A 128,807-nucleotide genomic window follows, 5' to 3' on the forward strand; every position below is an offset into this window, starting at 1 on the left:
TCGTCCGGTGGTGGTTGGACCTCTGGTTCGTCCATATATGGCTGGATTATTCCATCAATATCGCATTCAAATCTGCCCTCCCCGAATTCTTCATCGTCTAATCCTGATTCGGACAGGCCTCATCCTCAGATTCGAAATCAAATTCGCTGAAATCCGACGAGCTCGAGCTACTACATATACTACCGGTATCCATTTTGCCAGTGAGACAGTCATGGCGGTGCGCTTGGGACTCCCTTTGCTGACGTCATACACAAATGAGCCTCGTTTGCGTGTCCGAGACAATTGGCTCTATTATGTTTTCGGAAAGCCGTCGGAATGGTCTACAAAATTCAATTTTTTTACAGTTATTAGGTTGACTAATCTCCATCCGACGGCATGAACTTATTATTTGTTATAAAAAGAACCAGAAACGACGATTATATGATATTCAACAAAAGACGAGGTTTTTGCTCTTTAAAACAAGAGGAAATTAATTTTGTTTTGTTAAAACAGGTAAAAGTGAAAACAAAATCTAAACGAGAGGAAATAAAAACATGAATTATCTCTAGTTCTGCAGAAGTAAATCTCTAGGCTCAGTTTCAAACTGTCGCTTCTATAAACATTTTTTTTGAAAATGAGACGTAACCATTTAACTAATTTTTTAAAACAGTGAAGACAAACGAAGAGTTATTTCATTGTGGTTTTATTTTTATTGTAATTGATGTGAAAGAAAAATCTCTTTATTCATGACTGCACTTTACAGCGTAATATTCATATATGTGTGTATATTTATATATATAAAAAAAGACTCCAGTTTTGAATCATTTCCACGTTACAAAATCAAAACAGAGATCAAGTGATTATCAATGACAACAATGAGATACTTGCACGTAAAGAGGCCATCTGAACAACACTCCTTCCATGGTAAATCATTTTGTAAAGCACAAGCACCTGCTTCGATCGATTAAAGTGGCCGCTCTGGATTTTGGCACCCGATTATCGCACGAACGTCGGCCTCGACATTCGTGCGACGTCCTTTTAAATACAGTACTGCTTCGCTGCTACTTGGGCCAGCCTAACTAAAACCGCTAACACTAAATTATGTGTTACGATGAGAACTCCAAGTTTTCCTTTTTTTTTTTACCCCCTCAACCAATCTGCTCAGCTGCAGCCTGGCACACCAAGCGCTCGTTTCGAGCTTCTCAGCTCTGGAGTCCGAGCAGGCGGACGGAGAGGTAGCGTAGAAAGTCGAGGAGGCCTCCCCTGTGAGGTGTTCGAATGGCCAAGTCACTAAAAACCACAACGTTATGAGACAAAAAAAAGAAAAGAGGCAAACCACAGGCAGACAGCTCTAACTATAATGGACAGACAAACAGAAACCTGGCACCCCTCTTAGGAACCTAAAAGGGACGAATACAAGATGGCTGCAAAAGTTGCTACATATGTCCGAAGCATCAACTAAACGTGCTCCAAAAATCTACCGTTTTCTTTCTTTTTTTTTTGTTCTTTTTTTACCTGTACAAAACAAAAGAAAAGTTCAAACACACAAAAGTCTTTTACACCAACGTGTGACCGAGCATTGTTTAACGAGTGAAAGAATGACGAGTTTTAAAGTGAAGAAGTGACCGAACAACGGCGGCTGACGCAACTGTTTCTCTCTGAACCTCACTGCGATCCTGCGGGGTAGAAAAGAATTAAAAAACAAACAAACTGGGTATTTAGGTCTGGAGTTTTCCTCTTTGAACGAGTTTGATCATCTGAGCGTCTCGGCAGCAGCAGCCGCCTCTAACTGTCAAACTGCTGCGTTCACCAACTCAGCGACTCATAAAACTAATACAGATGCTCACTAGTTGCTTTAAACTGGGCAAGTTTTCAAAATAAAAGCCTTTCTTTTAAACAGGATACTTGGAAGTATGTTGGAAAGTATTATACTGAACTAAAACATTATCTTGTAGATCAATATGGCATCATGCATAGCAGCACTGAACAAAGCCGACAAAATCAAAGTCCAAAAAGGTCAGGAGGAAGGCTTGAACTTGAGCTGTCAAAATAAAAGCCCCCCGAGTGTATCACAGGAAGCCAGCAGTAGGACTCATGAGCTGAACAATCAGAAATCGAACATGTGACTCTGTGACCCTGATCGGGTTTTTCGCTAAAACATCCTGAACTCAAACGGCTGCAGGAAAACCGACTGAAGCCTCGATTCACGTTTTGTTCTTTTCCTTTTTGTCCAGTTTGTCCCCCCTCGTCTCCTCTGTCCTCTGCTTGCAAACCGGAAAATAGATCTCAGTGAAACAGCGTTTAAAGGGTTAACGCAGCACGAGCGTATCCTTGGTGGAAAATCTGTTCAGCACCAGTGATATATATGAGGGAAAGCAGCACTGTTTCAACTGACAGCTGAATTAAAATGTAAATACATGAGCTGTCGAATATGTTCCGCGTTAAACGCACAGAAGAGAACATGAGAACTGATCAGAACCAATCAGGTTCGGCTTCACGAGGAGCTGAAAGCAGGACTGTGGACCTCTTTCAGCTGCAGAACCAGCTGAGGGTCTGTGACGGTCCAGAGACAGGCAGAGATACGCTGTATTACCTCAAGTATTCACTCCTCCATCCAAATCATTGAATTCAGGTGTTCCAATCCCTTCCACGGCCACAGGTGGAGAAAATCAACCACCTAGGCATGCAGACTGCTTCTACAACCATCTGTGAAAGAATGGGTCATGCTCAGGAGCTCAGTGAATTCCAGCCTGGTACTGTGATAGGATGCCACCTGTGCAAGGAGTCAAACTTCCTCGTTTCTAAATATTCCAGTCAACTGTTAGTGAGATTATAACTGAACGGAAGCGATTGGGAACGACAGAAACTCGACAACAAAGTAAAATCACAGAGCGGCTGAGCTGATGCTGAGGATCATAGAGCACAGAGCTCACCAACATTCTGCAGAGTCAGCAGCTACAGACCTCCAAACTTCATGTCGCCTTCAGATCAGCTCAGGAACTGTGTGCAGAGAGCTTCATGGAATGGGTTTCCACGTCTGAGGAGCTGCATCCAAGCCTTCCATCACCAAGTGCAGTGAAAAGTGTCAGATGTAGTGGAGTAAAGCACGCCATCACCGGACTCTAGAGCAGTGGAGACGTGTCCTCTGGAGGGACGAATCACGCTTCTCTGTCTGGCCATCAGATGGAGGAGTCTGGGTTTCGAGGTTGCGAGGAGAACGGTACCTGTCTGACTGCAAGTTTGGTGGAGGGAGGATTATGGTTTGGGTTTGTTTTTCAGGAGTTAGTTCCAGTGAAAGGAACTTCAGCAGACCGAGACATTTTGGACAATTTCATGCTCCCAACTTTGTGGGAACAGTTTGGGGACGGCCCCTTCCTGTTCCAACATAACTGAGCACCAGAGCACAAAGCAAGGTCCACAAAGACATGGATGAACTTGACTGACCTGCACAGAGTCCTGACCTCAGAACACCTTTGGGATGAATCAGAGCAGAGACTGAGAACCAGGCCTTCTGTCCAACATCAGTGTCTGAACTCACAGATGAGCTTCTGGAAGAAAGGTCAAAAATTCCCATAAATACTCCTAAACTTGTGGAAAACCTTCCCAGGAGAGCTGAAGCTGTTACAGCTGCACAGGGTGGACCAACATCAGATTAAACCTCATGGATTAAGAATGAGATGTCACTCAAGTTCATCTGAGTGTGAAGGGAGAAGAGTGAATACTTTTGTCAGTATGGTGTATCTGAGATGTTTCTGTGAGGCCAGCAGGAGATGAAGCATCCAGATGTCAGTCGGTTCTGTTTCATGAGCCTAAAACTGAGATTTGTTTAAAAATCTGGATTATTGAACAACTTCAGGGGAAACATGAGGTCACAGGTGACAAGCTGCCAGGTAACACCTTCAAACCATCTCAACATCATCCATCTACAATGAATGGATGAAAACCTCACCTCGAATCTTTAGTTCTTTAATCCTGTAATTTCTTCAGGATAAAGACGAGACAAACAACTGAAGAGAAAACGAGTTTGATGCCCTTCTGTCCTGAACCGCATGGCTTTGAGATTCAGATTAAATTAAATTAAATTAAATAAAGAGTTAAACTTGCAGGGAAGGATGAAAACAAACAGTCGAAGCACATTCTGAACTGAGCAGAAAGGCAAGAAGTGACCCGAGTGTCTGAAACACCACAAGTTCATCCGAGCGAGGCCTTACATTCAGACCGGATCGTTAACGGCACCGGCAGGGATTCCCACGACTCACCGCAGCTTAAAGGGACAGTTCACGCCAAAATAAAAGCATCTCCAGCTCGCCTCTGGATCCTGTTTATTACCCGCTCTGAAACTGGCTTTAAAAGCTCCTTCAGCTAAATCTGTGTGATTTTTCTTGTTTGTTGTTAATAAGCTGTAACAGAATGACTAAATAATCCCCGTCTTAATATGATTAGTTTGTAAAATTGTTTTCCTCATCGATTGGCTAGAGAGCAACGTCAGCCTCCTCTCCACCGTCGCATTCATTAATTACTTTGAAAAAATACATAATATATCCATTAAAATGGCAGCAGGTGGTGCTGACCAAACGGACTCAATTTACGGGTCCCGACCGGCGGAGGGAAGGTGGCCCCGACTCGACAACGACAGCAGAGAAGCAGCTAAACGTCGCCTCCTGCCGACTCACCGCAGCCCGACTTTAACCCCGACAAGTCATTTCAAAACGTACGAGTGTTTAGGAAACGTCAAAAAGATACAAACCGGTGTGTTTCTCCTTTAACTGTGTAAACGCCTGATTCAGAAATGTCTGACGTGATTCAGGTAAAAACAAACCGCTCCACTGACCCTTCTCGCCTTTGGCTTCCTAAACCGGAGAACGGATCCTTGCAAGCTCAATTTTTATTTTCACCCACAATCCCCCAGGGGAGCTCCATCGAAACCAGCCCGGCAAATAAAAGTGTTAAAATTTCATTCTTTCTGCTTCTTATTAACTTGCAAAATTAAAAAATTAAAAAAATAAGTAACCTTAAGGCAAGAGCCAGTATCCAAACCTTCACTTTAGGGTGAACTGCTCCTTTAAAAGTGATCCCAGCTGAATGTTTCCTTTACAGAGCAGCTGGATCTGTAAGGAGACGTGTTTCTGTGGATTATAATAAGTACGAGTGGGTTATAATACAATACAGCTTAGAGTAATGAGACAAACATGAAGTGAGGTATAAATACAGCCGTGTTCTGTAAAAGGCTTCAGCTGAGTAACGAGAATTTGTTCAAATATTTGCTGCACAAGTTTGTTCTTTTTTTTTTTTTTAAAAATGAGCGAAATACTATTTTTCACATCACTAAAAATGTGTGAAAGACTACCAGCTATAATTTGGATTATTCCTCTACAAAACAGTTCTACACTGAACAACAGAAATTACATGTTAATATAACATTTTTAGATGACTAATTTGATTTTAAATAACCTTTTTTTTTTTTTTTGGCGAAAATAGCAGTAGCTTTTTTCCTAGCAGAGGTTTGTTTTCTACATATGTACACACACTACCAGCAGGGGAGAAATATTTACAAAATGGATTAGCAGCATTTTTGGAAAGCATGTCTGCTCTGAAATCGAAGGATAAGTCGCGCCCTTTACGTCGTTAAAAATCTCTTTTCATCCTGTTGAAGGAGTCAGTAAAACATTACCTCAAAATATTTGATTTGCCGAATCGAATTTAGAGGTTTTTAAGTCCAGCTGAGCTCTTTTTGTAGCTGCAGAAGCCGTTTGGGTCGGGAAAAAAAGAAAATAAAATGTAACGTGGGATGGAAAGCTCGATATGTAAAGATTACATAAAAGGGGATTTAAAAGGAGAGACTGCATGTCTTCCTGACTCCCTGCAGTGATTTTTTTTTGTTTGTTTGTTTGCAGCTGCCAGAGAGACTTGTTTTTATTTTTTTCTTCTTCTCTGTGTGCACCACTGACATGTAACAGTGTGTGTGTGTTGAACAAAAATTAAAGAAAAAAAAAAACAAAAAAACAAAAGCGGTGCACCCTCAGTGAAGACAAAAGTGTCTCTGTTTTAATGCAAGTGTGCAGTGGAGCACCAGGACCAGCAGGGGGCGCCGGGAGGCTTTAGAGGGCGGTGAGGCGACCTGTGAGCGCCGCCTGGAGCTCCGATGGGAGGAAGACTCCCAGCTCTGTAATGATGCCTCCTGTGATGAGCTGATGAGGGGTCACGTCGAACGCCGGGTTCCACACTTCGATACCTGCCAAAGATGGAAACGAGCTGCTCAACAAAAACATCACTTCAAGCCAACTCTAGCTGCTGAAGCCAACTGCTCTGGGAGTTAGATGTTGTTTTGCTTCAGCAAACTTGGTTGAATTGAAAAAAAGTCACGAAGAAGCTCCTGACGCTGCTGAGGTCACCCATCCCTTTGAATCAGACAAATTAAGATGAAGAATATGAAGAACCACGAGGACCAGGGTCCATATTCCTTACCCACCAGTCATTCCCCATCATGTAAAAAGCATTTTTCTGTCGGTGGCGCTGGTTTAACACACCTGTTGTGAAATGACGGGTCATTAGCAGACACCTGCGGAGCCTAACGAGAAGCTGTCGAAGCAGCTCGTTCCTGCAGGGACGCGTCTAAAAACACGCACAGCAGTGGGACGAGGAAACGCTGCTGCACACACGAACAAAAACAACCTTTTTAAATTTGTTGTTTCTAAAAATATATATATCCACGTAAACACGGCACCGTTTCAGGAAATGTCTTCATTCACTCAGAAACTAAAAACAACCCAAATCCCTGGGTGTGAAAAGTAAACAAGAAGAAGAAGAAGAGGACACCCTCTGGTCGTAGGCTAGATTAGAGGTGAGGCTAAGACACCATCGTTTTAAAAAGCTTATGTTTTGGCGGCCCACGTGAAAACACGATTGTAGCGTTCTCAGATTTATTTATTTTTTTACTCTGGAACCCGTTTTCAGGCTCTTAAAACACAGTTTCTGTGTGGCTGAAACTTTTACACATTCATAAGGACTGCCTCCCAGATTATAAACAACCGTGTGCGCGGCACACTGATGCAAATTGAGCTTTTGTACCATTTCCTGTCGATGCACACGCCGCTCTTCACTCACCTGTACGCGCCGCACGTGCTCTAAAACATTTACAGTAATCTGTACGTCCGAACACACTCTGTGCTGCTTCTTCAGCTGATGAACGTGAAAGCTCAGGAGTCTAATATTTAACACTAATGCAAGAAAACAAAACAGCAGGAACTCCCATGAAGGTCTCACCAACATGGCTGCCATTCCAAACTAAAGCAGCTTTGATTACAAACAGGAGTGACGACACTCTGTGGTAATAAATCCATTACTGCACACAGCAAAAACCTCTTTGATGCTGCTTCAATCAACAAAACAACCCAGGTACCGAATAACCAATTTGGACCTAAAATGCTAGTTTGAAGAAATTATCGCCTGCTGCCATAAAAGGAAGACAAGCGTATAATTTCCTATCTGTGTGTGTTTGTCTGTTAGCAAAATATCCCATAAACCGCTCAAAAACACCCAGGAAAATAAGAAAATACTGGATGTCCGTTTACAACTGATACAAGATGGCCGCTACAGCTAACCAACCTTGGCAAACACAAACACTGAGCTGATATTTGTTGTGGTAGTAGCTGAGAGTCAGCCACGACACGTTGGCATGCGAGGCGGCGGGTAACGTGCATTGCTTCAAGGTGCGCCTGTTGAAGTAATCATTCGATGAGGCGGTGAAAAGAAATGGAAGCACGCAGCTGCCTCTCCTGGGTCGGCGCGCTCATTAAACGCTCTTAATTACTCCGGTGTCACCGGGAACGTCTCGGCTCCGGCAGCACCGTTAGAGAACTAATGGATCAAATTATTCGTCACCCAAAAACAAACTCAAACCCACTCTGAGACTCTGACCCCGACAGCCTCATTTCTTCTGCAGGTAAGTGTTCACCGTTAAATGTTTCTGTGCAGGTGAGTAAATCACCTACGCTTACATTACGCTTCTCATCTCACTGTTATTTTGTGGTTTATTTCGTCCTCGCTTACCGGGGGCGGCGATGGGGACGCCGTTTATACTGGTGAGCTCCTCCGGGGGGCGCACTTCGATGATGATGTCCCTCCCGCTCTCCAGGCTCAGGTCGCACGACGTGCTCGGCGCGGCCACGTAAAACGGGATCCCGTGGTGCTTCGCGGCGATGGCCAGCTGGTACGTGCCCACCTTGTTGGCCGTGTCGCCGTTGGCAACCACCCGGTCGGCGCCTACGACCACGGCTGCGGGACAAGACGGAGACATTTCAGGATTAAAGTTTGAACTAAAGTGACAAAGATGCGACCCTGCGCTCAAAAAAACACACACCCGTGATGTCCATTTCTCTCATAGTGAGCGCCGCCATGCTGTCTGTAATAAGGGTCGCGGGTATCCCCTCTGAGACCATCTCGTACGCCGTCAGTCTGGACCCCTGGTTGTATGGCCGCGTCTCCGTGCAGTAAACACGCTTCAGCCTGCCCAGAGCGTGGAGACTTCTCACCACGCCTGCACACAGAGTCAGCGTTACAGCCAGAGCGCCACAAATACGTTCACGACGCTACTGCGGCCACATGCAGAGCGCCAGCCTCACCCAGCGCCGTCCCGTATCCCGCCGTGGCCAGCGAGCCGGTGTTGCAGTGCGTCAGGATGGTCACAGAGTCCCTCGGGACGCCCGACAGGATGTGCTGGGCTCCATAGTTACCGATCTTCCTGTTGTCATTGACGTCACGCTCCAGCATGTCTTCGATCCAAGCAATTACGCTGTAGGAAGGGAGGAGGGGGGGGGTCATCAGAGGTGGGGATGGAGAGGAGGCTTTTGTCAGCCGCTGTGGCCTTAATTTGTCCCTTTAGATGCAGTGAAATTATTACTACTTGTTTCTTTTCTCTCCTTCAGTCGCAGCTGCGCCACACTTCAGCATTTCAGTCATCTGCTTCATAAAATAAACACAGACCGTGTCGTGTAAAGCCTAAACTCCCAACAACACAATCTTATAAATCAAAACTCACACATCTGAAGGCAAACCTAACACAGGAGCTTTCTGATGCTGCAGGTTCGCTGACTTTTTTAATCTTAGAAAAGGCTTCCTGCTTTCAATAAACTCACACTTGTTCAAAAATGCAATTAGAATACCCAATTTTAAGTCACACAAACTCTATAATGTGCCATTCAACATCCACACATTTTCTCCTTAAAATCACTCAAACAATAATAAGTTCAAGCAGCTTTTAAAAGGTATTTGTTGCAAAGAAAGAAACCAATCAAAGTGTGGACTCGTATGAAATGAAGTGTGTCAGATTTCCCGTCAGATCCTGACTAATCACGACACAACAGTTTTACTGCTGCAGAAATGAGCGCCGACTAGAATTTTGTCATGAGAGCCTTTAAAATCCAACAAAAAATAATAATAAAAAAATCAACAGTGGCCATCATTCTCAGCAAGTTTGGAAATATTTTTGCAAAATGGAATCATGTTGCTACGCTAACAGCAATTTTCACTAACTGTGTTTATATTGCTACGCTAAAAGCAATTATCGCTAACTGTGCTCATGTAGCTATGGTAACTGCGTTCTTGTTGCTACCCTAATAGCAAGTATTGCTAACTGCGTTCATGTTGTTGTTGCTACGCTAATTGAAAAGCTTTCTAACAGCTAAGTCTGCCCAGAATTTCTTTAACCAAAGGTTTTTCCTCTGTAATCAAACTCATTTAGAAATTCACTCATTGTTTTCTACTACTTTTTACCCTCTTTAGTAAAAAGTAGCAGTGCTGTCTCAGGCAATGAGCGGCACAATACAACCAACAGCCAGCTTGAACGCAGTTAGCGTGGCAACACAAACAAATATGTCTAAAATATTTACACAGTAAACAGCTTATCTCGTGCAAAAGTAACAAGTGACTCCAACAGCTAGGAAAGTTTGACTTTGGTGGAAATATCTTCTTTAATAACTGCCAGCTGTTAGCTTAGCTCCCTGAATAAATCCTCCCTCCTGATTCTCCAAACTGAAGCGCGCTGACAGCTTTCTGCCACAACTCCACACAACCACACTTAAACTTTAAACTCTCACTTAAACACAAATGTTTCTGTTCAGCAGCCTGAGGGAATCTGATGTGTTGTCAGATTAAATGATTGTAGGAATCACAGAAACTACACTTTGTTTTTTTTTTAAAAATGCAAATTACCAGTTTGCACCTTTACTGAAATCTGTTTATTTTAAGAACACACCTGCAGCTGGTGTTGAATAAGGATGTGTTATAAAAGCTAATTTAGTGTTTCCAAGAGTTTCCCACTTTTTGCATTCCCCCCCTCACTACTCTATGTCTCTTTGTGTCTCAGCAGACGGATTTGTTTCTAACAAACGACCAGGAAAACACCGGGGAATTATTCAGTAACATGTGTGAGAAAACAGGATCCCCGTCTACATCAGCAAGTCAACGATATTCATACAAGAGCATTTGCTCAGACACCCAGAAAGTTTCAATCACGGTATAATAAAGACATTTTGAATTGTGTCGATAAAGTTAATGCCCAAAAAACATAAATTTGTAATAACATAAGCTAAGAAAAATGCCTCCATTTTGGTGTATAAACTGTATAGGAAATAAGGAGACAATCAGGAGCAAAAGAAATGTTAAAGCTGCGGCCAGTGGCTCTTTACGGTCACCATGGTAACCACACACCTGGGTCATTCCTTGACTGCAGTCTTACGGGCAGCAAACTGAAGCAGACTGAAAAGTAAGCCTCAAACAAGCAGTCGCTGTGCTAAAACTTCAATTCTTAAACCGTGAGCGGCAGAAAACTCTGACGGTCCGACACGGAAAATTTTATGTTTCTGCAGAGTTTGGTGTAGGAGGTACGAGAAGTTAAAAAGGCCATGAGGAGTTGCAGGAGAACGTGACATCGTTTTCAAAGTTCAATCCTGCAGAAAAATCTCCAGACTCTGATCGCACAAACCTGATAAGAGACGTCAAAATGCCAGTTCGGTCATGTAAAGTCCAACTTTCTGTTCCAGCAAAGCCCCACTGCCGCCTACGGGGGGAAACCTGTTGCAGTTTTTTTTTTGCCAATTTTGTCTACGATGTCCAACGTTTATGAAAAGTCACAGGACGCCATTCCTGATGGAGCGGCCAGCTTTGATATACAGTTTGGATGGGTTTTTTTGTTTCTAAAGCTGCTGGGCATTAAAACCCTCTAAGGATGGATTTATTGTCTAAAAACGGCGTGAATGTACTGAAAACTCTGCATGCAGCGAGCACGAATCCCTCAGCGCTTGCCCACCTCTCTCTGAGCTGCTCAGAGTTCTTCTCCATGCTCTCGTTCTCCGCAAACTCCATCAGCTCGCGTGCGGCGCGGCCCATGTTGACGGCGGTGGGCCTGGCCGAGGTCAGGTGGCACAGGGACTCCCTGATGAAGGTCACGGGGTCATCGCCGCCGGCGCCCGCTCTCAGCTCCACGGCCAGGCTCAGGCAGCCGACGATGGCGATGGCCGGGGCTCCTCGCACCTGGGAGGGAGGAGAGAGGGAGGTCATCGCATCAGCTTTCTGTGTGAACCGACACTCGGACACCTTCTGTCAGGACAGGAAATGACCTCAGAAGGTGCGCTTGTGGCACATTCCACCACTATGAGGACAAAAGAGCGAAACATCTGCTCGGCTCTGGCTGTTAAAACCCCTACAAAAAAATATATCACCTCTCGGCTCTTCCTGATTTTAATTACGATGCACCTATTCAGGCACTTTGCATTTTAGGAATTCAGATAGAAACACAGGAGCTGGAGGTGCCAGGGAGAGCAGCACAAGACCAAAACGTGAACAAAAAAAAAAAACAGGCAAAGGTCATTAATAATTCATCCATAATCTCTCCCAAAGAAAAAGAGAGGAGGAGGAGGAGGAGGAGGGGGGTGTTTCATGGGTGGATACCTGCTTTATCTCAGCAGATAAAGCCAAAACTATGAATGAAGGCTGCTTTGAGGAGGGGGTAGATGGTTGTGGGAGGTATCCAAAACAAAACAAAAATTAAAAAAAACGCACGGATGGAGGCCGACAGCAGCCAGGCGGGAGCACAAAAGACCCGACAGAGAGCACATGCATGTCGGGTGGGGACCAAACCCCCCCTACCTCCACCAGGAGACCTACCTTCATGGACTTGATGGCCTCGTAGGCGTCCTGCACGGAGCGGACGTCATCGTAGACGGTCTGGTGTGGCAGCAGCAGCTGGTTGAGGATCTGCAGGGACCCGGTCCGGTAGCGGATCGCTTCCAGCGTCATGACCGCAAAAATGAAGAAGTGTGATGAGGAGGGGAGGGAGAGGAGGAGGAGGAGGAGGAGGGGAGAGGAGGAGGAGAGCTGAGAAGGTTCATAGAGAGAAGGAGGATCTGCAGAGGAGGANACGGATGGATCGGTGGAGGAAGGGGGGAAGCGCTCTCTCACACACACACACACACTTATCTTTCTTTCACACGGCGGGCACGCTCTCTCTGTCGGAGCGGATCCACGCTGGACGGACCGCGGCCTGGATCCGAGTCTGTCGGCGTCGCGAGGAGGAGGAGGAGGAGGAGGAGGAGGAGGTGCAAGTGGGAGGGAATTAACAACAACAACAACAAAAAAAAAGGAGGAGGTTTCCTTTAGTGTCTGAGCTGGAGGGGGGAAAGCAGGAGAAGAGTGGAGGAAAGGCTGCAAAGCTTCACATACTGAAGCAGGAACCACGTGTTCACCCGAGCAGGAAGAGCTCAGCTCTGAGGCCACGCCCACCTCTGCCCCCTTCCTCCTCCTCCTCCTCCTCCTTTCATCTTTTCTCCCTTTTGTCTGGGGAAATTTCACACTCACAAATGTTATTAGCATAACACCAAAGAACCAGCTCCCCCCCAAACAACAGGGATGAAAGAAGTCTATTTTTGGGGGCTCAGATTATTATTTTTTTATTGTTTCACCTCATTTTCTCAGAAACTCTTCCTCCAACAGAACCCAATCAGTGGCTTTCCTAACATCTTTTACTTCTCCTTGGCTCAGTTTTGGAAAAAATCTGATTTTGAAGCGTTTATCAGAGTCAGAGTGTGCGACTCTCAGCTACTACCACCCCAAGTTTTACCTCAATATCTGCCAAACTCACTGAGATGGAGCCATTTTTCTGTTCGATGGCTGTGGTGGCCATCTTGATTGGATTGACAGTTACTTCCTGAAAGCTTCATTAAAATCCACCCACTGGTTTAAGGGATATTTTGCTAACACAAACCTTTTTTGTTGCATGTGAATGACTCCCAGCTCCACGTACAGCTAATTTCATCTGTAAAATTGACTCAAAGCTTTTTTTTTTTGCAAGTCTTTGAAATTAGTTCAGCAGTTCTTGATTTATTTTCTGTAAAAGAGACACAAACAAACAAAACCGTCCTCGCTCTGCCTCCACACAGAGCTGATGAACCAAATTAGGTACAATTTTAGTTCAGTCAAAAGAGGATAAAATGGATAAGGTGTGTTAGATAAATGAAAACACAGACTCACGTCCTTTTTTCACCCTTTTTATTCATCTCGAAGCCAACCGCGTACATAAGGCCTGAACAATCAGGCCACCGCTTCATCAATAATCAGAACTTGAGCCTAAAAATAGAGATAGAGTATTTTCTGCTGCTTAGTGACGGTATATAAATACATTTAAACAGATTGCCCTTCCTTGACTTAACTGATATGAAAAAAGTCACTTATTAAACAAAACAAGAAAACATTTACTCCATTTGATCAAAAACAAACTTAATAAACACTTTTAATGTAGACATAAAACAAGAAAAATAAGAGCGTGTGTGTGTGTGTGTTGTAAGTGCATGAGAGGAGTGTGAGTCACCAGCAGGACAAATTTTTAACAATATGTCCTCTTCCTTGCGTCCGACCACACTGAATGCCGATGAGCTTCGTTGCCACGACAACGAGATGGCTTCAGAGGCCGGGGAGGGGGTGCTGGGGGGAGTGTCACGTGAGGCGTGTCACGCCGCGAGGTCAGAACCGTACACGGTTTTGGGCGTGCAGCTTTCCACCGAGTCGTACCGTTTTTAGTTTGTAAAACCAAAGTCAGACAGATTTTAATTTACAACCAGTTTGTCTGAAAAAAGAAAAACTTGTTGTTGTGTTAAAACTGTTTTCTTGATGCGTTTAGTGACAAAGAAATTAAATAACAAAACAAAAGGTGATTCCAGCCTTTAAACTGTAAGTTTTGTGTAGTTTCAGGAGTGTTAATTAGACAAAACATTAGAGTTTGGTTTCAGTTTCCCACCAAAAACAACATTTTACCAAATCTAACCAATAATGGCACACTAGTAAACATGACTACATAATCATAAATATGTCCATTATTATTTTCATGTTATTTAAGCCTTGTGGTCACGAGGCTTAAAACAGAACAAAGCTGAATATTCCCAGAAGAAGTGTGTTGTGGTGCATTTCTGCCAGGTTCAGGTAAAATCTCACCGGGACGAGAGTTTAACGGGGTTCTCAATTTCCTCGCTCGAGTCTCACAGTCCTGCTGCTTTAGTTGTAAAAGTTGTTGACGCAGGCGTCTCCAACCCGCCTCGAACCCATCTGAAAGCCATATTTTGACACCTGAACAGGAGCTCTCATCTGATGAAAAACATACGTTTATGATAATTAACGATTCTTTAAAAACTGGTCCAAATCCGTCTGTCGTCATTTCAAAGATGCACTCCACCACAGTGAGTTGTAAACGTGGGCGAGGCTGATAAACTGGGTACGAAGAGAGCCGAGGTGGGCATAAAATAATGTGCACGGCCAAGAATGCAGTTCTGCCAGGTGTGCGCACATAAACAAGCAAAAGATGGCCGCTGGTCACTTGGTTGAAACAATCAGAGTTCAGTGAGACCGCAGTAAATTTGCCTATTTTCTCTCTATTTTAAGTGAGATACTACCTTTAACATTTCATCAGTTTCCTGCCATTTTTCTCTGCTTTAGTTGTTTTCAGTTTGCATAGTTTCATCAAACAATAATCAAACTGTAAAACGTTTAAATGTCTACTTCTTCCGTCCTCTCTGAACTGAAAAATGACGCCAGTTTGCTTCCAGTTTGTTCTGCGACTGGCAGACAGTCCGACTTCACAGAGGCCGAGGCAGAAAGGTGTTTTTTACAAACGAAAACCTGCCCAGTCTGCCTGTTAACTCCTAACTTCTGCTTTTTGAACAAACACCTGAATGCCATAAATTTACTTGCAAGGCCAAACAGCGGAGGATAAAATGTAGAGAGGAAAAAAAAAAGTCAAACTTAATGCAAAACAAGGTGCCGATAAAAGCCGCTAATGCCACTTGAAAAAAATCATTAGATGTAATTATTAAGGAGACATTTACTTAAAAACAAAAATCGATTATTGGCAACCCCAAGCTCCATTTTTTTCCTACCATCTCAGGCAGCCAGTGGGCTCCATTTATTTCTGAGACGCATGGAAACCTAAGACTGCATAAACTGTTTAATCCACCAAGTCTGGATTCATTTTTGTCAAAGTTGTGTCATTTAAATCTCTCTTAATGCAAAGCTTTTCAGATTAATCAGCATTTAAACTGCACTTCTGCATTAATGCATCAGAGGCAGGCAGTAAAGTGGACTCATTTGGCTCAAAACCAAGTTTTAACAGCCTGCAAATTCACTTCTGCGCTGCTCAGAAATTAATAGAAATCAATGACTGCCTGCAGGAGTATGGAGATTAGTTCTGAAGGCTCGCAGCAGTATTGCCTTAAAGCACTGACGAGAGGAAACTACATTATTTGAAGGGGGTGAACTTCGCAAACAGACGTTATTCCAAGCTAATGTTTGTATCCTTCTATTATTCTGTACATTTAGAAATACAGACGTTAGTGTCGAAACACATTTGTCTTAATGAAATGAGGGGAAAAGAGGTTTAACATCAGTAACAACCCCTGCAGTGCTGAGGTCCAACCTAAACCAGGATTACTTGTTACGCAACGGAGGCAGATGAGTTTAAACAGAATTATCTGATCGTGAGTCACGTGTCGAGCTAATAGAATAAACAGAGACTTCTGCCGTCCAAAAGTTACACAAACTTACAGAAAATCTGAGATAAAGTACTCCGCTTTAACCAGGCTGGCTGTCAAACTAACATCTGTTCAGGGTGTAAAGATACGGCAAGACGGCAACACGTCTGATTACAACTGTGCATCGTTTTAAGACACCCATGTTTGTCCAGAAGGGAGCTCGACTCCGGTCTCAAAAACATTACAGAGCAGTTGTTTTTGGCAGGGATGTCTGAAGGGGGGGAAAAGCAATTACTCAGCCACAGCGACACATACAGCAGAGACGTCCTGTGGACAACCGTCTCAGGGTCTGCTGTGCTGCCGCTGCTGGTCTCAGCAGGACAGAGTCTGCTTCCGCAAACTTCCTCCATGAAAATCAAAGGCAGAGGGAGCACACTATCATCTGGGAATTACTTTGTAATTAAAGGCCTAGCATTCCTTAAAGGAATGCACATCGCCCGCCACCTTTAATGCTGAAGATTCAGAGTAAAAGGACTTCACGTCGACAGAGTTGTAGCCGTTTTGGACCAAAATAAACGTGCATAATCTTATGCAACATCTTGTAAACTATTAACACTCCGAGTAAGTTCCGTGAATGACTCTCAGCTACTACCACACCAAATTTTATCTCAGCGTCTGTAAAACTGCTCGAGTTGTAGCCATGTCTGTGTTTGCAAAGATCGCTTTGTTGTGGTGGCCATCCTGAATCGGGTTGACTGCAGAGTTTAAATCAGTCGTACAGGCAGAGAATATTTTTTGATCCGTTCAGTGAAGTCATGAGATGTTTTCCTGACGGTACAGACAACCAAACACACTGACAAAAAAAAAAAACAAGATTGCTCCACCTTCTCCTTCAGGGGCGGGAAATAATCAAAAGCTGAACGAAAGAAAAAAAAAAAAAAACTAAGAATAATTCAATCAGTCTTCGTTTTAGGAGCGGATAACCTCTGAATATGTGCCAACAAATAACTGAAGTGAGTGATGACGACGAAGACGGAAAAAACGGCTGATAATAATGAAGACGCAGCAGAAATCCTTCCTAAAGGCTACGATTTTTTGCGCTCGCAGCAGCTCTGTGTTAACACGTCTTCTTCCAGCCCCAAAAAGTGACTCGACGTCTGGATCTAGTCATCTCCTTGGCAACATAAAACTAATCCCGCATTATAGGATGTAGGCTCTCGCACCCCGAAGCCACACTTGCCTTTTTTTAAATTTTTTTTTAATTCCCATATCACAACACTCCAAACGGAGCAGATTACTGTAATCTGAAAACACTGGAGCAGACAGATTAGATTAAGCTCATTACACACATAAAACATGGCTAGAAAGGGTTAAAACCACCTTAGTTCAATGGTTAAACACACTTCAGAGTCTGTACACACACACACACATTTTTGGTCATCTGTAGCCACCAAAAGAGTTGGTGTCAAATGTAAAACATAAAATCTTTAAATGGATTTCATCCCTAACAAATCCCAAAGGAACTGTGTGAAAAGCGTTTCTCTGTAGTGTTTGTTTTCCTTACAAGTGCAAAAACAATAAAGTCTGCGTCTCCCTGAACTCCTCACGCCTTCGAATGCTTTCTGGAATACCTGCGCGTCTTTGTAGTCGCAGTTTTATATAAAGTGATTGCGGCAGCTGACGACCCTCGTGTGGTACGAGCTGCAGAGCGACAGGGTTAGCGGGGCTGGGTCATGCAGCCATCTTGGACAAAAAAGGGAGCTTTGTGTTACCCCACTGTAGCGCCTGTATAGGAGTGAGAGGTAACAGCGCTCCGGCCAAGCCGCTGCCGCTTCGTTGTTTGTCTTTCATGCCGTGCGTTTCCTTTTCAGAGATTCAAGCTGAACAAGAGAAAAAAAAAATTACACAAGGCATTTTACCATATACGTAAAGATTACGAAATATTTTTAGAACCCTATTTTTGACGAAGTTCAGATGCTGTGTGAAATAAAAATGAAAACAGAATGAAATGATTTGAAAATCTCATAAAAAAAAAAAATCACATTTTATTTACACTGGGACACAGTAAAGTAATTTACAGTAGTTTAAAGTAGATTTGCAAATAATTGCATTCAATTTTTTCTAATATATACTTTACACAAGGTCCATACTTCTTCAGAATTTGAGGTTTTAATGTTTTTACAGCTGTTAAAAAAGGCCTCACCTCATTTTCCACCATCTTCAACCTTCCCAGTGCGTCTTTAGCAGCATCCTGTTTAAAAACAAGTGAAAATGTTCAACTGTAAATAGATAAATGTTAATCTGAGGCATTTAGAAGCCAACCCTGACCCTGAACTCACCCTGTTGCCTTGGGTGGAGAACTTCTTCACAGACTCAGACAGTCCTTGAACGAGCCGCCGCAGCACATGTTCATATTCTGCACGTTGCAAAGAGAAACGACGGGAACGGGCTTTAATGTTGAAACAGCACACTTACATGAATCAATCATATTCACATGTTTGTACACTCATTAAAGACACAAATGAGACTTCAAGCTTTGGCTCCTAGTGAGACAATTTGCCTTTAAAAAAAAAAAAAACAGCCTAATTTGTGGCTCGAGTTGATTTATCGCCGGATGAGTTGTGACATTCTCGTCCAGATAAGCCGTTACCTGACAGCAGAGCAGGAGAGCCGCGCTCCAGCTGCGCTTTCTGCCACTGAAGTCTGTGCGTGACCTCTTTGTGTTGATGGATCAGATCAGGCGGGGGATCTCGGCGGTTCTTCCGGTAATCTGCGATCTGAAAGACGATCACGGTGAGCGACAAGAGCCCTTCTCACCACGAGAAGAGCGGGAGCGGCGGACAAGAAATACCTTCCTCTCGCAGCGCTCCCTGTCGTAGCTCAGGAGGCTGAAGCTGTGGAAGTTGTACTGTGGAGGAGAGTTGTTGGAGCGGCCGCTTCCGCCACTGGCTTCATGTTTGGGTTTAGACCGAGGAGACGGAGCCTTTTTCCCCCAAAACAAACAAATAAAAACACACAAAGAGGCTTAACTAAACTGGCAAACATCTAAAGTGATGTCTGCTGCCTGCAGGCGTTACATGAGCCAAATAATTACCCTTTAGAGCTGTGTTGTTTGAAGGTAAAGGATAATCAACTTGTGCATTCATGTATTTCAGTAATAAGGCTGCAGCAGTACTGTACATGTTTATACATGACGGGATCTCTCATTAACAGAGTTTTTTAAGTGATTCGATAACTTGAGTGAATGTAATGGCACCTAAGCTGATGAGCTTTTCAGCAACATCCTTATTTGTAAGTTCCACATGGTAAAAGCAATCCAACATGAAAAGAATTACTAAAAAAAAGGGTTTTAAAGCCTGTTATCACACATTGAGGTTGTATATTTAATGTCCAGAGATGTAGTTCAAGAATATGAAGCAGAAAGAGTGCAATTATTGTGAAAGTATTATGAATTGGGTCGTCACGATAAACAGCTGGTGGCGTTAATTATCTAATAAAGTTCCACTGAAGCACTGAAGGAGGAGGAGGAACAGCGTGTTGATGTAATTAGAGAATAAATCAATATAGAAACTCTATCCACTGCCCAGTGTGTGTGTTGGGTGGAGCGTGAGGGTCTAAGAAGTGAAGCGGATGTGCAAACATCTAAAGTCTGAATTCAATTTCCTGACCAGCAGACAAAAAGGCGAGAGAGGGGGCAATAATGTTTCTGCCCGTGTTCATGTGATTGTCTGTTACCGACATGTCTCATGAACGACGGCGGATTTTAATGAACCTTAGGAGTCGTAACGAATGATTTCAGGCAGACTATCCAGCGAGGGACGGCTGGGAGGAAGTTTTCCTCATAATGTTCAAAACACATCAGGGTGGATCTTTTAAAACTATTTCCATTTACCTTTTTTTAAATGTATACTTGATGTTTATTGTTAATCAGTTCTTGCAACATTTGATTTAGTATTATTGACAGTTTAATAAAGTGATAAACTGGAAGTGCCAGAGCTGAAGATGTTGAGGTTGGACAGGATTAGGAATGAGGTCATCAGAGGGACAGCACAGGTTAAAGGACTGGGAGATAAAGTTAGAGAGGCCAGACTGAGACGGTTTGGACATGTGCAGAGGAGGGACAGTGGGGATATTGGTAGAAGGATGTTAGAGACGAAAAGGAGACACGTGGATGCAGTTAGAGAGGACATGGAGGGAGTTAGAGGACAGAGTTAGATGGAGGAGGATGACTCGCTGTGGTGACCCCTGAAAAGAGAACAGCTGAAAGAAGAAGAAGAAGAACAAGAACAAGAAGGGGCTCCTAAAACACTGTTACCGTGTCAACACAAGGCTGAAGTGTGGAACTTTTGCGTATTCACAAAATGTTGTCCCCGTGTGGACGTGGCCTTAATATTCTTGTGACATTGTTGTCTCGGGTTGAACGAACTGTAGGAGTCTGACTGTAAAGTTTAAGAATGCCCTTGTGTTCGACTGTCACTACAGATGAAAACAAAGCGGTGTTCAGACACTCCTCTCTACCTGAAACCAGGTGAACCATTAATGACTCACCCGCTCCTTGTGTTTGTCTGGAGGAGAAAGAGATGAGACCGGCTCCAGCACCAGCCACTTCTCCGTCACCGGCTGCAGCTCGGCGCCGGAAAGAGGCTCTCTGATCTTCACTCTCACCTCCAACTTCCCACCTGTAGCTTTACGACCATCCATCACCTACACACACACACACAGTCAGGAGGACGTCACGCGCACGTGTGTGAAATCTCAACGTTTATTCAACACTCACGTCTATGATCTCTCGGATTTCGCAGTGGTTTTCCAGGGCTTCAAGCTTCAGCTGAGCAGTGCCCACCACTTTATCAGTCTTAAACAGACCTCTGTCGACACACAGCGGAAAACACAAAAGGCATGAACAGAAATACGCCGAGCAGAGGAAAAAGCTAAGCAGCTGAGTGGAATTTCACCCCTTGTGGATGATTTCAAACTTGATGCCTTTGGACTGGACGACCCGTTTGAAGGCTCTGTGATTACGGCTGATGTTGAGCTTGAACTGCTCTTTAAACTCCGGACTGCTGCTGTTCTTCACCGTGCCGGTTTTGTCCCTCTGGGCCTCCTCCTACACATGAGCACAACGCGGCCGTCAAAGCACATCTGCGTCGCAGTTCGCGACGGGCAAAACCTCCGCAAGTCGCCGAGTGTGAAACGAGCTTACCGAGCTGGGGAAGGGAAACTCATACTTTACGCTGGCATCCAGGTCATTAGGCGAGACACCTGCAGGATGAGGGGGAAGAGTGTGAACGCACTTAAACGATCAAGACTGCTGCCTGTTTAGTTCACAGATGTTGACACCTGTACCTGATGGAGCTGGCAGGTTGATGCCTCTGATAACGTACAGCATCAGGTCATTAGGTGTCAGGCTGGAGTGGATCCTGCGTGACAGACAACCATTTAGTTAAAGAGCCAAATAATTTGGACTTCTGTATGAGTCACAGAGCTTTTAGCCTGATATCATCCCAGAGCAGGAGCAGAGTGAGTCACAGTGAGTCATTCTGACTCATCTCCCACTCTAGTAAGGTAAAAATGTCTAAAAATTTTTTTAAATTAAACATTTGATGCATGAGTGGAATACTAAATCAGCTTCAGAGAGTCAAAACATTCCCCTTAAATCATAAAAACAGGAACATTTTGATGCATCACTTTATCTTCAGAAGGATTGGTGGGTTTTCGAAGAAGAGTTTAGTCACTGATATAAAACCAACAAATATTTAAACCAAGTTTAAAACATCTGACTGATAGTCGTATCCTTTAACTGAATGGAAAATCTGGACCAAGGCCAGCTCAACAACACAGCTCATTACATTACAGAATAATTGAATCTAAATTTAAAGACCAGATTATTGAAATGTATGAGTTTTTTTTTAAATATTTTTATTCAGAATCATTTTTAAAAGGCTCCTTATTATAAACTGTGAATAAACATTTCAGACTAAATAAAGTTTGTCCCTTTGACTCTAAAATACCACAGATGTGATCACTTTACCATCAAACAAATGTCAAGATAATTTAGTAACAGCTGTAAAAAACATAGCATAAACATAAAAACTCAGAAGATGACAAAAAAACGTATTCATCCACAAGTAGCTACAATCGCCGTCCAAACAAAAAGAAATAAAAATAAAACAGCAGCAGATTTTCATTAGAAGAAAAGGCAACCAGACTTCTTTTCTTGTTTCGTCTCTCATCCAAAGAGCCTCTTCAGTTCTGATCGTCACACCGACATATGTTAGTACTAGAGTGAGGCCCGGAAGCTGGAAGCTGAAGACAGAAAGGACGAGCGCCCCCCAGTGGCTGGCTGCAGTACTGTTTTTAAGTCTTGCTCCTCATGTAAATGAACGGATCATTTGCCTCACTAGAAAAATAAAAATATAAGCCAGACCGTTTCTTTCAGGTGCTGATTTTAGTTACCTTGCTGCTGTATGTTTAAAACTGAATTTAAACAATTATATGTTTAGTTTCAACTAATTATTTGAGGCTTAAAAAGGGTAATTTTACACAGTGACAGCCTGTTAACGAGTTGGGAGGGTGTGTAGGTGAGACTTCTGTATTTATGATACCGTCTCTAGTCTCTAGACATCATTTTAGTAACAGTTTTGGACGATGTAGTTAACAGAGTCGCTTCGTGCATCTTTACTTATGTTGACGGTTCACATCAAGGATGAGGGACACTCCGAAAACAGTAACGTACACAGTTTGGAAAAAACATGGTTTGAGAGAGGAGTGAAGGAAGCCAGCTACTTTAAAACAAACAAAAAGACACATTAAACGTTGGGGGCGACACCTTTTTAACACCAACTGTGCAGATTTGGCTCTTCTTCGCAGTCAGATTCAAAACAATTCGCACTTCGAAACACGAGCCTGAAACTCTTCTTCTTGTTGAAAAACAACTCACACCCCAAACAACTCATAGGAAGGATGGGTCAGTGAGTCATGTGACCCCAACAACCTTTTTAGTTTAATTGTTCCAACAATCACTTATGAACAAGGGCTGCACATGATTATCAGAAATGCATCGTCATCGAATATCAGTGAGCGTAATATAAATATCTGGAGGGACTGAAATAATTATATTTCAAGACTCATGCATTCATGTTCTGCAGCCTAATTTTATATCTGGTCAATCCTTGATGCCCACATCTGGTTTAGATGATAGAAGACAAAGTGAGGAGCAAGGAAAATGCAGGTTTGTCCACAATCAGAATGGAAAACAACGTTTGGATGAGAGGTGAAACATCATCAAGAAACAGGAGAGGAAATCCAGCTTCCTTCAGATTAAGAGAATAAAGTAAGAAATATAAGATTGTTTAATAACGGACTGACTTGACGGAGTTTAAGGTTCTCTCCTCTGTGTGGCACTTGGGGACCGGGTGGCCCTTCGCGTGGGCATCCTTCAGTATTCCTATGTACTTCACGCACTCCTCAACCAGCTTCTCAGACCTGAGGAGAGACAGAGGAATCCAACCCCACGGGTTCGTTTTACTTCTGAAATGCCACAAGTCAGATCTCTAAACAAACAGCCGTCACGCTGCGGCGTCAGCTGTTGCACCAAACACACATCAGAAATAAAAGGGTTATAATAAAACCTGTACCAGAGTGTAAACAGTGTGAAGAAAGCTTGTAAAACACGCAGCGAGACATTAAAATCACACCACAGAGAAAAGCTGAAACATACAGAAGCATACAAATTACAAAGAAGTAAAAAATATGCTAATTTGATATTTTGTGACATTCTTTGAGGATGTCTGTCGACTAAGACTGTATATGTTATGAGATAGCTGTAAAACAATGACAGCTGAGAACTTAAAAACAACTTAATGGATCTAAATATGATGTTTTAACTGTGATTAATTCAAGTTGGCGAAGATGTATTGTAACTTTAGTTGCATTTCACACAAAATTCAAAACAGAGAAAGTTTTAAATCTCACCATCAATTTACATTAAATAAAGGGCAAAAAAAAATATATGCAAACAAACTTTTTATTAGAAAAATAAATATTTCTTACTTCAAAGCCTCGGCTACGTTGCCCGAAAGAGTAAACTGCTGCGAGAGGCTCAAACATTTCTGTGGGTCGAGATATAAAACAGAAGGGGTTAACAAATTAAGAAATGCTAATAAGACTTGTCTCTAAATAACCCGATTACATTAGGATCAGAATGTAAACTGATATCTGATTTACACTAAACAAAATAATAACAACACTTTTGCTTTTGTTCCCATTTTTCATGAGTTTTTCTCAAACACACAACAGGCTTTTTTCTCTCAAATATTGTTCACAAATTAGTTTAAATCTGTGTTAGTGACAACTGACAGGTGTGGCACATCAAGATGCTCGTTAGACAGACCGTACACGTGCTGTGGATGAAAAAAGGAGTTTTAACCTCGTGTTGCTTTCGTAGGAGATCCATGAGGCCGTGGTACTTTTCACTGGAGCGAGGGGAGACGGGAGAGGTCCGAGAACGAGCCAGGGAATAATCCTCCTCACCTACGGGAGCGCTCGGAATCTGATGGAAACGAGAAGAACGCAGTGAGAATCTGTGAGCAAGAGGACGGCAAAATAAAACAACTGATTTGTCTAAAACTAACGGAGGCGGTCAGATAAACAACCATTCTTATCAACTAAAAACCTACTTACTGCCCGCCACCGAAAGGCGAAGGTAGACAATAACGTTTCTGCCTGTTACCAAAATATTTCACAAACCATTAAACACATTTTAACTTATTGACTTTGAAAGCCAATTCAAGATAGCTTAGCCAAGACAAGAATGATATAACTCAGTCAGTTTTACAGATATTGAGCTAAAATTTGATGCGGTCGTAGCTGAGTGTGACATCCCACGATATTACATGAGATCACGTTTATTGTTAGTTTCAAGGTTTAACAAAATGGCTACAGCTCCGTCATTTCTCAACAGAAAAAGTCTGGCTTAAAAGGCGGCGGGCGATATGCATTCCTTCAAGGGATGCCAGCCGTTTATTATTAAACGTATACATTTTCTGACAAACTTCCACTAAAATCAAATAGTTTTTTTAGCTGTATATAAACAATGATTATGAATGAATTTCTAAAAGGTTCAGAAAATGAAAAATCGAACAAAAGCAACGTGGATAAAAACATGCAGACTTTATGACATCCTCCTTTTTTTCAAAGCCGACCCGTGGACAAAGATAGAAAACCTGCGAGGTTTTAAATGTCATATTTAATGAAAACTGTAACTCAGTGCTTTTCTCGAATAAAAATAAAAAGATTGAATAGCTGCTTGTGTAATTTCCTGCTGACAGAGAATAAGACAAACTAATTACACACTGGGACTGAGTCAAAGAAATAAATGAGTTTTATGAAGCAAAAATAAACAGAATGAACCAGAAATCCTTCCAGGACAACAGGCAGAATATGAAATATGACAAGTGGAATAAAAATATACACACAGAAACATTCTTGCATGGGTGTAAACATGCAGGATTTTAATTTCGCCCTGGTTTTTCTTTTAAGAATTTTTTGTTTTAGACACAATTCAACACCTCAGACTTCTAGCTGTGGCTGTGATAAAACGCACACCACGCAACAACATCATCTACGTGAGACAGCGAAAGTGTATTTATAACCTTAGTGATGTCAACAGGTAGGCCAGACTTGGCAGCGGTGATCATTGGGTCCAGTCCCTTGGCGTGTCGGAGGTGCTGCGCTGCTCCGGTCATGTCCTGAAAACAGAGGGGTCAAAAAACTGATCCCAGCTCAGCGATCAAACCAACGGGCATCAACTATTTATAGCAGAAAAATAAATAAATTTAAAAAGCTAGAAGATGAAAAACACTCAAAGTCCAGAACTTACCTTCATCTGTTTGGATCGCAGCGCCGCACGCAGGAAGGCCTGTCGCCGTAGCAACAAGAAATCCACTTGCTGCTGAGCTGGAAAAAGGTAGTTAAGAGAAACAGAAGTGAAAACTATGTTCGGCTGCAGTTAAAGCAACTTGGGCGACACGTGTGAGGCGCGTAGGCAGGCGCTGCACACATGCACGGCCCTGAACGAACCTTTGGGCCCCAGTTTCGGAGCCGAGGATCCTCCGGGTCCCTGAGGAGCGGGGGACTTCGCTTTCTGGAGCAGCGGGCGCACTGCGGGCTGCAGACGGCAGAATCAGCAGAAAACAGATTTATCAGTCGGTCACGTGGATACAGCCGGAAACAGAGCAAAGATTTAAACGTATTTTACATCACATGTGTGTTTTTTATACATAAAAACACTTGATAGAAAGGGATGCAGAGGAGAAATTAGTGCAGCCTGCTTTAAAAGCTGCAGGAGATTAAATGGCACAAAATGTGTGTGTGTTTGTTTAATCCACAGAAAATCAGGTTTCCTGGCTGCACTATAACCATTTGACCATTTGGTGGTGCCTTTATAGGTTTCTTTATCATTTTTTCCCCCCCCCAAACCTTGGCAGCTTCGTTCTGTCCCTCCTCATCTTCATCCTCTCCGTCTGCATCCTGATTTGCTATTTTCATAGCCGTTTCCAGGACACCCATGAAGTTCTGCTGACCCCCCTCTGAGCCCTGAAGCGGCGGGCAGCCTGGAGAGGAAACACGCACACGAATAAACTCATCAACTCAAACAACTCAAGCACAATCCTGAAAAAAATAAAAATAATTCCCAACATTACCAGGCGGCACCGGAAGATCAGACAAGCTGACGGGTCGGCCCGCGTTATGAGCTCTGATGGCGTCCTGATATTGCTGTTGATTAAAAAAAAAAGAAAATATATATAAATTATGTCTTTAAACCTTACAGAAAATGTACCCTCAGACTCTATTATACTTTATTTCGCTGCTGCTGTTATTATTGTGTGAAAATCCTTGAATGCCTGAACCGTTTTTGTAAAAAGCAAATTACAAACTGTGTGTCTCACACATGGAGGTAAAGAAACAGAAACGGAGCAGACATTCTCATAAATATTGACGTTATTGATGTAGTTCTACTGCTGAAAAAGCAGCATGAGTTCCCCACCCCATAAAACACAAAAAACTCACAATATAGTCTGTAGATCTCCAGCTGGGCTCCACAGCTTTTCAGAAAATCTCAGAATCAATTCATGAAAAGTTAGCAGCTCAGGAAAGCAAGATCTACAGTTTACTACACTGTGATTTATATAAAACTTCCTCAGGGGCTGGAATTTGTCTGCATTATTATTATTATTATTATTATTATTATTATAAAACAACAAATGTGAAACCTCAGAACTGTCAGTCTGGCAGTAAGAAGTTAGGAGTTTATATATTTGTTTGACAAATAAAACAAGCAACCTTTTACACCTAGAGACAATTTGGAGTTCCCGATTAACCTAACATGCATGTTTTTAGTCTGTGGGAGGAAACCGGAGTACTCGGTACATGCATGCACGAGAAGAAAAAGGAGGCAAACCTGCGACCTTATCACTGTGAGGCGACAGCTCTAACCCCTGTTCCACCGTGCCTTTTTTGAAAAATATTTAAATATATAAATAATAAATAAAAAGGAAGGATAAAACAGGGCGTCACTTATGCTCGACCCTTCCAACAGTTCCCAGAGAAGTTTGCATTTAGCAGCTGTATCTTCTGCAAACTCCCAGTGAAAAATATGCAACCACAAAACTTTCTGAGCCTCGTTCATAAATGTGCAGAAGGGAGGGCTTCCCACCCACCATCAGTTTTATGGCAGATTGTAGTGGACTGAACAAAGCGGCAACATCTCAGAAAAATGCTAATTGTACAATTCTTCAGCCAAATTGAATAAGTTACTTTTTCCACGTTTGTAACAATGGCTTCCTGCACAGAGGGAACAGTAAATGCAGGTTATTTAGCGGGTCGAATGAGTAACACCAGCAGCTAGAGACAGACGAGGATATTTCCAGCCAAAATAACACAATGGAGATGAGTCATGCTGGTCATTTATTCATTCAGTCGCTGAAATAAAAGAACAAGCTGACAAACAGCAGCACAGATTCATGAATATGAGCTGAATGACCTACAGGATGATTAATGGCTCCTTTGGTTTAGATTCACTAAGTTTTATTTTTGGAGATTGGAGATTAAATCTAAATATCTGCGATCTGAAAACGCTGAGCACCTTGATGATGCGCTGGTGCATGCGAGCCTTTCGATCGTCTCCTTTGCTTTTGGCGCCCTCTGCTGCTTGCTTGTAAATGTCCATCCTCTGCTTCAAGGCTTCAGCCAAAGTGCTGGGAGCAGGAAGAGCTGAAAAAGACAAGGAGAACAGAAACGATTCGACTTCTTTTTCATGATCCATTGAAAACAGACAGTGACGGACTGAAACTCTCACTGCCACTCTTTACAGACATGCAGGACAGTTTATACGAGCCTTAACCGGAAAATAATTTCAGTTTTTATTTGTAAATCAGATGTAGTGTTATACTGATGCTGTATAAGGTGATATATTGTAATTCAATTCATGTTTTTTGTATTTTTAAACCTAATGATTACATTGGGTTTCTGTCATCTACGAACCAATCAGAATCCTTGTTCAGGTGTTTTTAATTATCTGAATTTACAAAATCTGAAAAAAGTGCAGTCTGCACATTAAGGAAAACAGCATTAATGAAAAAAAAATTATGAATCATTTCTAAAAATATATATAAATAAATAACAGGCTCAAGAAAAGCTTTTAAACATTAGTTTTTTTCTAAAATGGTGCCTTAGACCCATTTTTGATCGTTTTACACTTAATAAACAATCAAAACGAAAAGCCTCTCGATACAGCAAGTATTCATAAATCATTAACTTTACCAGCGGGGGTCACTTGGGCGGGGGCGGGTGCAGGAGCAGCAGGAGCAGCAGGACCAGCAGGAGCAGCTGCAGGTTTGGATGAAGACTGTGGAGGAACGGGTGCAGAATGCTCTTCTACCACATCTCCTGCAAATTATCAGGGAGCAGAGTAAAGATTTCATAGCTCTTCACAACATTTATACAACAAAATAAAAAAATAACGTACTAAAAGTCAGAGGGGTGTTTATAACACTTCTGAGTAATTAAGCAAAGCTTAGTTTAAAAAAAAAGACATACAGCGATGCACTGATGCAGCTTTTCCTCTTATTGCTACTGAGCAGTGGAGTATTTAGTAATTATCGATGTGAACTTTTAGGTATCTTATCCTCAGGTTGATTTTTTGTTGTGGCGGAGCAACACGACAGCAGTACTCACACAGATGAGTCTGTCGAGTAAACAATGATTTTTCTCTAATAAAGGGCTACACCGTTGCTTTAACTGTTGCCTCGCGTTAAGAAGGTCATAAGTTCGACACCCGGCCGGAGTTGACATGTTTCCCCCATGGATGGGTTTTATTTGGGTACTCCGGTTTCCTCCCAATATCCATAAATACATGTTAGGGTAACCGGTGACTCGAAGCTGTCGCTAGATGTGAGTGTGAGCAACAAGTGTCTGGAACTTTTTAAAAAAAACTTTATTTACGTTTATTTAAATTATTTTATGCTTAGCAGAAAGTTGGAAAGTAGTCCCGAATCTAAGTGTAGTGTCTGCTGCACTCACCAGGAGGAGGAGGCAATGAGCTCAGATCCACCGGCTCTCCTCGGTCCACAGCCTCCAGCAGCGAGTTGAGCTTCTGCACGGATGAAGGACATTTTATTTATTTATTTATCACATAGATGAACTTCCTTCAGGACTATTCACAAACACATTAGCTCAAACCGATACTGGCTTTGTGACCTTGGCAGTGAGGTAGTGCTGTTTAGCCAGGTTGACGTCCTCACGCTGTTTGGCGTGAATGGCAGCCATCTTGTACTCCCTCTGCCTGGACATCACTGCCTGTTTCAGCTCTGGGTGGAGCGATACCAAGCAGACATTTATTATTTTACTAAGCGAGAACAAAACAGGAACTACAGACACATTTCTCAGAGATGATTGATTATAAAAGTTTGTTAGAATTAAGACAAAATTCAGCTTGCTGAACGTTCGGCCTTTTAGCAGCTAACAGAACATCAGCCGAGATTAGCGGCTAATAGCTTTATTGGTGTTTTTTGGCTGCTCTGTATTAAGTTTGTCCTGAAAAAAAAGATTTACCTGCATTTATGTTATGTTTCACAAAAAAAGAACCAGTTTACTGAGCTAAACAAGCATTTTGAAACATTTTTTCCCCACAAAAACTGCTTTTCTCTAAAGGGTTATAATAAATGTTTTTTTTGACAAATTTGTATGATTTTGATGAATTTGTAACAATCATATAATTTTTTCTCATTAATAGATCACATGATGAATTAAAATGAAAATGATTCTGTCCTGGTTATCAAACGTTAGCGAAATAATTATTTTTATTCAAATCAATATTGGCTTAAATTTGAAAATAATCAGTCCATCTACTTTAAATAGATGCATAAAATGAATTTATAACTTTATACCTGCATTTCTTTCAAGTTAAATTTTTAGTTAATTCCTTAATTTGTACAGACTTGCCGCTAAGTTACAAAACAAAGTGAAATGAATTAACACTTCTGAATAATCAACAACCTAAAATCCTGAAACCGATTTTTTTTTTAATGAGAAACTAATTAGAATAGCCCACTATCATCATGTCCGTCCTGATACACAGTCGGGACAAAAAAGAAGCAAGTAAACTTGAGTTACCGGAGTGCTGGGCACCAGGCTGGATGGGGGTGAGGGGGGAGATCGCAGGCGTTCCTGGGGTGATGGCAGCAGCAGGTTTTTGGGGAGGAGCCAGACGGGTTGGCTTAGTGTTTGGAGCTGTAGGAGCAGCTTCCCTCAGGGGTTTTTGAGTTGAAGAAGGGGACGGCATCAGGGCAGGTTCTGGTGGTTCTTGTTCCTTCACAGGTCCAGTCTCAGCCGTGACATGTGATGGAGCTCCGACAGCGACGGGGGGAGGGATCTCCTCCTCGTTGATTGGTTTCCCTTTCTTGACGGACGTTAACATGGACTGTAACGTCTACAGTTTGAGAAAATAAGAATAAAAATCATGAGAACATGTTTTGTAAATGGAGGAAAGGACAAAATGCTGCACGGGTTTTTCCTTTCACTTTCACCTTTAACCCTCGGTCATATCTCCGAGCTTTGCTGGTCTCGCCTGTAGCCTTGGCATTAGACGTCGCTTTCTGATACATTTCTATACGCTCCAGCAGACGTGATTCCAACCCGGATGCACCACTGGGAGCAGCAGGAGGAGCTGGATGGCTTGTGACGTTCACTTTAGGAGCAATCGGCGTGACAGCGGGGGGTGTTGGAGCTGGAGAGTCCTCCTCATCGTCCTCCAAGACTTCATTTAATTCGGCCTGTTTACAGAGCAACAAACATGTTCTGCGCAGTTCAAAGGGCAATGAAGAGGTGCGGCAACTCAGCAGAAAGACAGCATTGTTGAGAAATGTGGGAAATTTACAATGCTGAGCTGAATAAAAGACTGAATCTGTTTATTTTCTGTCAATTCTTTAGTCTCTTAAATGTTCAAAAGGGCGATTCAAAGTGTTTGTTACCAGCAGATCTTCATCATCCTCCAGATTGTCATCCCCCATTTCATCGTCATCCAGATCTTTCATACAAAGAGCGGCCATCCTCTCAATTTCAGCCATGGGAACAGGAGCTGAACAGAAATAAAAGCACCACAAAAATCATTCAAAAAAAAAGTTTTGAGCACGTGACACGTGTAGGAGAAAAACAGCTTCCTCACCTTTTCCTTCACCTTTCTTCCCCTGTGATCTCCCTCCTTTTCCACCTCCTCCCACCAGACTGAGGAGCTCTGCCTCCAGCTCGTCATCATTTCCATCATCCATCCCTCCATCCGGGGAGAGGTTGAGAAGCAGCCCCATCTGAGACAGACAGAGAAGAGCTGCTGAATCTTACCCGCCGTTGGCAGGAGCTGACTCGACCATTTTAAGTTGATGTACTTGCCTTGATGCAACTTCAGATCATTTCCATAAACTAAAGTTGCATCAGTTGTATTTTTTTTTGTTTTTTGGACAAGATTTTGGGTCGATAATAGGAGAGTTGGGCTTCTGCTTCTCCAGATTATCCAGAAGATTCTCAATAGGGTTTAAATCTAGACTTTGTGGTGGCTAATAAATGTGTAAAATGCTCTCCAAAACCATCCTTTCACAATCTGAGCAACCTTGGATAACAAAACTAGGCCCTCAGACCTTAGATATATTGGATGAATCATTAAAACCCCCAGTTCTTACACTTAAACTTCAATCGCTCTGGACCAGCAGTAAGCTGGACTCTTCAGACCACATCCTATTTTCCACAGCTCCAAAGTCCAGTCTTTTTGCCCAATGATAAACGGTTGATTGTGTTGTTTGGTCCCAATAAGTCTTCACATTGTGTATGTGGAAATGCTCCTACTTTTAGTATTAAACACTGCTTTGAGTTCTGTTGCTGGATTTGTCTGATTTTACCAAACGTTCAGGACTTTCCTTTGACTGTTCATCCCCTCTTTTTTCCAGGCCTTTATAAGGCAAAGGGAAGTTTTTCACCCTATTCTAGTAGTTTTTGCAGGCTCCTTGGTTACTTTGCTTCTTTGATGGAGAAAAATGATTCAACTCTAACAAAATATGTCATCCATCATTGAGAAGCTGCTAAGTGCATCAGACAGGAGCTAAATTTAGCTTGTTGACAGCAGAAACATATTAATCACTGCTGGGATTTTCTAATGGGAGGTTCGGACCTACTGTTTAGTTGCCAGGTGGTGACTCTTTTCGGCCTAGCAGAGCACCAAAAGCAGGTATAATTTACACTCACCTGCTTGGCTCGGGCTGCTCCTTGACCCCGAGGAGGAGGGTTCCGACTGCGACTCATTTACTTTTTTTTTTTAACCTGGAATTAAAAGTCAATAACGACAATGAACCAAATAAAGAGTGGTCAAGTTTTATAATTTTATACAATTAGGAATGAGTGAGCACGTATTTCATTTATCGTATTAGATGTAAAAACTCATAAATCAAGTTAGCGCCTCTGCTCCTGTTAGCTAGCAGCTAATCTCACAGGAAGTGAATTTTTTTAAAGAGTTTTTATGTTTATTTACCTTCACAGTTTTTGATTGTTTAGTTGGTTGGCTCGGTGACTCAGCTCAAACCTCGCTCCGAATAATACGAAACCTTCCAAAAATAAAAAAAATAAAATAACCTGAACGGGAAACAGAGATATTTAACCGCTTAGTTTGAGATGTCAAAACAAAAACAGTCTCAGTGTAAACTACTTCCTACGTCGCGCTTTACGTACGGAAAAGACACACCCACCGCTGACGTAGGACGTCAACGTTTCAGTCTGTTAAAGCCACAGAGCTAAAGGTGGGTGCTTGAAGAGCGAAGTTTTCAATCTGTGCGAAAATATTCATATAAAAATGTCCCTGATTGTCTACAAACTTTTATTATTAACATTAATAAGCACAAGTGTCGTGGTCAATCTCAATTGAGAGCTTTATTTAAAAAACAGTTTTAGTTATAGTTATATTTAAAACATCTTTACTTAGTTAGCTAATTAACTTTAAGCTAGCTACCCGTTTATGAACTATCAAACTATGACCATCATGCTTGTCCCCGTGTATTTAAATAACTTATAATTTTTTATTTTAGCAAGAGAAGATGCCTAAAGGAAAAGCAAAGATGAACAGCAGTGGTAAAAGTTATATTTTATTATTTGATTCTTCTGCTAGACTTCGATGCTAACACATTGTGTTTATCTGTGTAGTTAACGCACACCCAGTCAGCCACAACAATATGACCACCTGCGTTTCACACGCCTGACTTGTTGAAACTTAAGGTTAAAACCACCCAGCCGGAACGAGATCTTGAGAAGCTGAGAGCAAAGTCAATTGTCAAACTTGTTCTTTTTGACGCTCCTAAACTGAGAGTTTAATGATGGTCGTTTCTTTCCACTGTCACCAATCTACTCGTTAAGGAAGTGAAGATTCAATGCGACCTGCTGGCTTCCTAATGTACTGTTTGTAAATGTATTATAATAGGAACTGAATTGACTGGAATTGACTGGATTTGAATCTGGATCTGAATTGGATTTATGTTTTGGACTTTTGTACAGTGCCCTGAAATGACTTTTGTTGTGAATTGGCGCTACATAAACAAACTGAATTTATTTTAATTTCCCCTGTAGTGACATAAAATGAATGTTTTTCAGTTTATCTGTCAGTGGTCAGGTTTTAATGGCTGATCAGTATCAAATTGATATCAATAATGTTCAGAGGTAATCGGCTACAATAACTCACCCCCTCACAGTTTTCGATTAATCAAATTTATTTGTATGTTTCGAGACAACTTACCTCCACCCCAGACTCGGTCACTCAGGTCAAAAAGGAGGGAGTCACCGAGTGATGAGTCTTCGCTGACTGATGATGTCCGAACTACTCTCGGTCAAAAGGTGATTCAACTAATTAGAGTAGAGCTTATATTTGTATCCTATTTAGACAAACTGATAAGTGAGGTTTTCTCTTAAATATTAGGACACAGGAGATGACTCTGGAGCAGCTGCCGTGTCGCTAAAACACCCTCTGCAGGAATGTTCTGTCATCATAAAGCAACATCATCAGGCGGTAGGAGTGTCCTGCCTCCCAGAACAGGATGGTCTCACCAAAGGAAAAGGCACAGAAACGACAAGTGTCAAAGTTTCAAACGAGGCAGATGCAGGACGAGAAGAAACTGATCCCAGCGGCGATTCTCAGCTGGAGACCGGTGGAGTAAATACTGACACAGACACCAAGAAGAATGGAGACAACATGGAGGAAACGGCTTCAGAGGAATGTAACGGATCACATCAGAGCAGCGCTGATCAGCTCCAGGTCTCCAAAGATGATGATGATGATGATGATGATGATGAATCTTCTGCTGTGGAGGAGCAGATGTTGGAAAAAATAAAATCGAATTTGGAGAAAAATCAGTACAAACCCTGCACGAGTGATGTCAAAGAGTCAACCGCTGGTTCGCCGGCCAAGAAGAAACGGAGAACATGTGCGTGTGGTCAGGCAGAGAAGGGACGAAGTCACTTTTCACAAATTCAAACGCCAGAAGTCTGGCAGAATGGAGCCGAGGGCGCTGAGAAACAGATCTGTAATAAAACCGCTTTGGAGGAAGAAATCCCTGCAGCCTCATCCTCACCTCAACACGTCTCAGCAGAACGGAGCGAGGCCGAGCCAGCGCCTCAGAGCAGTCATCAACCGTCAGTATCACCTTAGAGTTTTAATCTTTGTTTCATTTTTACAATTTCATGTAAAGAGATGAGGCTATGAGCGACTTAAATAGGTCTGATTAGTTCTATTTTCTTCAAGTGAACCAGCTGCTGCTTTAAAATCTGCTTACAGTAAAAACAAAAGTATGACTCATTTCAGTTTTACACAAAATAGAGATAACGTGTGTGTTTGTAACATCAAAATTTAAAAGTTACTGAAATTATTTGCAGATTAAGAACAATAATGATAATAATTTGCTGTCAGCAGCATCCTGCTGGGATGGAATAACATTTATTTGTTGTTAAATGCAATGTTTCAATAACATTTTGAAACTTGTGATGAAATGTGATGTTTTTTCTGTAATAATGTTCTTTCTTGTGAACACAGAGCTGAAACTGAAGTCCAAGGTGCTGCTTCTACCTCAGATGGGATCAGTACTTTGCCTGTTCTGGGCTCCTCAGAGGGAAATGCCTTTGAGGCTGAAAGAGTCTCACCACCAGGTCCAGAACCGACTGATAACCTAGAATCACATCAACACGCCGAGGAAGAAGAGGAGCATTTGGGGAATCAGCAGCTGCAGGAACACAAAGAATCCACGGCTCAAAATGGAGCCGAAAAGCTGACAAAAACAGGCGGAGGCAAGTCAGCAGAAGTTAATTTAAGTTCTGCTATAAGAAGTCAGATGGAGGAGAGTGGAAACGAGGAGGCAACTGAAGCCGACGCTCTGAGGATGAGGAGTGAGAACGGGACAGGAGATGACAGGAAGGGACGTGTGACTGGTGACGGTGTGGAAGAAGCTGTTTCCTCTGCAGAAGGCGGAGTTGTAACGCTCGGCGAGGCTTCGCTGACACCCAGTGTCCACGAGGGGAAAACCAACGTGAGTGGTGCAACGACAACCTAACAACCTGGGGAGCTTTTCATTGTGCTAACCGCTGCTTCTTCCTCCTCCCAGCAGGAAATTATGAAGCTAGAGGAGGTGATTGGTGGGCTTCGCTTTGTGTTTGATGAAAAACCACGGCATATAAATGTTTCCTTAACATTCAAACCTATTTTGATTTACAAACAAAGTCTGAATTCAGTGTGTATTATTTTATTGAAAAAAAAAGTATTTATTTATTCTGTTTTTTAATAGACTTTAAGTTTCAAGAAACCTGAGAACCAGTTGTCTAAAAGACAATCCTTAAAAAAAAGGATTTTTAAGGAAAGAGAAGCTTTGAGTCTTTTGACATTCATGTTTTGATATTTTAAACTGAAACAACGAATCAGAGGAATTTTAATTGAGCAGTTTCAGCGCCTTCGTCCTCACTTTTACTCATCTTTACGAGGATAAGAGGTGAGGAAGTGAGAAAAGCTTCTGAAATCGAGGAAACGTGCTGCCATGATGAAAAGCATCCCAGAATTTATTGGAAAACTTGAAGCTCGTTGTGTTTTTGTTTTGATCATTTGATAAAATTAGTTAAAATGAATGAGTGAGATTGACTTTCTTCATTTGGCAAATTATTAAAGTTTTATTGTTTAGTTTTGTGTTTAAAAGCAACGCTCTAAAGAAGTCCTGAAGGGATGTTTTTAGTTTTAAATGTGTTGATCACTGAATATGAACTTGTAATCATAAAACTGTAAAATAAATGCAGCTTAAACCTTAATTACATATTTGATAAAGCAGCTATTTATCCATATTCAGTAAAATGTCTGTGTTTGCTGTGCAGTGCGATCCTGAAGACGATCCCGCTCCTGGTTCTTCTGCCGAACGCGCAGACGACACATTTGGACCCGGATGCTTCGATTACGTGTCGGATTCGCAGCTCAACGCCATCGTCCTCCTGTAAGAAGGACGTCGATGGATTCTGTCCAACAAAACAATCTGAGCAGTAATCTAAGAAACGCAGACTAGCTTTTGATACATTAAGTTATTCCTAAAGTAACACCGGGCTCTGAGAACAATTCAAACTAATAATGGAACAAAAACACACACAGTTAAGTAAAAGATTTCATTAAAATGTGGAAAACCTTTGATTTAATCTCAGACAAGCATATGAGAAATATCCTTGCAAAGCACTAACATGGACATCCTGATATAAACATTTACAGTCGTGGGAACGAGGAGGGTTTTGTGTTGTGTAAAAACAGATGACTCTTCTGTTTTCCTCTCAGGGATGAGAAGACGACGGAGAACGATGAAGCTGATCTCTCTGTCGGCCTCGAAGACGCCACAAACCTGATCTGCGGCCTGATCCGAGAACTTTCCTCTCTAAAGTCAGTAGGAACAAGTCTCCCTCTTTGTATCGTCTTTTTTTAGGTTTTATTTTGTTGCTTTTCTCTTCTTCTCCCCTTTAACCTCCCTCTGTATCTAGCTCATTGTTTGAACTTCTGTGCCGCTCCCCGCCTTCAGTTTTCTGTAAATCCCGTCTGAAACCTTGAAGTTGGGCTTCGATGTGGCCGTGGGACCGCAGAGATCGTCTCCACAGGAGCTGTTGTGATGAATTATACAGAATGCTAACATCTGAGAGAAACAAATTAACAGATTTATTCTTTTTTTAACCTTTGGAGACTCTAAAAGAAAGCGGTGTTCAGGTGTTTTTAGTCTTCTGATTGTTATGTTAGTTTTATGATTAATGATTGAAAAGGTGAATAATTTTAAAAAGACAATTAAATTATTATTATTATATATTCAGCCTTTTAAATTTGAGTCTTTTAAACCACCCCTCAGTAGTTGGACTGTTTAACAAGCACTGAAGTTTGTTAAAACTGTAGTGATTAAAGAGTTTTGGTTTTAATTTAAATGCAGATAATTGAGCATAAAAGGGAATATTTTCCTCTCTAGTGTCACCACTTGCTGGTTGTTTTGATATTATGTGAGCATGTTGTGATGTTCAGTTCTAACTCAAGTTCAAGCTGCCCATCTTTTCATTCCATAAATTTGAAATCTTTGAAATTTTCCTCGATTTGGGTCAAAGCTCGACATTAAGGGTGGGTCTAAAAGTGAAAAACACGTTGGCTCCTGTGCAGCTCTGTTTTAAAATAAGTCGAAACTGTAAAACTCAAACCCATTTTCTCCCTTTTTGTTTTTCAGTCGAAAGGTCATGGTGGCTCATCGAAAAGTGGAGAACCTGCGACGCAAAAATCCAAGAAGCTTCTCACGTTAAGGATTTCTTCACGATCCAAGAGTTCCAAAAAAAACAAAAAAGGTTCATTATTCTCCTGTTAGTTGATTTTTTTACTCTTCTGGTTTAATTTCCAACAGGAATGTTCTGTTTTTACTTATAATAAATAAAGTTGTATTGTTTACCATTAAACTACATGATTCATACAGAGCTACATCTGCTCCTGTCTGGGTTTGGGGAGGAAAAAAGCAAACAAGTTCAGCCAATTTACATATTTATAATTTGTTTTAAACACACACAAAAAAAGGTACAGACATCTTTCAAAATAAAACATGCTTCTATTTAAGTCTATGTGCTACTTCTACACAGAACAAGAGCAAATTTCTGATATACTTAAAGATTAAAATGCTGACATGGAAACAAGCTGTAAATATGAATCGCTGAAGGTTTTTGCAAAAGGTTTGGTGTGATAATCTGTCAAATCATGGAGGTGTGAAACTGGACAGCAAGTGGCCACATTTTAAAAGTATAAAAAGGAAACACTTCTCATCTTTTTTTTCCTCTCAAACATAATATCTGACAGTCGTTGGAGAATAATAATAATAATAATAATAATAATAATAATAAACTGTACAACATGCAAACAGACCAGCTGCAAAACAACTCCAATCACATCGCAAAGAGCAAACTTAGAAAATATATTTTAAAAAGGCATGCAAATGAAAAGTAAAGCAAACAAGGATTACACAACAGCAAAACAACACAGGTGCTAAATAAGAAGAATTAAAAACCAGAGATTAAGAGGAGGATGTGTTCTTGCTGCCCCATTTCAGCGTCTGGACTTTGAGTACACGGAGCAGTAGGCGCTGTCCACTTTGGGACAGAAGCGCTTGGTGTGAGCCTTGGCCCCCGTGGCCCCGCACAGGGGACACACGTACTGCCGCAGGTAGGGGCATAAAACGTCCCCGGCCTGGTTCTTCAGCCAGTGGGATCCGTACACCAGCTCAGATTCCCCGTTGTGTTTGCAGAAGCTGCAGAACATCGCGCGCTCAGGAGGAGGAGGAGGAAGAGGAGGCGCCTCGGGGACTCTGCAGCGGACCGTCTTCTTGCGCTCCTTGGGGCCCCGGGTAGTCGCCGGCTTCGCCCTGAGATCCTCCGCGTGCGGCGCGTCCGGCCCCAGGAGGGCCAGTGAGCCAGGCAGGAAGGACTGCGGGTGCAAATCCGCCGTCCTGTCTGCGCAGGGCTCACATCTGCGGGCCGGGCTCGCGCGCAAAGACATGAAGGCTTTGCTCAGATCCTCGGGCTCCGAGCGGCGAGCGTTGCGCGCGGGCAGGGGGGGCTCAGGGTCGGTGTTCCGGCGCAGGATCTGTCTGATTGTGTCCGACAGTCCCATGTAATCCCTCCAGGGCTGGAAACTTTCGCTGTTTGACTCCATGAATTGTGACAGGTGGTGGAACAGTCCGACCGCCACAGCGTTCATACTTTTAGTTTTCTTTTACTGTTTATCCGCCTGTCCTGCCTGAGTTGTTGCCTTTAGGAGAACCGGCGCGCAGAAACTTTTGATTGGTAATTGGGCACAAGTGGTGATGAAAGGAGCGCACCTTGCCAGGCAACTGCCAATCACGTGAGCTCGTGGGCAGAGCGTGCTGATCGGTTCTCCTCCAATCATAAGGTGAACAGCTCCTTCCCAAACCACGTGCACATTTGCATACTTAAATACCGACACCAAGGTTTTATTGATGTTTGGTCAAAACGAAACAGTTTAGGGACATTTTCCAGCAGATGAGGAGCTAAATCAGTGTCACTGTTAAAACCATCTAGATTTGTGTCATTTATAAAGCTGCTCAGAAAGTAGCTTCATTAAAAAATAAATAAATATTAAATTTACGAGATACTTGGAATCACATAAGTATAACTTCTAATTGCTTACTATTCTTAAAAATGGTCAAAGATCGGTCATTCCTCTCCCTTTCCTCTCATGTTCAGAGTGATGAAGATGCTCAACTTCACCTTTTATTAAGCCAGAAACAAGCCTGAAAGGTTTAAATGTTGTCTATTTGAAGAAAATTACCTTAAGTTCAAGGAGACAGAGAGAGAAAAAGCTTTTTGTGTTTAGCAATCATTTTTAAAATTTATTTCTCATTGGTTAGAGCTTTGTTGTCAGGACAGGAGTTTGTTTAGAAACTGACAGGAAAATAAACCAATCAAATGTTGATGCAGAGAGGGTGGGCGGGGCCAAAAAAGTTTAGATAATCCTTCAGAAAGACCTGCCTAAGGGACAAAGATTAGGGCCACAAATCCCCACCCCCACCTGTCAGATCTGTGAGAATAAAGTGCCACCATCTTTGCAGCAACCATTTCACGAGTTTCTGTTTTTTAACTGGGATTTTTTTTTGTTTTGTTATGTTTGAGTTACATATCTGGGAGAGACTGAGTAGAGATCCACGTCGAGAGGAGACACTTGAGGTATCTGAGAAGGACAACTCCGTGGACACATCCCTAGGAAAAGGCTCTGGACATCTCCAGCTGGGAGGAGAACCCTGAAGAGACCCGGGACACGCTGGAGAGACAATGTCCATGTCAGACTAGGCATGGGACGGCCAGCTGAGAGGGTCTTCTCCCAGCTATAGATGCCTGGAACAGCTTTGTAGAGAAGAACCCGGAAAAAAATGAAGAATTAATAAATACAAAAATTTAAGTTTAAATTCTTTGGACAACATCCAGTGATGTCATCAGATGAAAGCAAGCTGACTATTCACAGTGATGACATCACTGATGTTGCCCCAAAGTTTATAAATAGATGCTTTCACTAAGTATTAAAAAGGGTTTAAAAAAATGTTTGAATTGCTTCCTAGGCAAGGAATATTTTAACACAATTTTAAGAAAAACCCTGATGAGTTTGTTTGGGAGTTAATTTAACCCAATCATTTAATGTAGAGATTGTGTTAGAAACAAACAAAAAAAAAAAATCAAAAACATTGAAAATCATTTATTTATGGAAAAAAAGTCTTTATTATATTAAGGAGAATTTAAAGAAAAAAGATTACATTACATTTAAACTGCAGTTGCATGTGATTAAAATGACCAGTCTAAATAAGAAGGCCAGGGTGTGTGCGTTCTCCTGGCCGGTTCTCCATCCCACCTGTCTGCTTGGTGCTCAGCTTCTCTGGACCTGAAGAGGACGACATGATGGCATCAGTCTGCGCCGGAGACAGGGTACAAGTGAGCTGAAAGACCAGCATCTCTTTTAGACGTTGGAGGAACTATGGATTCTATCAGGAGGGGTAAATCGTTATGGTCAACCAGGACAATCAAGTTAAAGTTATGAATAAATCAGAGAAATGTTAAATAAACTGAAGATGGTCCTCATGGACATAAACATCACCGTGATCAACTCACAATCAGCTACCAGATGTTAACCACATCCCTTCTGACGAATTAAACAAATACTTGTTTTAATTACATTACTGTTCACATTAAAAGCTTCCTCCTGCATCCTGCGGCGCTTTCATCCCTGATTTCTGTCTGTGCGTCACGACATACCACAGATAGAGGCTTCATGGGTTTAAACCTCCATTTTTTCTCCATCTGTGCTTATTACTGATATTGACCTCCACCAAACAGGTTCTGTTTGAGGTGGAGTTTGTTTTTGTTTGTCTGTCTAAGCACAAGATTATCCTAAAAGCAGTGAACGGATTTTGATAAAAGTTTTCAGGAAATGTTGAGGCTGTCACAAAAAACACTGATCAGGATCACGATTCAGCTCCTACGACTTTTTAATGACCCTAGAAATGGAGGTTTGTGCTCTCAGTTCCTTATGTGATGACATTACATGATGATGTCATCAGTTCCATTGTGATGTCACAATGACAGCCGGTCTTGGAGGGTTGCACTCTGAGTGCTTTAGAAATGAAAATTTCTAAAATCCAGAATGCATTTCTTGCTTTCGAAAACAAGGAGATAGGTTATCAGTTCGGGTATCTGGGAAGGACTCCGTGGACACATCCCTAGGAAAATGCTCTGGACATCTCCAGCTGGGAGGAGACCCCTGAAGAGACCCGGGACACGCTGGAGAGACAATGTCCATGTCAGACTAGGCCTGGGAAGACCAGCTGAGAGACAGTCTCTGCAGGGAGTCCTTGGTTTTCTTCAGGAGTCTTCTCCCAGCTGGACATGCCTGAAGCGTCTTTGTAGAGAAGAACCTGCAAAAAAAAAAAAAAGAAAGAATTTAAAAAATCAATACAAAAAAAAAAGTAAAAGTTTAAATTCTTCTTTGGGGGGAGGGTCTATTTATAAACTTTGGGGCAACATTCAGTGATGTCAGAGTGATGTCATCAAATGCTAGAATGATGTCACAGATGCTAGAGTGATGTCATCAGATGAAAGCAAGGCACTGACTAATCATGGCGATGACATCACTCTGACATCATGGTGATGACATCACTGATGTTGCCCCAAAGTTTATAAATAGAGGCTTCCACCAAGTAATTAGTTGAAGTAGAACCCCTCCCCCCCTTTCCTCTTTACCCATTCCCCTCTTCCCCTCTGTCCCCCTCCCTCTGTCCCACTCTTTCCCCTGTCCTGTCCTCTTTTTCCTTCTCTGCCTTAACTGCCATTGGGACAGTTAAGGCATCTGGTAAAGATGTATGCATGTAAAGACCTAATGCTAAATTAACAGCAATATAAAAAGGTTTAAAAAAATGTTTGAATTGCTACAAAATTTTAGACTGAAACTGTTTTAAGATGGCAGCTCAGACTACCAGTTAGCTCTTCAATCCTGTCAGAATTAAACCATTTCTACAAACCGAGACTGTTTAAAGACTTGTTCACAACAGGTAACAACAGATATTAATTGTTCACAGCCTTTCCATAGAAACTCATTTCAAAAGATTAGTAGGTAATCCTGGTTAATCCCAACCATTATTGTTTTAAACAGCTGATAGAATCCATAGTTTCTTTCCCCTTGTTTAAAAATCCATCTACAGCAATATTAAATCTTCATAATCTTTTTACAGATCTCCACTTTTAAAATAAGTCAACTATCCCTTTACCACACAGCTCTGCTTGGCCTGAACACCAACCTGTGGTTGTATGACAGACTGAGGGCAGAGTACAGCTCAGGGGTGCTGGGGGTTCGAACCCCAGCTCTTCCCTCGTGTAGTTCAGCAGCATTTCCAGACTCAGCGGAGGATGGCGTGATGGGGAGACAGCCAGATGCGTTTGTGGGCTCCACACTGGAGAAATCTGGTAATGAGAAGTTTATTAGTAAAAACAGCACAGTTACAGGGAAACTCAATGTGCTCCAGATATAACATACGGAAAGAAAAAACAAATATATATTCATGTTCTAAATAAGCCATGTATGCAACCATCTGAGTTCATGGGGCCTTCACCAGCACACACACTTTTTAAGTGAAATAACTCATTTGTGATTGGGCTTCCAACATGTGTTTGTAGCACCCAGAAGTGATTCATGGACACTTTGTACAAAGCACTGTTAATTTAAATGAAAAGTCACCAAATTTAACCAATGTGATTGATTATTAAACAATTTGCACAATTTATAAAATGCATCTTTGACAGTTATCACTTCATTAAGGCACAGTAATGATTTAGTTAGAGCTACAATGTACAATCATCAAGTATGAACAAGATAAAGTAGATCTTAACGACGGCAGGGTGTGTAATGGCAGCCCCAAGTCAAATTTTACTTTAAAGGAGCTCATAACTCTTTGAGTCACTGCTGCACAACTGTACAGGAACTTGCAATAAAGAAAGTTTATTTGTCTATTAATACACAAGCAATTATTATTTATATCTTTGTGAGAAAAGCAGAGTCATGTTTCTGAATAAAAACCCTAACGGACTTCAGATAAACAGGAAGCTCGTCTAAAAGCAGGACGACTAGGTGAAAGGAAAACTCTGCTGATTTGGATCCTGTTCTGAAAACTATTAAAAAGGCTTTTAAAACAAAATAATCTGAATTCAAAGGTCAAATTGTTTCACCACATTAAATGATTATCCACTGACTGAAAGTAGAGCTCTCTCTCCTGCTGCTCCGTGCTCCGTTGCCAAACAGAGGCGACAAATACTGCTGCTTCACAAAACTGGCTCTTTGTTGGTCAAAATCCAGGCGCTGGACGTGCAGAGGAACAACAATCAGGAGAGGAAGCATACAAAAGTCTTTGATTCTTGCATGAGAATTTTTAGCAAATGCAGAGACCAACTTCAGCGTCCTCTTCTTTGCCTCGGTTATTTATTATTTTACCTCACGGCTCAGTCGAATGGCAGCATCGGTGAAAGCCCGCCTCTCCCTTTCAAAAGTCCTCTTCTGATGATTCAGTTCTGCCCAGGACGTCTGAAGACGCTCCCACTCTTCCAAAAAATAGGAGTCCGAGAGCTCGAGGGGAAGAGGAGAGACGAGGCTGTCCTACAAAATGGACAACCAGATCATCATGTCCAACATCAGCAAGAATTCACCTGACGTTTGGATGATATAGAGTCCAACCTGCAGAAGTTGCTGCTGTAATCTGACAAGCTGCTGACTCTCTTTCAGCTCAGTTTCCAGTTGAGCCATGAGTTTATCGTAGTCTGTGCCAGCAGCAGCTTGACCTGCAAGCAGAGGGGTTTTCTTTTTGCAGTCTTTGAACCACTAGGTTTAACAAATATAAGCAGATTTGATGCTAGGGTTTACCTTCAGAAAGGAGGTCTTGCAGTTTCTTCTGGACCTTCCTCCAACTCTGAACGACTCCTCCGGTCACATGTTCACCAAGAAACATCTCAGTTTCATCCAATCTCCTCTCTCCTTCTTGTTCCACATCCATAAACTCCGTCATGGACTTAGAGATTTGAGAACAGTTAAAATTAGATTCTTGGGTTCAAACACTGTACTGTAACTTTCAATTTTTAAAATCGCCCGCTGCCAAAAAGACAGATGGGCAGTAATGTCTTGACAGTATCTATGTGTCTGTTAGCAAAATGTCTCATGAATCATGTCAGATTTTAATGAAACTCAAGTAAATCAATGGTTGGACATCCAATTTTTGGAGTCAACCCAATTTAAGATGGACACCACACCTAACCAACATTAGGAAAAAAATAAATAAAAATGGCAACAACTCAGTCGGTTCTACAGATCTTCAACTAAAGTTTGATGTGATAGTAGCTGAGAGTCATTCACAACATCTCCTAATATTGGTTGAAAACATTTAAGGTTTTACGAAAATGGCAACAAGTCCATCATTTGTCAACATTAGATCTTATAAAACTCTGGCATGAAAAGCGGCGAGTGATATGAACACCTTCAAGGAATGTTAGGCCTTTAATTTGCATTTCTGTTTTGATCTCAAAACAAAGACTCACTTTTTCCAGCAGTATTGAATCTCTCTCAGCACCTGAAGAAATATTTTTTTTATTTTGATGCTAATATGGTTTAAATTGGACATTCAAGCTGCTAAAAAAAAGGGCCTAGATTTTAAAATGTTCACAGAATTTGTTCCAGATTGCATCCGAACAACTTCTTCTCTGGATAAAGCTCGTTATAAGATCACTGTTGTTTTAAACAACACTTTTGTAGAGATTTACTGCTGACATGAATTCAGCAGCCCCCTCAGACCTGCTCCATGTCGACTCTGAGCGCGTGCAGTAAGGTGGTGAGGCTGTGGCGCAGCTTCATCGCCTCTCTCAGCTCTGCCTCTCTGCGCTCCAGCATCAGACGGACTGTTGCCTCCTCCTGTCTGCAGAAACACAAAAACCCATCTGAGAGGTGGAGGATGCAAGACCCTGATCACACAGGCACATTTAATATTTACAGTCCGCTTACTTTGTGTTGGACCTGAAGGGTTTGCCCAGATGTTCTCTTTTGCCTCTGCTTCCAGGTGGGAAGTTCAGCACCTCTATGGCTGAGCAGAAAAACATAAAGAGATTAATGTTTCAGGGTGGAGGAAGCATCTGAAGCATGTGTGTGTCAGTGGAGTCTCACATGGGCCTTTCCCTTTGTGCCGGTGTTCAGTCAGCTGTGATAGTTTCTCCTTCAGTCTGTTGCTGAGAACCTCCTGACGCCTGAGCTCTGCCTCCTGCTGGTGACACTGCAGCTGCAGGCAGGAGCTCTGACAGCAGGAAAAAGCCTTTTGAGAAGAGCAGGAAAAATGGACAAATGGTCTTCAGGTCATCCTTAAACTTACTCTGGCCCGCTCGGATCTCAGCATGTTCTGAAGCCTGGCCACGTGCTCGTCCATCTCCTTTAGCTGCTCCTGCAAGATTAGACAAGTTTGTTTTTTTAGTTTGCTTTTGTTCCCAAAAGGAGAAACTTTCACTCCTGTAGCAGCAACATGACAAAGAATTAAGTAAAATAAGACGTTTACAAAAAAACGTGTATTGCATCTGTAAAAATCAGCTATTAAAAACAAAAAAACTACACTAAATTAAAAAAAAAAAGTACAAAAAAAGGGTTATTCTGAATGCAAATTTATAAAAACGACAAATGTACTTAATAAATACACACAAACAAGGAACACAGGAAAAACGAGAAAATGTAGCGTAAATGCTGAGGGCAGAATAAATTTGCTGACATTTGTTGAAGAACCTAAACAATAAACACCAGCCAAACAGTAGCTACAAGCTAAAAATTAAACCTGAATGAAGTATACCAAGGTTGTTTTTAGAAATCCATTTTTTTCTAATGATTTCAGTGAGTGAAAAAAAAAAAAAAAGTAAAGTGAAATATTTCCAATAGCATAAAAAGTTACAAAAACTCAAAAAGTTCCAGCTGTAATGTCCAGAATGAGCTGAGCATTTTGATACATGACTGGTTAAAAGAGCCGAAGGTTTGCTGAATTACAGCCCAAATATGTGACAGAAACTATAAACAGGAAAATAACAGTGAGAACGCTGAGTCAGCATTCATACGGTCTCACAACAAGTAAAAGCAGCTTCCCACAGCTTAAAGGTTCAGTTTGAAGCTTTTTTTTTTTTGCTCACCCTGAGTGCATCTCCTTGGTCTCTGCTCTCCTGTTTGACCCACCAGGATGTGCTGAGAGGACCCTCGTTCAGAGCGTCTGGACCCTTCAGGACGTATGAATCTAAAGGATGTTTTATACCAGAGAGATAAAGGAAAAAGGAGGAAAGCATTTGGGTTTCTCAGTGGAAAACAAGGTGAAAAGTAATGTAATTAAGAGGAAAAATGGACTAATTTTCCTGCATCCATAATATGAAATTTTTGATGTTTTATTTGAGTTACAAGTTCAAAAACACAACAGAAATGTCACCTGAGTACTCCAGCTGCCCTAACCTGGACGCCATCTAAATTCTCAAATATAAAAACAGGTAATTATTTTCACCCACATCCAGCTACAGACGTAATCAGCAGAATTTGCACAAACACACTATTCTAGTAAACACAAGCATCCATACCTGAGCAGGCGAACTTCCTCTGCTGGTGGCAGCTGAAGTCACTTCTGCTAATTACTGACAATCACCAGAGTGTAGAGCCGGGCGTGGACTTCACAAAAACTCACGTTCAGGTCGATCTTCCTAAGGTTCTCCCTGAGCTTCTGGGAAGCCGGATTAGCAGTGAAACCATCAGTGGAAGCTGCAAAGCCCTCTAGATTCCCACACTCAAAGGTTTAACTTTAGGTTGTAACATATCTGAAGTTATTTGTTGAGCTCAAACAGCTTTAAGTTGAAAATTTCCCATCGTCTGTGCACAGCCTCACACTTCCTGAGACTTTCGATTCTTTTATTATCGCCCGCCACAGAAGGCAAAGACAGTAATGTTTTCGCCCGTGTTTGTCAGTTCTACCACTGATTGCCTTTTCAAGATGGCTGCCACAGCTATTCAACATTATCCAACCCGTAAATGGCTCCAACTCAGCCAGTTCTACAGATAATGAGCTAAAATCTGTTGTGTTATAGCTGAGAGTCGTCAGCAACACATATTTTGAGTGCTAAATATTGAACATCTTTGCTTTAAACGTTAGCATTAACTGTTGGCGCCAACCTTGTTTGTTAGTAAAATATCTCATGAACTTGACTGATTATAGTGAAATTCAGAAAGTAATGATTGGACGCACATCCACAGCTGATTAACTTTTAACCCAATTCAAAATGGCTGCCACAGGACACACAAAAATGGGTAGCAGCTGAGATTTATCCTTGAAGTGCTAACAGATCTTGCAGAATCAGATACGATTGCAACATTTCAGCTAAAAGGCTGTAACTCTGTCCTTTCTCATCATAAGATGATCTTTAACACTTTGCAACGAAAGGTGGCGGGTGACGAGCATTTCTCAGAGGAACACTTGAACAAAATGAAACAAAAACAGCACACGTCGGCATTTCCATACAAATATATTGCATTGATCAATCAGACTTCATTGAATCGACAGTTAAAAGTGATTTTGGTAATTTTGTTTTTTCAGATTTAAAAGCATTTAACCAAACGCATACAATTCATTATTATCTGCCCAACAAAACGAGCAAATAAAAGAACCGATTCAGCACCTTCAATATGTCCAATTCACCTTTATACAAAATTATATTCTTGGCACCAAATTGTATTCGACTACTTTCAACAACACACTGAACATTTATCAGTCACTGAACGAGTCAAAACAGTTTAAATCCGATCCTTTTAAATAATTACTTCCTATTGCTATTTGCACAAACGATAGATATCCTAAAATTCTGCTTGACATTTCACCGTTGTCTTAAAAAACAAAACAAAAAAAGAAACAATCACACACAACCGCATAAGACAGTAAGGATCCAGACTACCAGCAGTTTAAGTTTTGGTTGATTTGTGTTTAACTTTGACATAAAAAAAAAAAAAAAAAACATAAATGCAACAAGTCACAAGGAGGGTAACTAACAATAACTGAGATTTTTTAATATGGATATAAATATTTGTGCAACGTAGCTTGATATATATTAAACTATCTAGATAGTGTAAGGCCTTGTGTTTTACATAATAAAAGGCTAAAATAAAACAAAAACACACAAGAAACAAAACAGGTAGTTAAAAATCAGTACATAGAGCGAGTTACAGACTGAAAACTATTTAACATCAACCGCTGGGTTAAAATCTGTACCATTTTTAGAGCCTCGGTGTAACGAAAACATCTTCATCAGGTTGTAAACACTTTATAAAGCATTAACAGTCGTTTATAAAACGCCGTTTATACACAGGAGGAGGATCACGAGCAAGGCGAGGTGCTTTTATTCATAATTTAGATTTTAAACATTAATTTGTCAGTAAGTTATCTGAATTTAGGAGCTAGGAGAATTTGTCAATAAAGTTTTTCTTGTTATTTATAGTTATTTAGTCAAAGAAGTGAGCAGAGCAGCTGCCAATAACTTAAATTTACAGGAATTAAGCACTTGATTTTACCAAATAATGAGCCTACTTCAGTGTATAAACAGTGTTTTATAAATGTCTTATAAAGTGTTTACAAATTCATGTGTAAAGCATTAATAAATCCCTTATATTAGGACCTTTATTAGGAAGTTGTATGGAATATTTGAAAGAAACAAATGCAGCTACAAGTGTTTTAAATAATAACCAGTGTATAACAGAACCTGGTTTAGAGTCGTGTCTGATTATTCCTCCACCTGCTACGAAAAATAAAAAACATCCAGAAGGCATTTAAAATGGGCCGAATGGGGCTGAAAACAAACATTAAAGGCAGTAAATCGATGCTGGACAAGCTAAGCGCTGAGCAAACAGAGATTAATCATTAAACCAGAGTTAGTGTTGAGCCCACGTTCAGCCCTAACATGGAGTTCGGCTCTGCTTTGGAGTAACAGGTAGCAGCTGAGAGACTTTTTAGTTTTTTTTTTTGACAAACGAGTAGACCGGACCGGTTTGGCCCCACCCTGAAATCCTTCAGCACCGAGTGCATTTTCCAACGAGGAGCGGCTGATAAATCTACGACAACATCAATCAGGAATAAAAAAGAAGAAAAAAGAGGCTGCTTTGATGAATGAATCCAGAAAGCCCATCATTCTCTCCTCCTGCCGACAGAAAACAAGAAACGTTTGGAGAATATTAGTTGTGGCTGATTTACATTCAGGCTGACTCACTGTTAGAGGCACATAAAGCAGCTTTAAATGACATCTGTAACGCTTTTTATCAAACAACAAAATACGTCTGAAGAACAAGTGTCTTCTCTTATTTCAGACGTGAAATGGTCATTAAAAAACAAACAGAATCAGTAAAAAAGTCGCTGTTACATTTCCACACATGTGGAGTTATTCATAAACAGCATCCATCTGGAGTAAAAAAAAACCCTGTTTTTCCTCTTTAAGATTATCTGTTTTGTCAAAGTAAATAATTCCCTCCTTTACTTGAAAATGCATAAAAGCTTAAATCTCTCTTCGCAGTAGGCGCTAAAAGGCCACCGTCTGCAATTTGTAGGACAACTGCAACGTAATCAAACATGAATGAAAAGGAAAAGGTTTGCACCTTAATATAAATGTCTACGAGGAAGCGAGACCGTTTGTGGCGTTAAAAACATTAATTTGGCACTCTATGAAAACTGTTACACTTCCTTTTCCCCCTTTAATATTTATTCGTTCAGCAAAAGAGCTAAAGTTGTTTTTGTTTCTGACAAGGTTGAAATTAAAAGAAACAAAACTAGAAACTAGTCTTTAGTCTAGCTTCAAATCGAGCTCAAGCAGATATTTATAAACAACATTTTTTTTCTCAATTAAAGCACTGAAAAGAAAAAGATGATCTGTATTTTTTTTTTTTTTTTTTCCTTTTTGTAGGCTGTGGTAAAACACCGTGTGCCTGTGGTCCTTCCTGGTAAGGCAGTGAGGCTGACCTCAGAACAGGATGCAGTTTTTGGGGGGCCTGAAGGGATTGTCGCTGTTGGGGACCCCCATCAGCAGGGGGTCCTTGGGGCCGTTCTGGGCACAGAAGTTCATGAGGTCGGCGGCGGCCTGGGACACCTGCGGAGACAAACATATGGTGGCCTGTGGGACACGAGGACACAAACACGACATTTGTCTTCCTGGCTCTGACCGTGACACTTTTTTTTTAACTGACTGCCTCTTATTTTGCATAACATTTACAAGCAACAGAACACAGGAAAAGGGGGTTTACAGCTACATTTTTTTATTATTTTTTTAGGCGTAAATCCGCTAATTTCCTTAGGGTAAATAAACAAACTAAGGCTGGCGTTAATGAAGCGGTCCTGTTCGAAGTAGCAACAGGTTTCTGGTCCACTTTGTGTCATTTCTCCGTCTCCGCCATTCAGCGGCGGTCTTCCGTGTTTTTGTCAGGTCGGGGTTCGTACCTTGATCCTCCGGATACCGGCCTCGAACCGGAGCTGCTTCACGGCCCTTTGGGTGACGATTAAGTTGCTGCTGGCGTTGTTGTTGGACATGGCGACGGCTGCCGGGGTCAAGACGATGAAACCTGTTTTGGTTGAACTTCCACAGCCTCGGCGGAAACGACTCCAAACTGCTCCAAACTCCGGGCTAAACTTGGAAACAAAGCTGGCACGTTGCCCCGCCCCCGCCCCCCNCCTCCCCTATTGGCTTCGGAGCCCGTCAATCAAGGATGAAGGTCGAAGCCACGCCCCCGAAAGAACAGGCCTTTATTTATGCGTTTCCTAGAGAGCTGAGGAGGTTAAAAAGTGATCTTTATTGGTGGTTTGCCACCTCATTTAACTAACACTGGTTTGGTAGCTCTTTAAAAAGAAATACTGCATTGAAAATTAATGTAATATAACTAATGAGCCATGAAAGAAGAACATTTAAATACCCAAGCACAGCCCCGTTACATTATAACTTATTGGTAATATACTGAGGTTATTACAGCTCAAATGTAAATTAGTAAATTAGTGATGACTTCTCTAACCTCAGACTGCTGCTCTCAAGCTAAAAAGTCTGAAATGATGTTCTCCTCTAGAGCCATTTCTGCAAGATTTTCATGTTTCTCAGATTTTCTTAGTGGGTAGCACTGTTGCCTCACAGCAGGAAGATCCTGGGTTCAAATCCCAGGTTGAACCCAAGGGGCTTCTGTGTGGAGTTTGCATGTTCTCACGTTTGCTTGGGTTTTCTCAGGGTGCTCCGGTTTCCTCCCACAGTCCAAAAACATGCATATTTAGGCTGCCTTCAGGCCAAAAAACCACCCTGAGATCACACCCAAGAGATGTGCGGGATTTGCTTGGTTAAAAAAAGGGTAAATAAATTAACTTCAGTAACGAACAGGGTCTGAGAACCATTGCAGACTTAGCTTGTGCCCTTTATAGCAGTATATTGTAGAGACTTTTAGAGTCATCCTGATGTGTAAATGTATACAACACTAAAGGCATTTATTGCAAAGTATGAAATCAAACATTAAATAGGTTATTCTTAACCAGTGGTGCTCAATCCTGGTCCTGGAGGGCTACCATCTTGCATGTTTTAGGCGTTTCCCTGCTGTGACACACCTGATTTGAATGACTGGGTGATTAACAGGCTTCTGCAGAACATGAACACCTCCTGAAGAGCAGAGAAACAACTACAACATGCAGATTGTGGCCCTCCAGGACCAGGATTGGGCACCACTGTCCTAAACTATATGACATGGTGCAGTTTGAAAATGTAGCTCAAATGTAAATTTTCCCCCCCACATTTTTCTATAGAATGCAGTTCTGGAATCCAGGTCCACGCTCAGCGTAAACAAAGGACTCGGCTGAATCTGCCAAAAACCACATGGGAAGCTCAACTCACATGACTGACCTACATTAGGCTGTCTGTAGGTAAACAAACACGGCAGGACTGGACAAGCGTAGAACCTCTCAGAAGACTTTCGGGTGGAAATATAAGAGTAAATCCGCTTCTAAATGCGAAGGAAAAGAGAACGATTGATTTGAACATCTCTTATGAATATCTGGGATCAAGCAGTGCTTTTGCAAAACTTCAGCTACACCAAAATGTTTAACATTTGACATGTTTTTTAGTCACTTCAGCTGTTTTCATAGGAAAATAAACACACATGGTAGTTGGCATCTGGTCATAAATTTAGTTACAAATGATTAATTCAAGGATATATAAACTGCCAATTTGCCTCTTACTTTTTTGATTTTTTTTTTCTTTTTCTGTCCAGTCTTTATGATTTTGCAGTGAGTACATTTAACCAAACCTTTCATTAAAGATTATAATTTGAATTTTATTAAAAACAGTCATGTTGGGGTGGGCCTTTTCCCTGAAAGAGCCGGCTCAGAGCTGTTGGACCCATCACAAGTTAAAAGTTGCATGTTTTTATCCAACAAAAGCTACTTCTGTTTTCATCCTGTTTTTAATTTGAATCAATCACAGACTATCATTTCTAGTGCTACAAATTAGCTTTGGTTTCCCCACTATTAAATAAAGATTCAGAAAAGATTATTAGCTTTAAACACAAGTTTGATGATAAATAAAACTCCTTGTGCAAAATTTAACCCTCTGAAACAATTAATTTATTTACACACTTGACCTTATGTATTTAGTTTTTTTTCCCCACAAAGAATCAACACAAAGAGGCAGAAAAGTGTCACAATCTTTGTATTTATTTTCCCCATTTTTAAAAATTAAACATGTAAAATAACATTTTTAACTTCTTTGAGACATTACCAGGTTTTTCCACCTTTCTTCTTATAAAAACCTAAAATCAATAACATTTTAGGTCTACACTACATTACAAAACAGTTTTGAAGATGAGAACTTGGTAATATGTCACTTGCCCCCTGCAGATAAAACAAAGGGAAAAAAAATCATTTTTTTATTGTTTTTACTATTGAGAAATTAGCTTTAAAGACAATTAACTTACAGACAATTGGTCCAATGCTGACGGGTTTGGTAGGAACAGAGCTGGAAACAGACCGAATCCTCCTGTTTTGACAAACCTGTAAGAAACAAGATGATAAAGAGATTAAAAAGATGATCCTGCTGCAGGTAAGATACTGTTTGCTCAAAAAATACCCAACAACCCCTTTTAAGCAGCAATAGTCGTGAATTAAATGGCCTCTGTAACTCACCGGGACACAGTTGGAGCTTCTTCGGTCACACAGGCTAAGTTCACAGTGAAGGTAAACCTTTTGATTTTCGTCATCCAGCAGGAACAACAGAGCGATGAAACGAGCCTGGAGGGATGAGCCATTTTGAAGCACAGAGACGTTTCGACGATCCACGGGACACCTTTCAGGGAGAATGGAGAAAAATATGGTTTCTATCCATCATTTCGCCTCACAAAGTCTCTTCTGAAGCTCAGGAGGTGCACATACTTGTTCTGGATGAGAGGGTATCTCGGGGGGTCAGCGGGGTTTAGTGAGTGAGTGGCGACACAGTTCTCCAGAACAACTGCAAAGTTTGCGTTCATCTCCTCCACAGAGACGCCAACATACAGCGGTGATCCCACTGGGAGGGTGACCTGGCCTGCAGGGTAAGTCTCACTGTAGCTGGAGTTTTTGAACAGAAACATGGAGGCTCCAGGTTTTCCACCAAAGCCTGAAATACCATTTTCCTGCCTGTGAAAAATACACACGATCATAATGAAAAATAGGCATTTATTTACCATTGTTTTAATTATAACCTTCTGTTATTCTGCTAAGTTTATGAGGATATTGTGGTTCTCAGAATGTAATTCATTACCATGACATTAAACAGGAACTGTTTTTAATACAAGAGTCAGTTCATTGACTACAATGCAACAAGAATCACAGCCCTACTAGCTGTAATATAAATACAATTTCTTCATTAATATTCTTGCTAAGGTGTCTGATTTCTAGTGGTCTTGTACTGTTGCTATATTAAAGGATATTTGGAGTCTTTAATGGCATTTGGTGGCAAAGTACAAACCTAATAGCTTTACCTTATCATTCCAAACAAGGAATCAAATTAATCAGTATTCATGCAGAAGGATCTTTAACTTGTCTGGATGTGTTCATTTTGAGATACTGTACATGGAGGACAAGTATCTCATTTTAAACTTACTTACATCCACATAGCCATCAAATAGTCTTGTTTTTGCCACATTCTCTGTCAGAGCATATTTTCCCCATGTATGTAACAGCTGAAAGCTCCCTTGCGAGATGTTTTCACAGACTTATCACAAGTTGTTACGAAATGTTTATTTAAACAGGCTAAAAAAAATAGGCCTCCTTAGTTAAAAAAATAGAAAAAGGATGGGGGTGGGGGTTAAATGTTTTCAGTACACTTTAAACACTTTGAACTCCATTTTGAAGCCACAACAACTTCTGGAATAAAGTCTGGCTGCAGTTAAAGCATACGACCTTCATTATTTCAATGTTGTAAGTGATCTTCTAACAGTCTTTAAAAAGGACGAACTGGACTTCCTTTCATGTTGAAGACATTTCGGTTCAGATCAAACTGGAATGTTCTGGGTCTCAGAGTTTTAAATTGCACGAGATGCTTCGTTTATGCAAGCTGTATTTACGTACTGCTAGTACCAGTAGGTGGTGTTACAGTTACAGTTAAGGTCTACCTACTGCAGTGATGATTTTACAGCTACATTCATGCTGGCGTCTGTCAGCAGGGGATAAACACAGGAGAATGGAAATCTCTCAGGAGGGATGAAGGATGCATTGTTGGCCGAGTAGATGAATAAATTGTTGGAATACATGATGTGTGTGTGGTTTGCCTGAAAAACAGACAGACGATTAAAATTAATGTGTTTGGAAAAATCCTAACTTAAGATATACATAATGATATAAAAATATTTTTACAGAAGTGATGGACAGAAAGGAAAGAAAGAAGGGGGGGCGGGGATATGAAAAAAAATGCAAGGAAGGAAGGAAGCTGAGGAGGTAATAAATTAAGGAAGGAAAAGATGAGGAAGAAAGGAGACAGGAAAGGAAGGGGGATAAGAGAGGAATTAAGAAAAGGGGAAGGAAGAAAGGAAAGAAAACTGGGAAAAAAGGAATAAGTATTTAAGCAGATTTGAATGAATTGAATGAAAAAAAAAGTAATTAAATAAAAATGAACAATGAGATTACCATGAACATGTTTCCACAGACGCCCTCCTGAGTCTCCACCTCGTACCACACATTATCGCCACGCTCTTTGAACTTGGAGCAGTTGCTGGCAGCCATGTGGCCAGACAGCGGGTCCAAACCAGAGGATTTCAGATGATTCAAATTCAGTCCGATCTGGATCTTTTTTTTGCCACAAACTATCTGTATTAAAGACTGTTTGATTTCTGTTTACAAGAAAATACAATCATAAATAGCTGAGTAAATAAGATTTTGTTCCTGAAATGAATAAAGCACATGAGGAAATTCATTTTAGTTTTTATAATGTAAAGTTATTTAAGATGGAACAGTACCTGTACAGAATGCAAGATTACACGCAGATGGTTTCACAAATTTGTAGATATAGAAGTTTTCAGAGTTGTGGACTTCATGACACAGTTTGATTTTGATAGTGTGTGAAGGATGATAACAGCAGGAATCTCCCCAGGAATTACACAGAGTACGGGTTACTATTTCATCTGGCTGCGTTGGGTGAGGTTCTGTGAGCCACATTGGAGCATGCGTTCCACACCTGTATGAAGGTATACACCTCTCTGGAATTTGGGCACTTTTAAATCCCAAAAATAAACGGTAATAGCCCTTCCAGATGAAAGTTTGGTCACAGTATAAGGGCTCTGTTGATGTGTTATTTGTTGAACGCCAGTCTTGATACAAGTTTTTGAAGTAGTGACAAGGATCTGCACATGCAGCACCTGCACCAACTGCAATGTACTCCATTCCTGGAGGACATGCAGTCTCTTCAAAGACGAACTGGACAGACTGGGAGGATGGGGGTTCATCATAGCAGTTGAGACCATCACCTGAATATCCACTTCTACAAACACAAGAGAAGCTTTTCCCACTGAAGGAGTCTCCTCTTTGTGTCTCCAAACAAGTGGCTTCATTGTGGCATGCACCACAGCTGGTAACAAGGGTGGCTGCAAAAAAAGAGGGAACTTAAGTCTGATAAAACAAAAGCTTTTTAAAACAGTTTTAAACTTTACCTGAAATGTCTCCTGTAAAAAAATGCAAAAATAAGAGCAGAAGAAGTCCTTCAGGCACTTCCATGATGAGCATCCACAGAAATATTCTGCCAAGGCAAATTTAACTTGTCCACAGCTTACTGAGAGCGTTATTTATAGGCCTGATTTTATGTGCAGTCTTGTTTAATAATTTCTTAAGTTTCTGAAAAGGAAGTGTCTCAAAAAAAATAAATCTTTATACACCTGGCAAATAGACCCAAGGTCAGAGGTAAATGTCTGTAACATTGTTACATGAAATGAACCTTATAACCCCCAACTGTAGCCCTGTGGTGTCTCACAGGAAGAAAACACTAAAGGACTTTGAGTTAAGTAAATTTAAAAATTTATTGAAAGACGGAGAAGGCCACTTGTAAACACGAGTGGAACATTGCCAGGCTGCGCACTCAGCAGCAACACAAAACGTTTGGAGACTGAGATGAGTTTCCTGGAAAACGATGGCTTGCTTCATCGGGTTGAAAATTACGTTGTGGGCTTCGTCGCCTGCAGTCATGTCGTATCCATGTATAGCAGATTTCCTGTGCTCATTGGCATTTGCCGCCTCCACTTCATTGGTTTCCAGGTCCACCTAAATTTGACATAGGATTTTAGTGAAATGGCATTTTCTCAAGTAAACATTTCCTCAATACAAATGTCCCCACCCCTCTAGTTTCAATTTTTCCATTGGTTGCTTTATGCAACCTGGATGCATTTCAGAAATTTCCTACCTTCTTTAGCATGTTGCTTCAGCCTGGCGTCCATTGACTGGAGAAATGCCACAACATTTTTCAGAGCAATTTCATTTGGTGACAAATCTGCAATTAAAAATAGTCGTTTTTCCCTCTTGTTTTAATGTAAGTGCAATAATTCTGCATTGCTTACCATCCTGCACCTTTTCTTCCCTTTCAGCTCCATCATTTGGCAAACATGAACCTGTGAACACAGTTAAAGTAGATTTAATGGATCCAAATTTAGCTGCTCTTGAGCTTGTGCATTAATTACTTCAACTCAGTCAATCTTTGTTTTAGAACAGCTTCTTGAATGAGAGAAAAAAAAACATCTTCAGCCAGTCCAAAAGTCCTGTTGCCTTTTAACTTAAAAGAATTACAATTAATGATCATACTACCCACTTCTAACCAGCTACCTTAAAGAGAAACCTCATTTGGTTAAGCTGTTGTCAAAAGGACTTCCAAAGCTAAACATACAGGGTTTTTTGTAAGTTGAGCTGGAACCCAGAGATCATTAAGTCCCATCACCTACTCCCCATCATTTTCACACACAAGTCCAGTTTAACAGAAACTCCTTACCTTAAAAATAAATAAAATGCCAGAATGTACAAACCTTTTCTGATCCATGCAGCTGCTAAATAAACAATCAGAAGCCAAACACCTCCCATGTTTTCTGTTTCTGACTAAAGGTGCTCCAACCTTCTGGGCTTTTAAAAACCTCAAACTGCAGGTTTCACAGCTGTGTGTAATCGGCTCTGATTGGATCTCTCTTCAGAAAAGTCAGTCAGTGCACAATGAAACCCAATCTATTATGTGACAAGAATAAAGTTTACTTTTTATAATTATTTAACAAATAGCTATAGAGTGATTTTCTTTACTGTGAAGATTGGAACGAAGTTGGGGGCAGCTGAAACAAGGAAATAAGACCTGATAATTTGTTAAGTCTCCTGGTCCTGATAAGCTCAAACTTTGTTCTATGAAAAATAGCTGCTGATCTATTGACTCAAATTAGAGATAGAAGGATTAGGTTTAACAAAAAAAATATGATTTTGAATACCTAAGAATTAAATTTGACTCATCTGTTATTAAAGGATGGTACAGAAAAGATAGAAAAGATGGTGCTTCATAACTGTAGATCAGCTTAATGATTTCTTTATCTTACTGCCTTTGTAAAAATGTTTTTATGAATCATGTGAATGAATTATAGCAAAATTTATAACTTAGCTAAGGATAACACCTCTTATCAGCGTTTAATATGTGGTGAGCCGACCAGAATCAAAGTCCTCTGTTTACTGTATGTTCAGATTTAAATGTGAATGATTGACTCTTTTTGTTTCCTTATAACGAGAAATGTACTGTTTTTACAGCACAGTGTGGCAGAAATGACCTCTATGTTCCTATGGCAAGGCAAGTATTTTTGGAGAATAAATAAAACCCCAAAACATTTAGTGAATTTTCAGCAAAAATTTTGACCTCAGGGTATCTTTATGCAAGACCCTCTGAGCTGAAGGGATTTTCAGAGGCTTTTGCTTCTTGTTATTTTTATTGCATGGTGAGTTCCTAAGCTCATCCAGTGGTTTCTACTACAAATTTAATCTTGTTTGCCATGTTAACAAAGTCAAAACATTAAGTCCTAAAGTTCACTGAGAAAATAACTTTAAATAACAATCAGACTTTAAATAACTTTTAATTGGTCTGTATTGACAGGCGTGCTGTTAAAACACAAGAATTATTGTTAAAATCTGCCATCAGACGCTTCTGCTGTCTGTCAACAAAGGTTCATCAAGTCATCTGAGCTGTAGTGGTGACGATTTAATAATTTATCAACACTTAAACATTAATATACATAAAACACACATGCATTTAGTTGAAAATGTTTGTTTTTAATTCCTGTGTGCCCACATGAACATACTTATATTATTTTTTTTCTTCCAACTTGGTATAAAAACAAGAAAAATGTTTCACATAAATAAATAACACAGACCATTACGTTATTATTTGTGAAAGCTTCACTCCTTCATTCACCTGTTTTCCCAGAAAATCTGATTTGGTCCTTAGTATAGCAGAGAATAATTTTTTGTAATACATTTAAACAAAACTAAAAACACCATAATATACAATAAAATAGTAAAATTCTATTTGTTGTGCAGTGGGAATGTTTTGTGCAACTTTAAGTGCAACTTGCTGCTTAAAATTCTTACAGAAAGTATTTTCTCCTGTCAATAAAACTGACCTCTTCAGGCAGTTTATAACATTTCAAAGACCTAAAAATCCCAGTTAAAATACACCACTGATCGGTGTTGCTTCTGTGCAGCCTCAAACATCTCCTCTGCAGACTGTGATGCTGCCGTTTGCACTTTAGTCATCGAGAAGATTTACTGACTCCATCTGCAGTGCCTTCTCCACGCTGTCGGTATGCCTGAAGCCCTGCAGATCAGCTGCAAGAAGAACCTTCAGTACGGAGGGCTGAGCGGTGCAGGACACAAAGAGAAACAAATACAAATGAACACATAATCCATTAGTACTCAAACAGGCTGTGACGGCTGGGAGATGTACCTGCAATCCTGCAAATATTAACTGGACTCTTCGCAGTTTGAACTGCCTCAGCAGGTCCCTCAGTTCGCTAATCATGGTGTAATCGATGATGCTCACATGATGGCAGTCGAGCACCACCGACCGTGGAGGAAGCACTGGGAGAGATGAATGGGTCAGTACATGACAGCCAGAAAAGTCTCACCGAACAGCATGATTACACTTAGACCTCCTCACCCTGCAGCGCCTGAGCGTGTATGATGTGACTGAGATACTCCACTGCAGGAAAACTGAGGCCGCTGCTCAACTCCATCAGCACCGCACCGTGATCAGACACCTGCACACGGCAGAAACACAAAAAGATGCAGTTACAATATGTTTAAAACACTCATGAAGGGACGAGTACCTGCTGCTACCGTGACTGATGTTAGCTTTGATTTAAGACTCACACATCAAACTCAAGGCCCGTGGGCCAGATTCGGCCCTTGTTAACATTTTATCTGGACCCCCAGGATAACATTTTTACTTTATTAGATATGGCCCTCCGGTTTGTGACAGATCGAGTCCCCTTTCTCATTTCATTTAAAATATTGAGCCTATTTAGTGAAGTTTTCTCATGACAGTTACTTTGAAGCCATGAAAATTCAGTTTTAATTGCTCAGTAACCTTTATTTTAACGTTAAAAGAGCAACAGAGCACATGAAACAGGACCGATTGAACTCTTGTTGATAAACCTGCAGCCATGAAAAGGTGCCGGGTGTCTGATTTGAGTTAATATGTATCAGAGTAAAAGCAGGTCTGCTTTAACGTGAGGCATCTTTTTCTGTATTTCCTTCCTGTTTTAAAGTTAAATGTTAGTAGCTGTGTGTTCCAGTTTTTTTTTAGCTGTTTTAATGGATTGTGAAATCATTTAAAAGCTGCTGATTGAGAGTTAGGCATAAGAAATGAATACTAATGTCTCTTTTGAAGTTTGATCCATTTTTCATCATTTATTAAAACAAGTTTGTTCTTAATCCTATAATATGTCAGTGGGAAAAGGTAATTAGTATTTCTATATGAATAATTGCACATATTACATTTAAAATCAAGGTTAATTGAGGCATTTTTCCAATAAATACTGATCANAGGGCCACCCACGCAGTACGGACCACTCGCCCACCCCCCAGATCGGACCACGGGGAAGACCCAGAAGAGTCCCACCGCCGACCACACGCAGCGCCCCCCAGGGCCCACAGCGACAAACCCATAGGCCCCCACTGGAGCCCGCTGCACGGAGGCAGCCCCAAGACTCACACATCAAACTCAAGGCCCGTGGGCCAGATTCGGCCCTTGTTAACATTTTATCTGGACCCCCAGGATAACATTTAAACTTTATTAGATATGGCCCTCCGGTTTGTGACAGATCGAGTCCCCTTTCTCATTTCATTTAAAATATTGAGCCTATTTAGTGAAGTTTTCTCATGACAGTTACTTTGAAGCCATGAAAATTCAGTTTTAATTGCTCAGTAACCTTTATTTTAACGTTAAAAGAGCAACAGAGCACATGAAACAGGACCGATTGAACTCTTGTTGATAAACCTGCAGCCATGAAAAGGTGCCGGGTGTCTGATTTGAGTTAATATGTATCAGAGTAAAAGCAGGTCTGCTTTAACGTGAGGCATCTTTTTCTGTATTTCCTTCCTGTTTTAAAGTTAAATGTTAGTAGCTGTGTGTTCCAGTTTTTTTTTAGCTGTTTTAATGGATTGTGAAATCATTTAAAAGCTGCTGATTGAGAGTTAGGCATAAGAAATGAATACTAATGTCTCTTTTGAAGTTTGATCCATTTTTCATCATTTATTAAAACAAGTTTGTTCTTAATCCTATAATATGTCAGTGGGAAAAGGTAATTAGTATTTCTATATGAATAATTGCACATATTACATTTAAAATCAAGGTTAATTGAGGCATTTTTCCAATAAATACTGATCAGGATTAGCCCTTGGCTCGGATCAAGTTCTGAATTATTGCCCCCTTGTGTAGCTGAGTTTAACACTCCTGACTTAAGACTAAAAAATGTTCAAGGTATCAAACGCTGATAAAATATCTCTGTATCACCTTAAACTAAAGATGAAGGACATAAATTAAATGTTCTGTCCTGGTTGTTGTAATTTGTAGTCATGTAGTTGTGTGTCGTTAAGATCTAATCTGACTGATTTAACGAAAGGTAATTTAAATGCTTAGTATCCTGTTGCCTTGAATGCTAAAGTTTTACACAAAGACTTTATGCAATCTGTTAGAACTCAGAGGATGTGTTGGGGATGACTCTCAGCTACTACCACACCAAATTTTAGCTCAATATCGGAAAAACTGACTGATTTATAGCCATTTTTGTGTTTGCAAAGGTCGATTAGCTGTTGCTACCATCTTGAATTGGGTACATGACATTTTGCTAACAGCTGTCAAACAAACACACCAGACGGTGGGGCTCAAACGGTTGTAAATTAATGTAGTACCTTTATTTTGGGTCTGGCCATGCTGTACAGCAGCAGGGCTCCAGAAACAGCTACACCTCCGACGATGCCGTACTGCACCTCCCAGAAACTCATCAGGAACGTCACAAAGAAAGGCAGCAGGTCCAGCTCTGCGGAGGACACAGCCAAAAGTCCATTAACCTAACAGACACACGTGATAAACTATCCAGACACAGATACGTACTATGTATCCTCCATATCTTTGCCACAGCTCGGTAATCCACCATGGGAGCCACGGCACAGATGATTACGGCTGCGAGGGACGCCTTAGGGATGTAGTAAAAGGCTGGCATGAGGAATGCCAAGGACAGCAACACAATCACACCTGCAGAGATGCAAGAAAGAAAACAAACTATGAACAAATTCACAAAAATTATGTTTCACAAGCCAAGCAGGAGGCAGCTTATCACTTAAATATTACTGTAAATAAAAGCATGTTGTTAAATGTAGTCAAAGGATTCCAGGTTGTCTCTGTTCAAGTTTAAAGTCTTGTTTGTCTGGTTGCTGTGGATCAGTGGTTACAGCAGTCGTCCTCCAATAAGAGAGTTGGAGGTTTGATTCCACCGTCATGCAATGGAAATGTCTCTGGGCAAGGCACCGAACCCCTTACTGCCTCCAGTATGTGCCCCACCGATGTTTAAATGTGATCTACAGCACTGATTAGACTCTTTAGAATGATTTATTCAGATTAGCTTTGTAGCGATTTAGTAGACTGAATGTGTGTGTGTGTTGTGTGTGTGGATGGGGAAATGAGGGCCCAGATTTCAGTGGCCTGGTCACCTGGAAAAGTGCTATACAAGTACAGTCCATTTACCATTTGTTTTACGTGCTGAAAATAAAGCCCACTGCTGTTGTGGTACAAGCTTCAGGTAAGTAAGTTTCACAGAGTTTACAATGAAACAAAGTTTAAACCTATATGAAAACAATGAATGAAACCATTTAGCAAACAATCCAATGCGTCTATTTTATGACGTTGCAGCTTCATTGTGTTTAAGTGTGCGAATCATTCCCCAATACTTGTGTGTTAAAACAAACTTCTCTCTAAGCCATATTCATTGTAAAGAATACAATCCTGCTGGGTGACACTAACACTTGATTTCTGAGTGAAAAACTTCAGAAAAAGTTCCAAGGACTGTTGATCCAGAGCACTTTACAGGAAAGTCTGACTCCTTGGAATTTAAGTATAAATAAATTAAGTGTGGTTGAAAACGTTTGCTCAGTAATGTAGGCCAAATCTGAGAAAAATATCTGTCCTAAAATGCTGACTTTTCAAAATGTGGCCCAGCAATGTCCGATTACAGGAAAACAAATGTGGAGATAAATCAGTGCAACAACACAGACCGCCACTAGAGGGCAGAATAGATAAAGGAAAAAGGTGAAAACTCACTGGTGACAATTCCACCAGCCGGAGTGCAAACCCCCGTCTGAGAGTTCACTGCTGTCCTAGTTGTGAAGAAAAAAGGCCACACTGAAAATATTTCACACTAAGGCTCCTTGTTTGTTCTTTTTTATGACATTAAACAGACAAACCTTCCAAAACTGCCAGTGACGGGGTACGCCGACATGAAGGAGCCCATGATGTTTGTCACACCGATGGCCAGCAGCTCCTGGTTGGCGTTGATCCTGTAGTTATTCTGACTCGCTGAATAAAAGGAGTTAAAATCAGCCATTAGTCAGAAGACGCACACATTCTTCAGCTTGTCTGTGAGAACTTTCTATAAAACATGTTGTCTGATGATCAAACGTCGACTCCAGTAGAGCTATGTGGATCGATTAGATATAAGAATTTACCAAAAGCTTTCGCAATAGCAATGCTCTCCAGTAAACCCATGAGAGGAATCACAGCCAGCCCTCCTCCAAAGCCCTGTTAAAAAAAAGAAAAGATAGAAAACAGAAAAACAGACCGGTCAGCTGCACTTCAAGGACAAATTTAGGGAAGTGAATGTTGCTGCTCAAGTGATTTCTGTGTCTTCCTTCTGCTTCGTACCTGTATGATCTCCCCAAAGGAGACGACGGTTCCATTGGACGTTGTGTCTGAGGTGGGCGGGGGTCTGAACGGTGGGAGTCCCTGGGAGGTGTGTCCGGTGATCGTGAACACGAGATGACCAGAAGCATCCCAGGAATATGCAACTAGCGATGCAGCCATAACCACCAAAGCATTACGCACTGACCAAAGCAATCAGGAAATGGAGTAAATGTTAACAAAAACAACAACAACATATGATGTTTTATGTTGTTGTTTTGATGGGACGGGTACTGACTGGTTGCTACGGCCCACACTAGTTTCCCGGCGAAGCTTGAGAAGGCGGAGGAGTTGTCGGCGGCCGGATGTGACTTCATAAACATCAACATGATCAGCAGGGCGAGACAAACCAGACCCAGGACCACATCGCCCACTTTGGCTTCGGGGATCTTGTAGAAGGTGTAATAAACCTCCAGGAAGAACTGCTGGGGAACACCCTGGATGCCCAGAATATTCTACAAACAGAAACAGTAACATAAAAAAAACATAATGGGTAAACAAGAGGCGTTCAAAACGTTTAGCAGCATTTAAAGTCAAACTCAAAGTACGAAAACAAGGTTGTCCTGAACTATATCTAAGGGTGCAGCTTGAAAAAGTTTACTCCAGTAGTTTTTTTTAGATACAGTGTATCGATTTGCAATTCTGAAATGTGGGTCCAGACTGCATGTAAACAAAGGACTCGACAGGATCCACAGAAAACCACGTGGAAGCTTGAGTCACGTGACTGACCTACATTCAGCCAGACGTAGTCTGAGTAGGTGAACAAATATGGCAAAAGACGTTTAGATGGAAGTGTAAGAGTGATTTTGCTGGTAAACGTGAAAGAAAGAGAACAACTGTCAAGAATAAATATCAGGGATCAAGCAGGGCGGTGGAGCCGTAAAGACAGAGCTCAGCTTCTGCAGCTTAGTGAGTGAAATAAATCATTCTGCTGTAAAAAATAATGAAGCTACATCTGTTTTTTTATAATTAACCTCAATAAAATATCCCTGCCTGGTCTAACTGCTGGGACCTGGTTCATGGTCGCCGCCATGTTGTATTTTTAGGACCAGAGACCATGGATGTGGGGCTAATACCCCACACACAATCGTGGTGGACCTAAAACTTGCACTGGGACCATCCTGTGGGGGCACTGTTACCACCCTGTCTAAATAAATAAAACTCATTGTTAACAAAACAAAAGATACGATACCAGCGTACTCATGATCATCATCAATGAGTTAAATAAGACAGTTATGTCAATTTTTTATCTTATTATAATTACTGTTGTTGTGTGTTTGTGTTTAACCTCACTTTGACCTGGCCAAACCCGATGGTTACCGCAGCAGCACAAGTGAAACCTTTTATGACAGGGTAAGAGATGAAGTCCAGCAGGAAGCCTGCAGACAACAAGCAAGGCAGTGAATAAGTTACAGAATTAGTGGAGATCCAAAGATTTCACAGAGACTGAGTGCAGCTAAACTTCAGAAATTCACAGTAAATGTGGAGGAGTTGCTTCTACAGCCACAAACTAAATTATTGAGCTCCTTTTAAAACCCCTAAATTATTTTACATTTCTATATTACGTCAGTTTAAAGAGATGAATTATGGAACATTAACTTTTGATGCAGTTCTTACTCTAAATTAGACAGAGAGCTGGATGTGATGCAGTTTTGGTGAAAAATCACCAAAACCGGAGTCAGTTTGTTTTTTAGCAGCAGAAGTTTGTCTCACCTAATCTGAGTAACGCCATCACAGCCTGGATGAGTCCACAGAGGAGGCTGAGCAGGACGGCTCGGTGAGGCTGCCCCCCGACCACGGAGAAACACAGGAGGGACATGATGGCTGTCGGACCCAGCGTCACGTCCTTAGATGTCCCCAGGAGAGCGTAGATGAACCCCCCCATAAAGGCAGAGTACAGGCCGAACTATGGAGAAAAACCCTAAGATTAAAAACTAAACAAAGCTGTGAGTAATCATTAATTTTCTTTAAAAAAGCAATCGCATTTCATAAGAACTAGCTTTTATTTTCATCCAGGTTGCATTTTATTGTGCTAAAATCTCCAAAATTTTAAGAAAAGCTGATGTATCTTAAGTTCTGTTACAGCAGAGTTTAAAATGCTCCTCCTAGTTCCCTTAAACTTAAGTATCCATCTTTAAATATAAAATTTAAAAAATCATATAAAATATTAGAAAAAATGGGAAAGACAGTGTAATCTTTTAAAATGTCCTTTTACTTCCTAAACAATTAGGAGTTAATTGTCTGTTAATAACAAACACATAGTGATAGAATAGATAATATATGTAGTAACACAAGTCTACTAAAAAGCACAAGTCCGGTGTAATAAATGTTTGTGAATAACGTGAAAAGAATTCGAGCCGGGCCTGACCTGCACAGGAAGACCAGCGACTTCAGCGTAAGCCAGCGCCTGTGGGACTGTGGTCAGCCCCACCGTCAGGCCGGCCAGGAAGTCCATCTTCAGGTATTGCAGCTTGTATTTAGGTAACCAGGAGAGGATGGGCAGCCAGGCCTGCAGGGTGCCGAGGGTACAGCAGCGCCGAGGCGCCTGTCTTCTGTGCAGAGGCTGATCCATCACGCAACTCTTTGGAGGGGAAGAGTAAAACAAATACATCATCGGCACAGAGATGGAATTACGTAACGTACCTGCAAGGCAACAGGCAATAACTTACAGAAAGTGATCAAGTTTCCTTCTGTTCATTAAATATCATCAGCTCTTTGGTTTTCTTGTTGAGGTGGCCGACATTCAGGAAAACACAGGAACAAAACGGCTGCGAGCACAAGTCAGCGCTCCTGTTTCCATGTCTTCAAAGCAAACAGACTTCATACCTGCATGGATTTTAAAAAAAAAAGTAAATTAAATAAACTTCCTGTAAGCAGCCAGCTCTGACCGTCCGCCTCTGGGTTTTCAGGTGTGCCACATTTGACAGTCATAAGATGATCACATGACAGGTAGGTGTTTAACACACCTGTACATCCAGATCTCTTCCTACAGGTGACTCCGAACCCGTACAGAATCACACATTACAGTTCACACATGTCACGTGTGCAAACAAGAAACAAACAAAAAAAAACACGATTTTATGATCTGTGTGTGTCCTGTAATAATCGTTCTATATCCATTTAATCATCCAATCGCAGCACGGACGAAAAATAATAAAAAGATAACCATAAAATAAAATAAAATAGAATAGAATAGAACCGACCGCTTGTTTAGTCATAAATCCTCTTTTCCCACATCGTGTACTGGCTCACCTGTGATTGTTCAGGTCCATTTCTATCAAATCACTGCTGCGAAAACCACTTCCCAAAAACTTGTGACACCCGCTCCTCATCTTCTCATAACAGGTTCCTGTTTTCTCCCGTCACGTGACCGCGGTCATGTGACACCAGGCGGGGGCGGGGCTTCAGCTGTTTCCTGGAATTAATTAATTATTTCCCCCGGTAACTTTGGCAAATAAAGAGCAAATGTTTTCAAATTCACAGGACTTGTTGTCCATGATGCGACAAGTAAACACAGTTAAGGGCTTGTTGTTAAATTAATTTGTTCCCATGTTACGGAGGGGGAACGCTGGTAACTTTGGCAAATAAACAGCAAATGTTTTCAAATTCTCAAGGATAGTTGTGTGTGATGGTAGGATTGAACAACTTAAATCTCAAGATGATTGGTTAATCCTTGTCCCATGGGGTAACAAAACATCACAGGGTGTGAGCTTCAGGCCAAAATATTGGGTTCTCCTTTGATCTTTCTAAAAGCCTTTTCTTCCTCCTCTGAAAAGAGAGGAACTATGTTCTCATATATCACAGAATGATAGAGAAATATTTGAAGTTATTTATTACTTATGCTAGAGCTGATTATTTTAGACAAAAACAGACATTAACTACCAAAAATAGCTACTAGAAATATCTGTCATCTTATCTTTCTTAACTGCACGTTTCAGTTGTTAAAATTAGATCACTGACAGGCCGTTCCTGATTTAAAGCCTTTAAAGTGATGCCTGCTCTCAGCAGTCATGTTAGAGGGAAACTCCTCATTATCACTTCCAGCCATCTGACTGAAAAGGAACAGACCCACCGTGTGCGGCATATCCTCTCATTAACCGTATATTCTAATACTTTATTTATTTAAATATATTTATATTTATATAGACATATCTATAGACTCTGCTGATCTTGTTATGGACATGTCAGCAGGTGGAGACCAGTCCACCCAAACACAATCCATATGTGACCCTGAACTTTAAAAAGTATGTATAGAAAATGAATGGAAATTTACCATTAAATATTGACTCTACAGCACGTTGAGCATTGCTCAGTGTTAACATGATCTGTAATATAAGTTTAATTTTTTATGAATAATGGAAGCTTCCCAAAAAGAAAAAAAACGAACTCTGCGCTTGTCTCATAATAGCCTGGGTATCATTGAGCAACCAGTTCCAATTGAGGCAGATGAGGTGCAGCTGTGACTCTCACAGATTAAGGTTTTTAAGACTCAGTTGTCGCTCATCTCTTCAGTTGGTGATTGGAACCATGAAAGCTGTTTGTGTTCTGGTTGTTTGTGTTGCAGCTGTCTGGCTCAACAAAGGTTTGTGTTAGATTACTTTTTAAACTGCTGGCAAATCCTCAGTTGTTTCTAAGCTCTGTCTTTTAAAAAAATGGAAAATCTTCTGAGTAACTGAATGTGTTGCCTGTAGGGTCATGTTTCCCTGCTGACGAGCTGAATGAAAATGATAAAGTCAAAATGCGGTCCAGTAAGTTTCTTAGTAAATTTATTTTAATGTTGTTCCTCCTTGGCATCAACCTAACATCTCTGGTCTTGCAGTTCTGTCTCAAAGGGAGTTTTCTCTGAAGAACTCTGCTGCATTTATCCAGTCAATGGACTCCTTGTTGAGAGAACACGGTGAAGAAAGTGAGCAGACTTCTGTCACGTCATTTTAATGTGTGTGTTTTTTTTTTTTTTTTTTTCTCTCAGAATGATGCCAATCTGGGTAGAGGTTGCACTCATGATAATTGCTCTTTAAGTCACATCTTCTACATCTCAGATAGCCCTATAACTGTTTCATGTTTCTCTAGTTCACTTGGAATCCAAAAAACCTGAACTGGTGACCTCCCCCAACGCAACCTCTGCTTCCGTCCTGTCTGGATGTTGGATTTTCATCATTTGTGCGGAAAACCTGAATACGACCAGCAACGCCAACATGACCGTCTCATTCGGAATGGAACCCTGAATCAGTTCGTTCCACTTGAGTAACTTGCTGAATAAACTTATAAAAGTAAAGGTTTATGGGTGTTTTTGTTCTTTCTGTGGGTTGAGGGAACCCAGTGTTTTAGCTCTGACTGCTGGAGCCAGCCTGTAGGGGGTTATATTGTCTCCTGGCTCTGCATGCTTGTCCTACTCCATAGTATGGAGAAGGAAGCAACATGAGCTCCTCTCCCAGGCTTAAACCTGTCACTCATACCAGTGAGAAGAATGCTACACAAGCTAAAACGTTGGTTTGCTTAACCGACCATCTGTATTATCTGATCAAGCAGATGGCTTAAATTCAACAGCCTTGACTGTGCATGGAACCTGTGGGTCAAGAAAACTGATGCGGATTTGCTATGAGACTTTAGCATCTTAAAATGTTGGCTATCACTAGTCACCTGAGCTATAGGTTTTTTTTTAAGTTTAGGCCTCCAAACTTGTAATTTATGAAGAGACTAGATTTGGTGTCCTTTTTTTGCCACAAGGTTCTGTTTACAGGAGCTGCCATTTTTCTGGAGGGAGAAACAATCAGATCAAATGAGCTACAGCTGTGAAACCTGCAGATTGATGATTTTTAAGCCTCAGATGTTGATTGGAAAACCTGAATGCAATGCCAACATGACTGTCACGTTTGGAATAAATCACTGAGTTCCATGTCTGTCTAACCATGTGGCTGACTTGCAAAATAAACTTATTGGAGCTTTTTGACTTTTTTTTTTTTTCTTTTGAGGGAGGACCAAGGTAAATTATAACTTGGAGCAAAATAATTTGGAGTGTACAATATTAACGCTGCAAATTTTGCATAACAGACAGTGGAGATGGGCATCAGACTCCTGCCCCTGATCTTGAAAAAGTGGGAACAGAAAATGGATATCTAATGTTTTCAAAGGGGTTTTTTTCTTCAGCTTGTTGTACATTGTTCATTGTAAATTTAAGACTACATTTTTATGAAAACTGCTCTAAAAATAAAGAAAATTGGCTTTACACTTGTCTCCTGCAGTTCCTGCCTGGGATTTTTTTTTTTTTTACATCTCTATCGCACATTTATGTTATCAGCTGCCATTGATATAAAAATACTTATATTATATTGATAAGAAATCCATGATTTGAAGACAGTTAAGGACTGCAGCCAAGCCAGCCTCCATGTTGAAAAAGACGATCAAGTCATATTTTAATGTGACACCTCCTCCGACAAACTCCGGCAACTGCTTTATCCTCCATTTAAGAAAGGACACTCCTCTTAAGATCTTCCCGGGTCGTAGCCCAGCTGGTTGAGAGGAAAATGCCCACCAATCACAACAATCACAGCAGATGAGACACAGCTGAAACCTGCAGATGAAGGTTTTTAAACCTCAGATGTTGCTTGTGTCATCAGTTTGTGGTTGAAGTTATGGAAGGAGTTTGGGTCCTGGTCATCAGTGCTGTGGCTGTGTGGCTCAGCAAAGGTTTGTATATTTTATTTTTTTAATCTTTGTACGTTCCTGAGTTGTTACTAGACTCTAAGTCTTCTTAAGCCTTTACAAAGGAGGAATTTCTGAACATTTGAAAATGTGTTTTGAAGGCTTGTGTTTGCCATTTGAGGAAACTGGAAGGGCTGATCCCAATCAAGCCAAGATTCGGACCAGTAAGTTGTTTTTTTTTTTTTTTTTTTTTTTTTGTAGGTTTTATTGCTTGCCACTAATCTGATATCCTTGGTCTTGCAGTTCTGTCTCAAAAGGAGTTTTCTCTAAAGAACTCTGCTGCATTTGTTGAGTCAATGGACTCCTTGTTGAAGGAACACGGTGAAGAAGGTGAGCAGACTTTTTGTAAAAATGTTTTATGCCTGGGCCTTCGGGTAAAAGGCAATTCTCTTTAAAGTGACCTGTTTTGATCTATGACAGTGGTATCCAATCCTGGTCCTGGAGGACTACTATCCTGCAGGTTTTGGAGGTTTCCTTGCTCTTCAGCAGGTCTTATGCTTCTACATAAGCCTGTTAATCACAGACATTCAGGACCAGGATTGGACCCCACTGATTTATGACTTGTAAAGTTGAGTTGCTTTAAACCTATTTCTGTTCTTTTAAAGTTCACTTGGAATCTAATGAAGTGGCACTAATCAACGCCCCCAACATAACCTCCCATTCAGACCTGTCTGGCTGTTGGATCCTGATCATCTGTAACGAAAACAATGCAACCAGCAACGGCAACATGACCGTCATGTTTGGGTTGGAACACTGAATCTGACATCAACATGTTCAAAGTCCATCTTCCAATTGCCCAACCACTTACTGGCATTCAAAATAAAAAGTCTTTGGAAAGTTTTGTGGCTGTGATTTGTATATTGAAATGGGGGGGGGGGGGCTGTTTAACTACTTGTTGTTATGTCTAAGTATTTGACAAAAGCCAAGCATTTGAGGGGAAATTCAGGACTGCTGCCATTCCTGTTTGAGTTTTGAGCTCCAATGGGCTGCAGTGACAGCCATTTTGGTCAAAACCTTGTAAATTTCATGTTTGATCCTGCAAGGATGTCACAACAAAAGCAAGGTTTCAGCATTGTACCTCTAAATTTAACAAATTGCAGCCATTTGTGTTTGATTTCAAATGGCTGTGGTTACCATCTTAAATTGTTTGTACAATGTCTATAAAATTACTTTTAGTATTACCCTGTAGATTTTGCTTTGACATTGAAAGTTTTTGGAAAAGCAAATTCTTATATATATATATATAAAGCAAAATGTCTGGGTGAAAACATTTTACAGGCACAGTATATGTGCATCTAGTGACTATGAGTTTATCTAAAATCCATCTAGTGTTTTGCTGACCAGGTTGAAGCCAAATTATTGCATGGCTTGTAGCTGTTGGGGGTTATGCTCAGCTGCTATTGCACCAAATTTTAGCTTATTTGCTGGGTTATGAGTGTTTTTGTTAAGGTGGCTCAGCTGTGGGAGCCATCTTAAATGGTTGACACCAAAAGATCAGTTGTAGATGTACATCCAAAGCTGGTGTTTGTCTCCAGCAGTCACTGCAGGAGAGACAGGGGACACCCTGGACAAGTGCCAAGTCCATCTTAGGGGCACACAATGAGACAACCAACCATTCATACCTAGGGACAGTTAACCTAAAATGCATGTTTTTAGACTGTGGGAAAAAACCCACGCATGCCTGGGGAGAACAAGCAAACTCCACATAGAAAGGCCGGGAAGTGAACCTGTGACCTTCTGCTGTGAGGAGACAGCTCTAGCCACAGTTGGTAACGGCCATGATCCATTTTCTTTACCTGCTTCTCCTTTCCAAGTCACAGGGAGCTGGTGTTTATCTTCAGCGGATATTGTGTGAGGTGGGGGACACCCTGGACAGGTCGCAAGCCCATCACAGGGACAAATAAGACAACCATTCACTCTCCCACTCACACCTAGGGACAATTTAGAGTTACAAATTAACCTAACATGCATGTTATTGATCTGCAGGAGGAAGTCGGAGTAAACCCACGCAGAAAGGCTGGGAAGTGAACCTGCAACCTTCTTGTGAGGGGACAGCTAAAACCATAGCCCTGGTCTGAAACAGTTAAGGCTAAATATAACATTGGCAATCATTTTAAAAGGTAATTTTGTAACTGCAGTTCTTAAAACCTCCACCACCGCTTTGTGTTTCATAGTTAATTTAGTCTTAAATCTCTCAGCTGAGAGTTTTCAGATCCACTTTTGTTTTGGTCAAATTCATGTGATTAAACAAAACAAAACATTTCCCAAATGTTCTTCTTCTTCTTCCTTCCTATTATGGCGGATTGCCTTCCCAAACGTTAACATTTTACTTCCTGAGTTACGTTTGCCCCCGTCACGTGACTGCTGTCATGTGACAACGAGGAGGCGGGGCTTCGAGATGTTTCCGGAAGTTTAAACAAACATGACTGCGGCCGTTTTTTCCACAGCGCTTCGGTTGAATAATTCCTAAATTAAACGAAACTTTCTTTCTGTTTTCTTCCACCCTCTGCAGCCAACACAGAAGGAGTCCTGAGGTTCATCATCATGCTGTTTCAGCTGCTTTTTCTGCTTTTAGTTTGTCGCATCGGAGACTCAAAGAGAAGAAATGTTCTTCTGATAATTGGTGAGGCTCCATTATGGGTACTTCATGAGTAACTTTAAATGTTTAAGAGGAAAATAATACACTTGGTTGTTAATTAAATGTACATTAACGCCTCTTTAGTTTATAATAATGCATCACATCCCCCCTTTAAAAGATGTTTTAACTTGTGCCTCTTGTGTTTTTAATAATCTATAACTGAGTTTTTTCTTGTTTTTTAAAGATCCTTCAAAGTTTTTCTTTGGACACTGGTTGGTTTTTCTCTCAATTTCTGTCCAGTTCTTGTCCCTGACCATGACAGCATATTGTGGAGTGTGTAAACAGGAAGAGAAATGTAGAGAAGAAAAGAAATGGCAGGTCTAAAACCTTCAGCTCCAAAAATCATGTCTTTAAGAAACAGGAAAAGACGAACAGAGACCCGAGTCAGGACCCGAGAGACACATCGTCCTTCATTTGAGCATCAGCTGTATATAAGAGTTCTTTAGAATCACTTTATTTGGTGCTAAAATACCATTTAAGATCTATCAAACTGTCGTTTTGGTGTTTTTCATAGATTCAACTAAAGAAATGAGAACAAATTGTGTGTTTGTGACAGACTGCCGGTAACAAAATACCTTAAAAGTCACTTTAAATTTGGTTCTTTGCCAAAGAGTCGGTTCTCTGTCGACACGTTTAGGAGCCTTTTCATGCCTGAATGAATCATAGGTCTGAGTAAAGTGACTTAAACAAAAAAAAACATTTGTCTGAAAGCGATTAGGTATTGAACTGAAGTTACAGGAAAACAAAAACTTCAGAAGTTCAGCCACTCTTGTGATAAAGTGGAACACCATCTCAAAGCCAAATTTATCACACATCAGAGTTTTTGCTTGTTTTGCTGTTATTAAAAGTAGAAATATGAGTGTCTGACATGTTTATTTCTCATTTACAGCTGATGATGCAGGTTTTGAAACAGAAGTTTATAACAACTCGGTGGTCCACACCCCCCACCTGCTCTCTCTGGCCCGGCGCAGCGTCGTGTTCAGTAACGCCTTCACGTCTGTCAGCAGCTGCTCCCCGAGCCGCTCCGCCATCCTCACCGGCCTGCCGCAGGTAACGCTCACTCTGGTGATTATCTTGGTTCGGACGAAAAGGTGCTCAGGTGTGTTTGTCCTGCGTTTCCAGCATCAGAACGGCATGTACGGCCTTCATCAGGGTGTTCACAACTTTAACTCGTTTGACGGAGTTCAAAGTTTGCCGCTGCTTCTCAGCCGAGCTAATGTTCACACAGGTAAACAAAAAAAAAGAGCAATTCATCTAATGCTTTTTGTTACATCCTTTTTATTTTTGTCTTTCTGCCTGATTTTTGACAGGTATAATTGGAAAGAAGCATGTCGGCCCTGGATCGGTTTACCCTTTTGACTTTGCGTACACAGAGGAAAATAACTCTGTCCTCCAGGTGGGGAGGAACATCACTCGGATCAAACTCCTGGTCCGTAAGTTTTTCCAGACTCATAAAGAGGAAGCTAGTAAGCAGAGGCAACACAACGAAGAGAAGACGAGCAACAGTGGCGATACCAAAGAGGAGGAAAGACCGTTTTTTCTTTATGTGGCTTTCCATGACACCCATCGATGCGGCCATTCGCAGCCCCAGTATGGAGCTTTCTGTGAGAAGTTTGGGAATGGGGAAACAGGAATGGGTAGAATTCCTGACTGGACTCCAGTGTATTATACCTCAGATCAAGTAAAGGTTGGTGATAACAGATTCTGAAGGCTGTAACGTAGGAAAATCCAGCCTCTAACACGTGTTAATCTGCCCGTTCCTCTTCAGGTTCCTCATTTCGTACCCGACACTCCTGCATCACAAGCCGACCTGGCTGCACAGTACACCACCGTCAGCCGGCTGGATCAAGGCGTGTGAAAGAACTGCCACATAAACAAACAAACAAGATAAAGAAGATAAACTAAAATGGTGCAAATCTCCTCTGCAGGTATTGGATTAGTTCTTCAGGAGCTCAGAGATGCTGGTTATGAGAATGATACCCTGATCATCTACAGCTCAGACAACGGCATCCCGTTCCCGAACGGCAGAACCAACCTGTATGACTCTGGAACCGCAGAGCCCATGTTGGTTTCATCTCCAGAACACAGAGAGAGGTGGGGAGACACCAGCCAGGCCTTCGTCAGCCTGCTGGGTAAGAACAACATGGTGCAGACTTCCTGGAGTTGTTCAAATGTTAAGTCAAAATAACACCGTTTTATTTTATTGTAAGCGAAACAAACAGCATCCGTCCATCCACGCTCCCTACTTTCAGTTATTCGTGTGAGATGAGTGGAAGAAAAATCACAATAATAAATATGAACGTGAGAAACGTTTTTTTTTTTCTCATTTTCTAAAATCCCAGGACAAACGAAACTGAAACTTTGACCAAAAATACTTGATGGAGCATCTTAGAGCCACTGAAATGATTTTAAAACAGGTCAGTGAAGTGATTTAGTTAAAAAAAAGGAAAAGATTTGATCAACTATGGTACATAATGTCATTTATCAAGAATTAGACTAAATTTGCCAGCAAAATTTGAAAAAAACAAGGCATGGGAGTGGTACTGAATGTTTGAATGTTTGCTTAAGGGTACCTGGGCTCGAACCTGCAGCCTCAGGATTATGATCCACCGAACTACAACAAACCCTCAACAACAGGAATGTATCTGTGGTGGAAGTCACTGCTTTGGATTTAAATTATCTTGTTGCATTTAGAAATAAAAGATTATTCTCAACAACAAATTAAAAAAAAAAAAAAGCATAAACCGCATCCAGAAATGCTGCCACCTTCTTTGGTGGCTAATTTCAGATAGACCTAACATCAGAGTGTCAGTTTTATTTTTACAGCACATTTAAAACAGCCGAGGCCGATCAGAATACTTTACAGTCAAATTAAACTAAAATACAGCAAAATAAAAAAAATACATTCATAACAGAATGAAAATAAAGTAGCATAAATAGACATCAGAAGTAAGGGGACCAAGAAAACTGTTTCATTGACCTGTAGATTAAAAAAAAAATGTACATTTTTGAAATCATAAATGGTGAGCAGCTCCAGTTTAATCCTCACATCAGTTCTGTGTTTGATGCTTGTAAAGTCCAGCAGCTTTTTGTTAGTTTAGTTGAACCATAGCCCTGAGGCTGCAGGTTTGAGAGCCCAGGTTGTCAGGAAGGGAATCTGGTGTAAAATAAATGCCAAATCTTTTGTGCAAAGTTCTTGCTGTGGCGTCACCTGACCCGGGCAGCAGCTGAAAGGAAAACAACAGTTAAAGCAGAACCTTGGTCCTCGGGGTTCAGTTGTTTTCCTGCTCCAAACAAACCTTTTTGAAATGACTGAATTACCTCCTCAGGGTGCCACAAACTTCTGGGGAGGCCTGTTAATGACTCATTTATTCCAATCAGGTGTGTTGAAGCAGGAAAACCTCTAAAACATGAGGATCAGGGTTTGGGACCAGAGAGATGAAGAATGTGAAGTTATTTATCTGATGTGCTTTAAGCTGCCACAAGGGGGCGACTGAACAACGATTCAACAACAGCAGATTAACTAACTAATACCTACACACAACTAGTAATTGCAAACATTCCTAATAAGTTTTGACAGAAGATATTTAGACCACAACAAATAAACTCTATTCAGGATCAATTATATGTGATTTTATATGACTTATATTAGTGACAAAAATTGCTGTGATTATGCTTTCTGCTCAGGCTTTTTTCCTGACAAACATGGTTTAAATCAAATGTAAATGTTTTTAGCTCTTAAAAACACCTCCATTCTTCTGAAATATTAAAAAACAGAAATGCATTCAGATCCATAGCTTTAACTGGAGAGTGACCAAAAGATTTTCCTGTTTTAATTAATCGGTATTTGTGAAGTGATTAGGTATAATATTGCCAACTTAAAAGTTACATAAAATTTAAAGTCTTTGCCTCAGATGAGGGGTTGTTTTTTTATATTTTTCTTCCTGTGAATTCCCTTTGTTTCTCTTGTTTCTGTTCCGGCAGACATCACTCCTACCATCCTGGACTGGTTTTCTCTTCCCTACCCCTCTTATAGCCTCCCTGGCAGTCCTGCCATGCTGGTCCACCTCACCGGTCGCTCGTTACTCCCAGCTTTGATCACTGAGCCCAGCAGCTGGCACACAGTCTTCTCCAGCCAGTCGCTGCACGAGGTCAGGTCGCCGCCACCGCCCCCCAGACCCACCCTGATGAAAAACCTCCACCTCTGGGCTCTGACAGCTGTGATGTTGTTGGTTTCAGGTAACCATGTACTACCCAATTCGCTCCGTCCACCAGGGGGCGTATCACCTTCTCCAAAACCTGCACTACAGGATGCCGTTCCCCATCGATCAGGATCTGTACGTGTCGCCCACCTTCCAGGACCTGCTGAATCGCACGAGGCTGCAGCAGCCGACACACTGGTTCAAAACCCTGGATCAGTATTATTACAGAGAGCGCTGGGAGCTGTTTGACACCAGGTCTGTAAGAGCTGCACTCACCGAGCCGAAAACCACCACGTCCTCAAATATTTACAAATAACTGCAGGCTAAAATGAACAAAAACTGGAACCCTAATTTAAAAATAATGGACTAAAACTGACTGACAAGTTGTGTTTGTAAGAAAAAACTAATCTCAACTTTAAAAAGACATTAAAAAGAATTAATTTGTCTGAGTTTCACAAGACTTCATTAAGTCATAAAGTAACATTTGTTGGGTGTGAACCAACAGGTTTTAATAGATTTTCACATATTTTCATTATTTTTTCCTTATGAAGAGAGCGAACGCTCTTTCAGAACAACCTTCTCAGGTAGATTAAATACAAGAACCACTGGTGGAACTCAGGATCCCTCTGGTGATAACCAGAAGAAATCGTTTGATCAGCGTCGGGGTTTGGAGTTTGGCCAGACGAGTATTTTCTGAGTTGGTATTTGTTACATAAAGCTAGAGAAGCGCTGGTTTAGTCCACCTCACCTGGAGACCCGTTGGTCCGTAGCCAAGAATTTACCCTCATTTATCTCCCTTCTATGTTCTCCTCCACCAAATAAGAACCGAAGGGTTCTTCTCAGTTATTATTTTGGTTTCTTCAGTCTTAGTTTTGGCTCATTGGTTTCTGAGGATATCATCTTAGGTTTCAGGTGATTAGGAGAGTCATTTTTCATCATTTAAATGATTAACTTATGCTTCTAAATGATATGACGGATAAATTAATATTATAAATGGTTGTTAGTTGTTACATAATGAAAGAGTACAGACTTGATGAGATTAGCTTTTTGTCTCTTTTTTAAATTAAAACAATTTATTTTATTATTATTATATAAGATTAGAACTAAATACATGTTTACTTCATCTGCTAACTCAGGGAAATGTTGTTGAATTTAAATAATTTTTCTTCTACAGTTCAGTATTTTTGGAACTAAATCTATACTTAGATGATTAAAAAAATCTTACAAACACTTTACTTGGCAGAAATAATAATAATAAAGACATTTTTATCTAAAAGCTAAAATTAGCAAAGAAGTATTTAAAATTTTTAATTTGCCAAACAGTTACTAACATTAGCTGAACAGTAGCTAAATGCTAAAATTAGCAGGACAGTAACTAAAAGGAACATAATTAGACCAAAGTAGAGAAATTACACTGAAATAATTATAAAAACAAAGTTTTTAGAAGATTTCGGATCTCATTGTTTTTTGTAAATTACATTAAATTCAAAAACTTTGAGTCTCACACTTTTCTTGATTGAGCCTAAAGTTTTGATCTATAAACAATTAAAATAACACAAAGGTTATTTTAATTAAGGAGTGAATGCTGTTAAAAACTTTAAAACAACATTAAACTTTAACAGATGATTTCCATTTTCTGTAAAGCTGATAAAAGTCCTGTTCTGGTGAATAAAATACAATTATTGTTCTGATTTGTGCTGTTTTTTTTAACTCTGTTGTTTTAAAGTTGACTAAATTCAGACTGAAAAACTGAACTTTGAGGCGTAATGTGGAGAAAGGAAAACAGTTTTAGTTTCTGAGAGGAAATGTAGAACTCGAGTTCCTGGGATTAAAAACATCTAATGATGCTTTTGTTTGAACGAACAGAAACGACCCTCTTGAAACGAGGAACCTGGCGTCGGATCCGTCCTACAGCTCTGTCCTGCAGAACCTGAAGCAGCTTCTGCAGAAGTGGCAGTGGGACACGGCTGACCCCTGGGTCTGCGGACCTGACTACGTCCTGGAGGACAAACTGGAGCCACACTGCAGACCCCTCTACAACGGACTCTGATGGTGCTGTCACTCATCTTGATTGACATGAAATCAAAACGCACGAGTACTTTAATAATACATAAAATTATTTTGTCTATATTTTTGTAAATCTGTGCTGCTTTTATTGATAAGAAATAAACAATTTGAATTTCATTGTTTCAGTGCGTCCTCCTTTCTGTTACTGTAGGATCTCATCTCTCAAGTCAGCAATTTTTCACGTTTTACACTTTTAAGGTGGCCTTTCCATCATCACGACTCCCCCATAAAGCTGCGTCACGGAAACAAGATTACACACCATTTAACTGTTTTTGTTTTTCACGGAACAGATGAAGAGTGATCAACTAATTACACACAGGCAGAGGAGTTCATGATGCGTAGTTAACCACTGAGGTCCAATAATCAATCTTCAGAAGGGTTTATATTGATGGTGATGTTCTTTAAAGCTCAACACTGAAAAGAAACCCAGTTTGAAATAACATATACGCTACTGAAAGTGCAAAATTTGGACAAACTATTTGTTTGAGTAGTCGTATTTGTATTCTTTTATTGTTTCTCTATTAGATTTCTGTACCTTTTACGTGTACAGAACTTTAACACTTCTTATAAATGTGCTTATAAATAAATTTGGTTTCTCTCCAAGCGTCACATCTGACGTCCTTATTTCCCCCAACACACACACACACCTTCCCCCTTCTTCCACTAGACCATCAAAAACCGATCAATTAGGACTTCACCCCCACCCCACACTTTCTATAGACTGATCATCATCCGCCCACCTCTGCTCTGATTTGATGAAAGTCGTGTCACGATAAACCTCACCCAGCCAGCCTTTATAAGACCCAGAACGCTTTCCAAGAGTCAAACCAAAACAAAGAATCAGACCCGAGAAGCTGCGTAAAAAGTGCCGAGAAGATCCCAAACATGGAGAGGTCTGCGAGGTTCGCCGTGGTGTGCGTCGGAGTGTCCCTGCTCATCTCCTGCCAGTCCGTGGAAGCCTGGTACAAGCAGTCCACCGGGCCCAGTTACTACTCTGTGGGTCGCGCCTCCGGTCTCCTGTCCGGCATCAGGAGGTCTCCGTACATCCGGAGAGCCGAGAGCGCCGAGGCGGTGACGGACAGCGGGGAGGTGGCAGAGAACAACGTCATCTCTGACACCAACAGGCAAATCTCCATCCTTAAAAACATGGTAAGTACAGCTGAGATAGTAGATGAACTGTTTTGGTTTAAAGATACTGTTTTTTTTACAGTAACGAGAAGAGGCGCGCGTAAAGTTACTGTTCCACTCAGCTTCAGAGACTCTTATATCCACACTAAACTTATATATTTCAAGGCAAACAGACCTTCTAATGAAAATACGTTGATTTTTTTGCTTGTTGTTTTGCTTGGCATATAAAAAAACTTGAATGAACTGAAAAGGCTCGTGCGTAAAAGCGCAAAAAAACAAAACAATCTTTCGAAAGTAAAAACTAAAGATCTGAATTATAGAACCACCACTGCCAGTGAAGAAAAGCTCATGATTTAAGATTTCAAAGTTTAACAATTCCAAATTTTCAATCCAGTCCTTCCTGTCCTCGTGCTGCTTTCAGGCCATCTGCATGAAGGACATCTCTCCCAACCTGAAGAGCTGCGAGCTGCTGCAGGACGGATCGGGCACCTTCCAGTGTCAGGCGGACGTCTTCCTCACCCTGGACTCCCTGGACTGCCTGTCCGCGTGAGACGGCGCGCGGGCGACCCCTCATCACCCCCCGAATCCGCGAAGAGCGAGAAAACCCTGAAACCAAACAAACGAGAAGGAAGGAAGGAGGGGAGAAGGATTGGGGAGGATGGTGGAACCGAGGAAAACCTGCTGATTGTGAACAAGGACCGCTGCGGATTCTGAATGTTTTCACTTTATTTAAACAAACAAAAATGTTCCCTTCTGTTTTGGTTGAGTAGCCAGGAGTGTAAAAAAAAAATGAAAATAAAAAAATAACATGAATGCAGGAAAGTTAGTTTTGACTTCAGGGGCCTTTCCGTCCTGTATATTTGTCTGTGTCCCCAAAACTGTGTATTAAATGTCCAGAAGGTTCCCTGGAGTCCAGATTCCCTGGAAATGACTTTTATTTATTAAAATGAACAAACAAATCACCTGTTGTGTTGTCCAAATTTGTCTTTTAAGCAACCAAAGCACATAAATCAGTGGACTCCTTCAAAGAATATAACATTTCTTCACATTTAATATACTGCAGGTTCAGTGCTCTTCTACACATTATAACAGTCTGATAATCTAAAACTTCAAATAAAGGCACAGCATCAAACTGTTTCAAAGTAGGCGGAAAAAAAAAATCACAAATGCAATATTTAAATAACAGTAACATCACTTCATTCTGAGGCACTTTGGGGTTTTTTTCTCTCTTCTATCAGCGTCTTACATCAAACTGCATCAGTCATTTCCATATTCTAATTATTACCGAAGTCTGTGTGATCCTTCGAAACGAAGATAATGCCACAAATCACTGAAGGAGGCAGCATTCTGTTTGAGGTTCGTGTGTCAGACTCTGCGACAATAATCCCCGGAGGTGAAAAGGGGGGGAAATGAAAGCCGAGTCAGACTCCTCGGGGATGTTTCTGATGTTCACGTCTGTATTTCTAATAAGTTTCTCAGCGTCATGGCTGACAGATTAAAACGCCTGCTGTGCGAGTGATCTCAAGTGAACGCAAACTGGTGCGTTTTTAACGGCGATAACCGCCTCATTAGACGGACGTGACGCGCCGCAGAGCCACAGATGGATGAAGGGAAAACACACGATGGTTTGCTTAGGTGAATCCTGCTCGGAGGAAGGGAAACAGTAAATCCTCACCCTCTCTCTCTCTCTCTGCACACATGAATCAGTGATGCATAAGAGCCTGTAGTTTGATTTTTGTGGTACAGTAAACAAAACATTTTAATCACATTATTGGCAACGTTTAAAAGGCTCAAACACAACCATGAGCCTCATGGAGCAGAAAGCAGGCAACAGATCAGGGAGAGATGATCTTCATGTTCTGTTTATCACCTTCTTTTTTTGTTAGTTTGTTTCAGTCTTTTAAAACAAAAACACAATTTAAAGTCCAGTGAGGTCACAGGAGCGACACGGCTTCCAGGTTCTCTCTAATTATCGTGTCCATAACCACCTGGAAGACGACCTGGACGTTGGACGTGTCTGTTGCCGTGGTGAAGTGGTGATAGATGAGCTTGCTGGGCGTTTTGTTGAGCGAGATGAAGGTGGCGGCGATGAAGCGGGCGGCAGAATCCACGTCGCAGTCCGCACCTGGAAAAACAAAGAGACTTATTTAAAATATGAAGAATTACCTGCAATAAAACGCCTCCTCTGAGACATTAGCCAATACTTCCACTTTATGATCTCCCAGTAGAAGTTATAATTTGCATGTTTTGTGTCTAGAATAAAGTTAAAAACACAAACAGAAAAATAAAATTAAGACTAAGCAACAAGGAACGCATCATTTTAAATTTAGGTCAGATGTAGCGCCTGAAAATCAAAGCAGCCAAAAAGAAACCATCTTCAAATGGAACTTAAAGTACGTTTTAATGTAATTCCAATAAAAGTTAAAGTTTTTACTTCCCTTTAGTTAGCAGGTCATAACTATGGCTCCCATTCAGAGCCATAAGGAAAAGGATGCACAGTTTAAAGATATTTAAAAGAAAATAAATAATCCAAACTCTCCCAACTGGAGTGGCGTGGGATAAAATTTAAAGAGGAAGAAATTTCTCGGCTTCATTACCTCCTGATAACTCCAAAACCAGAACAAATGTCGTAAAGTCTTAAACCAACAGAACACCTCGATCAGAAACTTCTACTGAACTCATCATCGTATCTGCGGCCCGAGTTAAATGGACACTTGCTCCGCGGACTGACCCCAATCTGAGTCTGTTAACATTTTTAATGACATTTGCATGAGAGCAGAGGTGCCAGAGCCCCCGCCGAGCCCTCCCAGATGAGAGAGGTGAAACAAAGAGCAGATATCCTGATAAAAACCTGAAATAACTAACATGTGGTCAGCTGTGTGTGTCTGAAGCTTTAAACTACACTCAGGTTGGAGTCAGTTCAATGGTAATTTAGAAGTTATTTTAATTTATTAGCATTTTAGGGGATTTAAAAGGAAGTCAAAATTTCAAGTAAACATCCAGAAACTATTGAGGTACAGGTACTCATTTATTTTTATGTTTTTTGTGCACAAGCACGCACAAACAATGCTCAACGGCATCCATCTTACCTTTGAACTGGGGCAGAAATAACCGCAGATGTCGTCCGGTGTTTAAAATCTTGTCTTGGAAAAGGTCTATCTTGTTCATGAATAAAATCTGAAACAGGAGAAATAAGAAACACAAGAAGATGAGTGCGGGAGATCATCAGAGTAGGAAAATAATGACTCAATTTATGGCATCTGTGGCCCCGGAGTAACAGTTCAATTTAATGTTACTTGCAAAAAAATCAATAGCTGTATTGATAAATACATCAGGTGATGATGGTGGATCAATGATTTCAGGCACTGATGGACAATCAGTAGTTTCAGAAATCTATCTCTTTTGTTTTTTCCCCTCTTCTTCTGCTCAGCTGCCAGATAATTCAGCCTTTCTACTCCAGCAATTAAAACTACGACTCTGTTGCCTCCTTTTCTCCCCGTCTGACCACAAAACCAAACATGAGCACAGAAAAAAAAAAAAACTCAGGATAGAAACGAGGGAGGGATAGAGTCGAGCAGGATCCAGAGCAACACTGTGTGTGTAATTATCACTGACCGGTCACAGTGAAGAGCTAATTGAGGTGGAGGTTATAAATGATCCTCCCACGTGAAAAAAAAAGGGGCTCATTAAACACTTTTGTTTAATGAGCCTGTTGGACGTGTGAATGTGCGAGCCCACACACAAACCTTGCCTTTTTAGCTTTGATGACGTTTTAAATAAGATTTTTAAGGTAAAAAAAAAAAAAACTAAAACAAAGATTCGCTTTGCTCATTTTTACGCTGAAGCAAATCTGTAAAACTGAGGCGTTATTCGAGGCGAACAAACACCAGCAGAGTTTAACTCATAAAGTCAAAATGTGCCGTCACGTGGAGGAAGAAGATGCGATCAGAGCTTTCATGAAAACACGGCAGAGTTCGCAGCAGCAGAGATCTGTGGACTTCAGTCAGGAGCAAATGAAACAAACTCATCATACGCTCATTTTAATGTGATCATTTACCGGAAACTGGGTTGGAAAAGTAAAGATGGGGGGGTGGGGGGTGTCACCTAGCTGAAGGTTAACGTCATTACAACCTGCTGTTTAATTAGAAGTGACAGATGAGGATGGGATTTGTGTGGAAACAGCATTTATCAAACACATATTACGGTCATTTTTGTTTCCAGTTGTGCCTCGGAGAACAAATATCTAACTTCTAATCAACTGATCCTGGTTTGCTGCCCATCTAGCAACGCTGTAACGCTGACAAAAAACAGGAAACACGTAAATCTGGGAGCTAAATGTAAACAACAAGGAAAAGAGGACGCCCTCGGGTCGGAGCTAGATTACAGTCGGATATGACATCAGCGTTTCGAAAAGGTTGCGGTTTTTTTGTCTACACAGAAACACAAAAATGATGTTTCAAGATTTTTTTTCCTGTTTTCAAAATGTTCCATTCTGGGGCGCCTAAAACAGCGTTTTCATGTAAACTTAGAGCTGAAACAATCAAATCTTTTGCATTTTTACAAAAAACCTTCCCGTGTGGCTGACCCAACAGTGAATAATGTCATTTTATTTATAAAATACATTTAAAAAGTTAAAAACCAAAGTGCTGTACAACAAATACAGCAAACCAAAATGATAAAAACGCATAATTTCAGTAAAACTAAACAGATGCTATTTTTAAAAAGAATAAAAAACATTAAAAAAGGGATAAAAAGTAAACATTTCAACACAAACATGCCAGCCTCTAAGATAAGAGACGTTTTCTTGCTTTATGAGGTTTTGAAAACTGTTTCCTAACTGCAAATTTGTACCAAAACTAATTTTTGGAGACTGTCAGGATGGAAAAAAAAGGTTTGATTTGTAATAAAGACCAACGAGCCGTCGTCACACAACAGCTCCTGATCTAAAAGGATCAGGAGATGTTGTGTGACCCCTAATATATCCCACCCCTGTTAAGAGCCACTGTAACACAGTCATCAGTTTAATTAATGCCACTTGGTTGATTATCAGCGTCCTGCACTGAAGCACATCCTCAGTTTGTGCCGCTCTCATCCAACCTGTCAAGGAAATACGCAGCAACACAAACAACACAACTCTTGCAGGTCCAGGTGGAGAGCTACGGGGGGGGGGTGATAGTGCACTCTGTAGGCAAACACAAACATGATTTAACAGTTTACAGCAGAATTCTCCTTTCTAAACACAAAACACTATTAAAAAAATCTATTAAACAATATCTCTTTCAGGACGACGCTCTTGTGACTTTGCTGAGAGGAAACATCTTGTTTGTGTAAATGTCCTCCAGAGGAAGTGACGGCGTTCTTACCATGGATGTGCTGCGGAAGAAGACGTTATTGCAGATGGAGGAGAACAGTTTCAGGCTCTCCTGAAGACGGTTCTGCAGGGAAGAAGAAGGTAAAAAGCTGTCAAACAGCAGAAGCTCAAACACATTTAAGAGTCTACACTTTTAATGTGGAAAATCGAAGCATCTGCTTCCACACGCAGTTCGTACCACGGAGGGGTCCTCCACCAGCGTCATGTCGTACCCGCTCAGCGACACCACAAACAGAACCGCTCTGACGTCCTCGAAACAGCTGATCCACTTCCTGCGCTCGGTCCTCTGACCTCCGACATCGTACATCCTAAAACCAAAACAGAGAACGCTGTCATGTCGGGCTCAGCTGCCACTAATTTTTCTGACGAACGCATTCAGTCAAGAACGTACAGAAACAAAACACACAGCGTTGGAATATATTGTTTTAATCCAGACGCCACTCGTGTTCCTAAAACTAAAAAAGCACAAATAACGCCTCGTTGTTACAGACGAGTCCTTCATCAGTCCACAGCTGCTGGGAAAAATTGAATCCTGATCAAAAACAGATTGGTTTGTCTTTGGAAAAGATCAGATACTTCTGAAAACGTGTGGTTTACACACGCGAAAAGGAGTGTGTGTCTCTACGTACGCCACCCTTTTCAATTTTGATCAAGACGACCTCAACTCGGCAGCAGAGGGGACTTAAAGGTCAATGCTCTTCAGAGGGAAGAAACAGACGTACGATGGGAAGAGCAGCAGAGAAACACATCAGTCTGTCCCTCTTCACCCATTTTCAAAAGCCAGATGTGTCATCGCCCTCCTTCCTGTCGAGCATCTACCGAGTTAATGTTACTCTTTATTGAGAGGGGAAATAAAGACGTGGAAACACAGACGCGCAGCGGGGGAACGGCAGAGGAACAAATGTCAGATTTACGACGGAAAAGGCTGGCGTTCATTACGGAAACCCAGAGATAACACAAAGGTAATAAACGTGTCCCTGCTGAGGCCGAGCTGACGGATCCTGGCTTTTCAACATTTCAAATGAGCAGAAACCAGACAGAGGAGAAAAACTGATTCTTAAACCGATTAAATTATGGAAACAAACACTTTAACGCGTCTGCTCAGAGGAGAGGCTGAGAACGACTCTCAGCTACCACCTGTTAACTCATTAGGCCGATTAGCTGTGGCGGCCATCTTGAATCAGGTTGTAGATGTACATCTAGTCAGTCTGAGAAGCCCTCAGTATCTGTTTGGAATAACTCTCAACTACTACCACACCAAGTTTTAGTTCCATATCTGTAAAATCGACTGAGTTATAACCATTTTTGTGCGGGCTAATGCTGATTAGCTGCAGCAGCCATCTTGAATTGGAGGTAACTCCAAATGTTAATCAGCAGATGTACATCCAGTGATTACTTTCTGAGAGTTTCATTAAAAAGGTCCAATTGGTTCATGGGTTATATTGTTACAGTCACACACACACACACACACACACACACACACACACTAACGTTATCGTCCATCTTTGGCAGGAGATAAGAACCTGAACGTGCGAAAGTCTTAACCCAATCCAAACTACACTTTGGATTTTTGTGCATGCAGAGTGTCTGATTGACCTTTGACCTCTGCGTAATCAGTATTTTCAGTCTTTTCCTGTATCATTAACACAGAGAGCTCTGATAATTACGACTCCAGCCCTGCAGAGGAGGGCGAGCGCTCTGGTGCACGACTAACTGGAGCAGAAAGGAGGACGAGCCACCGGCGCCGATCAGACGCCGAGCTCAGGAAACATCAGAAGCATCCCTGAAAGACAGTCGACCCAGCCCAGACGTGTTTAGTTTCAACAACGAAAAGGCTTCGGTAAAATTCTGTCAACTTTCCCCCCAGTTTTCGCCCGTGACATCTCGAGATGTTAAATGAAAATCCTCGTAACGACTTTTAAAGTTTCACCAAAACGGCTTCCTTGTCATCGTTTCACGGGATAAAATGATCTCCGTTCAGAACCCTAAACCCTCAGTGATGAAGCCACTGAGCCCAGAGCTCTGATCCGGTTTACTCTCTTACAGGTGAGATCGTTTAGATTTTCTGAATTTAATTTCCAGTTTCCTCATCAGGTAAAAATCAGTATCAGATATTCCTCATACATCTAACAAAATAATAAAAAATTTGAACTAGAGAGAGTCAGGCTCCTTTTTTATTTACATTTACAGCATAAAAAGGCTTCATAACTGAGAAAATTAAGAAAAATAAATTAAATATTTTTAAAAAATGATAATGACAAGTATTATTAGGTAACCTAAATAAACTGCTGAAAAGAAACCAATGAATAAAATGTTTTTTACTCTAAAAAATGATTGGAATAAAAATAAATGAGCATATAGCAGCCTTTAATTGTCTAATCTTCCGCCTTTAAACGTGAAGAAGGCCTTGCTTTAAATAAAACAGGTTTTCATCTAAAAGACCTCCTGTTTTTTCATTAAACCTCTTCAAACACGTTATAATCTCCTCCCAGCTGTTTCCTGAGTAACACCATGACTGCGTACACTGAAGAGAAGAATCGTCATCACACAGATATTCTTCTTTTTCTCCTCTTAATAGAAACCGGGTTTATTTTGTACTGGTATAAACGTTTGAATCGCACAGACAAAAACACTATCGCTTCTCGCCTTGTGTCTGCAGCCATGGGAATATTTGAGGTGTATTTATCCAACCTTTTACAAAAAATAAAAAGATCAAATTAAAATTAAACGGGACTGCATGACTGAATGAAAAGACGAACGTTTTGAGCTCATTTATGAATCCGCAGGTTCAGCATCAACACAGAAGGAGCCACGAGGATCAAAACTCCACGGTTCAGAGCCTCTCAGGAGGTGCTGGGAGCAGATGTCTGCACAGATACGAAACCTTAAAATCCAACGAGGAGCAAACAAGCCGAAGACACAAGTGCAGCTTCGTCATTTACACAATGAAACCAGAGTTGAGACGTAAATCCTTGGAATAAATCAAACAAACCTTGGGGTTGGAGCATTTAGGCACCAAAACTCAAACATGTTTACTTCAAACTACAAACAAATATTTGTTCATCACTTCTAAATACAAACAAACTCCCTGACAGACACCTCTCCAAATCCATTTTGTGCTAAACTTGAACATAATTACTTTAATTTATGTTAAGCTGCTCCTCAAACCCGACGGCTGACACAAACACTCCCCTTGCTGCATGTTAATGATCCGAACCCGGTTATTTATCTCCTCAAGGATTCTGGCAGATAAGAGAACAGAGCGATCCATCCTGCAGCGCCACCGGAGACTCCGCTCGGATCAGACGCCGTCACCCGATGACGTCTGAAAACATTTCAAACAAAACAAAAATCACCAACTTGCATCTGGGTGATGCAATGGTGACACGAGCGGCAGGTCTGCGAGGGAAACGTCTATCTGCACAGATTTGATCACAACCAAACCGTTTGGATCTTCACGAAGGTCCTCCTGACGTAAATCGTTGGTCAAATCAGGTCAGATGCGTCGCGAGTCATCATTTAGATGTCACAGAAAACAACACGGGCTGGAGCTGCGCGCCGACAGACTGGATTCATTGTTTTAACTCTACAGGAGAGCTACGGTGGGCCTGGGATGACGGGTTCGAGGAGGAGACGTTCAGCAGGAAGAGAAAAGTTAAGTGAAGTGATGACAAACACACTGTCACAGCCCACCAACACAAAAAGATAAAATCTTAATAACAAAAACACCAAACCCAAAAATGCATTTCTTGATTTCAGTAAGAAATTAAAGGCCTAGCGTACATCATATGTCTATCGCCCGCCATGTTTAAATCAAGATCATCTCATGCTGAGAAATGATAAAGTTAGAGCCGTTTGCTTATTTCTTGTTCTTTGGATTATTTCCAGGTTAAATGTGTATACTCACAGTTTCTGTTCCTGTGTATTCTCTGCCCTGACACCTCCTTTAGGTTTACTTTATTTTCATATAAAACTGGATATTTGCCTGCAGCTCTTCAGCGTTTCCATAACATTACTGCTTGTTTTCTGACAGAATGAAGCCTGTAAGCGAATCCATGCATGCAGTTATCAAACCAGGGAACAAGTTTTCTTGACCTCCATTTTTATTTCCACTCTTGGCACTTTGGGCTCCAAGAACTGAGACGATTATTCGTATCTATCGTCCTGCCATGACCCTTAGAGGCTTCAGGAAGTGAGTCAAACCGATAAGAGATGATAAATAAGATGGAGTTATGTGACATGAATGAATATGGTCATACATCTACCTCCTGTGAGGTGTGACGAGTAAACACTGACTTTCAGACACATCGACATATTGAACAAAGCCGCCCATCTCAATCTCCCGTCTCGACTAATCACCTGGCTGTAGACGGAGATAAGAGAGCAGCAGATGGAGGAAGTTGGGAAAGTTGGTGGAGAGACTGAAGGGAGGCATCGCCGAGTAAACCAGCGGTTTTTAAAAGCGTCTCATTCTGTGACATTACGAGGTAAAGCCAAGTGTCTACCTGAAAATAAGATGGCTGACTTTAAACTGGGTCTCTATCACGCCCGTCGTCCTCAGTCGCACTCGCAGCACGTCCGTCTCCGTGGGGACGTAGTCTGGAGAAGTGATGCGGCTCATGTTGTCAAAGAAACTGAGAGAAGAGAGAAGGTTAAAAACAAGAGGAGGAAGAAACTGTAAAAAAAACAACCTGCAGCCAAACTTCAGATCAAAAGACAGATCGGTGACTGGTGTGTGAGCTCATTGTGTTTGTCGTGGTTGTGTTGACTGCCAGCTTGTGGGCTGGGAGCGCAGCGATGAAGCAGGAGCTCCTCGGGGGGACGGGAGGGACAAGGGGGGGACGGCGGGGGACTCAGCGGTTCTGCACGATGAATATTCACACCGTGGTTCAACATCATAAACAAACTGAGGCTAAGCTTCCAAACAATGATGAGCTTTTAACACAGGCGGCGTGACGAAGATGAAGTGTATCGCGTTCGTGCACACGCTCAGTGAGGCGTGATCTTTAAACCCCACACGCACACACACACACACACACACCTCCACCTATGTGAACTGACTGTGACATTCTCAACTAGTCATCCTGAATCAGTTTCTTGGACACAGACAGACATCCTGCTGCTTTAAAAAAAATAATTTAAAAAAGAAAAAGCTCTCACTCGAAGCAAGCCTACTGTTTGGAAGAACAATTTTAGGTTTAGACATTTATTTTCCAAAAGTAACACATTGTTTACCTTTAATTAAAATGGTCTTGACCAAGAATTCTTCAGGGTTTTTTAAAAAAAGATTTTTGCTGCTTTTTTACTCATTTTCAGAGCAATTTTTGTACAACCGCTGATCCTGACAACATATTATGCAGCCAAGCTTAAAAATGAGGAAAGTAGAGGACAAAAGAAGACGTGTCAGACCTGAAAATTGTCTACAGCAGATGGACAGTCTCTGAAAGTTGTCTTAAATAAAGAGGAACAAATCCAGGACCTGATGGATGAATTATCCTTCAGTTTTCAGCTCAGAGCTCGTTGGGAATCACCAGGTTGAGGCTAAAAATGTGTCGAACTGTGTCATCATTGGTATTTTTGATTGATTCCAATTAATAAAAAGGAATAAATGTTGTTGTTTTTGTGACAGGCTGCTGGTAACAAAGTCCCTAAAGAAACAATTAAATCTTTTTGCTAAACTTGTCTGTTATGCGTCGCCACAACTCTGGCTCATCCCCTGAGTTTAGGAGCCTTTTTATGTCTGAATAAGTCATCGTTTTTCTCTGAAAACAGTCGGGTTCTGAACAGAAAATGAGTGAAAAAGAAGCCAAAGTCTAAATAAAATCTTTAAAAATCTTCCAGAAAGGCTTTAACTCTTAGCTGAGACCACTTTGGAAGAGTACTAAAACAAACATTGAGCTCCTTGGAAGTAAAAAATAAAGAAACGAGGCCCGACCCAAGACTTTTGCACTGTTCTGTATGTCTGTTCGAGGAAACTGACATTACTGACAACAGCGATCAGATTTCCCACCAAACGATAAGAGTGTGGAGGTTATAAAAAGGGGTCCTCACAGTTCGGAGGCTGGAAGGTGACGGTGACGGATGGTGGATCTCAGTGGGAACCAAGGGGCCTGTCGGTGTGGATAACCCCAGAACCGAGGCCTCTCACCGGGGCAGAGGATGAGAGGAGATGGCCTCCTGGAGTTTCTTAGCTTTTTCTTACTACACCACAAACACAGACACACACCAGTCCCTCTACACTCGTGTCTTATTTTCCATCTTCATCATCATCACTTCTTTGTTTTCATTGTGGCGCCACAAAAATTTTGTCTTGTTTATAATCCTCTCCTGCACACAATATATGTGTTTAATTCAAGTGATTTAAATGAATGTATTTACAGAGTACTGTGACCCGTCTCCCTCCCTCTTTGCTCTCCGCTCTCCAGATGTTGATTTTAAGCGACAGCGAGCACATGGCTGAAAATCAGCTGCTAACTTCTGCTAATTGGAGCCATGCTTCTCCTCCGCTCAGCGGGAGCGCGGGCTGAGAAATACTCACTACAGCGCAGAGTCATTCAGCTCGTACTCGTAGCCCCGGGCGGCCGCAGCCCTCACCCCATGGTCGGCCCACAGGCAGAACAAGGCGTGGCTCAGGAAGGGGAACACTACCTGATCTTCATCAAAACACCGCCCGCATGACAGCACTGAATGAGCGTGGACCTGAGAGACGAAGACACGATGAATGGTCAGGAAGGAGCACAGACGGGGAAACAAGTGATGCTGCATCTGGATCACTAAAGATGCGCAAACGAAAGGAGAAACACATAAACAAAAATGTGAAAACAAACACACCCTTGGTGACAATTAACGAAGGAAACACGTTTCTGTCTCCATCTCCCAGGAAGTGCAGGGTGGGTGGAGAGCTCTCATAAGTAAAACAACAGAGTTCAAATTAAATTAAACCTCAGCGTCTAACCACCCTCCCTTCCACTAACTTCCCGTCTCTCCGTCCAGCAGAGTTGGTGTTGAGACGCTGCCCTCTAGTGACAATCTGGCTGAAAAGCAAGCTAAACTTGAAGAGGACGAAAACGAGACAAGAGACCGTTTCAAGCCCTACCTTGTTCCTGCTGTTGGCCAGGTTGATGCGGAGGATGCCCATTCCATGCAGGACGAACTTCATGGACGTCAGCAGGTTGTCCAACACCGCAGGCTGCCAGAGATCAGAGTTCAAAGGTCAAGTTCAGCCAGTTTTCCTCATGATTCACTTTAAGCTTGAGCCAATATTTACAGGATCTTCTGTTTCTTTTTATTTCCTGACATCTTTAGACAACATCTAAGAAACATCTACCAGCTTCCGCATCAAACCAAATCTAGTGTTTCAGTTTTCATCTGGTTTTTGTTAGAAAATGTATCACTTTTAAAAAACAATTTAATTATTTGGTTTCCCAAAGCCATTCTAGGGACAAGTGTTGCAAATTAGTACTCTGATACTCGCGTTAGACAACTGTTTTTATCACCCACCGTCAATCATGAAAGGTGGGTGATGCATACCGTCACTGATGCAAATCTGTAGCCTCGACAGAACGAACAAGTCCGTTTTTTGTAAAGAGCGTCTGCGTTTGGAATAAGTTTCCTGGCTGCCTTTTAACATCCTCCGAAGAGACTAAAAAGGCCAAGATACTACACTTCCAATCAGTAACAACCTCCATGTCATTCTCAGGACGCTCCTTTCACAGATTTGTGCTCCAGCATTCAGCAGTTCTTCACTTTTACTCATAATCCCACCATTTTCACCATTTTCAGGCCCACAGGTGACACTGTGTGATCATCTAAATTCAATATTGTTATACACCACCTGTCTGAGTAAGTCTGGAGAAAACTGACCCCCAGTTTTCAACAAAGTGTGTGTGTGTGCGTGCGTCAGTGTAAAAGGAGGTCAGTTCGACAGAAACCCAGAGAGCGTGTTACACCTTCCCAACCCTCACTTCCTGCTGGCTGCTGCAGTTTTAAAGTGCTGTGGGACGTTTGTGCGTCAGCGTCTCATTACAGCAAGGTAATCTGTAAATCCACCCAAATGCTCTGAATTATTGTTCTGGTCCAGAAGGCTGTTGGGGTTGGTCCTATGAATGCAGAGAAACAACAGCCATCAGCGGATATCTTCCTTCTGTCGGAGCGTTTGCAAAGAAAAACAGAAAAGAATGTGGTTTAACTGGCAGCGGCCTGATGTTTAATCATCAACCACAGACTCTGCAACTGAATCTCTAAAAGACAGAAAGGGTTTGTGAAATCAGTAGAGCTAAAATCCCACAAGATAACATATTTAAGACAAGCATCGGAATCAACAGCACTCCTTAGAGGAATGCATATCGCCCATCAGCCTGCAGGCAAAGGTGGCACAATCTGCTAGCTCTAGGTTGTGTTGTGGATGACTCTTGGCTACTACCATGCCAGATTTTAGCTCAGTGTCTCGTAAATGAAATTACCTTTTGTGTTTGCTTAGGTTGACTCAACTGTCGTGGCCATCTTGAATCGATTTGACCCCAAAGGCAATCAGCTGTAAACGTACATCCAGTTTCATCAGGGTTTGTTCAAACAAACATATTTGCACAGGTAAAAATACACAACTGCTTGCCCTTCATGGCCACGCTGGCTGTGCACACAGACACACAAAGACAAAAGTTTTGTGTTCAGGGAGACCAGTCCACAATCCGAACCAAAGTAAAAACAACACGATGGCCTCCGGCTGCAAATATAAGAGGGATGAGATCAAGAGGAGCTCCATCCATTTTTATTCCTCCCCACAGGAGATCCCGTCCTGGAAAAGTTCTGATGCTGACGTTTTAAAACACCACCAGGAGCCACAGCAGACAGGGCTGTTTCCTGTTGCTTCGTGGTAGATTTAGGAGAATAAACCATGGAAGTTCAGAGAAGCTGCAAGATGTTTTCAGCAGCACTTACTGAGATCAACAAAAACACAGAAAGGTCAGATTAGAAACAATGAGCTCATGGAGCGATGATCTGGCTGTGTGGAGAAAAAGAAGGCGTGTTAGTGTTTGCTGTGGGAGGACTGGGACGGATGGGGAAGGGAGGAGCAGACCTGTGGGCTGGTGTCGTTTTCCCCACTCGATAATAAGGGCGTCAGCGGAGAACAAAGACAGAACTAACTGACAGCAGAGAGGACAAAAGAGACGCGTTGCTGGAATTCAAAATGTGTCGATGCGTGCGTGCAGGCTCCAACATGAAAAACATCCTTTTGTCCTAATGAAGTACCATTAAAAGTACAACAGACATGAAATCTATTGTGCATTAATAAGGCTGCTGAGTCCCAGTTGTGTTTCTGACAGATGCCTTCAAATATTTACTGTATCAACATCATTCTGTTCGTGGGACGCAGGAAAAACACACAACTCACTCAATCTAAGCAGCCAAATGAAAATGTGTGAAAGAAAAATCCTAAATCGTTGTTTTAAAAAGGAGGAATGTAAAATAAGTTCAGTAAGATTTCCTGTTTCCCTACAACAGCACACATCACTCCCATCAGAAAACTGTTATCAACGACCCTGAATATATGTGTCTGGAGTTGGAGCTCAGAAAAAGTTTTCACAAAGGGATCTCCTGTGACCTTGACCTTTGAACCAGTGACGTTGAAATCAATAGGGATCCTCCTCGACCCACGAGGTGTCCAGCTGTGCAGTTTGACATTCCTACGTTACACGGCTGCAGAGTCAGAGCACGGACAAGGTTTTCAATGGCCTGGAATATTCATTTCTGCAGCAAAATGGAAATTATAAAAGAAGAGAACTGCTCGCAGCGCAACAACGAGGGAAGTGGTGAATCTTTTAATGTTGATGTTGTATTTAGAGAAGCTTCAGGGTAAACATTTAAATAGAAAAGCATAAAAACAGTAACCAGTCAGTCAATCATTGTCATCAAAGATGCAAAAACATGAAGGTAATTCCCGATACGGGAAGCAGAAGCAGGAAAGGTCAAAGGTAATCATTATCCTTTCAGCTGGTAACAGCCAACCAAAACAGATTTAGAGAGAGAAAGCACAGTTTCAGATGGTTTCTGTCTTAAACTTGTCCGGTAATGAAGATGTCAGAACTTGTTACACAAAGTTGGACCAACAACAAACTGAAAGTGAAGAATTTTGCTTCAGAAATCATAAAATGGTCAACTTTTCCATATCGGAGCGTGTTTAAATGTTATGTTTAAACTGTAAAATTTGTTTTAAACTTTAAAAAAATAAGAATTGTGATTGTTATGTAAGTTATTGCTTTGTTGACATCTCTAATAAAAAGATATTGTGCCAATAATACAAAGGTGGTGTCACAGCGATCGTGTTTCATGTGACAACACTTGTGACAAAACCGGTGCCTGCAGGACACGTTGGGCTCTTCCTCCACACGCCTCTTTTGTAATTCCGAGTGCGATAAATTTGCAGCAGGTTAATAAAACAAAAGTCTGAGCCGCTCGTAGGAAGGAAAGCGCATCAGAGGTGACTGTTATCGGACACGAGGCAGCAGATGGAGGGGGGAGTACGAGGGAGTATGGAAAAGTTGAGACTTTTTTAACATAAAGGAATGCATTCAGATACTTCTGAAAGTTGCCTGTACAAACAGCTGGGACCTCCATGTGTCACACAGCATCAGTGTCTGAGAATAATCCTGACCAGTGAGTCACAGCCGAAGTGTTTAAGGAAGTTAACACACGTCTGAGAGATACTTCTCCACTCGACATACACTGATTAAACAACCAAGAAGAATAGTGAATTTCTAAATATTTATGTCACTTTACACTTGTAATGCAAATTAAATAAGTAAATAACGTCCGCATGGAATGCAGTGAAGATTTTGAGGTTTGGAGTTGTTTCAGGACGGCGGCGATCCGCTTTGGGATTGAGTCGACAAGCTAATGACGGCTAATCTGAGCGGACCCACTTTCAAGGCGGATTCTGCAGTTTTAAAACAACTCCAACCTTCAAAATATCAGTGGTTCAAGCAAACACCATTTAAACTTTTCCTAAAGAACCAGTGGAAGTGCTACAGCTAGCTGGTGCTGCAATTAGAGCTGGCATATTAAAGAATTTCATGTAAATAACCATATAATGTAAAGCCTCCAGGCCGCTCTGGGAGTGCTGCAGCTAAATAATGCTACTAATGGCGCTGGCAAAGACCCAAATAATTTTAAGCAAATAATCTTTAAATTTGAAATTCACTGTGATGTATATGTTTCTAAAATAGCATTTGCATGAACCACTATGAAATTTTGGAGATTTGAGTGTAATCCACTTTGGTCTTGGCTGCGTTTGGATTAACCGTCTGGTTGTTTCTTTTAGTTTGTTTCTCAAAACTGAGGCCATTCAAAAAGCTATCCGCAGCTTAGTAAGATTTTAATTCTTCATAACTTTTCATTAGAACTTGACTTCAAAAATGGTGGAATTGTCTCATCAGGTTTTCGAAGCAGTTTTTCGGTTTGTGGTCGACTTCATCCTTTTTATTTTAAGTGAGAAGTGTTTGGAGAAACTGTAGCAAAAGATGAAAATTCCCAAATATTATTACTTTTAAAAACACAGCAGCCGGCTCAAAGAGCACATACTCAGATTGTAAAAAGGTGAAAGAGAAAATAAAACTAAGTCAGATAACAAAGAAGATGCGGGAGTAGATTAGACTTTTGTGTAGAATGTAAAAGAGGGGAACTACAGAGTGGAACCACAGAGTGGAACTCCAGTGTTTGCTGAACCGTTTCCCTTCACCTCACCCCATTCCGACCCCTAAAACAACACAGGAATTTGGATTCCATTCACTCCGACTCTCACACAGAGAGAAGGAGAAGCAGATGTGAAGCGAACCACAGCATACCAACATGAAGCTGGGTATCAGCACAAATCTCATCCCCAGCTCACGTCAAACTTTAATTTTTAAAACATCTCCTGCTGTGGTTTGGTTCTTCAAACACCCGTCGTTAGGACAGATAGTGTTTTTGCAGGTGTCTGTCTGACAGTCTGCCTGTCTGTCTGACAGTCTGCCTGTCTGTCTGTCTGTCTGTCTGCCACCAAAATGAACCACTGGACGAATTTTAATGAAATTCACAGATATTGGATTTGGCATAAGTCTACAGCTGACTAACATTTCGAGTCAACCTCATTCAAAATGGCCACCACAGTCTTTAAAATAAAATCACAAAAAAGGCTAAAACCCGGTCAGTTTTACAGCTACGGACCTAAAATTTGGTGTGGTAGTAGCTGAGACTGATCCCCAACACTCAGGCTGTGCGACATCCTCGTTTAAAAATATCTTCTGGGTGGATTTTACTGAGACGTTCAGGAAACGATCCCTGGATGTACGTCTACAACTGATTGACATTGGGAGCCAATCCCATTCAAAACGGCCACCACAGCCAAAACAATCTCAGAAAACACAAAAGCTGCTATAACCCCATCAGTTTTACAGACGTTGAGCTCAAATCTGCTGAGGTAGAAGCTGAGAGGCTGCTGATAAACATATCTCTGAGAAACTTTTAAATCCATTTGTGTTGTAATGTTTTACAGACCGAACTGTGACACTCTGTCCTGTATGTGGATGGATCAGTGTGAGGGTCTCCCACCTTGAAGCTGCTTAGCTCCTGCTTGGTGAAGCCATTACTGTGGATAATTTTCATCTGTTTGACCAAAGTGCTCTTCCCACTTTCTGCTGCACCTGTAGGAGCACGGAGCCCATCATTATCCATCATTACATCCATCACACCTGGTCAGGTTAAATCAAACTGCTCCCAGGACTGAGTCATCATCAGGAGGGCGTTTATCTCAAGGCAATTATCTCACCTAGAATGAGGATTTTGACCACGTTCATCTCCTGCTTTGCGTATTCGTACAGGTCTCTGTCGATCTTGGAGCTGCGGATTCTCGCCTTCTTCTCCTCCTCTGGATCTTCGGTTCCGAGGCACAGTCCCATCCTGAGCGATCATCTCCTCCTCAGCCCGCTCAGACAGGGAAAACAAAACTCTGAAGACTGAAAACCGGGATCAGTCCACACATCCAGTCCTCAAACGCGGTCTTCAGGTCGTCTCGGACACCTCGGAGGGATTTTACGCATCGCTCCGTCCGCTTCCTCCGCCTCTCTGGGACAAATCCTGACCTCAAACTTCGCTTTGCCGCCGAAAGGCAGCTCAGTTAATCCAGAATCTGCTGACTCCCTCTGCAGCCTGCTGCCCAGATGGAAACCCTGTTTTTTTTTTTTTAACTTCCCTGGGAAGTGACGTGCAGCTGAGTCCGCTCCGTGCGCCTCACCTGAACCGTCCCAGCTCCTGACCTCATGTTTCTGAGGTCTCCGGCTTCAGACACAACATGGAGGCTGAGCTCGAATATTACTGACGCACAGCTCCTTTTAAAACGTTTTCCACATTAAGACAAAACTTTAAAAATCTACGAAGAACTTTTAAAAAGGAGCTGCTGCCCCTAAAAACCAAAAATATTAAAGCTTCTCACTGCAAACTATGAAATCAAACATAAAAAACAATCATCCTGAATCATATCAAATGGTGCAGTTTGAAAGAGTTCACTCCAGTAGTTTTCCATATATGTTTAAATGCAGTTCTGAAATGAGGGTAGGCACTCAATGTAAACAAGGCACTTTTATCTACATACTTTCCTCTGAGTGTAAATACGTACCAACACGTCAAAAATTAGACTTCTTGATCCCAAAAGGCTCTTCCACTGACCTATTTTTACCACCATTAACAAATTTTGGTTAAAAACTTTTAATTTGGGGACATTTTAACTTTTTATAAAAGAAAATTGTGCAAATTTAATTTTAAGTTCCTTTAATTTGAATTTAAAAATAAAATTCACATTTTGATGTATAAATTGTAAAAGGAAAGAAACGTTGGGGCCACTGCCCGTGGCTCATTTGTGGTCACCATGGTAACCACACACCTGCGTCTGCCGCTCCCTGAGTACAAATGCAGGCAGAAACCGACTAAAAAATAAGCCTCAAACAAACAGCTGCTGTGTGAAAACTACAAGTTTGATCCTAAACATTCTTGAACTGTGAGCAGCAGAAGATTCTTATGGTCATTTATGTCATTTTTTATGTTTCTACATACACATTAAAAAGAGTCTACATTTCCAGATTTAAAAAGAATATTCTGAACTAAGTTATAATTGAAATGTATGGAAGCTGAAGAGAGGACTCTTTGTATTCTGGAGGGATTTAGGAGAAAAACACAAGTCCTAAAGCAGTGAGACACTGGGTGAAAGAAGACAAAGATGGCAACATTTTAATGTATACCAGAAAGAGTTGTGGGAAGAAGGAAAATTTGTTTGTGAAACGTCAAACGTTCAAATTAGTGACACATCGATGGTCAGTTAAACATTTTTGCAGAAAAAATCTGTAAAAAACCATAAAACTTAAACTGGGATTGTGTAAAACCCATGAAAGATATCGACGTGCCACTTCAGACACATAAAGTCCAACTCTCTGTGACCCGTTCAAACTCAGAGAGACATTTTGGCTCTGAAGTATTCCTGAGCTGCGGAGCACCAAAGAGGGCTGAGATTTAAAACCGTTGGTTTGTTTTTGTTCACCCTGGAGGACGTTCCATTCATAGATGTAGAATTTGCACGTTTTATTTCCAAGCTGTGCAACAAGACAGAGGACCTTTGCATTAAACATAATAAAAGTGATTCAATGATTACCCAACAACAGCTTTAATAAAAACCACGTCCTCCCGCTCCAGCAGCAGGAAGTTGGACGTCCTCTGTAAGCTTATCAGCACCTCACATCTCTGCAGAGGAATGCTGCTCTTCTTAACAGATCTTCTTCAGTTCATTGAGATTTGTGGGGATGTATTTAACTCAGTTGTTTTTAAAGTTTTGACAGGTTTGAGACCGACCCACTGAAGCATCTTGATTTTTACTTTTTTTTGTTTCAGCTGTTCTGTCATAAATCTGCTCCTGTAATCAGGTTTGTTGTCCTGCTGAACAGCCCAGCTGGGGACAACTTTCAGCTGTTGGACAAATGGTCTCGCATTTTCCCAGAGAAGCAGGAGGTCCTTTAGGTTCACAGAGGAGTTCACGCTCAGCTGAGAGGCTGCAGGCATCCAGCTCCTGCAGCTACAAGATGAGCCCAAACCATCGTCCCTCCTCCCCCGTGCTGGGCAGTTGTTATAAGGCGTTTTTTTTTTTTTTTTTCTCCAACCATGACACGACTCTTTGTGTTTAAATAAATCCACCAGGGTCGTGTTCCTCCAGACATCCTCTGTGATGTGTTGCTGTAAAAAAGTTTTAGACTCTAATCTAAAGGAGTTTTAAAAATACAAGAAATTCTTTCTCAAAGAAATACAGAATTTTATGTCACATCTGTGTGAAAAACAAATAAACAGAAAAAAGAAAGATTTCACTGCCAGATATATTTATTTAGACAAAACAATTTTCAAAATCTGACATTAGTACACAAATTAGAAATGTTGCAGCTTTACTTCTAGGGGATTTAACAAGAAAAGCTTTAATAGTTCAGGAATTACAGCTAATTTCCTCAGTTGGCTTTAGCTGTTTGAGCGGCTGTGGCCTAATTTCTCCGCCTCGGTGAAGCGTAGATATGTGCTGATCAGACAGATGATCTGTCATCAGGCTGAACGCGTTACTGCAGGAAACACATGACACACAGATCGCCCGTTTAGTTCTTAAAGTGGAATTCACACACAAAGATAGCTACTAAACGGCTGAGAAAATCCCCCCAGATCTATAAACATTTAAAAAAACTAATCAGTCCACTTTTCCTTCTTTCTTCTTACAAACATTAGGTTAAAAAAAAAACACTTTAGTTTGACAGATCAGAGACCAAATCAGGAGAGTTTACGAGTTTAAAACAGGAGGCATTCATGTTTCTGTTGAACACATTTCCTGGAAAATAAACTGAATAAAACAGATTATATGTTTCAAACAGGCAGTTTTCTCTGAGTGGAATCAGACACTGAAACAATTAAAATTATAACAGCCCTTAAATTAATCTATGGCTTCAGGAATGAGGCACTATGTTATTTAAAACACACACACACACATACATACACACACACTTGGTGCAAATTCAGGTAGCTAAAACCCACAGACTACTTCACAAATCATTTAACAAAGTTATGTTTTTTCTTTACAGGAAGGGAAAAAACGACCAACATGTAGAAATTAAATGTGTTTTGAAACGATAAGTTCATTCAGCTTCTCTGATGACAAACGGATAAAACTGAACACCCTAACAGAGACAGACAGTAATAAGTTATGGAAAGTTTAAAAGGTGCCACCTCTACATGTAGTGTGAGACTTAAAGGAGCAAAAATAAAACCCAACAAAGAACAGCATCGAGCTCTCAGCCAAGGAGAAATCTTGTGGCTGAAATAAAGACCTGAAGCAGGATTTTAGAACCCGCTGGACGAGGACACATCTGGCTGAGGACATCATGGATCCTCCGTCCGGCTCTGCTGAGTCCTCGTTTTTAAAGCTGAGTTTACCTGAAGGGGTGAAGCAGGCTTCGAACAGTCCGAGCTCATCAGTGGACAGGCTGAGCTGCAGCTTCGTCCTGTTGCTGCTGCTTCTCTCTCCTCTTCATCACTTCGATCACCGCCATCTCCTTGGCCTCCTTTTTCTGGTTCCTGGCTTCAAACTCCAGCCTGAGAACAAAACAGAGATGTGAACAAACTCATAAACGATCAGTACACGGAGTTTAGGGCAGGTCTAACCCTCACCTGTTTTTAATGATCCTCTGGACAATGACATCAGTGGTGAGATCATTCCCGCTGTCAATGATCCTGAATATCCCCCTCTTCTTAGGTTCCTGAAGGAGGAACACGACTTTTTACAACGAAAACAAACTGAATCAGTCGGCTCCCGTCTGAACCGTGAAGTTTAGTCTTAGCACCAACATTTAAAAAGCAGAAAGATGCGGGAAATTAAACCCCACAGCGCCACCCGGAGATCACACAGGGTAATGTTCTCAGCCCAAAGCGAAGAACAGAAATTCTTCCTCAAAAATGTAAAGGCAGCAGGTGTTTACATCTCATCTCCTCATGTGATGCTTTCCTCAGACTGGTTAGGAACAGGGGCGAGCATTTTCAGCTAAAACACTCTTTAAATTTGTTGGTTTGATTTGCTCTGAATATTCAACCCTCCCATCCCATCATGAAGCCCTGGTCCTCTCCTCCCCGTCCTCCTACCAGCCCCTGCTCCAAACATGGGAACCCTTTGCGGTTCCTCGCACGTGGGTTACAATCTAAGCACACAGATTTGTCTCAATTTCCTTGTATTTAAAAAAGAAAAAACTATTGTTTAACGCACAGCATAGGGGTCCGGCCCATCCTTGTCTGGAAACACCTCCGTCTTGCCGTGGCACACCAAGTCCACCTGAACAGAAAAACACACCTGGTTAAACCAACCTTCCCCCAGAGACACTGCTTCAGACTTTCTAATCGTTTGTTTCACTCTTGCCATCTTTGTTAACCTTCATTACTCAGATGTATGAGACTCATTTTGTAAAGAGTTGGTAAGAGGCTAAAAACCCACAACAACACTGCAGCACACTGGCTGAATTCAGCTGAAAAATCAAGAATCAGAAATAAGGCTAATGAGATAAACAGCTGTTCTGTGTCATTATTTGGTGACAGGTCATACTTTGCTTTACTAAGAATTTTATTTTCGTTCACTAAAACTGCAACTTCCATCTACGCTGATTTTTTTAATGCAATGAACACTTAAAATGAAATGGAAGTGAAATGCTATTAACACTTACTGCATATAACTTTTTGTTCTTTAAGTTTTAAACTGTAAAAAAATGCAACTAGTAATCACTTCGGCCAAATGAGGAAAACGTTTGTCATTGAGGCTTTCTAAGACAGTTACGTTTTATCTTTCAGCCACTTCCTTTAAAGCTCTCCATCTGTTTCTCACCATCAGTGTCTGAACTGCAATCCCGCTCTTAAAAGTAGGTAAAGAACTCGATAAAAGACTTGATATAAAGTCAAGGTTTAAAGATACAGACAGCCGTCCTACAGTCTGATTGTTTCAATATGTTTAGGAAATAATTTGACTGTTCTTGTCCAGACTCCCATGACTGCTAAAACCTGAAGAAGCATTTCTAACTAAACTATGTGTGACTTAAATCAATTTAAAGTAAACTCACCTTAAAATGATCCAGCAGGTCTTTGCCCACTGCGTATGGAGCACCAATCACCACCTCGGACACATACTGCAGAAAAAGAAAAAAACATTATAAAAGCTTCAATAGTGTTCTCTCTGCGATCGGTTTCTGCTTTTTAAGACTGTCAGAGTTCAACCACAAGGCTCAGTTCTTAGCTTTAATTTTAGAAAAGTTCTGCACGTTGTGGTGTAAAACTGAAGGCAGAATGCAGAACTTTCACGGTTCTACATTAAGCCTGTGTAACATTCTCAGGACTCGCGATGGAGATGGGCAACAAACATTCACTGTTCTTGGCTGACAGCAGGAATGAGGAGCTGAGTTCAGCCTCCCCCCCACTGCCCCCGCTGTGCCGAACATTAAACAATCAGCGTGTGTGAGCTCACCCGACAGGCCAGAACACTCAGGGTTCTCTCATGGATGTTCATGATCGGGTAGTTCTTCCCTTTGTAGCGATTCACTTCCTGAGGAAAGTTAAAAAAACAAATCAATAAATCCCTTTTACAGTTCCACTGATAAGATAATGAGCCTTATCTGCTGCCTGAATGAGAAGGGTGGAACAGGATTACAATCCTGGATTTCCAACTCTGAACAGTTAAAACAACACATTCTTCCAGTCTAATTATAATCTCAGGCTACTTTTGTCCTGACTTGTTCCTTTAACAGAGGAGAGGGCTGAACCTGCTCCTTCTGTTGGCTGAGGTTAGCGGGTAATTGGGCATACCTGGTCAAAGTGCAGACCCACAATGACGTAAGGCCTCTCTGCCTGTTTGTAAACCATTTCCAGGAAGTCAACATGGCCGACGTCTGCAGAAATACTGTAGTCAAGGCGGCAACGACAACATGAACATCACAATCAGTGTTTTAAACTCATGTTTTTCTTGCGTGGGAGAAAAAAAGGATGCGGAAAAGATCAAATGCTCCGGCCACATAGATGATGGTGTCTCCGGGCTGAGGCTCCTTCCCTGAGGCGAACTGAATGATCTTCTGGGATGTTTGCAGGAACTGAGAAACTCCTGTCCAAGGACTGTGAACTGTAGCACCCTGGAAGACAAAACATTAAACTGAACCACAGCCTATCTCTGTCACAGGAAGAATATAGCCCAGGGAACGTGAAGCATTACTTTTACCTTTCCAAAGTTGTCTGTATGCTGCTGGTAATCTGTGTTATTCTGCAAGACGGAAAATATTAGATCAACGGCAAGATAAACAACAACACAGTCAACACACAGATGTAAACTCACCAAGTTGCTGTGATGGGCTTTGGTCATGAGCAACATGCGTCCTACCAGGTCGGTGGTGGAGACGCCCTGCGTGCGTTTACATTCCCGGTAACGACCTGCGCTCTTCACCTCTGCGTACGTGTCCTTGCCGTCTACCGTCAGCGTGATGTCATCTGCGAAATACAAACAATGATCTCACCTCAGCTCAACCACATCATTTACCAAATAAATAAATTATAATTAGGACTCTGTGTTAAAGTGGCTCACCTCCATGCACGCAGAAATCACAGTTGTATTTGTCCAGAGTCTCCAGCGTGGTCACATAAGGAGCTCCCTCCACTATCTCATCCACCCACTTGATGGCGCGCACCATCTTGTACCGCTCTTCCTGAGTAAAAACTGGGGGGCCCTTGTGTTTGGAAATCTCCGCTTTGGAAAGAAGTTTGGAGGTTAGTGGTGTATTCCTGGCATTACGCAGATAATTAACACTTTCATCAAAACTACTTTGCAAAACATTTCTTATTTTGCTGTTAAGTGTCATAAAATAGCACAGCTAATACAAGGGGTGGGGAGTAAAATCTATTTTAAGATCCATCACAGACGATGAAGATCCTGAATGATTTTTAATGGTCAAAAATCAGTTCAGTTCATCTGCGCTGCCATGTTAGGAGAGTCTGTTACATAAAGCTGTGTGTTTTCACATCTTCTTCATGTTTTCTTTGCTGAACCCTGAATAATATGTTTGTAAGTAAGAGCTGAAGTCATCACAACATGAATGTTTTAGGTAGTGGTAATTATGATGCTAATCGAGTTAGCTTTTCTGTGGCTGTGAGTTAGTTTTCGGCAGCTTGTGACATATTTTATTGTGCACGCTTTATTAGGCAAAGAAATATCCAAATCTATATTTATTTATGTAAAATAAGCATTAGTTATTTTGGTTTTGAGATCATCTAAATGCATCTTCTTCTTTCGGCTGTTCCCTTTTCAGGGGTCACCACAGCGAGTCATCCTCCTCCATCTAATTCTGTCCTCTGGGTCCTCCGTCCTCACTCCAACTTCCCCCATGTCTTCTCTAACTGCATCCAGATAATCATTTTATAATCACATCGCAGCCCTCTGAATCACAATCGAATCAAATCGTGAGGTGCTTAAAGATTCCCATCTTTAGTTCATCCCAAAGTTATTTTGTTATGAGATCAAGGAGTGAAATCTTTTAAGATTCTCACAAAGTTTAACAAGTCAGAAATAAACGATGACTCGGCTGCGCAGTAATAGTCGGACCTACCATCTGTATGAACTCCAGCAATCAGGTAATCTCCCATAGCTTTGGCCTGCCGCAGCTGGTTGGAGTGGCCATAGTGCACCATGTCATAGCTGCAGGGAGAAAACAACAACAGCAGCTGCTGTCAGTGACTAAACAAAGCAGTGCTCAGGTCAAAAGAGTTAAAAATCACAAAGATGCAGAAGAAAGGTGGATGCCCTGCAGGTGAGATGCAGCCAAGTGGTGGATCACGGTCCAGATCAGAACACAAATGAAGCATTATCTGGAACCAGATGGACCGCTAAATTAAAACAATATATATATTTTTATTCCTAGACATGTTTTCTTGCATTTACAGTAAGTTATTTTAGGCAGTGCAGCTTTTCTAGCCTAACAGAGGACCAACCGGCGGTGATCACCACCGTTTCTTTGAGTTACTCTGAATATTTTCAGATCTGGAACATTTCTTCAGGTGGACCTCGCTGAATTTTAACTGAAGACCGCCGCTCCACCGGCTCACTCCTAAGGCCTTCTTGAAACAATATTTAAGGGTTGATTTAACGGTCAGGTTTTTGTTTTACTTTGCGCTGTGGATCCCATCGTGTGTAGCTTCTCTGAAATGTTTATTTTTCATAAAACAGGCGGGTGGACTATAATGTTGAGTTAAAGGTTACTGGGAGAAAGGCCACTGAAAAGATGTTTACAACCTGTCTGAGTTTTTTTTGTTTTTAGTCATTCAGTTACCTGATCAATCAATACTCACTTTGAAAACTGAACTAAAAGTAAATAAAACAGATGCCTACTTTTAATACTCAGCTTTTGCTTGAAGTTCAGAAGAGGCCGAAAATTTGCAAATGAAACTGAAGTGTTTTGAGTGGTTTGGTCACAGTGGTTAAAAAAAAGCTCATTTGTGAAGATAATGGTATAATCTTGTGTCCTGTATCTATCAAAGAGATAACTAAAGAAATATAAGAATTATGACGATACTGTCAGGGAGAGAGTCAGACTAAAAGACTGTCCGAACCGCGTCAAACCGTATATAACTGATAAAATAAATCCCCCTGCTGTCAGTCCTTGAGTGTTTTTGTTTTATTACGAAGTAAGTAACCCACAAGAGTTTAACCCTAATCTGCTGCAAAAGGACCAATATAATGTTGACTAACTGCAGGGTTTATTCTGGCTTTAAAGAGGCATTTGGGTGAAAAGAACACCTGATAGGAAGGACGATTGGTTTGCCCACAATGAAGGCCAAGAGCGCCTTCTTTTTAATCTCACAAACCGGTGCCAGATAAAAATAATAAGACTGGGCAAAGGTGATGATGACGGGTTTGTCGCTGCTAGTTTTCCATTGATGCTGAATAAAGTTTCTTTAGGGGGGTTGGATTGGCAACACAGGACAAAATAAAACATCTAATGAACTTAGTCCACTGTTCCTTTCTGCCACAGTCCAAAAACATGCATATTAGATTAAATGGTGACTCCAAATCAGTCCTATAGGTGTCTGAATGGTTGTTTGTCTCTATGTGACCCAGTTTTGGACAGCTGATCTGTCCAAGGTGTCCCTTGCCTCCTGTCCAACAACAACTGGAGGAAGACACCAGCTCATGTCTGTCCCTCACAGCACAAACCTGTGGCAGGACACTTTAACATCACAAAAAAACCCAGACGTGCCTATTTACCCAGCAAACAGTTTTTTAATTTATGTGTTATTTAGTAATAATAACCTAATTCTAAAAAAACAAACAAACACAAGACACTGCTGTTATCTGCAGAAACTGAAGGGAAAGACTTGACATGAAAGGTTAAAGAAAGTGAGGGAAAAAAAGTTTGAATCTAAATTTCAAGCATCTGAAAGGTTTTCATATTAAAAGGAATAAAAGTTTAAATTTATGGTCTGTAGAGTTCTGCTCAAACACTAATGCCAGTAGCATTAATAGCTGTAATAATAACAATAATCTGCTTTGAACTACTTGGTTTATAATTTAATCCCAGTTCACTGAAACGCATCTTAAAACCTGAGAGCACATGGAGCAGCAGGTGACACTACTGTTAATAAAGGCGCTATAACAATAACAAAATAAACAAATTCGTTTTGTTTAAATGCACATTAGTTACAGATTGGATGTTTTTAGACAAGTAAAGCTGTTTCTTGCCCTTCGTGGATTGATGGTAATAACGGTTTTAACTCCCGGTTATAACTGCTAAAGTAGCAGCTAGCATTAGCATGCTAGCAAAGCCAAGTGTTTCCTGCTGAGCCCGGCGTAAGGACAGCGTTCAAAAGGCAAATACATTCAAACATTCTCTTAAACAAAACGACAATGTAAGGAGGCAAAGACGGACACACTGACTCACCAGCCGTCACACCACAACCGCACCACCCGCTTCCTTTTCTCCGGGCTGCACGCCGGCTCGCCCGGCTGACTGCGCCCGGCTTCTTCTCCCTGAGCGCTGGCAGCGTGGTGGCCGTTCTTGATCATTTCGACGACGTCGACTAAATAACTTGAAAAGGATGAATACAGCTGCGCGTTTTAAAAACTGTTAAGATTTTTTTTAATTTAGGAGCAATTACAGTAGTTTTAAAAAAGTAACTCCAGAGCCGTTCTGCTTCTCTTGGACGGACAGAATGACACCGAACAGCCAACGCCTCCGGTGACGTCACATCGAACGAACGTTCACCCGTTGACGTACTGGTTGCATAATCCTCTGGTCACGTGGTAACACGAAAGCTCCAACCATTGCCCTGTTCCTTTTAATTTAGCCAGGGTATGACCCGGCTAGTAGGCAGACAGAAACATATGCGAAATAGAGCGCAAGCTCCGCCCACCCGGTCACCACTGCCAGCTGGCTAATAAACGGTATATAGCCGCTCTGAAGCGGCTCTACTTCAACTTTTTTTTGCAATATTATCAGAATTTTTTTTTTTTTTTTTTTGCGCATTTAATAGGTATACCTAATCAAAAGGAACAAACAATAGAGTTTGAAAGCTTACTTTACAAATTTGGGAGTCCTTAGTCAAAGCTTCTTGGCTATTTATGTCCAAGGTTCACCCAGAAATGCCTGTCATTCTGCAGAACATGCATTTTTACTTTTAGGCATGTTCAGCTTGAATTTACTCAAGGAGAATCATTTCTGTGACAAGATATCAAAACAGTTCTTCTATGAATCCACATGGGATGAACCCAACTCTGAAATACAAGGTTTTTACATTTCAGTTTTCAATTACGCATTTGAGTAATTTTCCAGCTGCACAGAAATTTACCTAAAGTTTTTAAGAAAACTGCAACAAAACAACTACTATGAAGGATAGATGCAATGAAATAAACTTGGAAGACTAAAAGGCCATTAAAAACCACAGATTAAAACTGAAAACTGTAAATCAAGTGCATTATTAAGCTAGCAATTAAAGCAAAAATAAAATTCACAATGCAAATCTTATTTATTTTCTCACAAATACAGTTTAACAAAAGGAGTCTTCAATGATTACAGGAATGCTTAACACAATCTTATCATGGCTGGTCTGTTAAATTATGACACTGGATGGTAAATAATGTGATATTAATCTCACATGATCTTCCTGAGACAAATTAATTACTGTAACAGGTTACTTAATGTAACATAAACAAAGGAAAATGCCTGTAGTCTCTGACATGGCTGTAAACAAAAGGAGGAAAACTGCAAGACAACTTCAATAAACCAAAAGGCTCCTTAATGCAGCTGGTTAACCTGAGGATGGGTTATAGCTCCGAGTTTACAAATTAATGTTACTGTAGGTCAATCAAAAGACCTTCAAAATAAAACAAAGAGATACAAATCCTTAACATGTGAAAAAACCCTGTAAAAAACACTTTACTTGGAGCACTACATGTAGAAAATGCATTAAATTTCTAACCAACTCAAAGATTAGCTCCTGGTGTTCTTCTGTTCACAGATCTGCTCATTTTCCACAGAAAAATACTAAATCTCAAAAACGCAGATGACTGGATGAAAATGTAAAAAGAAAAATCTGCGGGAGTGTTTTCAAACCATCCACTCGGGCTGGAACATGTCACTGTTTTAGGGTTTGTTAGATCAGTTCTCAGTAACGTTTTCTGACAGTAACCTCTCTGTTTTGTAATTCTTCATCAGCTGAAGTTTAGCTCCGACCAGCTGCTTTAGCTGCCTTAATGAAGGTTGTATAATAAACCAGCTGCACAAAAACACCATTTTAAATCCCACTACTACTACAGAATGTATGCAGTACGACATAACGGTGCAAAGAGCTTCCTCCAAACACCCAAATACTGCATGTGACTCAATAACATCAACGCAGGCGAACAGACGTCAGCAGCGTCCTAAAGACGAAGCTTGTCCTCGTCACGGGACAGGAATTTAAATCCATCACACAGACAGATCATTAGTAGCACCTGACCACAAGGCGTGCAGTCCATAAAGTTTCCTCAGCTCTGCAGCTTTTTTCGTTTTTTCCTCCTTCCTTTGCTGTAGCCTCGGCCAAACCAGCCGCCCGGCGCAGACGTGGCTTCCTCCAGCTGCTCTGCTGAGACGTCCTCCCGTCCCTCGGGGGACACCAGGACCTCCCGACTGTGACTTCTGACCTCTTCGTCCCGAAGAGGAGTCGCCAGCGAGAAGATTGGGTCCTGGGCCCTGAGGAAAGATGAGGAAGGAATCCAAACAGGAAGTTAAAAACAAACAAAAGTAAATGAAGTTTATTAAATACATTTTATTACAATTAACTTATTCATAGAAGTTTATGGTTGTTTTAATGATTTTAGACTTTTTTGGCATTGTTTATGCTCTACTAGTACTTGTAAACCTTTCAGGGTAAAACAAACCATTTTATTTCTTTTCCTTTATTTTACACACATTTCCTTTATTTAATCACAATGTTGAGCTGACATGTGGTGTGGTAGTACCTGAGACTGATCCACGACACATCTTCTTGGGCAAGATATTTGTTTAACATTCTGCCATTTGCAGTAAATTCTGTTAGCAAAATATCTCATGAAGTGATCCTTGGATGTGCGTCTACAAACCTTTAACTTTCTAACTCAGTCCGTTTTACAGATATTGAGATTAAATTTAGTGGCAGCAGCTGAGAGTCACTCATAAGACTGAGTGTAACGTTCTACATTCTACAACTTTTTCATTTCTCAGCACAAGACGATCTTAATCTTGAACTCTGGCATGAAAGGCGGCAGGAATGTTAAGTCCTTATTTTAAGGAAAGAGTTGAGCGAACAGCAAAGAGTCATTTAAAGAGAAACATCAACATCTTTCACTTTATTTGACGCAGTCCTTACTTCTCATAACGAGGGATCTGAATGTTCAGCTCCTCCATTAGGAGACTCATCACATCGTCACATTTGCCATGAAGTTTCAGAACAGCCAGATCATCTTTTGGAGTCCACTGAAAGAATGATAAAAGCCATAAAATTGAGCACAGAACGTGAAGAGTTTAAAAAGTGCCACATTTAGCAAAAACAACCAAATCAAGTCTACCTGGAGGTTGACGATGTAGAGCTTCGGCCTTTTGTTCGCAGGTCTGTCCATGGACCACAAACAGGCGTATTTCTTCAGCACCTGGCAGAGCGCAGGAGAAAATAAGACAACAGATATTGTGATTCATTAAAACACCGAAAAAGAGTAAAATCTGTTTCCAAAAATAATTAGGCATCCCTAAAAGCATCTGCATTAATTAGAGCAATTTTTGAATTTCTATAAAAATTAAGCTGTTAAAAAAAAATTTCTTCTTTAAGAACAAACCTGTTCTGTTAGCAGTTCTTACAAATGTTAAAGCTACATTTAAAAACAACGCCGTCTCAGAGCAAACCGAGGAAACCTGCCTTCAGACTGGAGCCTAAGCAGAGGATAACATCTGCCTTCCTCGCAGCGTCGGCCGCTCCCTTCCAGTTTAAAGGCTGCTCTAAGGTCCCACGTTCCCCAAAGTGAACTATCGTGTCCCTCAGCTCAGCGCCACAGAGGCTGCACCTGCGGCCCGTCGCGTGGCGGTGCAGCGACGTCCGCTCCGTCACGTCGAACAGACGCACGTACTCCCTGACCGGTGAACAAGTCGTGCACACCTGTGAATGAAAACAAAAGGAAGGGGTTTTGCAGAAACAGTGTATGTAATGATTTTAGTTTGTTTTTGAGGAAAATCAAACTGCACAAAAACATCTGTCTGTGTAACCGCTGGAGCCGGGGCTGGGGGCCGGGAGCAGGAATGTCATAATCCTGTTCTGCTCACATCTGTCCCTTAACAAGAGTCCTGGGTGATCCAACAACATGTAATCATGTGGGAATACGCTCGGGACACGTTAAGATGACATTATTTTGAAGCCACATTTAGAATTTGTGAAAACAGCTGCGTATGAAAGCGTCCTGCAAAAATATCTACTCGTATGAAACCTTCTGTGAAAGAAGCTCATTTTTAAACAGAAACTGTCATGAAAGGTGATTATATTGCAGCTTGTTGTCAGTTAATAACTCAATATTTACATCTAAAAATGCTGAAGTTTATAATTATTATCATTATTACAGAGCAGGGATCAATGAAGGTGAGAGTGGAGAAGCCTTTCAATGCCAGATAAAAACTGAGTAGAACAATTATTATGTAATTTACTTCAATATTTGCAATTTTTAAATTAATTTCAAAGAAGGGACTTTATTCATCACCATCGGGGCAGCTTGTTGTTATAAAAAAAACTCACCAATTAAACCAAATAAAACAGCAGTTTTTAAACCTAAATACTTGTAATAATTTGGAATGAAACTTGACCGTCTGATAGTCTTGCTGCTTTCTGGTCGAGATCTTGATTACCTGACAGACTAACTCTGGGGTGTTCAGGACAAACAACAAGCCTGTGTGGCGATTTGTGATACCACCTGACAAACAGCAGAACCTGTATTCAAATCAGAAGACTGGGGCAGGCCTGGCTGTCCGCTGAATTCAAGCAACAAAGAACTATTGAAGAGCAAAACTGAACCAGTGAAATAAAGACATTTGTTAACTTTTTGGGAAACAAAACCAAATAATATCACGATTTCTCAGGAGGCAGGACCATTTCTGATAATGAGCATATGTAGCAAACAAAAATAAATAAAAAAAACCACACAAAACAGGACTTATGATGGGTTTGTTGTACCTCAATGAACATGTTTCCATGGAGCTCAGACAGGGCGTGTCTCGGCAGACCGCTTCGCAGGTGAAGTCCATCACAGTTCTGCGACACAACATGCTTCACCTCCATTGACAAACACAAACAGAACGTGTTTACATGTTGCCGCAAAATGGTAAATGACCATTAGACGTGATCTATAAATGTCTCCCACACCAGCTTCTCCTTATGCAGCATCCTGATGCACATGTGAGTGAGGGTCGGCTCAGCTTTACTCAGGTCTGATGAGCTGAATGCAAAAACAGAAACAAGAAAGAACACAAGATGTCCAAAATTCAGATTCAGGAGGTAACTTTCAGTTTAATCACAGATAAAGACCTCATTTCTCACCTTATGGTCCGTCCCTTCTGCAGCTGTGTCCACACCCCATTAGGGCCTCTGTAATCTGGGATAGATGCTGCCTGAAATAAGAGACACCATCAGTCCTGCGAGGGTTGGTGAGGGACAGAGACAATGAACAGGTGGGGTCAGGAGTACCGTGCTGATACCGGCTCCAGTGTAAACCACCAAGTGGTTCGCTTCCCTGAATGCCTGGGCGAGGTGCTTGACTTTACGTTTTAACTCATCGGCATTATCAAACACCTGAAAACAGCACAGGAACACAAACATAAAGCTGTTACGTTTCTAATAACTAACAGCAATTAAAAACAGGCCATCCAAAACATAAATATAGGCTTTTATAAAGTCATCTTGACTGACACAGGTACATAAACAGTCAGAAAAAGGGAATAGAACATTTTAGTCACCAACAGAAAACCTGCTTAAGGAATTTCCTTAAAACACATAATAGTCAAAAGCAGAGCAAAACTTTCCATCTGCCCTGATTCCTCCACTAAGGGAAGAAATCCTGTGTCTTTTTTATGAAACCTTGTGAAGATGAGGATCTTTTTCTTTTAAATTTAGCCCTGGTGAAGAAGAGCCTGCCCATTATGACTCCCTGTTTTGGGGATTTGAACATGTAATAAAAGTAAAAGTCGTACGTTCATTTTCAAGGTAATGGTTTGTATTCATATAAATTCTGCAATGACAAATCGATCCATTTATCTGCACAGATTTTTAATTTTTTTTTTTTTATATATATTTTGCTTCCAAAGAGCAATATTACCTTGTAATCCTTTGAAATCTTGTTAAGTGACAGTTCTTTTGTCTTTCTGAAGGTCCTTCAATGGTTTTATTTTCAAATTTGGCCGCAGTGTAAAGAAATAATACCTTTTGCAGTGCTGCACTCCATAGTAGCAGCATTCATGTGATGGCCTGACAGTGCAAATGTTCCTTTCACCTTTTAGCTCTGTGATAATGAGTACTGTGACACAAATATTTGAGAGCAGGTTCAATTTGCTCCGGCAGGTCTGTATTTTCTCTCTGTTATAAAACTCACTGGGTGATTTATTCCTCCTGACTGGTCTGGTTGTAACCCTCTGCAGGTGCAGGCTCACCGTCACGGTGGGTTTTTAGTGAGCCTCACCTCCTCCTGCTTCCTCTTCAGGACATTCCTGCGGAACTGTCTCCTGCAGACTTCGTCCACGGTGTCCCGGTGCTGCAGCAGCGCGGCGGCCTCCTCTGTCGACCGCTCAGCTTCCGGCTTCTTCAGCACCCGTCCGACCTGCAGAACCAGAAAGAACCGAGCACGTTTTCTTTTTTTACCGGCTTACAGATCATTCATTTACACCTCCGGTGGTGCCAGCTAGCGTTAGCATGCTAACGCAGTCTGCTTCCTGTCGTTTCTTACCAGTCTGAAAACCGTCCTGTCTCGTTCCCGCTGGAGTATTTTAGCTTTTTCCAAAGCTTTCCTCTTCGCCCGCGGAGAGATGTTTTTGTCTGGCTCCTCTTCCATCCCGTGTCCGATTAGCTGAGGAGAAGATCCCTGTTCCAAACAAAGCTCATCTCATCATTTAACAGCGACAGTCGATGCGGATGTCGGGCAGAGAATGAAACTGGTGACGTGAGCAGCGCCCCCTGCTGCCCGGAGGCCGTAAATGCCCCCTTTTTATACACGCCCCAGAAAAAAAATCACAAATAAGAAACTTTTATAATTTAATCCGCCAATCACGTTATGTTTCCAGTGGCCCCTGTTTGTTTGTTTGTTTGTCTGTCTGTGCACAATAATATTTAAAATGATATGAACTTTTCATGAAAATATTCAGGAAAACATCAAACATTGTACAAGGAACAAGGGATTATATGTTGGTGCTGATCCGGTCAAAGGTCAGGGTCACAGGTGATCCTGTGCTCTAGCTCTGCTACAGTGTGACGTAGGAATGTCAAACTGCACAGCTGGACACCTCAAAGGTGATGCCTGTTGAATTCAAGGTTGATGGGGTCAAAGGTCACAGGTTAAAAACTTGTCTCTGCTCCTACATGTGACCCTTTTGTTTCGGGTTGTCTGTTGGTTTGTTTGTCTGTCAGCAAAGATCAGGTAAAAACCAAAGAACAGATTTGCAGGAAACCTTCAGGAAATGTTGAGGTTGTCACAAAAAATCAAATTAATAATGCCTCTAACAGATATTAATACATAAGTATTTAAATGACTAGGTTTGTGTAAATGCATACATCTATCTATAAATACAGACATATATACTTATGTTAGTATAGAAATGTGAAATTATATCTGATACTGGTATTCAGCTGCTTCTAATTGAGTATAATGTATATTTTCTATTATTCAATTAGTTTTCTTATATAATAAAAATAAATGAGACACTGGTGAAGCCTTTTTTTGTTTTTGCTGTAAGAAACTTTTATTACCAACAACAAACAAATAAATAACATATAGACTAATTCCTTCGTAAGAGATAAAAAAATAAAGTAAAAATACAAAGATGTAGACATATTTTGGCATATGTAAGGCAACAGGAAGAAACACTTTTCAAGTACTAAACATCTGTATTTATCTGTAACATCTGTGTGTGTTTAAGAGCAAAAAACGCGTATTTATTAAAATAAGGAAGCCAAACGGTGCTAATGTTTAAAAATTGCTTGTTTTTTTCGTTAAAGGCACATAAAATGTCTCAAAACTGGTTCAAGTAATTGCTGTAAACTCGTATGCCCTCCGATCAGGTGATTTATTTAATTCCCGAGTCCTCCTACAGATACGTGGACTCAGCACAGCAGGAAAAACAAAGATGAGGCAAAATTTTTCCTCCCGGCGAGCCGCAGCGATGAGCCGAAGAAGTGGATCTCCACAACGGGCTGCAGCGTTTTTACTCTGTCTCCTACATTTGTGCCTATTCTGCAGTAACAAGCCAGGAACGTCAACTCAACTCCTCCCTCTTCTAACATTTTCCTCATGAAAATATTAAAGATAGTAAAATGTTTAGTGTAACTGACGGAGTAGCTCGGTAATTCCTGACAGTGTTCGTGAAGCTAATCAGCAACAGGATCCATTTAAATTTGAGATTTAGAAGTGTTTCCCACTCGTCCTGCAGTCCACTCGAGGCCTTGTTAGGAGTCCTCACAGGGGCCAATTAGGGACTCGTCATCGGGGTCTGGAGGAGCAGGAGCTCTTTGGGACTCTCTGAGGATTTGCTTTGAACTCTCCTCGTTTTGTCTCCTGTGGCTTCTTGGCTGTGGATCCAGACTTTTGTCCAGTCTTTGTCGTAACTCCCTCGTGTCGTTCTGCAGCTTTTTTCTGAATCCTGGAAGGAAGAGAGCGAGAGGGGGGCAGACAAAAGCAGATTTTTTTAGTAGCTGACAAGGTTACTTTCTATAACTTTTGGTAATTTATAGTGGAATATTTTCCGCTTATTCTGAATTTTTCTTAATCGAATGTGTTAAAGACACAAATATGAGGCAGATGGGATAACATCTGTAAGACGCAGGCTGTGGGTGTTTACTGTTCATATGAATGCAAGAAAAACTCACATCATTTCTCTCTTCCTTTCCAGTGATTTTTGTGTTGCTGCTGACAGAAAACTCTTCCTTCTGGGACGGCCTGATTGTCCACTCTGACACAAAACACACACATAAAACACATTGTTCTGCAGAAGTTAAATTAATCAAAGCATGGAAATAAATTAAATAGAATTCAACGTTCTGGGACTTTCTGGATTTTCTTCAAAACCCCTTTTTTAATTTTGCTTCAGGATACTTGCTCTATTTTTGTCTTTTTCTGCCACTTTAAGCTCGTATTTTGCTCCTTTCAGCTTTAATTTCTTGAGTTGAATTTCCTATTTGATTAAAAACATTTTTCTTTTTTAAAAACTCAAGATTAATGAAGGTAAATTCAGTTGAATTTCCTCGATTTCAAGACCTGGCAAAATAAATTGTGCCCAAATGCAAAAGAATGTGTAGGTAAGGTCTGATAGTGACCCAGATGGTGCTGAATCTCACTGTTTTGCACCTGGATCAGTGAAGATTTTCACTGCAGGGGAAGTCAGTCTGAGGTGAGGTTACCTGTCGTCTGAGCTGTCTGTCTTTGGTTAGCTCTCTGTCCCAGCTGATCAGCTGCATCCGCTCCCCGGCTGACAGGCTGAAGAATACGTCGTAAACCTCATAACGCGCAGCGCGCAGCTGGAGGGGAAGACAATTAGAGAGCAGACGATGGTTTTAATGAACACGCGTGTAACGACAGAAGTTAACAGCTGTGTTTACGACATGTGTTTGCTTTCACACCTGCAGAGCCACTCTCTCCTGCAGTAAGACGTCTTGTCTGCTGCAGAACTCTCCTCTGGCGGCGTCCTGCGGCTGGAGCGCCTGCAGGAACTGCTGCGAGTCCTACATGAGCAAACACACAAAGAGCTGGAATGAGAACTGGAGGCCTAGCACTCCTAGAACAGATGTCAGCGTCTTAGACTAAGATCGTCTGACGTTAAGAAATGACAGGTGTAGCCATTAGCGTTTTGGCCGAACCTTAAAAATAACATTATGCACAATCGCACGTGAGATGTCACGCTCACAGGAAGCGTAGTTAACGACTCTCACGAGCACACACACGGAGACACGGGCAAAAGCACATAAAGACAACGTCTGTGTGCTGCTGTTACTCACCCTGACGGTGCGGACCAGCTGTGCGACTCTCTCGGTCCTCAGCAGCCTGCGAGTCAGAAAACCCTTCACGGCTGCTGTCAGCAGGGGGCGGCAGTGCTGCGAGAGCGGGCCGGGGGGCTGATGAAGACGAGGCAGAGGGGTGAATAATGATAACCAGAGGGGAAGAGAGAGGAGAATGCTAATTCCATCAATGACAACCAATTAATTTCCCACACAGCTTCTCAAGGTCCTTTGGTTGGCATCTGTTTAGAGAATCACCGCAAGTGGACTCGCAGCTCGTCATTATAACAGAGAATAATAAACGGAATAATAAGCAGCTGATGTGCTGTCACTCACTTGTTGATTCAAGGGCCGCTACACCAAACGGACATGTTTGTTAAGCAAATGAACTCTAACGGGAGCTAAAAATATCGGAGCACAATAACACATGATTGATACTGATTAAGATTACCCAAAAACAATAAATAAATGTGGGGGGGAGCGTTTTCGGCCGTGATTAAAAATCGAGCTGACAAAAGGGAGAGCGGGACAGGACTTTTTGTGTCACTGATTGGTGAGCAAATATGGTAATACCTGGGAGAGGGTGGAGAAGGTCAATGTGTCCTCAGGACGGGAGGCTGACATGGAGCGAGGAGACACATTCTGGAGGAGACTGTAACGTGCTGCCAAAACCTGAGACAGACAGACAGACAGGAGAAAAGGTGGTGAGAGTAAACACGAGAAGTGTGTGTGTGTGTGTGGAGGCACAGGTGTGTGCATCTGGGAGAAGACAGGGGTGGAAAATACTGAATTGGAAAGGACAGCAAATGAGGCAGGAGGAAGAAATTAATTGAGGGTAGAGAGGAGAAGACAGAAGGGAAGCGATGGGGCACAGAGGCAAGAAGGAGGAGACGGGGGACGGAGGAGAGGGACGAGTGGGATGATGAGACAGGAAATTAATACACACACAGTCAGAAACCAAAAAAAAACAATGTTGGTGTAAAATAAAACAAAGAGAGGAATCATTAGTGGTGGCACTCAGCGGGACGATCTGGCACTTAACCACAGACGCTCATGAATTAAACAAATTATCCTTTCCTTTTCTGTGTCAATTCCCTCGTTCCCCCTCCTCCCTCCGCCGGAGAGTCCAGCCAGCCCGCTCTCATCACATCGCAAATGATGGAAGGACAAAGGGGAGTCAAAAAGAAGTCTTTTTTATTTTATTTTTATTAAACAGCTTATATTAATTATATTGTTGTTAAGGATACATAAATTAAACAGACCCCGTAATTAACAGGGCAAGGACGCCGGCCAAGAACAAATACAGGCACGAGCTGAAAAACCAGGAACAGGTTGCCAGAGAACAGCGGGCGTCCTTGAAGCCTTGCATGGTCACACACACACACACACACACACACACACACACACACACACACACACACACACACACACACACACACACACACACACACACACACACACACACACACACACACACACACACAAAGAAACAGGCAACCATGCCAGCTCTTCTTTTAGGAATGTAATGAAACATTTATGGTAGAATCCCTTTTTTTCCTAACGGAGGGGAGAGTCTGAAGGTCTCCTGTAATGAGCAGATGTCTGTAGTCTGCCCACGACCCAGGAGCACACTCTAACAGGTAGGGAGACAAACTGTTTGCAAATGCCAGTCTGCTGCTTTCAGCGTCAAAAGAAACATTTGGTTTTGTATCAGAGCCGAGTGAATTACGCTGACTCTCCTAAAGCCAGACACAAACGACGCAGCGGATGCTCGTTTCTAATTCCTCAAAGGTGACTTTGGGTGAAGGCAGGAAAAAAACAAAAAACCTGGGCAGTGAATTATGGCTGCCGTTTCGAAATTACGCAGCACAAGATCTGTACGGCAATAAGTGATGCAATCTAATGCAAGCAGCAGGCCAATGGGGAGAAGGAAGCCTGTGTTTTTATAATATCTGGCCTCAGAGTAAATGTTTGGTTGTTTTAGAGTTTTAGAAAGATGGAAATTATTTGAGCTGTTATTTGCAATTCAAAGATTAAGCGTGATGGGTAATTCTAGACATGTTCTTTATACTGTACTGCTTTGTTTAGAGTGAAATTAACCCCAAAATGTCTGAATTCTTCTTCCTGTAAACTGTGTGTTTACATAAATTATATACAGTTCTGTGCAACAGCTTTAAAGCACCCCTAATTTTTAAAGGAGACACGCGTTTTTGTAATCTTGATCAAAAGTGCTTCAGGTTTTCTGAAGGTCTTTAAAACTTTAGCTGCTAATGTTCTGCTCGGTCCTCGTTGCTGACCATGACAGCATGCTGTGCAGTGTGTGCTGAAAAAAGTGAGAAAAGTGGAGGACACAATGAATAGAAATAAAATCAACTGGGGACAAACACAAACCTGAAAGTCTCGTCTGTCAGAAATTCTCACATTTCCTGGTCCTCAATAAGGGAGGACGTGCACACCAAAACAGGCTTGCTGGTCACTTGGTTGCAAACGCTCCTCTAAGAGGAAAATTCAGCGAGATTGCAGCAGAACATTTCCTTATTTTCTCACAATTCTGAGTCACCAACGCAGCCACAGCCCAGTGAGACTCTGGCTTCAGCGGTCTGTTTTATATATAGATACAACACTGGTTCATCCCTTGAGTTTAGGAGCCTTTTACGTCTGAATGATCCACAGGTCCGAGTTAAGAGCTTTAAACAAACAAGCACAATAAACACATAAACATTCCTATGAAACTGGTCAGGTACAGAGCTAAAACAAGTGGGACAGCAGCCAAGGGTAAAAGAAAAATGCTTAAAAAGATCCAGAAAAACTGATTAGGAGCACTTTAAAACATTCCAACAAACTTTAACTCCTTTTCTACAAAATATAAAGACAGTACCTTGTTGTACTTTAACACACAGAAAAATAAATTGATAATAAGTGGGTTGTAGGAGCTTTGAGAACTTTTAATGGAAGATTTCTTATTGTCATTGTGATTATGCAGTTTTATATCAGTTGCTTAAAGCTACATAAAATAGTCTAGATTTCTGGTTAATTAACTGAAGTATTTATTCAGCAGATAATGTGTGTATCTGCTGCAGAAGTGACAGTGTTTGTGTTGTTAATGGTAAAAAAAAAGGCTTTTGGCTCCATTTTGTTTAGTTGATTTAACAACAGAGTTCACACTGACCACTGTCCGCTGCAGGTAAGACACTAACTGCTTATAAATACTAAAAAAACAACATTTATTTAAAAAAAAAGAATATCACTTTATTGAAACTTCCTCAAAGTACCACCCAAACCACTTAAGGAACAAAGGAACAACACGACTCACCAAAAATATCCACAAACTATTTGCATGGAGCCTACAGAGATTAAGATCAAAGCGGAGCTCTAAAATAAAACCAACTCACAAATGATGTTAGTTTCAGCTCTGTCATCTTAATAACATTTAACCATTTAAACCCACCTGAAGAAGCTCCTCCTGCTGCTTCCTGTGTTTGTCCTGCAGGGCTCGGACCTGAGCTGCGTGGGCCCGTTTTAGTTGCTCTCGCTTGTCCCTCGGAACGCCTTCAACAACAAACAAACAATAATAAACAACAACAAACAGTCCAATGTGATTATTTGATCTGCTGGCAAGACAAAAATTGTACACATCTAATGAAGATCAGCAAAACACAACCATCAAACAAAAATGGGGAGAACCTTCATTGAAAAATTTAATTTTGTTTTATTTTTTAATTACCCTAAAATCAGGAAGTAATCTTTCAACCATAGTTGAACCAACCAATGTTGAAGACAATGTGGAAAGATTAATTTCAACCATAGTCATATATTTTGGACGTGTTCAGTAATAAAACCTTTTGTAAAAGAAAAATAAATTCTGGGACGAACTGCCTCAGAATGTCTCTGTTTGGCAGCTTGGTAATCTTTCTGAAGAACATGTACAGGAAAAAGACAAATATATGATTGAAATCTTAACAGTGGCTTATAAAACAAATAGCAGTGAGGAGGAAATGGAACCACACAGATGCATCAACTCTGAACAAATGGATTCAAATTGCTGGAGAAGCTCATAAAGAGACTACAGGAAACTCTAAAGCAGCCTTGCACTTCCCCGTGTTCTTACCTCTCGGGGTGCTGGAGTTTAGTCTGACCACAGAACCCGCTGCTCCGCTCGTATTGGCGCTCCCCTCCGTCACGTGCATGAGCAGCCTCCGTTTGACCTTTGACCCCCCTCCCTGCTCCTCACCCCCGCTCTCCGGAGTCAGGTACTTCTCCCGGCCGAGGTGACTTTGGGAGCCCGGGTCGGATCCCGATCCTTCCAGGAGCCAAAGGCCAGATGGCATCTCCACATCATACGACTGATTGAGAGACGGGGAGCGAACACAACGCCGCCCTTCAGCGGTCACCTCCGTCTCCTTTAACTCAGGACGGTCGCTCTGATCGGAAAGAACCGAGGCGTCACAGGGAAGGGCGTTTTCAGAGGGAACGTTACGGAATATGTCAGGGACAAGCATCCGCTGTGCTACAGAGGTTAGACATTTAGCAGGGAACTGCTGCCTTGTGGAGGCGTCACTCCTAATCAGTCCTTTTGCACATTCCTCTTTACCTTTATCTCTTTCTGTCGCTGCTGTTTTGCACAATTTTTCTTGGCTTGATTTAACAATTTCAGGTGCTTCCTCCTGAGCCATCAGACGAACACCATCTACGCCAATAAAGCCAGGTTCAGACTCCAAATCTTCACAAATGTTTTTGAAATTAATAGATGGTTGTCTTGTCTGTGATTCCCTGCCATCATCATCATCATCATCATCATCATCATCATCATCACCCTGCTTCTCCTCCAAACAGCCAAAGCTACCTCTCTGCCCGAGCTGATCATTTTCAATTGGCTCAGATTGCTTTCCGCCATTAAAACCCGACTCGCTTTGAACGTTGCTCTCGGTTTGATTGTCCAAGTTTCCTTTCACCGTGGACTCCAGATCTGAGATCAGTGCCTTCAGGCTGGACAGACTGGACTCAAGCTGATCTATCTGCAGGGAACTTTTGGCAAAGACACCTGTGACGTCATCTCCAATTGAGAGCTTCACAGCAGAAGGAACCACTTTAACTTCATTCAGGCCAGAATTTTCAGTCCATGTCTTTGTTTCGCCCATCATCAGCTCATCTTTGGGACCATTTTTGCTTTTGCAGCGAACAGGACTCAGGCAGAAGTGAGGGACCGGGACGGTGCAATATTTCCCAACTCTTTTCTGGGAACCTCTAAGACATGGGATCCTGTTAAAGGTATCTTGGGATCTTTCTGCTGATGTGGGCCTTTGCTGAATCAAACTGCTGCTTTGTCTAGTCTGTGTTATAAACTCTTGAAAAGTATTCAGCTTATTCTTTAAGGTTGTTTCTTCTTCGACGCTCATTGGTTCTGCAGTATTTTCACTTTCATTTTTACCATTTGTCTTTCCTCCAGAGGCTTCTTCGCTCTCAATCGTATTTTTTTCCACCGAGGGGACGAAACTGACTCTCTGTTCTTTAGTTTTCTTGTCCTCTGCGGTCCTGCTGCCCTTGTCCTCATTCTCCTTATCAGAGAGGCTCTGCTCCTCTGTCTGGGCTTTTGGCTGCTCCTGGGTCTTCTCCTGGATTTTAGTGTTTTTGGCTTGGTTCCTAAGCAGCCGCTGGCGCCGACGATACTCCTGAGATTTCTTAAGTAAGGCCTGGAGGCTCATTGGATGAAGCTCCTCAGATTGCTTTGTGCTTGATTTGTTGATCTGGGCATCTACTGGTTCTGGTTCTGCTTCACTGGGGTTTTTCTGAGGTTCTGGAGTCAGGCAGTGAGTGATAATTAATGTCTGGGATAAGTCCGGATTGTCTGAAAAGCCAGTTTTATCTGGCAAAGTGACTAATTCCTCATTTTTTTCCATGTTGACATGGTCGAAAGGGTCAGGTTTTGTAGTGGAAGGAATATTTTCTTCATGCTCTACATTCTCCAGATGACTAATTTCAAATTGTTCTGCGTTTCGAGGGTCACGTGTCACTGAATCACTGTGAAACGAGGAGCCATAAATATCTTTAACCCGTAAAAAGACCGACTCCAGTCCACCCCTTTCTAATTCCTCTCCATCTATGGGAGGGTGGCTAATAATATCTGGCATCTTGGCAATCGTATTTGAGGTGTTGTGAAGGAAAAAGCCACCCATGTTATCGATTTCCTCAGAGGAGCTGAACCCACGTCTCTCGGGTCCTGATTCGACCCATTCAGACATCGAGATGATGTTCTCTGGGTTCTCATAGGTCACATAACCCGAGGATGGTGACGGCTGGCTTTCACCACTGAAGGAAGATGGCTGTGATTCTTGTTGGCTGTCATGCTGGTCACTGAGGCATCCTTCAAGGTAACTTTGCTGAGGTGACGCGTTAGAAGGAAAAAAGGCACTACACGATGTGGAAGTCTTTGGAGGAAGAAAAACACCAGATGATGGCGAAAGACTATCCATCGTTCCAACAAAAGCATCACCGCGGGAGACCTTGTTAATATTTCGGGGATGTAAAAATTCATTCTTAGTCTCCGACTCTTCAAGTAACTCCTCGAGTGTTGGCGTCTTTCTCAGCTGCACGGACACACAAAAAAAAGTCTTGAGATCAGGCAAAATCTTCTTTGATTTAATCAAAGTTATCAAATAAACCTCAAAGGTATGAACCACCTACTGTTTCCATTATGATCTCTTTTATCAAACAGGTGCTGTTGTATTGAAAAAGGTTCCTTTTCAAAAAGACTTTTGTTTTCAAGTTTATGTAAAGTCAGAGATTTGATGTATGAGAAATATGCCTGAACATGTGAATAGATTACCTCATTATTAACAGGAAAATCCAGACAAGAATGATAAAGATATTAACCTAAACCTTCCATTTACAGTATATTAAATGTGTGTTGGTGTAACTTTATCAAACTAAATATATTTTCCTAAAACAAGAGATGGATCTTCTGCTTCTTAGAAATCTCATTTTCTTTATATACGCTCCTTTAGGATTGGAAAGTTTGTTTTTGTGCTGTAATCTTTAAAAAAGTAATTCAAAATTTCAACGATCTGTGAAGCCTGGATGGGGGAGGATTTAACAGGATAAATGAGAAGTATGAACTTTACTTACCTGAACGCTTTGCAGAATAGTTTGAACGTAGGCCATCCTGGGATCATCTGTGAACTTTTTATGGACCTTAGCTTTCTGTATTTCTTCTCTGTGTCGTCTCATCTCCTCTCTTTGCTCCCCTGAGAGCTGTCATCAACAAGAAAACCTGTTAGTTTCAGAATCAGTGATTACCTCCAGTCTTTGTACTCCTAATTAAATGATGTTCCAGCAAAACCTCAGACAATAATAAACACAGTTCAACCAAGAAACTCACTGATCAGCTTGCAAACTACTCTTTGTTTACTTTATAAACGGAACCAGTTTATCCGTCCACACAAACAGAACCTTAGAAAGTGTTTCAGCACTTCTGCTGGGATGCTCAAACATGATTCCTGTTATAAAACTTTAGTCATACCAGAGGAGGAAGGATGGGTCGTCCGTAGAAGCGGATAAAAGATGATGCAGATAAAGCTCTGCTGTGTTTCTGCTCCTCTTCTTCATTTTTCCTCAGCTGATGAAGGCAAACCTGCACAAACTTGTCATAATCCTCCATCACGCTGCATTAGGTAAGCAGTAACTTCGGGTATTTACAGGAATTACTAACATTAATATGGTTTTCTGATGTTAGCAGCAGCTAGCTTTAGCGAGCTAACGTAGCTAGCATAATGTCTGTTGTTGGTGGGTTAGCTTGTCTTTATTACAAACTCCTGAGGTCAAAACACATCGGAAGCGTAAAAAATAACCCTCAGCACAAACTGAAGCGGCTGTGAAAAGTTTCTTGTTTACAGAAAACAACAGAATGAGTTCTAGCGACGGCAGAAAGTCTCCATGGTGCCGGATTAATGTTTACATTTTACCCGCCTCTCCTCACCGAGCAACAGACTGTGACAGGTCTGGAAAACACCCACAAGACCCGGACCGGATTCACAGACAAGACCCGGACCTGATTCACCAACAAGACCCGGATTGGATTAAACCACATGACCCGGACTGGACTCTCTGATGGGACTCAGTGGAAGCCCTGAAGTGCCCAAGACAACAAAACCAAAAAGACAACAAGTAAAAACATTCCAGTTTAATAAAAAAAAACAATACATCTTTTAAAAAACATATTTTGGTCCTTATTAGGACATTTTATTGACTTCCATTCATTTCTGAAGCCCAACGAAGACTCTAGCCCTAATCCCAATGATTACTGGGACACGCCTAATCCTAAACTTAAATTGAATTCACCTTTTAGGTTTAAACCATAACCCGTAATCCAAAAATGACTCATTAGTACTGAGCTCTGGTCACCATTAAGACCACCAGTCCTGACGAGGTTGGTGACGAAACCAGAAAATAACCTAAAATGGAAACATAAATCATATATATACACACACACACTAACCAAATTAAAGAGGTTACCTGTGACCTTTGACCCCATGAACCTTGAACTCATTAGTGATCACCCTTGGCCTATGAGGTGTTCAGCTGTGCAGTTTACCATTCCTGTTATACAGCTGCAGAGTTGACCTTTGACCTTGACCTTTGACCGGATCACCACCAACATGTAATCCCTTGTTCCATGTTTGATGTTTCCTAAAACTTTCATGAAAATTTGTTCAGAAATTTTTGAGTAATCTTGTCCACAGACAGACAGGCAGGCAGACAGGCAGACAGACAGGCAG

The 128,807-nt window shown here is 41.3% G+C and overlaps 14 protein-coding genes and 1 long non-coding RNA gene across 21 annotated transcripts; 3 read left to right on the forward strand and 12 right to left on the reverse strand.

Annotated features, from left to right (window-relative positions):
• Window positions 1-5,216: 5,216 nt before the first annotated feature.
• mri1 (methylthioribose-1-phosphate isomerase 1) lies at window positions 5,217-12,356 on the reverse strand. The gene is made up of 6 exons (XM_017416815.3): window positions 12,142-12,356; window positions 11,285-11,508; window positions 8,601-8,770; window positions 8,339-8,515; window positions 8,029-8,253; window positions 5,217-6,211 (listed from the first exon to the last, which is right to left on the reverse strand). Exons 1-6 carry the CDS (start codon window positions 12,271-12,273, stop codon window positions 6,078-6,080), a joined length of 1,062 nt encoding a protein of 353 aa, XP_017272304.1. The 5' UTR covers window positions 12,274-12,356; the 3' UTR covers window positions 5,217-6,077.
• Window positions 12,357-13,506: 1,150 nt separating this feature from the next.
• cc2d1a (coiled-coil and C2 domain containing 1A) lies at window positions 13,507-33,252 on the reverse strand. Its single transcript, XM_017417039.3, has 28 exons — window positions 33,064-33,252; window positions 32,781-32,855; window positions 31,714-31,852; window positions 31,520-31,626; window positions 31,076-31,321; window positions 30,663-30,978; window positions 29,748-29,857; window positions 29,571-29,643; window positions 28,812-28,937; window positions 28,135-28,262; window positions 26,693-26,765; window positions 26,469-26,602; window positions 26,070-26,157; window positions 25,870-25,946; window positions 25,643-25,738; window positions 24,418-24,540; window positions 24,042-24,100; window positions 23,358-23,474; window positions 21,336-21,409; window positions 21,193-21,251; window positions 20,945-21,096; window positions 20,767-20,857; window positions 20,538-20,693; window positions 18,841-18,972; window positions 18,640-18,766; window positions 18,329-18,405; window positions 18,193-18,240; window positions 13,507-17,869 (listed from the first exon to the last, which is right to left on the reverse strand). The coding sequence occupies exons 2-28, from the start codon at window positions 32,835-32,837 to the stop codon at window positions 17,837-17,839; spliced, it is 3,018 nt and encodes a 1,005-aa protein (XP_017272528.1). The 5' UTR covers window positions 32,838-32,855; window positions 33,064-33,252; the 3' UTR covers window positions 13,507-17,836.
• A 365-nt stretch (window positions 33,253-33,617) lies between these two features.
• Window positions 33,618-38,472, forward strand: LOC112450536 (transcriptional regulator ATRX-like). Its single transcript, XM_025006062.2, has 7 exons — window positions 33,618-33,656; window positions 34,306-34,412; window positions 34,495-35,207; window positions 35,605-36,094; window positions 36,924-37,039; window positions 37,369-37,470; window positions 38,288-38,472. Exons 1-7 carry the CDS (start codon window positions 33,623-33,625, stop codon window positions 38,358-38,360), a joined length of 1,635 nt encoding a protein of 544 aa, XP_024861830.1. The 5' UTR covers window positions 33,618-33,622; the 3' UTR covers window positions 38,361-38,472.
• Window positions 38,473-38,579: 107 nt separating this feature from the next.
• Window positions 38,580-40,605, reverse strand: nanos3 (nanos homolog 3). Its single transcript, XM_017416902.3, has one exon. The coding sequence runs from the start codon at window positions 39,796-39,798 to the stop codon at window positions 39,148-39,150; it is 651 nt and encodes a 216-aa protein (XP_017272391.1). The 5' UTR covers window positions 39,799-40,605; the 3' UTR covers window positions 38,580-39,147.
• Window positions 40,606-41,292: 687 nt separating this feature from the next.
• Window positions 41,293-48,173, reverse strand: si:ch211-286b5.4 (afadin- and alpha-actinin-binding protein). Of its 6 annotated transcripts, none has more exons than XM_037975018.1 (13): window positions 47,730-48,173; window positions 47,585-47,618; window positions 47,298-47,398; window positions 46,502-46,570; window positions 46,300-46,426; window positions 46,141-46,219; window positions 45,934-46,054; window positions 45,013-45,157; window positions 44,827-44,930; window positions 44,587-44,748; window positions 44,349-44,454; window positions 43,400-43,562; window positions 42,396-42,520 (listed from the first exon to the last, which is right to left on the reverse strand). In XM_037975018.1, exons 2-13 carry the CDS (start codon window positions 47,616-47,618, stop codon window positions 42,412-42,414), a joined length of 1,320 nt encoding a protein of 439 aa, XP_037830946.1. In that variant the 5' UTR covers window positions 47,730-48,173; the 3' UTR covers window positions 42,396-42,411. The 6 variants fall into 6 exon arrangements, with proteins under 6 accessions (XP_024861831.1, XP_037830947.1, XP_037830946.1 ...); XM_037975017.1 differs by having other exon boundaries at window positions 47,585-47,625; XM_025006063.2 differs by lacking the exons at window positions 42,396-42,520; window positions 47,730-48,173 and adding an exon at window positions 41,293-41,490 and having other exon boundaries at window positions 47,585-47,721.
• Window positions 48,174-48,648: 475 nt separating this feature from the next.
• On the reverse strand, window positions 48,649-51,821 carry si:ch211-286b5.5 (uncharacterized protein LOC100003596 homolog). The gene is made up of 3 exons (XM_017416844.1): window positions 51,614-51,821; window positions 51,140-51,266; window positions 48,649-50,327 (listed from the first exon to the last, which is right to left on the reverse strand). Exons 1-2 carry the CDS (start codon window positions 51,701-51,703, stop codon window positions 51,141-51,143), a joined length of 216 nt encoding a protein of 71 aa, XP_017272333.1. The 5' UTR covers window positions 51,704-51,821; the 3' UTR covers window positions 48,649-50,327; window position 51,140.
• A 2,024-nt stretch (window positions 51,822-53,845) lies between these two features.
• On the reverse strand, window positions 53,846-57,417 carry LOC108236349 (uromodulin). The gene is made up of 8 exons (XM_017416930.3): window positions 57,319-57,417; window positions 56,629-57,252; window positions 56,300-56,502; window positions 55,793-55,944; window positions 54,569-54,811; window positions 54,323-54,482; window positions 54,115-54,190; window positions 53,846-54,031 (listed from the first exon to the last, which is right to left on the reverse strand). Exons 1-8 carry the CDS (start codon window positions 57,389-57,391, stop codon window positions 54,021-54,023), a joined length of 1,542 nt encoding a protein of 513 aa, XP_017272419.1. The 5' UTR covers window positions 57,392-57,417; the 3' UTR covers window positions 53,846-54,020.
• A 245-nt stretch (window positions 57,418-57,662) lies between these two features.
• Window positions 57,663-58,762, reverse strand: LOC108236353. The gene is made up of 4 exons (XR_001808596.3): window positions 58,675-58,762; window positions 58,216-58,266; window positions 58,062-58,148; window positions 57,663-57,922 (listed from the first exon to the last, which is right to left on the reverse strand). It is a non-coding gene; the product is annotated as an uncharacterized LOC108236353 (long non-coding RNA).
• A 1,166-nt stretch (window positions 58,763-59,928) lies between these two features.
• slc26a11 (solute carrier family 26 member 11) lies at window positions 59,929-68,503 on the reverse strand. The gene is made up of 15 exons (XM_017416807.3): window positions 68,379-68,503; window positions 67,796-67,952; window positions 67,495-67,707; window positions 66,840-67,032; window positions 66,420-66,505; window positions 65,365-65,581; window positions 65,091-65,269; window positions 64,895-64,967; window positions 64,634-64,745; window positions 64,491-64,546; window positions 63,288-63,428; window positions 63,086-63,213; window positions 60,831-60,930; window positions 60,618-60,751; window positions 59,929-60,527 (listed from the first exon to the last, which is right to left on the reverse strand). Exons 3-15 carry the CDS (start codon window positions 67,696-67,698, stop codon window positions 60,420-60,422), a joined length of 1,731 nt encoding a protein of 576 aa, XP_017272296.1. The 5' UTR covers window positions 67,699-67,707; window positions 67,796-67,952; window positions 68,379-68,503; the 3' UTR covers window positions 59,929-60,419.
• Window positions 68,504-74,219: 5,716 nt separating this feature from the next.
• Window positions 74,220-80,852, forward strand: sgsh (N-sulfoglucosamine sulfohydrolase (sulfamidase)). The gene is made up of 9 exons (XM_017416808.3): window positions 74,220-74,451; window positions 75,356-75,516; window positions 75,589-75,694; window positions 75,777-76,153; window positions 76,235-76,316; window positions 76,395-76,598; window positions 78,451-78,617; window positions 78,706-78,923; window positions 80,535-80,852. The coding sequence occupies exons 1-9, from the start codon at window positions 74,373-74,375 to the stop codon at window positions 80,716-80,718; spliced, it is 1,578 nt and encodes a 525-aa protein (XP_017272297.1). The 5' UTR covers window positions 74,220-74,372; the 3' UTR covers window positions 80,719-80,852.
• Window positions 80,853-81,544: 692 nt separating this feature from the next.
• Window positions 81,545-83,023, forward strand: npb (neuropeptide B). The gene is made up of 2 exons (XM_017417019.3): window positions 81,545-81,884; window positions 82,285-83,023. The coding sequence occupies exons 1-2, from the start codon at window positions 81,621-81,623 to the stop codon at window positions 82,411-82,413; spliced, it is 393 nt and encodes a 130-aa protein (XP_017272508.1). The 5' UTR covers window positions 81,545-81,620; the 3' UTR covers window positions 82,414-83,023.
• gnav1 (guanine nucleotide binding protein (G protein) alpha v1) lies at window positions 82,897-100,464 on the reverse strand. Of its 2 annotated transcripts, none has more exons than XM_017417017.3 (9): window positions 100,037-100,460; window positions 99,820-99,911; window positions 94,331-94,423; window positions 93,773-93,933; window positions 91,740-91,868; window positions 87,413-87,542; window positions 87,227-87,298; window positions 84,953-85,040; window positions 82,897-83,988 (listed from the first exon to the last, which is right to left on the reverse strand). In XM_017417017.3, the coding sequence occupies exons 1-9, from the start codon at window positions 100,164-100,166 to the stop codon at window positions 83,798-83,800; spliced, it is 1,086 nt and encodes a 361-aa protein (XP_017272506.1). In that variant the 5' UTR covers window positions 100,167-100,460; the 3' UTR covers window positions 82,897-83,797. The 2 variants fall into 2 exon arrangements, 1 of the variants encoding a protein (XP_017272506.1); XR_005232977.1 differs by having other exon boundaries at window positions 83,928-83,988; window positions 84,953-87,045; window positions 100,037-100,464.
• Window positions 100,465-102,606: 2,142 nt separating this feature from the next.
• pcyt2 (phosphate cytidylyltransferase 2, ethanolamine) lies at window positions 102,607-110,537 on the reverse strand. The gene is made up of 12 exons (XM_017416848.3): window positions 110,232-110,537; window positions 107,904-107,992; window positions 106,886-107,047; window positions 106,640-106,791; window positions 106,526-106,567; window positions 106,301-106,439; window positions 106,120-106,202; window positions 105,782-105,859; window positions 105,381-105,446; window positions 104,540-104,605; window positions 103,951-104,039; window positions 102,607-103,875 (listed from the first exon to the last, which is right to left on the reverse strand). The coding sequence occupies exons 1-12, from the start codon at window positions 110,354-110,356 to the stop codon at window positions 103,755-103,757; spliced, it is 1,212 nt and encodes a 403-aa protein (XP_017272337.1). The 5' UTR covers window positions 110,357-110,537; the 3' UTR covers window positions 102,607-103,754.
• A 759-nt stretch (window positions 110,538-111,296) lies between these two features.
• Window positions 111,297-116,959, reverse strand: sirt7 (sirtuin 7). Its single transcript, XM_017416873.3, has 10 exons — window positions 116,780-116,959; window positions 116,516-116,653; window positions 115,528-115,632; window positions 115,381-115,451; window positions 115,207-115,279; window positions 115,018-115,116; window positions 113,719-113,955; window positions 113,375-113,455; window positions 113,176-113,282; window positions 111,297-112,520 (listed from the first exon to the last, which is right to left on the reverse strand). Exons 1-10 carry the CDS (start codon window positions 116,882-116,884, stop codon window positions 112,316-112,318), a joined length of 1,221 nt encoding a protein of 406 aa, XP_017272362.1. The 5' UTR covers window positions 116,885-116,959; the 3' UTR covers window positions 111,297-112,315.
• An 814-nt stretch (window positions 116,960-117,773) lies between these two features.
• On the reverse strand, window positions 117,774-128,179 carry si:ch73-100l22.3. Its single transcript, XM_017417074.3, has 10 exons — window positions 127,553-128,179; window positions 127,159-127,284; window positions 124,145-126,620; window positions 123,485-123,585; window positions 120,610-120,708; window positions 120,037-120,153; window positions 119,662-119,763; window positions 119,443-119,559; window positions 118,912-118,994; window positions 117,774-118,685 (listed from the first exon to the last, which is right to left on the reverse strand). The coding sequence occupies exons 1-10, from the start codon at window positions 127,688-127,690 to the stop codon at window positions 118,526-118,528; spliced, it is 3,519 nt and encodes a 1,172-aa protein (XP_017272563.1). The 5' UTR covers window positions 127,691-128,179; the 3' UTR covers window positions 117,774-118,525.
• Window positions 128,180-128,807: the final 628 nt, after the last annotated feature.

The sequence above is a fragment of the Kryptolebias marmoratus genome, linkage group LG3, assembly GCF_001649575.2.
Source record: "Kryptolebias marmoratus isolate JLee-2015 linkage group LG3, ASM164957v2, whole genome shotgun sequence".
Classification (NCBI taxonomy): domain Eukaryota; kingdom Metazoa; phylum Chordata; class Actinopteri; order Cyprinodontiformes; family Rivulidae; genus Kryptolebias; species Kryptolebias marmoratus.

Bases quoted from the DNA above. Each gene is read 5' to 3' on its own strand.
- si:ch211-286b5.4 (XM_037975018.1), bottom strand. From the start codon at position 47,618: ATGGCGTCCAGGTTAGGGCAGCTGGAGTACTCAG. The intron at 45,158-45,933 runs GTCTGAGGGGGC...CAAATCTCTAAG, and splicing joins TCAGAGTCGACATGGAGCAG to TCCATGACGGAGTTTATGGA. The intron at 43,563-44,348 runs GTCAGTGGATAA...TCTCATTACCAG, and splicing joins GAGAGAGAGCTCTACTTTCA to ATTTCTCCAGTGTGGAGCCC.
- sirt7 (XM_017416873.3), bottom strand. From the start codon at position 116,884: ATGGAAGAGGAGCCAGACAAAAACATCTCTCCGCGGGCGAAGAGGAAA. The intron at 115,280-115,380 runs GTGAGAAATGAG...TTTTGCATTCAG, and splicing joins CAGAAGGGACGGACCATAAG to CTCATCAGACCTGAGTAAAG. The intron at 113,956-115,017 runs GTACAACAAACC...TTTCATTCACAG, and splicing joins ATGGAAACATGTTCATTGAG to GTGTGCACGACTTGTTCACC.
- npb (XM_017417019.3), top strand. From the start codon at position 81,621: ATGGAGAGGTCTGCGAGGTTCGCCGTGGTGTGCGTCGGAGTGTCCCTG. The intron at 81,885-82,284 runs GTAAGTACAGCT...TGCTGCTTTCAG, and splicing joins TCTCCATCCTTAAAAACATG to GCCATCTGCATGAAGGACAT.
- mri1 (XM_017416815.3), bottom strand. From the start codon at position 12,273: ATGACGCTGGAAGCGATCCGCTACCGGACCGGGTCCCTGCAGATCCTC. The intron at 8,771-11,284 runs GTGGGCAAGCGC...CCCTTCCTACAG, and splicing joins TCTGAGCAGCTCAGAGAGAG to CGTAATTGCTTGGATCGAAG. The intron at 8,254-8,338 runs GTGTGTGTTTTT...CTTGTCCCGCAG, and splicing joins GAGAGAAATGGACATCACGG to CCGTGGTCGTAGGCGCCGAC.
- si:ch211-286b5.5 (XM_017416844.1), bottom strand. From the start codon at position 51,703: ATGTCCAACAACAACGCCAGCAGCAACTTAATCGTCACCCAAAGGGCC. The intron at 51,267-51,613 runs GTACGAACCCCG...TTGTCTCCGCAG, and splicing joins CCGGTATCCGGAGGATCAAG to GTGTCCCAGGCCGCCGCCGA.
- sgsh (XM_017416808.3), top strand. From the start codon at position 74,373: ATGCTGTTTCAGCTGCTTTTTCTGCTTTTAGTTTGTCGCATCGGAGAC. The intron at 74,452-75,355 runs GTGAGGCTCCAT...TCTCATTTACAG, and splicing joins AAATGTTCTTCTGATAATTG to CTGATGATGCAGGTTTTGAA. The intron at 76,154-76,234 runs GTTGGTGATAAC...GTTCCTCTTCAG, and splicing joins ATACCTCAGATCAAGTAAAG to GTTCCTCATTTCGTACCCGA.
- LOC112450536 (XM_025006062.2), top strand. From the start codon at position 33,623: ATGCCTAAAGGAAAAGCAAAGATGAACAGCAGTG. The intron at 35,208-35,604 runs GTCAGTATCACC...TTGTGAACACAG, and splicing joins CCTCAGAGCAGTCATCAACC to AGCTGAAACTGAAGTCCAAG. The intron at 37,471-38,287 runs GTCAGTAGGAAC...TTTGTTTTTCAG, and splicing joins CGAGAACTTTCCTCTCTAAA to TCGAAAGGTCATGGTGGCTC.
- cc2d1a (XM_017417039.3), bottom strand. From the start codon at position 32,837: ATGAGTCGCAGTCGGAACCCTCCTCCTCGGGGTCAAGGAGCAGCCCGA. The intron at 24,101-24,417 runs GTTAAAACTCCT...CTCGACCCACAG, and splicing joins TCCTACGAAAGCAACACGAG to AAATGTTTGAGCCTCTCGCA. The intron at 18,406-18,639 runs GTAACGGCTTAT...TGCAACGTGCAG, and splicing joins CTCTCCTGCTCTGCTGTCAG to AATATGAACATGTGCTGCGG.
- slc26a11 (XM_017416807.3), bottom strand. From the start codon at position 67,698: ATGGATCAGCCTCTGCACAGAAGACAGGCGCCTCGGCGCTGCTGTACC. The intron at 65,582-66,419 runs GTGAGGTTAAAC...TTCTGTTTGTAG, and splicing joins TCGGGTTTGGCCAGGTCAAA to AATATTCTGGGCATCCAGGG. The intron at 64,968-65,090 runs GTACGAAGCAGA...TTTTTTTAACAG, and splicing joins CCTTTGGGGAGATCATACAG to GGCTTTGGAGGAGGGCTGGC.
- si:ch73-100l22.3 (XM_017417074.3), bottom strand. From the start codon at position 127,690: ATGGAGGATTATGACAAGTTTGTGCAGGTTTGCCTTCATCAGCTGAGG. The intron at 123,586-124,144 runs GTAAGAACACGG...TTGTTGTTGAAG, and splicing joins AAACTCCAGCACCCCGAGAG to GCGTTCCGAGGGACAAGCGA. The intron at 118,686-118,911 runs GTGAGTTTTTCT...TCTTCCTTCCAG, and splicing joins GAAAGGAAGAGAGAAATGAT to GATTCAGAAAAAAGCTGCAG.
- nanos3 (XM_017416902.3), bottom strand. From the start codon at position 39,798: ATGAACGCTGTGGCGGTCGGACTGTTCCACCACCTGTCACAATTCATG.
- pcyt2 (XM_017416848.3), bottom strand. From the start codon at position 110,356: ATGATCAAGAACGGCCACCACGCTGCCAGCGCTCAGGGAGAAGAAGCC. The intron at 107,993-110,231 runs GTGAGTCAGTGT...TTCTCCCTGCAG, and splicing joins CGGTTGTGGTGTGACGGCTG to CTATGACATGGTGCACTATG. The intron at 104,040-104,539 runs GTGCGTTAAACA...TTCCTCCTTCAG, and splicing joins ATGGGCCGGACCCCTATGCT to GAACCTAAGAAGAGGGGGAT.
- LOC108236349 (XM_017416930.3), bottom strand. From the start codon at position 57,391: ATGCTCATCATGGAAGTGCCTGAAGGACTTCTTCTGCTCTTATTTTTG. The intron at 56,503-56,628 runs GTACTGTTCCAT...TCTTGTAAACAG, and splicing joins TAATCTTGCATTCTGTACAG to AAATCAAACAGTCTTTAATA. The intron at 54,483-54,568 runs GTATGTGCACCT...TCTCCCTGAAAG, and splicing joins TACCCTCTCATCCAGAACAA to GTGTCCCGTGGATCGTCGAA.
- gnav1 (XM_017417017.3), bottom strand. From the start codon at position 100,166: ATGGGACTGTGCCTCGGAACCGAAGATCCAGAGGAGGAGAAGAAGGCG. The intron at 87,543-91,739 runs GTAGACACTTGG...TTTTGGTTTTAG, and splicing joins GTCAGCCATCTTATTTTCAG to GATGTACGATGTCGGAGGTC. The intron at 85,041-87,226 runs GTAAGAACGCCG...CTCCTGTTTCAG, and splicing joins TCTTCCGCAGCACATCCATG to ATTTTATTCATGAACAAGAT.